The 144,179-nt window shown below is 40.9% G+C and overlaps 2 protein-coding genes and 1 long non-coding RNA gene across 14 annotated transcripts; 2 read left to right on the forward strand and 1 right to left on the reverse strand.

The window, feature by feature from the left end:
• Positions 1–4,926: 4,926 nt before the first annotated feature.
• ASB5 (ankyrin repeat and SOCS box containing 5) lies at positions 4,927–55,836 on the reverse strand. Of its 2 annotated transcripts, none has more exons than XM_060136216.1 (7): positions 55,526–55,836; positions 13,678–13,757; positions 10,877–10,984; positions 9,794–9,944; positions 9,491–9,625; positions 7,267–7,458; positions 4,927–6,253 (listed from the first exon to the last, which is right to left on the reverse strand). In XM_060136216.1, exons 1-7 carry the CDS (start codon positions 55,719–55,721, stop codon positions 6,126–6,128), a joined length of 990 nt encoding a protein of 329 aa, XP_059992199.1. In that variant the 5' UTR covers positions 55,722–55,836; the 3' UTR covers positions 4,927–6,125. The 2 variants fall into 2 exon arrangements, with proteins under 2 accessions (XP_059992199.1, XP_059992201.1); XM_060136218.1 differs by lacking the exon at positions 55,526–55,836 and adding an exon at positions 18,623–18,698.
• Positions 55,553–86,791, forward strand: LOC132512547 (uncharacterized). 11 transcript variants are annotated; one of them, XR_009538215.1, is made up of 6 exons: positions 55,553–56,014; positions 61,758–61,928; positions 64,236–64,732; positions 64,827–64,967; positions 84,684–84,809; positions 86,463–86,791. It is a non-coding gene; the product is annotated as an uncharacterized LOC132512547 (long non-coding RNA). The 11 variants fall into 11 exon arrangements; XR_009538217.1 differs by lacking the exon at positions 64,236–64,732 and adding an exon at positions 82,459–82,587 and having other exon boundaries at positions 55,558–56,014; XR_009538209.1 differs by having other exon boundaries at positions 64,236–64,967.
• Positions 86,792–93,467: 6,676 nt separating this feature from the next.
• SPCS3 (signal peptidase complex subunit 3) lies at positions 93,468–105,279 on the forward strand. Its single transcript, XM_060136631.1, has 5 exons — positions 93,468–93,753; positions 95,170–95,243; positions 97,211–97,287; positions 100,404–100,519; positions 101,469–105,279. The coding sequence occupies exons 1-5, from the start codon at positions 93,611–93,613 to the stop codon at positions 101,599–101,601; spliced, it is 543 nt and encodes a 180-aa protein (XP_059992614.1). The 5' UTR covers positions 93,468–93,610; the 3' UTR covers positions 101,602–105,279.
• Positions 105,280–144,179: the final 38,900 nt, after the last annotated feature.

Raw genomic sequence — 144,179 nt, forward strand, 5'->3', positions numbered from 1 at the left:
GTTTAGAGGGTCACAGCAGAATCGGAACAGGTACATAATTTTCAGGGCACAGTGCGAAATAAAAATGGGCCCATTGTTCAAAACGTAAGCGTTTCAAGACCACCATTAAGTCAAGCATGGGGCCCTCTGAGTGTAGGGCTCTGAGCAGAGCTCAGCTCAGTGTTACTAAAACTAGCATATGTGGCTGTGGTGACCACATAACTTTCCTCTGCATACACAAATCAAGAAGAAATTTTGTGAGGTTCCTTTTATTAAAAAATTTTTATTTATTTTTGCGGTATGCGGGCCTCTCACCGCTGTGGCCTCTCCCGTTGTGGAGCACAGGCTCCGGACGCGCAGGCCCAGCGGCCATGGCTCACGGGCCCAGCCGCTCCACGGTATGTGGGATCTTCCCAGACCGGGGGCACGAACCCGCACCCCCCGCATCGGCAGGCGGACTCTCAACCACTGCGCCACCAGGGAAGCCCTGAGGTTCCTTTTAATACCTTCCTTTTTTTTTTTCCTAAGGAGAACATAACAAAGTCCAAAATCACTGCCTTCCATTCCCCCAGACTGAGACCCTGTGGCTGAGAATTAAGTTGAGTCCTTCCTTTCAAAGAGTCATTTTGTACCTAAGGCCTTATGCCTTCATGTACATAATAGATACGGATCTTCCTAATAATTTGAAACATAACAATGTAAAATGCTGACTTTGCTTTGAGAGGGATGCCTCAAAAACGTGAGATAGTTAGGAAAATACTTCTTTTTCCCCCTTATGTGTTTGAATTATCCTGTCCCTGAGAATTAACATTTGTCCTTGGGAAGTGTAGAAGTGTGTGTGTGCATTTAACTTACCCTCTGGGCAATGGAGGGAACTTAGAAGGACGTCTGCCCCTCACATTGACGGGGTGCTCCCACACCAGGGCAGTTTTCAATGTTAAGTTGTCCCAGACTCCAGGGCAGGTCTGCTGGCTCCAGAGGCCTGCAGACTATGCAGCGACCTGAGGCCACCCACTTAGAGGGCTCTGTCCTTGGGTCCTTGGCCTATAGAGTTGTCCCTGTCCTGTTGATGCTGCAAATCCAAATACTCAGCACCCCACACCGTCCTCACTTGTGTCTTCAGGCATCTGTCCGTGAGAGGAATTACAGCTGCTCCGTGAGCTCGGTCCCTGAGGGATTACTCTATGTCAGTGGTTCTCAGAGGGACACTTGGTAATGTCTGGACACATTTGGGGCCCACGCGGGCAGGCGTTGAGTGGGTTGAGGCCAGAGATGCTGGGAAGCATCCTATGAGGCACGAAACGGCCGGTCAAGACAATGATGACCTGATGCCAAATGTCCCTCCTGTAGAGGCTGCCAGGCCCTGTTCTGGTTGATTTCAGACCTGCCAAACTGCGGTGCAGAGGCAGAGGCATAGATGCGCAGGCAAGTCCGCTGCTGTGGGTGTGGAGAGTGAGGGTTCTGGAAAGCCTCATTGTGAAGATAACACAATGAGTGAAAGGGAACAGCCTCCCAGGCCTGAGGACAGAGGCTGGGGGCGAGCGCCGTTGAACTTGGCTCTGTACACACGTGTGCCCAGAGAGATGGAAGAGGGGGCGGCATATGTGCTCGTGAAGGTGGGAACCCCGGGAAGCAACAGAAGTTAGGTCGTGCACGTGTTTTTCAGATTCGCCATGTGCTGTTCTAAACGCTGCTGCAGCGAGAGAAAGTCGACTGTAAGATGCGTCAGCCCCGCGGCTGTGGGCCTGGGGCACAGGAGTGAGCTACTGTGTTGATCTATGAAGGGGATCCAAAACACCCTTCCTCCTGAAGTCTCAAGCGATTCTGAAATCAGACAAAAGACTGAGGCAGTTGGGAAAGATCAAGCCCATTACTGACCAAGTTGTGGTTGGAGAACGTGGCTTCTGTCTGTGGTCAGGGTCCTCCTAATACTGAGCCCCGGGGGCTAGAATGTAGCAGGCGCTCAGTCCCGGGCAGTGCTGGGCCTGGGCAGGGCACATCCGGGGCCCAGCCCCGTGCGCATGCTCTGTGTGGGTCAGTCACTGCCCTCTGGGAAAGGGGACCAGTGGTGATGCAGCCCCTCCTCCTTGTAACGACAAGGGTGGGAGGAGGGAACAAGGCTGCCAGCTACAGAAAGACTGAGCCCTGGCCCCAGACGCAACTGCTGAGGGCCAGCCTTCACTCTCAATACCCCTGGGTCCCCCGAAGTTCAGGGCCCGCGAGATGACGTCAGGCCCAAAATGCTATCTTGTCCTTTTTTTTTTTTTTTTTAGCAGTACGCGGGCCTCTCACTGCTGTGGCCTCTTCCGTTGCGGAGCACAGGCTCCGGACATGCAGGCTCAGCGGCCATGGCTCACGGGCCCAGCCGCTCCGCGGCATGTGGGATCTTCCCGGACCGGGCACGAACCCGTGTCCCCTGCATTAGCAGGCGGACTCTCAACCATTGCGCCATCAGGGAAGCCCCTAGCTTGCCCATTTTGAGGAAAGGGCAGAAACTAAGGATCCTGCCTCGGGCACAAGAATAATACACGGAGAGATGAAGTCATGGCTCCTTCCATGTCCACAGCACGCTTCTACTCGGAAAACCACCCCCCACAAAACCCCAAACTTTTCTTTTTAAAAGTCTGGTGTAAGGTGCTAATTCTCTCTTGTCTATGGTAAGGGAAGATCGGAAACAGGGTTTTCTCCACATCTTTATCCCTTTGTTGATGTTGTTTTTTTTTCACATCTTTATGGGAGTATAATTGCTTTACAATGGTGTGTTAGTTTCTGCTTTATAACAAAATGAATCAGCTATACGTATACATATATCCCCATATCCCTTTGGTCTAATGCAGGAGGCAGGCACCAGGATAAAGGAAGTTCGAGGGCCTATCCTGCCCTCCAGCCCAGCTATTCCTGCAGGGAAGTAACCCTGTTCTTTCTTCCTCACGTTTCATAGATTCTCCGCCTACACTCCTCACGTGGGAGGAGTTTGCAGAGCCCTGCGGAAGGGAAACATTCTTCCCGTGGTGGGAGCTGTCCTGACCGTGAGCATGCGGACTCACTTCTCCTCCCCCGCATCCGGCGGATCCTCTCCCGGTTGATATCAAGTCCTGCGCCCCCCAGAACCCCAGCCTTTCCTTCCTTGAGCCTTTGGGAACCTTCATTGTCTGGCGGACGATTCGCCAGCCTGATCTGTTCGTGTTTGGGCTCAGAAACACTAAAATCTCCTATTTCTAGCAACCGGACCTAATCAGTTGTGCTTGTATGACACAGAGTGAATATTTCCATCTAGCGTAGCAATTCCAGGAGATGTTTTGTTTTATGTATTTAGGTCGTTTATATTCTCTGGAGTGCACCCCTTTTTGTTGAAATCCTAGAGCAGATGGAAAGGTAGCAAGGCCTGAATTTTCTGAATAAATTTTCCTCCTGAAAAAGACTGAGAATGATTATTAAGGTTTTTAAGAGAGAGGGCAAACCTTAAAATAAACCAATTATAAAGAATAGGAAAGTAGAGAAATTAGAGTGAAAAAGTGGGAATAACCCAAGGGAGAGGATACTGTTTTAAGTTGTTTGTAAATGGAGAACCAGTCATCTGGGTTCAGGGCCATCCAGGGAAACACGATGGATACATTTAGACCTTTTCAGAAGAGGCCATCCTTTTACACTGTGTTTCCGTTTACTGACTCAGAAACATCAAATATACTCTGTGGTTACAACAATCATAGAAATTAAATACGTTTTCCTACAAAATAAGTGTGTTCAACAGTGCTTTACTCCAGTATTTATTTCACTATATTTCTTTAATCTCATATCAAATACAGGCGGTCCTTGACCTAACAGTTTTTTGACTTTACCATCGTGGGCCAGGCTGAGCTCTGATGTTCTGTGGGGAAGGTGTATTAAATGCATTTTCAACATACGGTATTTTCAACTTAAGGTGGGTTGATCAGGAGGTAACCTCATACTAAGTATAGGAAGATCTGTAGTCTTTTTTTCTTTTGTCTTTGTCTTTGTGGAATGTTATCCTTGCACCTTTACAGACATATATAAGATTTGGATTAGAGGACCTTCAAGGTATAATTTTCAATCTGCACCATCCTACTCTCACTGCCTGTGATACAGTGATTTGAAAACCAGTGGTAAACAAAGCTAGGGCAATTGAGTCATATTCTCCCATTATCTTCCATTATAAAATCAAATACTAATTAGAAGAGGAAAAAAAAGTGCTTTATTCCAGGGATAAACATCCCACTTTAATATATTAACAAATATGATATATTTAAATTAGAATACATCTTTGATAAGACAATTGTACTCAAGCTAAGATACAAGGTACCAGCATACTAAAATTTTCAAGTGTCAATTTTTATTTTAATATTTGATATTTACTTCTCTTATTGGCACAAGATCAATTAAGAGGGATGCCTGCATTACTCTTATACTCCAAGATGACCTCTAGCTCAGGAAAATTCTAGTAGAAAACTGTTTTATAAAAGCAGTTTTAATACATAATTATACTTAATAGGGTTACTCTATAATAAAACAACAGTTAAATGCATATTCTTCTGAGGATACTACAAATTTATTAAACTGAGATATTTTGTAAAACAGACTAAGTTAAAAGTCTCTACCCACATAGAAGACATTTTTTAAACAAACATGCTACAGCCTTATTTCTACTTTCGAAAATCTAAAATGATTTTTAAAAAATGCAAATCTTAGTAACTTTGGGGTTACATACAATAATAGTTTATTTCCCATGGGTCTCTGAAAGTCAAACAAGAACTAAGTTACTAGGCCCCTGGGTCGTCAAAATATTTTATCAAAATTTGATAAATTTATAATATAAAACTCATCAAAATATTTTCTTCTAGTTTACACAGTGTTATAAGTATCTTGATTATCTTATTTCTAAATCCATAATAAACTCAAATATAGTCTAAATTACAAAGAAGGCACAAAGGCTTTTTAAAAATTTTTATTTAATTTTTTAAGTTATGTTTTACATCGCACTCAAGTACAGTGAAGCAGAAGAGAATAAACGCCTGCAGGGGACACCGCTACACTAATACCTTCTGGCGTACCGCATTCCCTTGCAGTACAGTCTATGCAGAACCCTTGCTTTGTGTAAGAAGGGTTAGGAACACCACAATGAAGGTCCACAGATAGCGTACATTTTCTGAGTTTTCTACATTTGCTAAGTGGTACCCCCTTGTCCCTTTCTTTGAAAACCCCACAAGTTAAGGCATTTTTCTTCTTCCATTTTCTATAGCCTTGGACTGCCCTGACCCCTGAAGTGTGACCCAGGGCCTCTTTATCAACTAGATATGAAGTTCATCTTCCTGGGTCCAGGTATCACCAGCTGTCAGCAGTCTCTGAACTGGGGGAAGGCTGGAGTGGTACGTGTAAAGGCACAGAAGGGAAACCTGGAGAGGCCACCCTTGAGAAGGAGAGGGTCTTCAGATGGTTTGAGCAGGTGTGTAATGTTCCAGAGTTCTCAGGGTGAGAGGGCAGTAGTGACCATTTTAGTCCTACCAGTTTCTGAAATAGGTCCATTTAAAGCGGTGAAGTGACCAGTGGGATCTTTGCAGGGAAGGGGCAATTTATCCTTTCTTTATGGAATTAATCATTACAAGGACAAGTGTACATCTAACAGGGTGGGTTTCCTGAATGAGAGTCAACTTTATTTCAAAAAGGTTATGACTTACTCTTTTCTAAACCATACTCATATTTCGTATTAATATAAAAAATACAGAGATAGTCAATTACAGAGGCCAAAAATTAAAAGCTAACACATTATTTGAAAAATATAGACCTTTAAAAATATAATATACAAATACTTTTAGTAAGGGTTCACATTTTTCTGTTTCATTCTAAAAATGAAATGGTGAATTTCTCATTTTTTTCTAAATCAACAAAGGGATATATGGGAATAGCTAGTAATATATAGATATTTTAAACATATTATAGTTCAGAAACTAAAAATGCATAAAACAATAGTATGTACTAGTACACTTTAACTAAAATTGCTATTTCACTTCTTCTCCAGGGTGTTCTCATATCTCTTTCCCCTATCTTTAGCATATTTTAATATGAAATATACACTATGCAGATGAAATAGAAATTTTTGATTTTCAAACATTTAGAATTATTTTACTGCCTTATCGATACTGTAAGAAATTCTGCAATAATGTTGGCAGCTGGAGCTGTGGGATAAGGTGTAATCTTGGTCTTCCAATGTAGTTTCTGATACAGAGTCTGCAAAGTTGGCACAGAGAGCTTGGGGTAGCTGCAAAAGACATGAAAGTATTTGTTCATTAAAATCAAAATGGAGTTTTCTATGCTGTAACATACATGAAATCAAACCACAAAAAACTACAGTGCTTTGCAGTAAACTAGGGGAGTATGACCATTATCCCAGGAGAATTTATATAAGCACTTGTAATGCTTTTATTTATAACACTTTATTATAATTGAGGTATAGTCTATGCCCATGCATGTTCTTTAAAACATTATAATCTTCAGGCTTATGAAATTATTGTTGCATGTAAACCTCCAAAAGACTTCTGCTTTTAGAAGGAGATATAAATCAAAAGCCCCAAGAAGTGTTATGCACTAAAAGGGGAATTTTTTAAATTATTTTTTTCTCAGATTAGGTTTACTATTTAAGACATAGCAAGTTTTACTACAGTGTCTGGACCAGGCTTTAGAATTTCTGTTTTAGAACAAAAAGACTTCATGATTATGTTTCTATAACACGTTATAGATAATGCATGCCCTTATAAAATGGGGCATGTTTCCAAATATTTATTAAAATATTAAACAGAATTACATATTGTTTATTGTCAAAAGAAACACTATGTTTAACTTAACCAAATGAACATAGAATCTAGGTAAGATGAGCACAAAGGAAATCAAGATGATCCCTCTTTACAGGTGGAGCCCAAGGTCAAAAATTACCTTCTTTCAAAAAATATTCCAAATGTTATGCCATTGTTATTTTATTTTTATTTTTTTGCGGTACGCGGGCCTCTCACTGCTGTGGCCCCTCCCGTTGTGGAGCACAGGCTCCGGACGCGCAGGCCCAGCGGCCATGGCTCACGGGCGCAGCCGCTCCGCGGCATGTGGGATCCTCCCGGACCGGGGCACGAACCGGTGTCCCCTGCATCGGCAGGCGGACTCTCAACCACTGCGCCACCAGGGAAGCCCCCATTGTTATTTTACATGCCAACAAAAAGTCTTTAAATTTCATCTACTTCAGGCAAACAAAACTTTTTTAATGCCCACATGGATTCTTCTTACCTTCATGCTGAAGCAGTAATCTTTCCACCAAACTGCTAGAGGTCGCTACGTCGACAGGTCTCAGAAGCTCTGTGTTTCTGGCATTGACGTCCGCTCCAAATTCTAGCAGTAAGTTTATAATTTCTATACAGGACTGTTGAGCAGCAGCGTGTAATGGGGTATCCCAATATTTGCCTTTTTGTACGTCAGCGCCTACATGGAAATGAGGAATGATGGTAGATACAAACAGAGTTAGTTAGATGAGTCACTTAACCTCACCAAGGCGAGGCAGGTGTGTCAGCCACAAAGAGGGCCTCAACCCTTTCTGCAAGGAGTTCTTTCTTTACGTATAATATACATGAACATGCATATTTCATCTTAAAATGTGATACAGCTGGTTGCAGAATGCACACTTCTGTTAGATTCTCTAACATTTTTCTCTGTGCTTGAAAGATCTCATAATAAAAAAAATTTTTTTTTAAATCTTAAACAGTTCCCAAAGGAGTCATATTAATTAGTATTACAAAGAGCGCACAGTTAGGCTGACTCATATCCCTTTTCATCATCATGGATAGTTTTTAGGATTATTCAAGAGCTTATTGCTCTTATTCTTTTCATTTATTTTAAGGCAATAGAGCACTTTGGTTTCTTGGAAAACTCATGAATCTAGATAGGTGAGCTCTTTGGGTAAAATGTATATAGATTTTCCCCTTACTTCTCACTCATGTAGTTTAATTCAATAAATATATAAGGGCACTGAGCCTCTTAAACGGAAAGGCACACTATATTTCTGCATGCAAAGCAAGTTTTTAAATGCTTATATTAAAATACTCTTACATGTTAAATTATCTATTACATAGTTGTTTTATCTTAGTGCAAGCCCCTGGTACACGGGGGTCATCATGTGCAATGAATACATACTGTTTAATACTGTAAACAATAATAATCCCATTTTCCAGGACATAAATAGTTACAACACCAAGACATGTCTATTAATAAAAATCCATCAAGTCCTTCTCATTTCTGTTGTCCGATACCATCGGTATCTTATACTTACATCTTATACTTATATCTTATACTTATACTTATATCTTATACTGCTTATGAGAAGCAGTATATTTTAATAGTCCCTTTACGGCCCTCTTGCTACTGTCAAGTTTCAATAAATGTAATTGTTTTCAATATTTTCAAATCAAATGTAAAACAGTTAGTGGAAAAATGATATTCCATAACAAAATCTCCATAGAGAAAGCATAAACTCTGTTGGTTATATCAGTTTTATGGGAGAACAGAGCCTGAGAATAACAATCGATCCACAGTTACTAACAATACTTTTCCAGTTTTTTTTAACCCAATATAAAATATTTGGAAAAGAATATTGCTAGCAAAGTAAAAGAAGGTGATAAAGAATAAACTCTTCTGTTATACAAATTTATGGGAGAATATAACCAGAAAATAACCATCTGTCAGCCGTTATTAGCAGAACTCACGTTTAAGACTCTTACTAGATGTACAGGGATGCAGACACTGCTTGAAGAAGTTTACAATTTTGCCAAGATGATGTGAGTAATGCAGAAAGGGATTACTAAAAATATATGTCCGTATATATCAGAGGCCAAATGAGTGTCATAGACAATAAAAACCATAGAAATCCGCTTACTAATTTTATATATATTTGAAGCACCTGCCACGTGAGAGGCATTGTGCTACGGAAAAGAGATGATGGGAAAAAAAAGACAATTTATATCCTAAAAGGGCTCCCAGTTCTATCGTGGGAGAGATCACTATGGTCTCAAAAGATTCGGTGTAGTTTCTCAGGGGCTAAAGCTGAACCTTGAGGAATTGGTTTGTTTCAAGTAAGTGAAGAGGGATTAAGTCTTTTCAGGTAGATTACAAAGTCTGGGAAAGTCTTGGAAGAAAAGGTATCTAATCAGTTATAATCCCTAACATTTCTTTTGATGGGTTTGTTCACAGAGATAAACATACTTGGCACTATTATATTCACCCTTGAGGATTTTAATTTTATGACCTTTTATATGGCTTTTGGAGTTTTGAGGTGAAGTGGAGTTACCATAAATGAGGTTCTTTTCATGGGTTTTATAGTTATATGTGAGAATGCTTAGAATAAGAACATTTTTAGCCATGCGATGTAATTTTTAAAGATGCTTATTTACAGAAATCAATAGGGAGCTGAATAATTGCTTGTGTGTACGAACAGAATGGAAGATGTTGTACAGAAAATTACCAGCGTAAAGAAGCTTCCGGATGCAGTGGAACTGCTGAGACATAGAAGCTACATACAGAGGGGTTCCCAGATGAGGAATGTCTTGATCAACATCTATGCCCCAGGATATGAGGATTTCCAGACATTCATGGTGACCTGCCAACACAAAGTACAGGTGAGTTTATGTTTCCTGAATACCTGTTCCCCCCGCAAAACGTACACCTCCACCTAGGTTTCTCCCTGCAGTTATTCACTATAAACAGGGCACCGCATGTTGCTGAAAGAGCTTTCTCCCCTTGTCACTTAAGCTGGGGTCACGGGTACCTTTGCTGGCGGCCTCGTGTGTAGGGGAAGGAAGACAGGACTCTTGCTGGGGTTTGGCACCATATTCCAGAAGCAGTTCTGTGCAGCTGGGGCTGCCTTGTGAGCACGCATTGAATAACGGGGTCACACCGTCTATGGTGATCGCATTTACCTAAACCAAACCAGAGCTCTGAGAATGAGAGTCACAGAATCATACAGCACTCGCTGTCAGGCATTTAAAAACAGGTACGTGACCTGGGAACAGATCATCGAGAACATGTGGCCAGTGAAGATGACAAAGGCTATTTAGCTCACACATATCCATAAGCAAAGCTTAAACACTACGAGGGTAAATGGAAATATGACGTGGTAGGTAATCCACAGGAGTGGGCGTGCAACTAGGGGACTCATGAAAAAGAAAACACCCGAGGATCAAATACACAAAAATGGATTCAGGGCTTCCCTGGTGGCGCAGTGGTTGAGAGTCCGCCTGCCGATGCAGGGAACACGGGTTCGTGCCCCGGTCCGGGAAGATCCCCCAGGCCGCGGAGCGGCTGGGCCCGTGAGCCATGGCCGCTGAGCCTGCGCGTCCGGAGCCTGTGCTCCGCAACGGGAGAGGCCACAACAGGGAGAGGCCCGCGTACCGCAAAAAAAAAAAAAAAAAAAAAAAAGGATTCAATGATTAGGTACTCTGTAATTAGGAAAAAAAGGTACAAATGTAATAGTGATGACAGTTGTGGTGAAGCCATTTTGCTCATGGCAGTTGACATTGGAAATTCCATTTCTGAGAATTTATCTTAAAACGATCATTGAAAAGATGAGCAAACATGACAGGCATAACGATGTTCAGCTACAGCTATTTAGAATCTCGAAAGCAGCCAATAGCCTGAAGAATACTCCGTATCACGCAGCACGCTACCCATTCCTCTGCAATGACTGGAAAGCCCGCTTAGAGTGCAAGGGGGCGATTTGAGAGCTTTATTTTTGTTCTCCTATGTTTTGAAAACTACGAAGAAGGAAAGAGAAGCAAATTGAGCACTTTGCTTGATTCTCTCAGCCAGCCGGGTGACGTGGAAACGGCTAGCGCTTCTCAGAGGCACTTACATTAGCTCCAGCTTGCAGAAGGGTCCTGGCACAGGCCACGTGATCTCCAAGGCAGGCCTCGTGTAGCGGGGTGACGTGGTCTATGGTTACTGCATTGACATTATAGCCCTAAATGTGACACCAATAATTTTGAATGTGAGCGAAACGTCAGAGAAAATCCTCTCTCTAATGGTCATTTAGGGCGATGTCAAAGATCAGAGAATTTCAGGCACGTCGGGTTTTAGCTAGGAGGAACGGCCAGTTCAAAGGCCCACAGCCAGTCGGCTGTCAGATCCCCTGAGTCAAACTGTTGTGACCATCCTATCTGCACCCCACGCTGCCTTACGTAGTGCGCCCAAAGGATTCTGAATGTTTTCTCTAAGTTCTGCTTCCTTAACGTTTTTTTTTTTTTTTGTCTTTATGAACTGTTTTGGCTGCTGTTGCTATTTTGTCTTTTGTTTTGTAGAACTGAAGACTGTTTCTAGGCTGGATCGCCTGTTTTTTTTTTTTTTTTTTGGATCGCCTGTTTTGATGGGGGATATAAAATTTCAGGTCAGCCTAGACTGGGGTAAAAAGAAATTGTCTTAAGTTGCTCCATGAATTTTTGTCACTAAATAGGTACGACTACGTAGGGGAGAAAAACCTTTTTTCTACTCTTCTAGGTTCTTTTGGCTGGTCTAATAATCAAACTGACATAAGACCAATGAACAGAAGAAAAACAAGTTTAATTTCATACGTATGGAGGCCCCATTAGGTATAGGACCTAGAAGTTGTCTGATGTAGGCTGTTTACGTAATTTTATAAACAAAGCATCAATTGTTTGTGAAGATTTGACGAGACAAAAGGATTTGGGCTTTTGGAGTAGCAACTTAAAAGTAAGTAAAGTTTGTTTATACAGCTTCCTCCACCCCAAGTTCGCCTTCTCTGGTGACAAGGATGCCCAGCATGGGGAAGGTACCTCCCCTGGGAGCTTTGTTTCCCGATTTCAGGGGGACAAAGGAGAGGCAGAGTGTCCTTCTTTATACTGGCTGTTTCTCATATAGCTTTAATTCAAAATAATCAATATGCTATCTGGGTGTATTTTGGGGCAGACTGCTCTGAACCCCATCAACGAAATTGTATGTCAGTGGTTAAGAGGTCTGAATACGGAGTCAGCTAGATGTGGGTTTGAAGCTCCATAATGCAGTAATTATTTTAATTTGGACAACTACTCTAACGGCTAAATTTTAGGGTTACCATGAGGATTAAATGAGATGATATAGGCAAAGCAATAATGATTACAATGCCCAGCATATAGGAAATGTTTGATTTTATTTTATTATTCAATGAAAACTAAGTATATAGGAAATGTTTGATTTTATTTTATTATTCAATGAAAACTAAGTACAACTTAAAATATTTTTATTCCAATTAAACTAACGATATCAGACTAAAATAATCAAATATTGCTAGGATATGAGATTCCTAGCCTTCTTGCTATTTTTGGTAATTCATTGTCTATTGACAATCGTTCTAAGCAATATAATAGGAAGATTTTCATGGCCAAACCCCCGTAACATCTTATAGATTACCATGCTCTGTGATAATACCAGAATGGACACGAAGAATCTTAAAATGAAGGCAAGAAAATAAATATCACCCCAAATCTCTGTCACTAGCAAGTGGCACTTTTTAAGATCCCTTAAATTATCCTTTGGGGGGTTTTGAATCGGCTAGCCCGCAGCCAGACTTGGAGAGCTAGTTCCCCGCTGCTGCCCACTAAGGTGACCCGTGACAGAAGCTTCTGTGAAGGTCAAGATTCCGCCTCACAAAGCCTGGCTGGGGGCATCCTCTGACTCCTCTCGGCTGGCCTATCCATGGACATGAGCTACGTGTTGAGAAATATCCTAAGATTCCTCTCCTCTCCAAGAACTGCACGACCCTTTCAGGGAGGTTACCCTTTAGAAGTGAGTGACGTTTTTGCAGTTTTTATTGTATTTTTCATCAAGTGATGAGCAAACAACATAGTCACAGGGTTATCCCAGAACTGGAAGGCCACAGGGGGTACCTGCATCCTCACTGTACAGGTGAGAAAAAGAAGGCTCAGACAGGTTGTGATTCACCTCAGGTGCCAGCCTGGAATCCAGGTGCTCCAAGCCCCCGGCAACGCTGCTTAAAGTGGGTGACAGCCCTTCCTTCCCTTGGAGTCATCCGAGAAAATTCCTGTCTGCCTGATACTGGGAAGCACCAGGGCAAGGACTTCCAGATCTGGGTGTGCATTTAAACCACGCTGGCCAAGGCACAGTCCCTTCTACTTCAATAAGGAATCTGTGGTTTTCAGTTTTTCCTCAGGTGAGTCTGATGCACAGACAGGTGTAAAAATGATGGTTTTGTAGCTTTCATAGGCAAATCCCTGTAACATACTACAGATCACCATAATGTAAAAAAGACTGCTTAGGCATCCGGTCTGATCACCTCCTCTTGCATGTTTTATGACTGAACTAAGGCTGCAATTAGCTGTACACGTTGTACTGAGTTAAGCATATTACAAATGTGTAATGAATGATACATACCTCCAATTACTTCCTGCTTAAATGTGACTATCAATGAACAAATATACGGTATGAGAAATCTGAAACAGTAAGACCTAAGACTACACCAAAATATTGAAAAAGAAGTTTTGGAGATAAGTGAGAAACTGTGAACTTGGCTAATAATATGAGCTAAAAAGACTAGTAAAATTTATTAAGCAATTTTATTATTTTGAGTTGAGTACTATTGGCAACGAATGTTCATGCGCTCATGGGACGAGGGCATATTTTAAACTACACGTTATATTTTACCTGCGATAATAATGTTCTCAGAGCAAGAAGACGACCTTGACTTGCCGCTTCATGAAGTGGTGACCGATCTGCCCAGGAACCTGCCGGAAAGAAAGAAAACAAAAATCTGTGAGTCAGAGTAAACCCTGAGAGATACAGTTAATTCACGCGGAAGAGACATTATTGAGGCTCCATGTTCAGCGAAGTGACCAGGATGATTCACCACGTCCCAGAAATTCCATGCTGATCTAAGGGACCCCGATGGGCAGTTTCCAAACCCAGAGGGCTGTGATGCATGTTCTGGAATAGGCCTATTCCAGACCTACTGTACCTTTTGCATTACTCTCCAAAGAAGAGAAGGATTGAAGTCACTAGATCTGCCCAGAAGCCCCCGTTTCATGGTTTTTCAGGCAGACCCCAGAAAAACAACTTTTTGCACCATCAGCAGGAACGGCAGCGGGCACACCGACCTCTCCCCACCCCTGCCCACCCTGCTGTCCCCCTGCTCTCTGCACCCCGACGGTGGCCTGCCCTCGGTGTGAGGGGCTGCAAGTGTCTCAAGGAGCTGAGCTCCAAGTGCTGAAACTGCAATACGCCAGGCGGGTCCCAGAAAGGGGGTGTCACAAGCTGGGAGGGGCAGACTGTCGCTGGGGTTTTGGTTTGACTTTTTATTTTATATTGGAGTGTAGTTTCAGGAGTGCAGCAAAGTGACTCAGTTATACGTATACGTGTATCTCTTCTCTTTCGAATTCTTTTCCCATTTAGGCTGTTACGTAATAGTGAGCCGAGTTCCCTGTGCTATACAATGGGTCCTTGTTGGTTACCCATGTTAAATACAGCGGTGTGTACATGTCAGTCCCAAACTCCCCAAAGATCCCTCTCCGCCACCCTTCTCCCTGGTAACCATAAGTTCGTTCTCTGAGTCTGTTTTGTAAATAAGTTCATTTGTATCAGTTTTTTGAGATTCCGCATATAACTGATATCATACGATATTTCTCATCGGTGTCTGAAATGGTGCTGAGAGCACCAAGGGCTTGCTCGGGGCCACTGATTCTCCTTGTACCACCAGTGGACGGACGGAGGTACCAAAGCCTCCAACCGTGTGCCCTGGTGGATAAAGCCCTGACCTGTCATGTGCCCCGTGAGTGACCCCTCTTCTGACAGGCCTTTGGCCCCTCCCCATTAGGAAAGTCAGTGCCCTCCCATGTAGAAGCCCCCTTTTCCTTCTCTCCCAGGCCCCTCTCAGCACCCAGCCAGCACCTGCCCATCCATCACCTGCCCCTCCCATCCCTCCCCCGCTGTGGTCCACCCAGGTGACTTTATAAGATACTGGGTTGGTGCACAGTGATATTCTTGTAGGCAAGACCAGCATTGTCAGTTTTATTTAACGGACATGAGAGATCACCTTAGAGTGATTAAACACACGGACTATGCCAATCAGAAAAATACTCACTTACAGGGTATCATCGGCTGATAAAGTAAAGCAATGCTGACAAGACAGAACGTCTTCCCGATGTAATGTGACGGTTTGCGAATACCTGTCTCCTTGTCTACTACCCTTTTTGTGGGTCCATAGGATGCAATAAATATAAATAATTAAAAAAATAAACTGCTGATCAGTCCTAGTGCAATTTAAATAAAGTCACTTAGCTGTTGGTCAGAAACATAAATTTCATGAAAAGCATGTGTAAAGCTTGCTTATATAGGTCAGGAAACCACTTCATTATTCTTACACTTCGTACCTTTGAAAATGCCCAGACATATACCTATGCTTCTGTATGGTCTTACAGTAGAACTTTGCCACAAGTGAGGTCCAAACAGTTCCACTGGCTAAAATGTGGGACAGATATCACAAGGTTAATGAAATGACCCGGTGAACCCAGTATAGAGGGCAGAAGTCAACTGACAACCATCAGTCTTTTTATATCCAATGATATTATGGGGGATTATTGAAAATACGAATCTTTCTTTTCCTTACGGCTGATTTTCCAGTGACGGAAATCACAGCTGACGTTGAATAGTGTTTACTACGTGCGTGATACTGGTCTAAGCAGTGTGTATGAATCTCATTTCGTTCTCACAGCTCTTTGAGGTACATTAATTAATAATAATGTATTAATAAATAATTAATATTTCTGTTTTAAAGTTGAGGAAATGAGAGCTGTAGAAGAAAACATTTAAAACGAGTCACATAGTCTAACTGCAGAGCTGATGCTCCTATAGTTCCAACTGCACTGCCGTTGTTTCGCCTTCCAATCAAGCAGTATTTCCTGCTTGTCCAGAAGATTAATAAAGCCAACGTCCAGATCTTAGAATTCTCAACTGAACAAAGAGTTACTGTTACTAGTTTTTGTGTATTATTTCTTTCCAGTGGGCAACACTCCTGTACTTTATTAAAAGCAGAATTGAATTAATGCACCCCAGTAAATATTTGTTGATAGGACAAAATTTGGCAGCCAAATAATAATTTATAAGAAATTGAAACATTATGTTCTCACTAAATAAAATGCAAAAGTCACCATCATAAATAATATTCTTTTGGTGAACAACTGTGTTTCAAGTTCCACCTACGAAGATAATATTCAATGCTTTAAAAATCATACACATCTGTTTGTTTTATCATTAAACAACCTGATGGCAGTGTGAAACTCTAGAGGAGTTCAGAACATATATCAGTTTTCATTGCGACTATTTAAATAAGAAAATTATAACATTAACTTTCCAAACAGACTGCATGTGTGAAACCTCTATATTCAGTTTAGTCAGCAGAGCAGTAGTAAATTGATAAGGTCTTAAGTAATCAACGCTTAAATATATGTTTGAAGTTAAATATTCATTTATAATATTTATAATGATCACGTGCTCCCTCCTGTATAATGGGTTAATAAATGTCATTATCCTTAATTTACCTCTGAAAGCTGTTTGCTGAATTGTACGATGCCGATTTGCTATCACCGCCTATTCTTCCGCTGTCACTGGCTAATGTAGCAATTAGCCAGATGTTGGGACTGGGAAAAGCCTATAGAAATGGCCCTTTGGATTCATTTTGGACTTATTTCTTTCTAGTACATCATGAAGACATTTAAGGGGCAGCAAAACTAACAATATTTGCAGCTGAGGGTACTAGGTATTCCTGTTTTGCATACAATTTATCCACCGAAACGACTACGTTAGTCTTCTGAACCATTTCAGCATTGCTTGCAGATGTTCAAAAGAGAGAGAAAAGCAGGAAAAGGGCCATTTAGAAACCAGGCCACTCCAGGGCCAAAATAAAGAAATGCAAGTATTCGTTGAATTTACCATCCCGTCACAGCCCGGGCTCTCCCCCAAGACTGTCACATAGCTTTCTGTCCCCGCTGTCATCTTCTTGATCACCAAGACTTAAGTCCCTTAGAGTGGAAGAAGAAAAACTGAAGCCAGACTTTTGTAGGTGCATTTGCTGTTATCTCTCTTCATATGACCTCACTGCATGAACAAGGAGTTAAGTGTCACACAGTCTCCAGGAGAGGGCGGGTGGTGGTCAGTGAGAGAAGCACCGAGAACACACAGTGTCGGATGAGGGCTCCCTTGGCCCATCGGGCAGGGACCAGGCTTCCTAGAGCCACCGCCCTGCTACTTCCTGGGATGAACTCAGCTCTGCTCACCTGCCTTAAACAGGACCCCTGTTGCCTGTGGTGCCTTAAAGAAGGAGGTGGGCAGGAGAGAGGAGAAGAAAATGGAAACCAGAAGGAAGTGAGAAACCGGGTGCGGGTCGGAGCCCAAAAGTTCACGGAGGAAAAAGACCGAGGGGCCGGGAAGGCCTCGCTTTGCAGCCCAGCTTGGGGCGGTGGTCTTCGGGAAGTACCTAACCCCTCTGCGAGTCAGACTGCCCATAAAATAGGAAAAACACTACCTATGAGACAGGATTGAGGGCAGATTAGCAATGAGCATGCCAAGTGCGTGCCTGCCATGTAAATGCACAAATAATACCTAGCGTTCTTCGTTAAATATGAACTGATCGACAGGGGACATTTTAATATGAATTTTAAGGAACAATCCTTTTTTCTCCAAAAGTAGGGAAACTCAAGCCATAGATAACAGCATCTATTGACCAAAATGATTTTCAGTGCTATCAACTTAATTAAATAAACCATATAAAGCGATTGAATGATTTATAAATGTTTTTAAGCCAACAGTCAACACTGCTGCTGTATGTTTCTTTCCTAAGTAAGGTATAAGAAATAAAGTCGTATCAGCCCAGTAAAGGAGTAATTTATAGTACATGCTTGAGGTCAATGAAAAAAAAAAAAGTTTTTGTTTTGAATTCTGCTTGCTTAACTCCCAAGCACCCCCCTCTCATTTTCTTCCTTATAATTCCTCAGATGAATTTCTATAATTAATCTGGTAACATGTGAGAATCAAAGGATACATCATGCTCCAGTTTCCGCTCTGAACTAAATCTTCACCCCTCCCTGTTTCTCCCTTTCAATATCTGAAAGTTAGCAACTGAAAATTTCCATTCAAATGTGTTCAATATTAAATATCTTACCTTTCAACGTGGATATGCTTTATAGTAGAAAGATTTATAAGCTTTCTCAAGACCAAACAGAAGATAAACATCTTCATTTGCAGCAACTTTTTAACTTTACAATCTTGTTAGACTTTAAATTGGGTATCTAAGATTTTAAAAAAGTGTTCAGTTTAACTCCTTAGGATAAAGTTTAACTCCTTAGGATAAATCATCCAGTGTGAAAATTGTTTTACAAAATACCTGTAACTTTCACCAGCTAATCTAATGTCTACGGTTACGGTCTCACTGCAGCAACAGTGGAGGTGACCGCCTATATTTAGAAACAACACGGGCTCCCAGGCATCTGGTATATCATTTACAGGGAGAGAGCCTGCCCTGTTCTGTAAATATCACCTTACCAGAGCAAAACATTTACGTTCTTAGGTATTTACAGATTGCTAGGGGTCTGTACCATACCTAAATCACCATCTCCCCACGGTACTTCAAGCCAGCCACTGTTGAGGTAAATCCAACTCATGTCGTTTTCCAATCAGCATTAACAACAGCCAAAAAATCACTTGTCATGTGCTGGCTCTGTTCGGCCATTTTATGGAGCTCTAAGCTCCTTGTAACATGACCTTTCACCTCCAAAAAGAAAAACAGCTTTTGAAAAATCTGATTTCTTTTCAAAATTGCCTTTTCTTATTGCTCACTGCTCTTTGAGAAGCTGGCTGTTCCTAACTCATTTTGTTTTCTCCTCACAGTATGTGCTGTGCAATGAAATAAAAACATTACACTTAGATCTCTGCTCGGGGCTATGATGAAACCATTTCAGTTTTCAGAAAGTCTTTGCCTTCTCTCCATCCTGGCCCCGTCCGCAGAAGTGGAAGCAAGACTCATAGGAAAGCAGACTTAGCAGTGGTGCAGATCGCACTCTGGGTTTGGGTCACACCCAGTTTTCCTCAGTGGTCCCAAACGGGAAAGTCAGGACAGTTATCTCAAATAGGGGATTACAAGGAGAGGTGAAAAGCAATGACATCTTCATATATGAATCAGAGTGCAAAACGCTAATACACTTGACAGACTGTTGATCTTAAATCAACAGTCCTCCTCATGGTGGACCTGGATTTACCGTGAAGTTCAGAACCCATCACTTTCGCGGCCACTTTCTAGGACTCTGTATGCAGTTTTGCGTTATTTGTCTTAAAGAAGATCCGAAGATGTGGCTAAGCTTCAGGTTCAACAACATCTGACCCATCCCTAGCAGATTAACAGAGCCACATAAATCCTGGAGGACGTGGTTGATTAGTGGGGAAGTAACATGTTGCCAAAACCCGTCTCTTCAGAGATTGAGACCGTCCTTGTCTTTCCATTTTCAGAACATGTGCTTGTCTTTCATTTCCTAAGAACAGTGCAAGTCCGGATCTGAAACCACCAGAGCGAGCTGTGCCTTGGGAACCCCAGGTATATGTACTGACTTGCACGGATACACCACTTGCTCTGACTGATTTCCTGTTCACCATCTAGGAGCCCCTCCTGATCTTATAAGAAGACAGGGTACGGGCCCGGACAGGAAAAAAACCACAGATAAGTGAAAACATCGCTGTGGTTTATCTCAAGAAAAAAGACTAGATTTTCAACAAAGTGAAGATAGTGGTTTCCCCCATGAATATCCAAAATCAAGAGAGAAGGTTCAGAGTCCAGCACAGACACTAGTTATGGGAGCTTTGGTAGTTGTTTAAGCTTCTGAACCTCAGTTTTCTCAACCATAAAGGGAAGGATAATTCTATCTCCATCATAGGGTTGTAATGAACGTGAAAGTACTTAGCACGTTTGTACTAAACACGTTTCAAATATGACAAACCTAATTCTATATTAAACAGGTACCTCCGTATATCTGTCCCATGAGCTTTTCACTACATCTTCTCAACAGGAGATACAGCAGTTTACCTTGTTTAAGATAACAAAGCTTTAGCTCACCTTATTCCTCTTACATATACCTGTAGGAGATATAAGTGGGTAGGAAATGGTCAAAATTCAGAGACAATCATCACATGCACAGGGATAGCGCTCCCAACTAGAGCTCTTCCCTGGACTCCCCTACACATTTTAGTGACACATTACAGAACTGACTTGACCTTCACGTAGATATTTTGATGGCATCGCAAGACATTTCTAAAAGCAAATTCATCACCTTTCTCTCAAAACCAGCTATTCCTTTTTGCTTCTCGATTGCTTTCAACTGTGTTAGCTTTCCTCCTGTCACCCGGCACTAATAATATGGACTTCAACTTAAGTACAGCAGTTTTCAGGGGAACTTCATACGTACTGACTATTTCCTGTGCTTTTTTTGCAGGGAGGCAGTTATTATTAAACAAGGTACTTCTTCGTAGTACTTTTATTTTTCACGGATCCTCATTGCAAGCTCTTGCATCAATCTGCACTCACTCTTGGGGGGATCTCTTCTAGTCCCACTGATAAAAATACTATCGACATGGTGATCATCCCAAATTTATATCTCCAGACCAGCTCTCTCCTCTAAATTCAAGACGTGTATTTCCAGCTGGCTCTTCAACGTCTCCGCGTAGATATCTAAACAGACAATGCAACTTAACATGCCCCAGACTGAACTCTGGCTGTGGTCCTCCCAAATCTCCTATCAGTAAATGGCAACTCCATCATCCAGGTACTTCAAGACCAAAAGCCTTTGTGTGACCCTGAATTTGTCTCTATTTCTCACACCCCACAGGCAAACACCAATAAGTCCGTTGGCCTTGGCCATTCAAATATAACCCAGCTTCGACTATTATCTCATAACCTCCACTGCTACTACCCTAGTCCGAGCCACCATAACCCTCGCCTGACTTACTGCAAAAGCCTCCTGACTGGTCTGTGTGTTTCCACCCATGCGCTTCCGACAGTCTGTCCGAAACACGAGGATCTTTGTAAAGTCAGAAAGACTCCGATGGCTTCCCTTCTCACCCACAGTAAACTCCAGGGACCTTATGACCTACGAGGGTGTGTCCACACGTCCTCTGTGTCCGTGGTCCTAGTTCAGCCACCCTGAACAAACAGACCATCTGTGCTTCTGTCGACTCTGCCTGCAGGGCTTCTTTCTGAGATACACACATGGCGTATCGCTGACTTCTGCCCTCCGCTGGAAGCGCCTCATGGGACAGCCCTTCCTTGACTGTGAGAATGTCCTCTCCGGCCCCTCTCCAGCACTCTTTCTGTCTCACTTCCCTGCTGTGTCTTTCTTCATAGCGCTTATTACCAGATCTTAGAAATGCAGTTTGCTCACTGCCGTATGCCCAGTACCTGCCACGTTAATGACATCTATTGATGGGTGAATGTGCACAGTCATGTGAGTTGTAGAGGCTCTTCAGAGCTGGGGTGCTCTGACTCCTAAATTCGTTGGTTCTTAAACTGTGCCAGGCCTCTTGCTGTCCCCGTCAATGGGCCCTGAGAGTACTTCCTTAAGCAATAATCTTGTGCCTCACATTCATCCGCCATTTATTCATTCATTAAATGGTGATTCACCTACCAGGCAATTCTGACCCTTCTGGGTGCTGGAGATACACAGAGATGAATGAAGTATGGTCTGCGTCCTCCTGAATTCAGTTTGGACTCTACCCTTCCAGATGGTTTTCCTGACACCAGTCTCTATCTCACCAATCTTGCCTGAATGCTGCCACAGAATTAAACTTCCAAAAGCACCTAGAGTTCTGGCTAGCTAGCCCATAGAGTGCCTTTTGGGAAATTGAAAACGGCGCCCCGCTCCTGGGGCAGCGAAGCCCCCCTGCTCTGGGCACACATGCTCCATCTTCACAGCAGCACGTGGCTGCCCTGAAAACCCCTCTGGAATCTTGTCGTTCTCAGGCTCAAGAACGTTACTGCCCCCTGTCCCCCACGGAATATAGTCTAACATTCTGATCCTGGAAGTAAAGGTTACTTACAATATGGATTAGATCTTCCCCTTTGTTTTATGTTCTACCACTGACCTTCACATACCCTCATTTAAGCTAAACTGGACGGTTGTGCATGTTCCCCCAAACAATTTCTTTTCCTTCCCTTTTCTATCATCTTCCCCCCAACTCAATTCTCTTTTTCATATCACAGAGTGACTTGTTGAGGTGTATCTGTGCTTTGCTTCTTCTTTTTCCTGCCCTGCTTCCAGGGGCTGGTTAAGGAGAAGTGGCTTGAAGATAGCTTCTCTTAAGTGAAGAGTTAGGCTCCTGGTTGGGTGGGTGGGAGGGGGGAGGTACCTTAGGGTGAGAAGGAGAGAGAAAAGAAGAGGAAGAAGAATAAAGAGGGGGGAGGGGCTTGTGAGGAACGAGGAGAGAGAGGAATAGACAGAGGGAGAGGCGGAGGGCAAGAGACAGAGTGTACTGTGCTGGCCCTGAGTGAGGGCAGGAACCCAGGTCCACGCCCTGGCTGCGCCCAAGCGCTGATAAGACACAGGAACCAGATGGGCCCTAAGCTCCTGTGTCCCCACCTTCAGGACAGAGTTACACGCTTTAGTCTGGCGTGGGGGCAGCTGATTTGCTGGACCTTTTTCAAGGGATACAAGGGGCTTGAACAATGGGTTCATCGGGGGAAGCGCGTGGGCTGAAGGCCAGCTGTGCCTCCCTCACGGGGCTGGATTCAGCTCCAGCCTCTGCGCCAGGTCTAAGGGAGAGGATGGCAGGAGATGTGGCTGCAAAGACGGCATCCCAAGGAAGCTTGGGGGATGGAGTTTGAGGCCAGATTTAATCCGGAAGCTACAGAAGGCTGCCATTTTCGACCATGTCAGCTCCTGGAGTCAGATTCTTTCTCCCCAGACTAGAACGGGCTTCTCCCTAAACTCTATCCCGCCCATCTTGCAAAACCCAGCTCAAAAGCTTCCTCCTCCCCAAATCCCGCGGATAGCCCCAACAAGAGTGCCCCATTCTCCTCCTGTAATCCTCTGCTCCTTCCAACACGGCTAGTACAGAGTCTGCAGACTCGGAGTTTCTTAAATCAGGGTCTCACTTACCGCTGTTCTACTTCGGGCTTTTTCTGCTTTCTCAGACATAATCACACTGATCCTCACAAGAACCCTGTCTGAGAGGCCATGGGGAGCTGTGTAGTGGGGTTAAAGAACGGGCTGTGCAGGAAGGAATGTCTAGACTGGACCTCTGACTACCACATATTTGCTAATGCAACTCGGTAAATTTCTTTAAATTTCAGTTTGCTCATCTATAAAATGGGGGCGATAATATCTACATTTTCTAGTTGTTGTAAGGGTTAATGGGCCCCATGTGAGAAGTGTTTGACACAAAGCATGCCCTTAATAAAACTTGCTAAAACTTAATAAAATTATTATTTTCATTGTATGGAGATTCAAAGTGCTATGGACTGAATGTGTCACCCCAAAGTTACCATGTTGAAACCCTAGTGCCCAATGTGATGGTGTTATGAGATGGAGACTTTGGGAGGTGCTTAAGCCATGAGGGTGGAGCCCGCACGTATGGGATCAGTGCCTTACAGAAGGGGCTCCAGAGAGATCCTCAGCCCCCTCACCATGTGGGGACACAGTGAGAAGGTGCTAGCAATGGGCCAGGAAGAGGGTCTTCATGAGAACATGACCATGCAGGCACTCGGTCTGGGACTTCCAGGCTCCAGGACTGACAGAAATAAATTTCTGTTGTTGATAAACTACCCTATCTGTGGTATTTTGTTATGACAGCCTGAATGGATTAAAACAGGACTGAATTGTGTGCCCCAAATTTCTAAGTTGAAGCCTTCACATTCAATGTGTGTTTGGAGACAGGGCTGTAGGAGGTAATTGGGTTAACTCAGGTCATGAGGATGGGGCCCTAATCCGATAGGGTTGGTGGCCTTATAAAAAAAGAAAGATCTCTCTGTCTCTGTCTCTCTTCCATGATCAGGCACAGTGAGGAGGTGGCTTTCTAAAGCCAGGAAAAGAGCGCTCACCGAAGTCTGACCATGCTGGCATCTTGAGCTTGGACTTTCCAGCCCCTAGACTGTGAGAAAATAAATTTCTGTTCTTTAAGCCACCCAGTCTATGGTATTTTGTTATGGCAGCCTGGGCAGACTAAGACAGAGATTAAATGATTTGCCTCAAGTTATAATCAGTAACTGACAAAGCAGGAAACACATTTGGTTCTTTGGAATGTTCAATGAAATTTTATGATACAACAGTTTCTCTTCAACCCCAGAACTCATAGTGTACTGTGTGGGCCGTTAATCCCTAATGAGCCCATAAGAAATATTATAACTAATGAACTAATTCAACAAGCGAAGAGTTACCTCCTGAGAGTGAAAAGAACTGTGGAATTCTGTTTTCTACATTTTCATATAATAATAATAATAATGTATATCTGAAGTAGTAGCAACAATATAGCAATACAGCAACAATGGCTGTATTCTTATCTAATTATAAAAGTGGTACGTTAAATAGGACAATAAATACATTGTAAAACACACAAAAAATCATAATGCCATTTTCCAAATATAACCATTACAAACATTTGTTGTACATCCTTCCCAACTTTTTTTCTAAATTTACAATTTTTAATCAAGATGCAACCATACTACTCATATTGCTTTTAACCTTTTGTTTTCATTTATAGATATCACATGGTCATTGTTCCACTGCACAAAATATAATTTTATCATATTTTAAATGATATAAATTAGTCATTTAAAATATTGTAGAATTGTATGCCATTGTATAGGTACACTATTATTTACTTAGTTAATCCCCTACTAAATGATGTTTAGGTGGCTTTTAGTTTGGAGGAATCAACATTATTTCTTATCTTTGTGAATGTGTCTAATTATCTTCTTAGGGTAAATTCTTAAAATTTCTATACATGTCATCAAATTACCCCCAGCAAGACTGGACGTATTTACATTCTCATTAACAGGCTGGAAAAATTTGAATTAAATCTAATGAATGTTTGCCAAGACATTTTCCTTTTTTTTAAATTGAAGCATGGACCATTTCTTGTTTTGTTCTATTTTCAATATATTTAAGCTGTGTCTAAGAGGACTGTCTAAAACTACATCTCCTTTACAGAAAATTAGATTTTTAACATAATTTTAAAGCTTATTTTCAACTTCTCCTGGAGTCTATCTTCAGTGAAGGCGTGTGAGGCTCATCCAGGTGAATGAGTTTACTTAGTTTTAAATTTTTTACCACCGTATCCAACTCTGTTGCTCATAACTCTGGTCAAGCACATATTTAGATAACTGACTCTTCACGTAGGAAGTGGCAGAATAGTCTTCCTACGATAATTGCCTGCACTCCTCCTGGATCTTTAAAGAGTCTGAGAATGATGAGACTATTATTACTGCTTCCCTGCAGCCGGCACAGTGCCCAGAACATAGTAAGTACTCAATAAACACTTGTTGAATCATTAACTTGTCTTTGTAGTCACCCGCTTTTTATCTATGCTAATTTGTTCTTAATCTTTACTGACAATCTTAATGTTAAAGAGAAATTAAAAGGAAATGTACTTTGGGGTCAGGGGTGAGGGGGAAGAATCAAGTTGCTTTCTCGGTCTTTTAAAGGAATGACAGTGTTTTATCCTACTTAAAAATTTGTTTTGCATGTTTTCTAAATTTATAACAATTTCTAAATAATATTCCTCAGGCCCCAACCATTATATAGTAAATACAGCTCTTACACTGTGGGGAATAGGGGGTCACTTTTATGTCTAAACCTGTATTTCCAACCTTTAAGTCTATCATCGACCATATTGGTGTTCTACAAAAGTTGACACTTATTCTTTCAAAAAAGAATCTCCTTACACAGCTGCTTTTTGGTACTGTGCTTATTCTCCTCGATAGCTTTCCTATGTTTCCAGTATTAAAATTAAAAGCTTCACGCCAGGGTGCTTTAGGGAAGTGGTTCTATTCATTCTTTTTGCCTACATCACCCTCCTACTTTATAGTTCAATTTAAATGATTCGAAATTTCCAGATTTAGTTGCTTGGCAACAGTCTTTTCCTGCTTAATAGCAGCTTTCCTTGCTCCCACATCAACTTAGAAACACCTGCTGAACCAGAAAGGCAAACAACCCAGAGTGTTTACTGCACAGTCATAAGGAAGAGTCCACGGGTGCATTTTCCACACGCTAAAAGGTGAAGATACAGTGCAGCCCTTTGCCATGCCATACGTTTACATGTCAGAGTCCGCATTCTGGAAAGCACCCACAGCTTCAAGTTAGTATTTGCAAAAACAGGTCAATATCGTTTATTTCAGGACACCAACAGACTTGCAATGGCTGCTCTACTAACCTTGACTGGTCAGAATACTCCAGCTAGCTTTTCGCTCAGAAGAGCATCCTTCTACACTCGCTAGCCTTCTTTTCGGGAGGGTCTGCTTAATGCAGTTCCCTTCAACAGCACTGTCTGTGGGCATAGTGGGGACGACGTTTCTGCCCAGACAACCAGATGTCACAGTGCAAGGGCTCCAGCCAGAACAAAAAGGTCAGCGGCTGGATTTCTAACTACTTTTTCCCTTCCCTTTGGGCTTTCACAGAGATTCCTGCGTGCTGACTGGCGGATGGCCTCCACATTGAACTCTATTCAGAAACACGGGGAGCAGGGCCGGTAGGGGTGGGACTGGGTCAGAAAGGCAGTAGCTCTTCTATTTTTAAAGTGGAAACTCGGCTGCTGCCAGCTGAGTATTTAACTACCTGAGTGACACAGAAAGTAAAAACGTGTTAAATTGCCTTTCCTAGTCCGAAACAGAATAGAAACAGCCCTGTCTTTCAAACATGAGAGCCTATTTGAAATATCTATTGATACGAATCAATCCAAAGTAGAATCGCCTGTCGATGATAGCAATAAACACCGTTGCAGCCAGAAAGCTCAATCGTGGCCGGTGACCAGAGAGCCTTGTCTCCTCCATTCTCAGAAATAAATAGTGTGTGTGCCTTAGGGTCAGCTGGTAGCTAGCTCATGTTTTCATCTTGTAAGGATCTAAGTTTAGAATTGGCTTCCGTACAGAATCACAGTCTTCCTATTAATATAGGCATAGCTCTCCATTGTGATTTTTTTCTGGAGGTCATTTCTAGACCAAAAGACGTCAGCAGTCAATTTAAGTATAGCTGAGAGTTTTCACCCTAAAAGGCAGAGGAAAGGGTAGCTGGAGAGAAGAGAGGAAAAACCAAACACGTGCCTGGTATTTTTTGCTGGCGCGTAAAACTGAACTGGGAACGTGGTCCATGACTGAGTCAAGAGCAGTGGCTGAACCATGACAGGGCACGAAGGATTAACTGAGCTGGTGATCCTGTTACATGGTATTAACCTACTGAGATTGGTCTAGAGGAAAAATGGTCACAGATTCTATTATCTATATTTTTCAATCACTATCACCAGGGTCTACCTTCTGTTGGTATACACAGAAAAAAAATTATTGGGGGTACTGCCTTCTTATAACAAGCTGAATAAGAGAAGAAAACATCTCATGAGTAAGATAATTTCCCGTGTTCATATCTGCTGCTGCATTTCATTGCCAATATTTACTTCAAAGTTATCACGAATGAATACCGGGAATATCTTTTCCTTATCTTGGATTGATTTCTAATCCTTGGAACTATGTGACCTGGTGCAAATAGCACAATGATAACTCAGTTTCCTTTTCTATAAAATGAGGAGCTTGGAGAAGATGGTTGTTTTCTGGCTCTAGCGTTCTTTGATTCAGAGTCTAGGACTAACATGAAAGGGCAGGGTGGTATGTGAGCTTTGGGCATATTACATCACCACAAAGGAGGCCAGACACTCCCAGTAAACCTGGAACTCGGGGTACACTTAGCCGAGGCTATTTGTACGGGGGAAACATTCCTAGGTGGTGAGAAAACCTTAAAGGTAGTCCAGGAAGGGGCTTATGGAGTCCAGCATATTTACAGGAGCCAATTTTCATGAACCACTGGCTCTCTGCCCTCACTGGTACCCATAAGGGGAGTGCAAGGACCTACACGAGCCACACAGTGAAAGTAAATACTAATTTTTGTTTCTAAAAGAAACTTCAATTTTAAACTTTTGAATTTTTGGCTTTGCACTTTTCTTTTGTTATTGTAAAATAAACATGGGATGCTTTCTTATAAGAATTGGGACATTTTTGGTCTTAACAATCTTGGACCTCTGGTCTTCTAATGGCCTCTTCCTATGTCTGTCTCCTACAGTATGTCGTGTACTCTGAGTACATACACCTGTTATTCAACAGGTCCACCACTGCACCTCTTACAATGGGTAGTGAAAAACTTATTAGTTTAAAATGTAGCTTGCAAATGGAATTCCCAAGAATACTTTAAGAAGGCTTTCTATAGTCCATGGGGGGTAATAAGCGAATTTCCAGTGCAGCGGGGGGAAAAGAAGCCATTGCATTTGACCATAACCACATACTTAGTTAACTGAGGTGTGTGTGGCCTGCAGAACACATAAATTTTAAATACATCAAAAGTATAAGTAGTTTTCTAAAGTGACTCTATGGAATTGAAAGAAAATGTTTCAGTTTATTTACTGGAGAAAATAAGGGACGAAAGATTGCATCGATTATGCACAGCTGTATGATTTCATTAAAATATGCACAGTGAAGTGAATATGTTTGGCACAGAATCATTTAAATGCTGGGTATCTATGATTGTATAAATAAGAACTCATGGTGAAATCTCCAGACATATAGAAGCATCTAGCATCTTGCCTAGTGTAAATAAAAAAGTGGATTAGATCAATTGCGGGATATCATCAGGCTCTGCGAGTAGGCAGAAGTTTTAAAGAAAGCGGTATTGATAAAACAATAAGGAAAAAAAGAAAAATTATTTCACAGAAGATAATGAACTCTAAACATGTCTCAGAAAAAGTATCTGAGATAGATTACAGATTGGAGATGGCATGCTATTACTACCCACAAAGGCTAAAATGAAGTTTGAACCCTTGTAAGAAGGACATGGGAAATGAAAGAGGGTAATTCTATTCCCAGGAGCCATTCTATTCCCGTTTTAACAACGTTAGCGTATCTGAAAACATGGGGATCTATGTTTAGTCTGGTTGCCAATCCTCAGTGATAAAGTGATACTAAGGTTGCAAAAGCTTCAAAGAAGGACACTGGAAATCATCGGAGAGACAGAGCACTTCTACAGGAGAGAAACCTTATTACTTTTAGATACTTCAAAATGGAAAGTTGACATCTAAGAGGGAATTTGATCGAAATCTACATAATCATACAAGTCACAGGTGTGAATAAACTTTTCAAGACATTCTGAAATACTAGGAAGTTAGATCATGTTCTGACAGTTTTAAAAGCTAAATTTGGGACACAATTGTAAACTCTTAAATAGACATTTCTCCAAAGAAGACATACAGATGGCCAAGAGGCACATGAAAAGATGCTCAACATCACTAATTATTACAGAAATGCAAATCAAAACTACAATGAGGTATCACCTCACACCAGTCAGAATGGCCATCATCAGAAAATCTACAAACAACAAATGCTGGAGAGGGTGTGGAGAAAAGGGAACCCTCTTGCACGTTGGTGGGAATGTAAATTGATACAGCCACTATGGAGAACAGTATGGAGGTTCCTTAAAAGACTGAAAATAGAACTACCATATGACCCAGCAATCTCACTACTGGGCACATACCCTGAGAAAACCATAATTCAAAAAGACACATGCACCCCAATGTTCACTGCAGCACTATTTACAATAGCCAGGACATGGAAGCAACCTAAATGCCCATCAACAGAGGAATGGATAAAGAAGATGTGGCACATATATACAATGGAATATTACTCAGCCATAAAAAGGAACGAAACTGGGTCATTTGTAGAGACGTGGATGGACCTAGAGACTGTCATACAGAATGAAGTAAGTCAGAAAAAGAAGAACAAATATCATATATTAACACATGTATGTGGAATCTAGAAAAATGGTAGAGAAGAACCAGTTTGCAAGGCAGAAATAGAGACACAGATGCAGAGAACAAACATATGCACACCAAGGGGGGAAAATTTGGTGGGGGAGAGGTGGGATGAATTGGGAGGTTGGGATTGACATGTATACACTAATATGTATAAAATAGATAACTCATATAAGAACCTGCTGTATAAAAAATTAAATTAAATTAGAATTTTAAAAAGTAAACTCTTTTTATTTATTTATTTTTAGTTTACACAGTAACAAAGTGCAGGAGCTCATTGCCCTGGAAAGGTGGTATTTAGGTGAACTAATGAGTGAATAACCCATAGGTGAAGGTTTTTGAGGGTGTGTGCCTGAGGTGGGGGACTTGATCATGGAGTCCCTCCACTGTCAGAAAAAGAAGATCAAGATGAACAGACTCTTGCTTGGATCTGGGTTGGCACCTTCCCCCATTATGACCATGGAATATTTCCGACACATGTGCCATCCACCACCCAGTTTAACAGTTACCAACTGAGGCTGAGTCTTGTTTCATATACAGCCTACCCACATCTCTCCCCACCCCTATTCCTATGATTATTTTGAAGCAAACCTCATCGTATTGTTCCACCCATAAATATTTCAGTACAGACCTCTAAAAGATGCAGACTCAAGGCAGAAATAGAGACGCAGGTGTAGAGAACAAACGTATGGACACCAAGGGGCGAGGTGGGGGGTGGGATGAATTGCGAGATTGGGACTAACATATATACACTAACATGTATAAAATAGGTAACTAATGAGAACCTGCTGTATAGCACAGGGAACTCCACTTCGCTGTACAGTAGAAACTAACACAACATTGCAGAACAGCTATATCCCAGTTTAAAAAAAAAAAGATGCAGACTCTTTGCAGTCATAACTACTATATCATAATCCCACAAAAACAGTACTTCCAATATATCAGCATCTACAGGTCAGTAGTTTTTATTTTCTAAAGAGACACTCAATTCATAAACTGCCTTCTATAATGATACCTAAATTGATATAACCGTTAACTCCTTTATCTTGGGGCAAAAATCAGTGATCTCTCCCTTTTCTAAATGTCTGTTTAAAAAACGTAAGAGTCCCCCCCAAAAAAGATTGCTTGTTTTCTCTGTTACCAAGGGTTCACTAAGTACAAGACACAATCATCGTCTTAAATCATCACGAAGATAAGGTAGAGCCCTTTTACCTGTAAGTCCCAAATTTCCACCCTTGCAAAGTCTCATCTGGAAAAGGCCATTATTCAGGTCTTGGTGGCTGCCTTGCTGTGCGCCTCATTACAAAGCCACGTGTACGTATAACTCTTAAGCATCATCTCTGAGCCCCGTCCTTGGTCCATTTTACTTTTTATTGTTTTCTCTAAACATGAGTACCTACATCTATTGGCCTAGTGATGGGAAATGAGGGCAGATGGGTTCTGGGGGCAAACCTGACCGAAGTCTCTTGGGAAAAATAGAGGGATTGTTACCAAACAGTTAACCCTTGTTTCAAAGGTTATCTACCTCTTGCATAAAGGTTGCTGGGAAACCTATAGCGACATCTTGTGGTCCATGACAGCTCCTGTCTTAGTTGGAACCGAGTGGTTAGGAGAGGCCAAAGAGGCCTGAAAAATCCCAATTAACGAAAATACGGTTGGTATCATTACAAAACCACACGTGTAACGGTGGTGCCTAAACCATGTGATGAAGGATATTTTATTAGCTTGCGTGCACAAGCCTTTGAGAATAAATGTCATATAAGAAGGTCTTTCCAATGTTACCAACTTTGGGGTGGTATGATAAAAAAACTATAAGCATAATAAAAAATTCCGGTTCAATATAGTTTGAAATAATAATATATATGTCCACACAAAACACATTTTCATGGTAGATCCTGAAACAAGATGGTAAGGGGCTTCTGTCGAGGAAAATATACCTGTCTGCATTGTCCAGGAAACTAAATTATGAGGAGTCATTCTCCTTTAACTGTTCTTACAGGTGATTTCCACCAAACTCAAATATTTGTTAATTTTGAGAGCTAAAATTTCAAAATGTTTCAAACATCTTGTATAATGTTATAAAACATGCCCTTGAATTTGGAATATTTCAAATTATACCAAATGACGCAAACGATTTTTTAAGAGACACAAATAATCCCTGTATGTAGAAAGTAATAAAATACAATTTTAATTCAAAATACCTGAATGCTTAAGCCATGAGAGACTAGCATAAACTCTAACTACTAAGTATATTAATTCCTAGTTGTGTAATGAATGAATAAAGGTAGTGAGATGTCATTCATTCACTCATTCATTCACCCATTCATTCAATATTTATTAGGTGCCTACCAGGTGCTACTTCCTGGGGACACAAAGTGAAAAGGTGGTCACTGCCCACTTGAACCTTAAACTCTACAGAGGCATCTTAGAATTGAGTGAACCTCGATCACTACCTAAGCAGCCTTTGTATGTCTGGGAATCAAAGGCTCTTCAAGTCATGCCAAACTCAGAAATTCCCACAGCAAGGTTGCAGCAGTGCCCCTTAACTGCTAGAGATTTCCATAAATTATCTGATTTACGTGTATAACTTTCACCGACGTTTAATAAATCGTAAGTGGTAAACAGTGATTCTCAATAAAGAGGACACGACGTTATCACAGATGGTATATTTCCATCACGAGGACTTCTGTGAAGCCCAGATCTTTGCGGAAGAATAAGGAAAAACCAATTTTTGCTGTTGCTGTTATTCTTAACGTGGTATCTTTGAAAGCACTTGGCTAGCCTGTAAGCTATGAAATCACTGGAAAAACAGCAAAAGGAAGGATACTATTGTAAAAGAAAAAATAATCAAGGAAGATCTAACCAAAGAGAGCGATTCTGTTTTTGAAAGCAGGACTCCACATTTTTCAGACCTCTGCTAAGCATATATTTAAAATAAAGTACATATTGCATTAAAAAATTCTTAATTTTTTTATCACAATACATAGGGAAAAAAGATTTTAAACTCTCATCGATGTGACTTTTTTTTTTTTAACCAATTTTACTTACATCAGCAATTTATCTACATTTGATTTGATAGATGTCAGGAGAGCCACTTTCTAATGGAGCTCCTGTAACCGAGCAGGACCCTACGAGGCCTTCCCAGAACAGACCCCCACCTGCGTCCTCCACCTGCCTTTTGTCTGTAGAAAAACTCCAGTCAAAGAATAAATCTAATCAGAGAAGTGAGAAAATGCAGAAAGAAAGGAAAATAGTCAAGCAAGACAAAATAATAATACTCTAGCCACTGAACAAAGTCAAGAACGTTTAGCTCTTCCTCAAGGGCTGAAGATAACACTCTGAGCCATGTCCTTTGAGCTGTTTGGCAGATACTGAAACTCCCACCAGATGGAAGAAGTTAACCGCATGCTGCCCACCAGCACGTAGACCGCAGACCGGGTGGCGCCAGAAGGCCGATGATGCTGATTCCCCATTACCTCACCACCAACCAATCAGAAGAATGTCCACGAGCTGACCACGCCCTGCTCCTTGGACACTGTAAGACTCCTCACTACCCCTCCGGGTGGGACACACAGTCTTGAGGGCAGTAGCCCGCTGTGGCCCCCTTCCCCTGGCAAAGCAATAGAGCTATTTCTTTCCACTTCACCCCAAACTCTGTCTCCGAGATTTAGCCCGGCACCGGTGCACAGAGGCCGGATTTCAGCAACACTCCTTGTTCCAGTATTAGTGTCTTAATTAGGAGCTTCAGCTCTGCAATCCAACTGCCAAAGCTGGTTCGTCTCCCAGTTCAGCCAACTACTAAAATTGTTACCTTGGGAAAGCTACTCACTTTCTTTGTGCCTCAATTTCCTTACATGGAAAATGGGATAGCAAGCCTACCTTGCAGGATTTCTCTGAGAATTAAATGAATTAATACATACATCAGAACAATGCCTGGCACCCAGTGAGCCCCCTATTAATGTTCGTTTTTATGGCATTATTCTTACTAGTTTATAATGTAGATATAAATGCATCGTTCATGCTTTCTTCATCAAATCTTGTCTTTCTATCTAGTGGCAAAGTTGAAAAGCAAATTCAAAACCCTCAAGTACTTCAGTTACTGGTAAACCCTACAGATATTCATGGTTCATTAGTTGTTTAGTGACTATGGTGTATATAAAACAGTTTCTGGTATACTAGATGCGACTTTGCTACCTCATAAGCAAAACAAAACAAAACAAACAACCAAACAAAGACAGCCCATGAAAATGAAGCAACAGAAAGCACGGCCGAAGAAAAGTTGCAGGCTCAAAAATACATCCATCCTGTGTCACAGGTGAGTCTACTGGTTGCAAAGAAAGAAACGCTCATTGATATATAACAGACCAGCCATTTTCATGTAAAAGTCAAAAATTTAGGAAACACTAAAAATATCAGAAATGAGGAAATTTTTTAAAAGAGGAAGAAGCCACATGTTTTGAGGTAATAATATTCTGGAAGACGGCAGTCTCTCAAATATCCTTATCAACAGCCCCTTGGTTCCGGAAGGTTTTGCCAGTGGTGATGAAGCCAAAATGATCTGGACAGTCCCCAGATTTGCCGAGTTGAACTGAATTCAGATCAAGTGGGATTTTACCTAAGTTTTTTCCTGAACAGACAAAGAACCGATGGCAGTTCTTAAATGTGCAATAATGCGCCATGACGTCCTACACTGGAAGTGCCTTAATAACTTTTAATAACTTAATAACTTTTTAATAACATTAAACATTACCCCAGGGCTTCTACCCCAGATGTTGATGTGAAACTGTGCATAAACCAACCTGTTAGTTCATCATGCCAATCCCCCCCGCAAAAATTCCCTTAGTTATGTCCGTATACATTCATTTCCAACACCGCCACCCTGTAGTTAAAGGCCTAGCCTGAGCTACTGTACGTTACGTACTGTAATAGTCATTCCCTGTTCTGCTTACATTCATTCTGGCTATCATTCAACACATTTTCTCTTTATTGATCAAGTGATATGTTTGGGATCTGCTTCAAAATAGTCCCAAGGTAACTTTAGCAGCTTTGATTGTGTGCTTCTGCAAAAGCAAGGTTGTATCTCCTAATAGGATGTTATCTTTCTGCTCAATTTACGGGCCAGGATGTTACTTAAAACAGGAAACCTTACCATAAGAGATTTCTTAGAAAGATGATTTCTCACGCTAGTTTTGGTTTGCTGATATTTCACTTAAGATTTTTGCAGCTACACTCCTGAGTGAGATTAGCCTTTGATTCTCCGTATACTGACCTTCTCAAGTTCTGGTAATGTATCAGTTAAATTTCGATCCCTCTGAATATAATATTTAGAACGAGGGAATTCTTATACCAATGGGCCCTTCCACAGTTGCGGGTTAAGAAGTCTCTGCAAGGCTGTTGTCTTCGCATGTATGTTGGGCTTGACTTTACTGTAGACTGTCTGGCTGCAGGTCTGCAGTGAGAACTGAATGTGAAGTAGGGGAGTGCAAGGATGTACTGGAACCCAGAAGGAAACCTGGATGGTGTTTGTCTCTCATCACCTCCAACTTCCAAGATGCAGGTGACCCGAGGAGAAGCTGGTACCCTTCACCACTTGAGAGGCAGTCGGGAGGGAGCTGAACCAGCCGTGGGTCTGGATGTTGCTGGATGAGCAGTGGCCTGTGCTAGCAGCCGTGGGGCCGTGTCCACAGCAGACTTCAGAGCGTAAAGATGGTGGCTCTTCACTCTGTACATACTTTTCTTCTGGTTGCTCCCAACCCAGAACAACAGAGGAGAGGGGATTCTGGGAAGCAGTTCAGGATAACGAAGGTGACACCGTACAAAGACGCCACAGGTAACAGGGCACTGACTCTGTGAGATGAGAGAGGCTAGTCTCTTGTTTTCTCTACTGTCATAGTTCACCTATTAGAAATATTTCTACCTATGGTGCTTGGTAGAAGCCACTGGTAAAATCACCTACTCTTGGAGATTTTTCGGAGGAAGTTTAAAAACTAATGATTATATTAGTGATTTTCAGACTACTTAGGTTCTTTCTTTCTTAAAAAACTCCGCTGTGATAAGTTATATGTTTTAGGAAATTGTTTATTTCATCCAAATAGTCAAAATTATTGGCATTAAGTTGTTATATAACAACCACTTACAAAAATTTCAGCAACGTCTGCTATTATGTTCTCTTTGATTCCATCTGTTGTTTATTTGTAGCTCTGTTCTGACAGAGGCATACTAATTACTAGTTTTTCAACAGGTTATCTTTTAGCTTGTTTATAATTTGTTGATAAAAAGTTACTTTATTAATTTCTACTTGCAGCTTTATTTTCTTCCTTCAGTCTGTGGAAGTTGATTTTGCTCTTTTCATAATTTTGATTGCTTGACCTATGAGTTACTTAAAGATATTTTCTCAGTTTCCAAACATAATGAGATTTTTTCTCATTGCATTTTGTTAATGATTTCTACATTAATTTAGCTGAGAGGAATGGATGTGTTCTATATCAGAGGTCAGCAGACTATGGCTCCTGGGCCACATCTGGCCTACCATCTGTTTTGGTAAATAAAGTGTTATCGAAACAGAGCAAAACCCATTCTGTTGTACATCATCTATGTTTGCTTTGAGACTATAACTGCAGAGCTGAGACTACGTGGCACACAGAAACGAAAATATCTACTCTCTGATCCTCTGCAGAAGAACTTTGCCAACCTCTGGTCTGTATAATACCAGACATCTGAAATTTCTTAAGACATGCTTTATGGCCCTGTGTACGCTCAATTTTTGTAAATGTTCAAAATCGACATGAAAAGAATGTGAATTTAGAGTTCCATTTACCAATAAGAGCTACCTCTTAAATTTCTTCTATATGTTTATATAGTGAGCAGTGTTTGTCTCCTTAATCTATCAATTACTAAGATAATTCTATTAAAATGTTTTCTCTGGGCTTCCCTGGTGGCGCAGTGGTTGAGAGTCCGCCTGCCGATGCAGGGGACACGGGTTCGTGTCCCGGTCCAGGAGGATCCCGCGTGCCGCGGAGCGGCTGGGCCCGTGAGCCACGGCCGCTGAGCCTGCGCGTCCGGAGCCTGTGCTCCGCAACGGGAGAGGCCACAACAGTGAGGGGCCCACGTACTGCAGAAAATATATATATATATATATTTTTTCTCTTTCTCCTTGTAGTTATGCCAGTATTTCAATTTTCTATTTTGAAGCCATTTTACTGGGTGAATACACAGACTTGTTACAGCTTCTTAGTAGATTCAACCTGTTATCATTATATGGTGGCATCCAGTAATTTTTTTTTTTTTGCCTAAAAATCTTACTTATCTCACATTAATATAGTGACAACACTTTTATTTCCTGAGGCACATCTCTCATGATCCTTTTATTTTCAACTTTTCTGAATCCTTATGTTTCAGAAGGGCCATTCAAAAAAGTCAATCTGAAAATTATCTTTAGAGAACTCAATTTATACTTATTTAAATTACTAATAGATTTAGATTTATTTTTCCTATATTAGTTTGTATTTTGTATTTTCTCCACCTTTTCTGTAGCTTTGTTCTCCTTCTTTAGTTCTTTTGATTTGATTAATTTTATAATTCTGTTTCCTGCTCTTCTCTGAAAGTTATATATTGTATTTATTTTTTACCATTATCTGTGCCTTAAATTTTATTCAGACTCAAGCTTTAAGGGGACCTAGAACAGAATCATAGTCAATTAATTTTTGTGCTGAAGGTTTTAATCCATAGACTGAAGGAAGAAGAAGAAATTAAAAAATGGTAGTATGGCAATTAGAAAGAAAGAAACCTGGCATTATTCACAAATATTATGATTTTCTACTGAAAGCACCCCACAGAACCTACAGATTTCTATTAGAATTAATAAGAGAGTTTAACAAAGTTTCTGGGTATAAAATTAATATACAAAAATTAATTGTAAATACAATTCATTTGTATTAATTGTACAAATTAACCTACAACGTATAGGTGGAAAATGAAAAAAACTAACAAGATACTATTTATAGTAGTAGCATAAAACAATTCAGTACCCAGGAATAAATTAAACAAAAAATATGTGAGACCTTCTCAGGGGATAATAATAAAACAATACTGAGAGACATTAAAGAAAACGTATATAAATGGGAAAACATATCATGTTTATTCATTGGAAGGTCAAGTGTTGCCAAGATGTGAATTCTCTCTCAAATCAATGACTGACAGGTTAAATGAATTCCAACAGTAAACTCAACAAGTGTTCTGGGAATCACAGAAGTTGCTTCTAAAATAGATATAGCTCTACCAGGTATCAAGACATAGTGTAAAGCTGTAGAAACCAATATAATGTGGTTTAGGCCTGGGGAAACGTAACCAGTTAGAAAGCCCATGATAGGCCCTACACTTATTCAGAGTGGGTCTGCAGCAACTGTAAATCATACCATTCCAAAACTCAATTCCAAGTGGAGAACTGGAAAGGAAAGCTTTAAGAAGAGAATTCAGGAAAATACTTCCATTATCTTGAAATACAGCAGGGTTGTAACAAATAAATTACACACAAAATATGAACCAAAATGGAAAAGATTTATAAATTTGACTATTTTTAAATTAAGAACTTCGGTTCACCAAAAGAAAAACCATAAAAAGCAAAAAGACAAGCCACAAAGGATATTTATAAGGCGCTCCTTCAAGTGTTTTTTTCATTTTCTATCTAATTGTTAGAATATAAAAATAACTCCTAAAAACCCACAAAAAAGGAGCAGATGATGCAGTTGAACAGATGGCAAAATATTTGGCAGGCACATGACAAAAGAGAAGTACAGATGGCTAATAAACATGAAAATGGCATTATTAGAGAAATGAAAATTAAACCACAGGATATCCCTACATGCTCGCTAGATCGGCAAAAATTAAGAATATTGGCAATACCAAATATTAGCAACAATGGGAAGCACCACAAATTCTTATATGCTGCTGGTTTCACTATAGATACAACCCTGTTGGAAAACAGTGTAACACTAGGTAAAAAAACAAAAGATATTCATGCTGTTTGACCTGGCAATTCCAGTCCTAGAGCTATACCAACTTATTTGTACTGGACGTTTAGAGCAATATCATTTGTAATTACTCTAACTTGGGAATGGAATTTATAGCATTGAACATGAGTGAACTTCATATATGCATAGATCAATCTTCCTATCATATCATTTAGTGAAAAAAAGCAAGTCATGAGAGAGTGTTTAGTGGATGACTCAACGCATATAAAATTTAAAAACAGACCAGGGGCTTCCCTGGTGGCGCAGTGGTTGAGAATCTGCCTGCCAATGCAGGGGACACGGGTTCGAGCCCTGGTCTGGGAAGATCCCACATGCCGCGGAGCAACTAGGCCCGTGAGCCACAACTACTGAGCCTGTGCGTCTGGAGCTTGTGCTCCGCAACAAGACTGGCCGCGACAGTGAGAGGCCCGCGCACCGCGATGAAGAGTGGCCCCCGCTCGCCGCAACTAGAGAAAGCCCGCGCGCAGAAACGAAGACCCAACGCAGACAAAAATAAATATTAAATAAATAAATATTAAAAAAACAAAAACAGACCAAATGAAACCTTATCAATTTGGGATGTATTCAGAGGAGTGAAAACCAGAAAGAAAGGCAAGAAAATGATTACAATAAAAGTTAGTCGCCCTCTCTTTGGGGACAGGGAGGGTGTTGTGGTTATAAAGGTTTACCTGGAGGGCTTCTGGGCTTCCCACGATGCTCCACTTCTTGACTTGGGTCGTGGTTAAACAGGTTTCTGCTTTACAGTCTTTTATTAAATTCTATAAATGAGTTCTGTTCATTTTTTTTCCTGATGTAGTTTATTTTTTGATTAAGAAGATGCGAATTAATAAAGAGAGGGCAGCCAAAAAGATTTTAAAATAGAGGATGAGGTTAGCAGAAAACATAACACCCCAGTAAGAGATAAGGAAGCACTTGGCTCTTCTTACCCTGATGTCCTTTACTCTTGGGGCCTCCCTGCTCACCCTGACAGCCTAAATCTGCCGAACACCTGCTCTACGACTGAGGGCAGTGAGAGACTTCAGACCTTTTCCCAGATGTGCAGAGGGGTTACTGTTCACCTCCACGGGACACACAGAGCACCCAAGATGACCCAGGGACTGTCTCTTAGCACCGAAAGTGTGCACAGTGGGGAGGATGGAACAGTGCCCAAGCGTGGCTCGAGGGCAAAACTGCCAACAGCATGCGTCAAATGACCCTGGGTGATCCTCAGAGTAAAAACGCGAAAACTCGTCTGCAAGAGTGCAGGGACTGTTCGCAAATCACTGCAGTTACACGTATTCGGTGACTCACGACAGTTGTTCTGAGCAGCTCAGGTGAGAACATTCTACGTGCTCTGGATTAAGGCAGGTGACGTCACGGGGGTGCTAAATTCACAACGAGTAGCTTGGGTTCTGAGTGCTAAAAGCTTCTCTGGTACAAAAAGGATTCACCAGTAGTTAACATAACGTGAAAGAAACGCTATGTGTTTCAGAGCAAAGAGTGGACTTCAGATACCATCAACTTCTGTGATTTACGGATGGCTTCAAAAAGCCCTGTGAGTTCAGCAGAGCTACTTTGAGTGCATCTGTAAAACACGGGTTCTCTCTTCCAACGATGCAGCTTCCTCTCCAGCAGCTTTACGATTTGAGCTTCCAGATTCAGACACACACACACGTGCGCGCGCACACACACACAGTCAATGGCTTAAAAATAAAAGGTCCCAAACCCACCGATCTTGCCCAACTCCTCCATTTTGCAGATAGAGAAGCTGAAGTTGAAGACACAAACAAACAAACAAACTGAAGTTGAGAGAGTGTAGGGGATGTCCTCAGAGCAACCCGGAGCGCTACCAGCAAAGCAAGACTGGAACAGAGACTGTCTGCTTCCTGCATGTGCTTTTCCAACGTGTGACATTTGCTCCTTAACCACAGGCAGACGTATCGAAACCAGTGAACATAAAATAAGGGAGGCGAAAACAGACCTAATAACCGATGGCACCTACGTCATCAGACTTTCGTCAGGATTAAATGAGGTTATAATTGTACACGTTTAGAACAGCCCCTGGAGCAGTAACAAAGAACTGGGGTAGTGTTTACTCTTCTCATAAATGACACTTTTCTTGTCCTTTCCTTCTCTTTACACACTTTGTTATCACACTGTTCTAGCTCTCCCAAATGGCAGAGTGAAGTTTTAAAAAGGCCACAAACCCATACAAGGAATGAAACTAGCAACCCGTCTTCTCCAGTCAGAGGACGACAGCTGCGGGGAGGAAAATCTGATATGCGCCACGGACAAGGGCTTAATGGCCGAACAGTTTACATGTAATGCATCTCCTCCCCGCAGTTCTAGCCACAAATAGTTTTATCACCACTAACCACATGCTCAGGGTAGGTTTAGGCGCTGGCAGCAGCTAGTTTGTTTTATCTTGACATTTGTCATGAAAAGTGAAGAGGGGGCACACTGATGTGTGTTTCTGACATGTGAACATGCTTGCAGAAGTAGGTCTTAGAGCAGAGAGCATAGGAAGTCAAGAGTCCCAGGGGTACTGGCCTCAGCCCCAAATTTGCCTGGCAAGGCGACGTCCCATACACTCAGGCAGAGCAGCCCAGTGTCCTGCGGGCAGTCTGTCCTCACCCAACTACGTCCCAATAGGAGGCCCACCCCACGCTGGGGGGCTACGGCTCTCTCTCTCCCTGTTGTTACCTTAACCCCAGAGAAGAGAGCTCCTGACACTGAAACAGACCATTCCTCCTACTGTAATCCTCTAGCTGCCCGTGTATGAGGAGCCAGTTGTGTGTATAGGCAAAAGCAAGATTTTTTAAAATTTTACTTATTTTTATTATTCCTACCACTCTGCTAACTTAAACAGGTACTAAAGAATTTGGGGTCCAGGGACTTCCCTGGTGGTCCAGTGGTTAAGACCCCGCGCTCCCAATGCAGGGGGCCTGGGTTGGATCCCTGGTCAGGGAACTAGATCCCGCATGCTGCAACTAAGAGCTCGCATGCCGCAACTAAGAGCTCGCATGCCGCAACTAAGAACCCGCATGCCACAACTAAGACCCGGTGCAGCCAAATAAAGAAAGAAAGAATCTGGGGTCCAGGAGTAACATACAGAGTGGCTTAAAGGATGAAGAACTGAAGTCCAGAGGAATTGTTCTCAGCAGGTATTGAGAACAAGTGTTACATCAGCCAAACCCCTTCTGTAACACCTTCTAAGACTTGACAATTTCCTGGTTTGCTGTAGAGACAGAAAAAGAGCGATCCCCTGTCAGTTATAGTTCTGATATCTCGCGTCTGGTGTGTTTTCAGTTCACGATACACACTCTGAAGTACCATGTTGAGCATTCAATTTTAAATGAACAGAGAGAAAACGTTTCATAATAGTTGAAGTTTGGCTCAGAGAGTTTAAAATATTAAGAATAAAAATGCACTCACTTAAAATGAGAAATCAAAAGGTAAACAACTAGCTTTCCTCACCACAAGGCAAGAGATCTTTGAGTTAATATGAAATGAAGAAGATGTTTGAAGATATTCACAGCCATTAACTATTTCTGTTAAAACATGTACATTGAGGGTCTGTTTTATTTGGGGAGGAGGCCTAATGCCAAGGCATAAAGTTGAAAGGAATCAGAGAAAAGGGACAGTGGGTCTGATTAAGAAGAAGGAGTGGGGGCATTTGTGATAGATTTAATTTCTGGGCAGTACTGACTTTCTGTCTTCATTTGTTCTTTGAGAATTAACTCTGAGAGTCCCTCCGTTAACATTTATTCAGCATGTAGAGGGGCCACACCACTGGCCGAGGCAAGGTTAGAATTGGCAATGCCCCGGGGTAAGTGGTAGTAAGATCCATATTCTTAAATTTGAATCCCCTCACCCTCTCCCTCCCTTTCCCCCTTCTTCCCTTCTCCCTTCCTTCCTTGGATATTTACTTAGGACCCGCCACGTGCTAGGCATCTTTCCAACCTCTGAGAGTGAAAGGAACCTCTGTCTTCACGAGACACACAAGCTGGTGACGATCTGACTTGGTGGGACAGTCAATGTTGAATCTGTTTGGGATACCACACAGATGGGGAAAAAACAGCACAGAAAGTATTAAGTAATTCTGGGTCTAGGAAGGATTATTACAAAGACTGCAACCCGCCACAGAGATAGCTCTGGTAAAAGAACACTGCTTGTTTCATAGTATAAATGAAACAAACAAAATGCTGCAAATGGTCAAGATGGGCGACGTCAGAGGCAACGTCAGAAGACCAGGGCTCGTGACTCACTTTCCTCTAACTTGATCCATAACCTTGAGCAAGTCTATGTATTTAAGCCTCTGTTACCATCTCTGTAAAAGAAGCATAATACCATCTAGTAGTTTGTAGAGGTCAGTGATGAGATGAAAAGGGATCGTGTATGTGGAAAGACTTCGTGGATTACAATAAAAATATGACATTATCACTAGAAAGTGTGGGGTAGGTCGAGTCAAAACTAGAAATAGAAAGACACTTGCTGACCACCCCCTATTAAGTTCAATTGCTGAGAATTTGAGAAACTAAGGGTTCACTTTATGGTAAAGAGGATGTTTACTTTTTTCCGTTTCTCATTTTCTCCTCCTTCTACAATTATTAACCACAGAATATTTACTAGAGAAGCAACACAGATGTACCTCAATTTAAGAAAATGTAGTACATAAAAATGTATATTTACAAAATGAATTGATTATTTCCAAAGGAACTCCTTTAAGTAACAAGTTTACATGATCATATAAAAATTCAGTAATTTACCAAAAGCTGCTTTATACACAATGTATGAAGCAAAACTGTGCACGTATTCTGGTGTATATACATTTGATTGGTGTTTTAGCAAGTTGTAAACATAGCTTTAAAAGCTCCTAAGATTTGGCTATTTTGAAAAATAGCATATCTTATAGAATATTTCAATTTCTGATATTACAACACGGAGCTGGATTTCTATCACCTCATAAAACGAATGGCCAGTATTCTATCTGCAGCATTATTCCTTAAGAGTCTACCGAAGACTACGCTAGTCTGGGCTACCTTCCGAAAATCTGGGGGAATCGTCACTTACTGCTGTGATCTCAGAAATGCTACTTTCCGGTTTGTGAAGTCACCGTAAGACATTCTGATTTGAGCAAGTTCCTTGTCCATCACCATGTTCCTGCCAAGCTTTCAGTAGTAAAGCTGGTTTCTGACTTGCGCTTGAGCTTGGTCATGGACACTGCAGGAGGGACGCTAGCCCGAGACCTGCCAACGAACAGCCTTAATATTCCTGTTCCCCCATGGTACTATGTACAGCTTAATGGTCTCTTGCTGAAGAAAGAAGACACGATCACTATTTGTGATTTACTATTCTCTTAGTAGAGGCTTAGTCAGCTTCAGATAATCCTTGCCGTGGCCCAATAAAGAAGCAAGGGTTCCTTAAAAGTTCTTGGAGGGCTATTTTGCAAACCTGTGCCTAGGTTCCCAGATAATTTAAAATACTGATAGACTTTGAGGTTATTCAATGATTCTATGATATAATTCTGCATCCTCTTTCCAGATACAGTCCGCTTATTTTTTTTTAAGAAAAAGGGTTTTTTCCCTCTTTCTTCATAAGGAAAAAAAAAACTTTTTTGTAAGGTATGTCCAGTGAAAAACTATGTTTTGCTTGCTTCCTGGAGAGACCAGCTGGCAGAAAAAAAACAGAGAAAATAAAGGAAAAAAGCCAAATCCCTGAACAGGCTGGCTCAGCTCTTCACTGTTAGTGCTGTCAATACTGGTTTTTATCTTCCCTTTCCAAAAAGCTGCCAGGGATTAAAGAAAAAAATAAAAGGGTGAGGAGGACAGTTTGGCGGAGGAAGTTAACATCCCGGGCTTTGCGATGTTGGAGGTTAAGAAGCTTCAGCCCTTTCTCTGGTGGCCACTATAACAGAGCAGCCGGAAGTGTGCTGTTCCATGTCACTGTCACACGCCGTGACACACTCATCATAAAGCCCTTCCAGAAAAGCCCAGGCTTTCTACAGTCTACTCATAACCAGGTACCTGACCAGTTTGCCCAGGAAAACATTTCTGTCCAAAGACTTTCTGGCAAGAGGAGTTTCTTAGACAGAGTAATATGATGGTAGAAAAAATGTGTGCAAGTCATTTAAAACCCCGTGCTGGGGCTTCCCTGGTGGCGCAGTGGTTGAGAGTCCGCCTGCCGATGTAGGGGACACGGGTTCGTGCCCCGGTCCGGGAGGATCCCACATGCCGCGGAGTGGCTAAGCCCGTGAGCCATGGCCGCTGAGCCTGCGTGTCCGGAGCCTGTGCTCTGGAGCGGGAGAGGCCACAGCAGTGAGAGGCCCGTGTACCGCAAAAAACAAAACAAAACAAAACAGAACAAACCCCGTGCTGTGAACTGGCCCACCCACGTAGCATCCCCTCCAGGTCCTCGGCATCCTAACCAAGCCTGCTATCTCCCTTTGCTCCGATCCCAGGTGATGGCTCAGAAAATCTTCTTTTTTGTGAAGCCTGTCAGAGAAAAATGTCTGAATCACAAGAATATCTTGAGTCTTCAAGACACAGAACCAACTTCTCATTTTTTGCTTGTATTTAGGGGAAATTTTGCATATTAAATAGTTAAAATTCTGTTTGGAAGGGGCCAGCAGACAAATCCCGCGGACGGCACAGAGACCTGGGGAGCCTGAGGCTTGCTTTTGTCAAGGCCGCTGTTCACACCATGTGAAAGACCAGCGGTGGGAGAGCCACGTGGTTGAGAGAAAAATCTCAGGAGCCGGTTGGATTTGGCTTGAAATTCTATGCTTTTCGTTACTAACTGGAAACAGTTGACAACTTAACTTAAACTTTCACTGGGCTCCGGCTTGTTACTCTTAAATTGACATTTAAATAAAACCAACCACGTAAGTTCTGAAATCATATACCTGAAGAGCCAGCATGACGCTGGGACAGAACACTTACTTGTCCTAGTGTGATTACCTGCTTACGGCGACTGTTTAGCAAATATAACATGATAATTCCACCATCTTTTCTTATTGATGCTTCTCTGTGTTACTAAATTGTGGGAACTTTTGAACTGTTTTGAAAAATTTTTTTAAGTACAATATAAAGAATTAACATTCATGGGGCCAGACACTGTGGCATGTGGTTTAGGTAATACACTATATCCCGTATAAAATTTACGGTAACCCTCTGAAATAAATATCATTATGTCCATTTTAGTGATGAAGAAACTGAGGCTAGACTTTAAACAACTTTCCTAAGACCACACATCTCGAAAGTGCCATGATAGAAAAATTTATGTGTGACTAAATCGCTATGTTACCAGCAGTGTGATTTACGCGGGGGTCTTTTATTCATTCCACAAATATTTGCTGAGTTTCTTCAATATTCAAGGCATTGTTTTTCCTATTTGCCATTTCAGTTATTTCAAGGACCAATTGACTTTTCGCTTAGTCAATTATAATTTCCTTCTCTAGAATAACAGCAGTTTCCCCCTGTAGTCCTGTTACAATTCAATATCCAAGTTTTTGGCAGGAATCAAGTTTGCCTCATGAACTTTAGATAATTACAAACTTTTTTTCTCCTTCTAGTTAAATACTTTGTCTTTTGAAAATCTTATTTTTTTAAAATAATCAAAGTATTCATTATAATGCTATAGAATCAGGTTTTTGCTCATGTGTGTGCTTTTAAAAATTAAACTTCAGATGATTACAAAAATCTCAATCATTGAATCTAATTAACTTTCATAAACAAAAATCATTTAAAAAATATGTTCGTTACTTCCAATGGACCCTAAATTTGAGCTTACTTAAACAGATTTCCCTTTCTTTCACATTCCTGGAATGTCACACCAATTAGATACGCAAGCATCGTTTTAGGACTTAATATTCACTATACAGGAGATAGTCTCTCCAACGCCAACCAGTCTCATTTTGTTGATTTCTTTGAAAAATGGTAAGTAGCCCTAAAACTTCACTCCCCTACTAGATTTTACTGGATGAGCAGTTTCATCATAACTACAGGGAAAAGACACAGAGATAAATGCTCAAATTTTCCTTTAGCTCCTTTTCTTTTAGTTCTTGGAGAGTCACTATGAAGAAGCATTCATTCCCTTCCCAGACTCAACAGATCTGTGATTTTATGTATTTGCACTCTAAAGGAACTGGCTCTTTTCTTTGTCCTAATTCCCCATCCTGGATCACGGCTCACGAGGGAAATAAGACACCAAGCTTTCTGAAATTCAGAAATTCCTTCGGTGCATCATTTCGTTCTATAAATCACTACTTTCTCTTGATGGATACGGGGAATCATCATTTCTCTAGTGAAGGAGGTCGAGTTTGGAAAACAGAAGTGGCTCATCAATCTTCCAGCGGTTAATCAAAGATGTGTGGGGTTGTTCCTGAGGAATTCACTCACAGCGTCATCAGGACTTACATGCTCGTTACTTAACTGCTATCACAGTGTGTTGAGAACTCTTTAGAGGAAGAATGGCATCCTTTAGCACTTTGGCAGCAGACGACCTGCCTCGATCAACTAACGAGGAACGTTCGAGGAGCAGAGTTTCAACGCACAGGCCTTAACTTTAATTGCATCATTGTCAGTTTTCATTTAAATCAAGCTGCACACTTGAGGACGGAGATGACCTGGTGTTTCTATTTAAGAACATCAATGGCATTTCCATATTGAATTTCAGTTTGTTTGTACTCTGCCCATAGTTTAAGACCATGAGCCTTCTGGAAAGAGTTTATGTATTTCTGAATGCTTCTATTTTGCTCAGTAAGTAATGGTGACATGGAAATTTTAGCTGCTCGCATGGAGAGAGATTTGCCTTTGTGCCATCTGACATAGTTATGTCCATTCCTGAGGGGCCCCAAATGTTTGCTGTTGTTCTAATCCCTAGGAAAGAATGTGGAACGGATATTCAGTTATGACTCATTTTACAGGGTGGTTAGGGTCTGTAAAGATGCATGTAACTCACATAATATTTTAAATAAACTGGGACAGTTTAGTTTTAAACATTATCTTCTTCTTTTCTTTAAGGAAAAATGTCTCTTGAAATCCAACGTCCGAAGATTCACGGAAGTAGAGTTGTTCTGTTCAGGAAGGGAAAGGGGGCCCATGGGAACTTGTCCCCAGGCACCGCCCTAGTCTCTCAGTCCCTGAGGCTCTTCTAGAAAACTCCTAAATCTACTTAGCAGACAGATTTTTAAAATCTTATCCCACAGTAGCCAATGAAGAATTACAGGATTGAGAGAAGAGACCCTTCTAATATATGTCCTCTTCAACCTAAATTTCACAGAATGGACTGGCTTAATTACAGGCCACCTGGAAGAGCTAACAATTTGACAATTTATGAGACTCTGTAAGCCTCTCCTTCCCTGAGCTGATGTTCTTGGGGCACTTCCAGTCTCAAAAGCCAGTGGTCTGCTTTGTAGCGTTGCTGTGAGAGGGCTGGAAAGAATGAATGATTTGTTCTTTATACAGCTGGTAAAGAAGAAATGCCAAAAGTTCTACATAGCCTGTAACCAAACACTTTCTTTTTTAAAAAAAATCTATTGGAGGGTGATTTTGGAGGAAGAGGCATTCCAAATAACCCCCCTGCTTTCATTGACATGGTCCATGTGTTACTGGGGATAAACTTTCCTCTCTCTTCCCCAGGTTAGAAAATGAGCTTAATGTGCTGAGACTGAAGCCAGAATCCAAGGAGCTGCCATGGAGCCACCCTGAGGATGTGCACAGCTGACTCAGCGCCCAGGAGGTATTCGACCTTCTCTGAGATGTAGTTCACGGAACACATGTAATGACATGTTGACTCATTACACACAGGATTTTGTAAAATACTCATGGTGGCACTGATTTTCATCATTACCTAGTGACTCTTTCTTGTAGGCTGAATCCAGTAAAGGCATTAGAAAACTCTTAATAGAACCCTTTACTTTGGATGTGTGATTTGAGAACATGTGTATTTATTTTTCACTTTGGCACCAACCATCTGTCTCTGTCTCCTCACCTAACATTTATCCTTTAACATTTGCCCCCATGAGCCACGCTTGTTCAGTTCCACAACTAAAAGTTCTCTTTTTCTTTAGAGTCAGCTTGGTTCCATCCACACTTGTACATAACCAGATATGTTCTGCCTTTGAAGTTTCACCTTGAGCTCCACCTTCTCTCAGGAAGGGCCTGATACTTCCAACGGACTTTCTTAGAGAACATTCATTGCAGAACCTCACTGTGTTCAATTTAGCACCTTATGAATTTCTACTTGCTTGCTGTTTGCTTGTTTTATATGTGCAAGGTTTGGCTCCGCTGACCCAAGTCTCCTGTTACTCAAAAAGCAACTCATACACTATATATGGTAACTATTTGCATGTACACCCACATATATACACATATACGTATCCGTCCACGTACATGTAGCACATAATATTGTGCCAGGAACAGAGTAGGTATCCAAGTATTTATTGAACTGAATTAAATTCAAAATTGTATCAGTTATGTCAATTAATAAGAAAAGCAGTTTATTTTAATAATTTGCCACCTTCTGAAAAAGATAGCAGATTGGAAAGCAGAGACCTAGTTTTCATCCTTTAACTGTCCTCATTATATAAAAATTTAAGAGTTGACTATAACAATGTCACCTATATATAAACTTCATTTTGAAATTGTTCCCCAGAATACTTGTCATTCTTCAAAAGGCTTAGTGGATAAGCAATGAGCACACTTGCTCTTTCCTAAAAAAACAAATTCTTAGAAATAATAATAATAGTAGATTGAGCGATGGAAAGAACAGAGAGTAACAATGGGGAACAGGGGAGCTTTCAAGCATTATGAATAAGGACACATGCACGATTGTGGGAGAGAATATGCATGGGCTTAGCACAGCTTTTATTTAACTGGTGAACCTCAGGCAGAGCTCTTCTTATCCGCATACTTGCTCTTCCGTGCTCCCCGAGCACCTCTTCCACTTTGTATAATAGCACTCACCATGCTTTAAATTACTTGATTTTCTCTCTCTGTCTCTCCCACTACACTATACACATCTTTAGGAGAGGGACTGTGGTTTGTTTGTATATTTTATCCTTCATGCCTAGCACAGGCCTTTGACATAGAAGACACACAAGTAAAAGGTATGGGAAGAATAGCCCTAGGAAAACTCATCCTTCCTAAGCTATCATGAGCTATGCCGAGTTCTTTAATTCCAAAACTCCATGCATTTCTCCAAATATACAGGAAGAGGAACAATATTAATACATTTAACTATGACAAAGTCTTTTGTAAACTTGGAAAGTTTGTTCCCAGATTCCTGTTCTAATTCACAGTATTATAATGGTTCCTTCCAAAAATGTGCTCTGGCATTTCCAAAAAATAGCAGAACATGAGCAGAATTAAAGTCTCTTAAAATGTTTTTTGGTAGCACTTTTGATTATAATGTCGTGTCTGTTGTGATAGAAGAGCAGTTCCATTGATTCCAGTTATTCTTAGGTGGTTTTTTCCACCTAAGTATAGAAAATGTGTCCCCAAACTCTCACATCTTCAAGGTATTTTTACACCTTTATACAATGAACAGCATGAAAGAAGTCATTCTACAGGCTGGCTTGAAGTGTGTCATTGCTGAGATTCTGAGAAATGTTCCCAACATAACTAACCTCATAGACAACCAACATGGTAGCACGAAAAATCATATGAAACAAGTTGTTCCTTGGGCACAGGTATAATGGATATGACTGCTGCACTTGCTGGCGTCTGCTGTAAAGTTAAATTCTTAAAGCGGTTTTTAAACCTGGGATGGATTTTACCGATGGAGAAAGAATATTACATCATACAAACTTCTAGCTGCTTTTCCTACCCAGGTTACACTATTCTCTGGAATGAAAAGTCCTTTTGCCGTTTGACTAGTGGTGCATGTTTACCCATATCCTATTTCCAAGTGTCAACAACAGACTCACCAAAAAACAAACAAAGCATGCTTAATGGCAACCCTGAAATCAAATTTATGAAATCACAAGCACAAATATTCTACCAGATGATTCTACATACATTCTGTAGTCTATATAAAGCCTGAACCCTGAAAGGAGCACCCAGAGAAGTTGGGTGTCCCTAGATTGTTTCTCAAGCAGCCTCACAGAGACCTTACCTCGATGAATTTTCCACCCTCTAACATTTGGCCCATGGCCTTGCAGGCTTGGAAACCTGATCTGTCAGCAAAGCTGGAGCAAAATCACATCTCAGAGGTGGACTTACAACTCAAAGAGCACGGAGCACTAAAGAGTGATGTCAAGATGCAAACATAGTAATTTACAGCGAGAACCATAAATGTCAGATGGACTGAAACACTCCAGGGGCAAAAGCCAGCACATTCTCTCTCTGTGGACAGATGCGGATGGAGAGCCAAGTCATAACCAGAATGTCGCTTGGTGATAAAAAGGTGGAACAAAGGGAATAAACAGTAAATAAATCAAGGGCAAGGCTGGAATTCAGATTCTAGTTCTATGACTTCCTGATTCACACCAACATTTCACACTAGAGACAGGTGACCCACCAGACTCACCAAGCCGCTGAAGACCCAGCTCTCTGGGGTGGCAGAGGCTGGGAACTGTAGGCTCGCCTGGGTGGGTAATTCATCTTTCTGAATGACAGGCTTTTCCTTTGTTATAACTAATTCTGGGAGACCCTAAGGTAACATTTACTCTCTCTGCCAATGCTATTCAAGGTATCATCAGATTCATTCTTTTTCTTTTTCTCCTTTTTATTTATTTTTTGTTGTCATCCTTTCTTTTCTATCCACACCACCACCGCCACCAAACAAGTCTAGGTCCTCATCTCTTTATGAGGGGCATGGGCCTAACTGGTCTACCTACTTCAAACCTGTCCCACTGCCCAACTCCAAAGATCACTACTATATAAATCAACCTTAAATTAGCGTTTTGTACGTGTCTCTTCCCATTTTCCTACCTTCACTCATACCAAACACTCTCAGTGACTCCTACTGCTTTCAAAGTTGAGTTTGAATTGCTTGGCCTGATGTTCAAATTCTTTCATATCTGTGCCCAATTTATTACCATTTTTCTACTGCATGAAACTTCGACTCCAGTCAAATCTACTGTCTCTTAATATCCTAGGTGCACTCCAACTCCTGCCTCTGCTCGTTCCTGGGTTCCTGGGGTCAACTCAAGATCTTTCTCCTCCATAAAAATGTCTCTGAAGGTCCAAATCTGAAACTGACCTTTCCAGTCTTTAGGCTTATTTGGTATTTAGTGTATCTGGAAAGTAAGTATTATATGTAGATATACCATCTCCTCAACTAGAATAACCTACTTACAGTTGGGAACAATACATTTTCCCTTTTTTATATCCTGTTTCTTCAATGCCTCCATACCAGGGGTGCTCAGTAAACAGGTGCTTAGAACTGACCTTGTCCACATGTAGGTAAAACTACTGAACTCTCCTCAGAGCCTAAGATAGAACTTGAAAGGTATGACCCTTAGCAGAGGAGGGGAGCTCTCCCTCCAAGTGTCCGTGGGTTACTAGTGGCACATGGCTTCTTCCAAGCCCTTGGAGTGATACCAGAAGATCAGTGTTCTCCCCTGCATCTTCCCCTGCTCTCCGTACTGTCTGATGTTACAGGTGGAGACACCGTTCCACTCGTTAGTCTCACTCAGTCTCAAAGTCAAGTGTTAGCTTTAAACACAGACTAGACCTCTGCTATGTGGACACTATCACCAGGACACTTAACAGCAAGAACCATACAGGGAGACAGATACACAGAAAATCCTATCAAGCCCCTTCAATACGATGGCAGAGTTAATAAAGGGATGAAAAGGCAGATTTCTAAGGTTTATAGGCATAGCAAAGGGATCAAGAAGGGAACAATCTTAAGCGATTTTAGTTACCATGTTGCTTTTCAGTATTCTTGTTGTGTAATCATACCTTGGTCTCAAGCCTGATTGGAAAGTGCATTAAGAAAGCTCATTCCATATTTGTCTAATACAATGAGCTGATTTGCAACCGTATCTGGGAAGACAGAGTTCCTTTTATTTCATACCAAAGCACTACAGCTCATGGGGAGGACATCCAGAAAGTTGTCAACAGGGTCTTCCATGATTATGAAAGACGTGAAAATATACACATCATCTCATATTTCATGGATTTTGGCAGCTCCACATCAGAAATGTTGGGGAATGATCTGGCTAAGTCTTGAAAGCAGGAATGAGAAACCTAATTCAGAATGGAATGAAGGTGATAATTCTTGAAAGCAGGAATGAGAAACCTAATTCAGAATGGAATGAAGGTGATAATCTCTGCTAGGAAGGAGGAAATTGCTAGATTAAACAAAGATAATTAAGCCTGATAAATCATAAAAACATAAACAAAATAAAAATAAGTTTAGTAGTAGTAAATAAAAGAAAAAGCTATGTTAAAATAGAGAAAGTAATAATTTCCTAGGCAAGGAAGAATTAATTCTTAGAGGTAGACCAAGAAAGAGCTTGTAAGGTTCCTGACTGTCCTCCTAATATTAAAATAAAATTGGAGACTAACTATGCTTACACTGAATAAAAATTATAATAATATATTGTATTGTTTAGTATATAGACTAATGCAAGCTATAGGGAGGGAGAATTTTGTTAAACAGATACAAAATTAAAAATAACAGAAAACAAACATTTGAAAACTCTATGTTCCCCATTTTTATTCCCAGGAAAAGTATTTTCTATTAGTGAATGTGGATTTCTTTCTCTCCTTTTTGGGATATAATCCTAGAGCTCTAATATATCTTAACACAGACTCATAAAAGTAGGCGGGAACATGGAAGCCATTTCACATATTCCCACCTCCCAGCATGAGCACACTGAGATCAGGCTAAAGAGGGGACAAGTATTTCTTTATATTTGTAAATAAGTACAAAAGGAGACTCCAAAGCTTCCTCTAAAACCCTTCTCAATCCACCAAAAATGGTGGATTTGTAGCCAATACTCCAGTTTTTATGCACGGCAATTCTCACAATACGTAGACGAGATTTGAGTACAAGGTAATGAGCTATGGGCTGCCCGTGACAGTAAACTTTCTCACCTTATGATCGCATAGCCTATTTAGTCTTATATCTAAAAATACGGGTTTAAAAAATTAAAATATGGATTTTGTTTTAAAATCTAGTCTCCTATGTTTGCTGGTTTTTAAACAACAAAATATTCCATTTACCAACATGGTGTATGCCACATTTAAATAGTTATACCTGGTCTGAAGCAGAGCTGGTGGGTGAAGGATTAAATATTGTCTACTTCTCTAGATTCCATCTTCCTTGTGAGAGTTTCATCCTGGCATTTAGATTAAGTTCCTCACTTTGCATAAGAACAAAATCTTCCTCAGGAAAAATGTACTCTCCTTATCTATCTCATACACCAAAAAAGATTTTCTACCTTTATTCAACTTTCCATGTACCTACAGAGTCGCCTAGATTTTAAAGTAAGTTATTCCACACATTGAAAAATGTAGAAAAACAGATTTTAAGAAGGCAAGCTTTCTACTCTAAGCGTTCTTTTTTTAAAAAAAATAAATTACACTCTCTAATTATGTGATAGTGTATTTTGATTCTGAAAATTAAAGTTACTTTAGAGGTAGGTAGGGCTGTAAAATGTGCACGCTTGCCTGATGATTTTCAAACCAGAAATTAACCAAAAGGCTCTAAGAAGTTAAAATGTCACCTTGAAGCCCATCCTAAGAATTGCTTTTATTATACAGAATATCAGTGCAGTAGAATGGAAATGGTTTTGCAGCCTTTCAGGTTGAGGGTCAAAATGATCATTTCTCATTTAGTCTCACACTTTAATTTCTTGTAGGAAGCATGATGGATGTACTTGGTCGCCTACATGTTAACATTTGTTAATTCATGTTCCTACCCTCATATAATCAATTTTTTACAAATTGAGCAAAGGCAACAACAATTCCATCAGGAAAACATATGCCATAAATCTTAACATTCACCACATTGTGCTTTACTTTATAATGAAGCGGTTAACCTTGGTCAAATAAAAATTGTGAGAAACCAATAAAACCTTCAAATCTTCTCTTATAACAATTATTTTTCCATATAACTAAAGACTTGATTTAAAAAAATTATAAAATCTCAGGTATATTAAAGGCCAGTTGAAGTGCAATCAGTAACTGAAGCCTGTGAATGCATGGCTTGGCCCATGAAATGTTAAAAGTTAGGAAATATTTATGAATAGGAAAATATTGATATATATTTAAAACTATGCTTCCGTGAGGCTCTTCTGCAATGATGCCTTGATTTCATTAACCCAGAAAAAGTAATTTTCTTTTTTATGAGGCCATGAAGGGAGTTAAATATTTCCCGCAATGAGAAGTTGGCAGAATATTCGCTCCGAAGCAGTCCCTAAGGGAAACATGGGATGTTTGCTTGGACTGTGCGTGCAAGATAAAGTCAACACGAAACACGAGCGCAGGCCGTGCACATACCTTGTCCTTGGGTTACTCCGTAAAATTCAGCCGCTATCCGGGCCGCCTCCTTGCGGTTGCCTTTCACTATGTAGAAGTGACTGAGGATGGCGAGGCTGATTTTCACAAAGAGCTTGAAACAGAACAGCGAGAGGATGGTGAAGTAGACGTTAGAGAGCTGCTGAGCAAAGGGCCGGCTTTCTTCGACCACCGACATCGCTGCACCAGCCCGGCTGCTGCCGCCCTTGGTCAGATCCAAGTCCCGAATGTGCCTGGCTCCGGTCCGGGATGCTCCTGGACAGCTGGTCCTGAGGAAGGAAAATAGCAGCTGGTAACGATGCCTCCAGCTCAAAATATTTATACCGTCCATAAAAGTGCTTCGCACATGGCTATTGGTCTGACACTCTTCCGCGGGGGCAATGGCAACACGTGCCGCTTCCCGACACTCCTGACTTTCCGTGCTGGCTACAAAATGACATCCCGCCCCCCTGCCCTGAAATTCAGAATCAGGTACTGAAATTTATATACAGATTGTTGTTTCCCTTTGCGGGGGGGGGGGGGGTCAGTGTGAGCGGCACTCTGAAGGCTTTGCGTAAAAGGGGTTCCTGGTGTTAATGTAAGTGCTCTTCATAATATCAAGGAAAAATTACGCCCATCAATTCAAACCTTGAAAATGGTCGTATTTGTAGGCCATGAGCTAAATTACCAAATAGTCCAAGACTTGATGGTTTAATGATCACTCATCAAATTCGCCAAATTGCGGCTTCCACCGTTGTCAGGAAAAATAAAATGTGTAAGTGGATAGACTGGAAAGTCACAGGCTCATAACCTTAGAGTGTTTATTCATCCACTGAACACTTTTTTAAGCACCTGCTATATGTCAGGTATTTTGCTGGATGCTGGCAGACCAATCCCTGCCACAAGGATCTCAGAGTCTAGAGGAGGAAACAACCATAAAATAAATACAAGTGAGGACAGGGTAGCACAAAGAGGAAGGGCCTAATCCTGGTAGCGAAGAGTCCAGAAAGGCTTCCTGGAGGACATATAATATCCAGAGAATTTCAAGTAAATGTAAGTATTTCATCTTGACTCTCCCAAACCAAGCAAAACAATATATTTTTTAGCCCCATAATCTTTGTTAAACCCGATCTGATGTAGTTTAGAAATGAGGTGCAACTGTTTATAAGGGCATCCTTAGGCAAGCTATCTGTTTAGAAGAGAAATCGAGTAAGTTATTTAAGAACAATAATGTAGAGTGACAGACAGTATTTTGGCATTTAAGCCAACAAGAATACGCCAAGATACAAAATGACATATTATACAGGGGGCTTGTTTATACATTTACATGACCAGGCTTGGGGCCTGTTAATTGTCGTACTGCTTCCCGATTCTTCCGAGAAGTTCCGGAATCACAAATAATAACAAAAACATAAGAAAACAGAAGTGGCTTTTCTGGGAATAAAGGAGCATATCAGTGATTGGTCATAGTGGTCAGTGCTGCATGCTTTTCATGCCGTGTTTCTTGCACTGATTTATATGAAACATCCCTAAGACAAAGGAGGTATTGCTGTAAAGTAAACGTGTCAGATAAAGCAGGCTTCTTCTTTCCCCAGTGACTGCGTGGTTCCCAGAAAAATAAATTAGATAAAATAAAATATTAGAAAGCAGTCACTGCCCTCTTTCTGGAAATGCCCCTTGGTCTTGTTCTCTCAGGCAGAGAACTAGACTAAGCAGCTATCCACTGGCTCCAGTGTGCCATTTCACATGTGCTTTGGGAAGCAATGAAAATGAACTGCAGGGCTTCCGTGGTGGCGCAGTGGTTGGGAGTCCGCCTGCCGATGCAGGGGACACGGATTCGTGCCCCGGTCCGGGAGGATCCTGCATGCCGTGGAGCGGCTGGGCCCGTGAGCCATGGCCGCTGAGCCTGTGCGTCTGGAGCCTGTGCTCCACGGCCAGAGGGGCCACAACAGTGGGAGGCCCGCGTACCACACACACACACACAAAATGCACTGCAGAGTATACAAGACGAAGTAACTAAATGTGAGATTGTGTTAGTTAAGTGACTGGAGGAGATGACCCTCCAGTTAGTCTTTCCCCAGGCGTGGCGATGCATGAGTACGCACCAGAGAGGCATGCCCCGTGGACAGCTGGACCATCACAATACTCTGAGTCACTGCACCCACATCCAGTTCAGTGCTTTAGAATCAGAAATAAAACCCACCTAAGTCATGCCTCAGTGTCTTCTAAGGTTTCACTCTTTCCTCTCTACCAGTAAGAGCTATTATAATTATCTCCACATCAGCTCATCAGGGGACTGGATTCTTTTGGGTTGAGGAACACTTTTATTTCAATAAGGCTGCTATCATTGGAGCAGTAAGTTTAACTCCTTATACTTTTACTAGTAGAAAAATACTGCTCTCCAGTATTTAGGATTTTAGGTCAAGATGTCACGCTTTATTTTAATGAGTTCCTTGATTTCCCACCTGTATTTCTTTCGTTAGCACAAACTCTCCCTTGGCAACTTTTACCATCTCTAGTTCTAGTATCACTAAATAAAAATTAAGGCTAAATAAAATAACTCATAGTAAGTGAACTCATCAAATATAAACTAGATGCTGCATTTTTCACATTATAGACCCTTCCACGCAACATCATAAGTTATTTTATTAATATTTAAAAGACACATGAAAAATATTGTGCCCCTATTTTCCTGGCATTTGTGTTTTCTTAAAAAATAAAATATTGATTAGTAATTTAAGGGATTTATTGAGATAAATACTTTTATCATTTACCATGTTGAGAGGATGTGGTAGAGTGATTTGGTGATTAGCCAGTATATCCCAACTGATCTTGTTAGTTTTGATCAATCAATCAAACCAAAGTTGAGCTCAACAGTTTTGTTACTAGAATGGGCGATGTGAGAGGAGATTAAAAACACAGGAAGAAATCATTTTTTTATATAAATTTATTTATTTTTGGCTGCATTGGGTCTTTGTTGCTGCACGTGGGCTTTCTCTTGTTGCGGTGAGCGGGGGCTACTCTTCGTTGCAGTGCGCAGGCTTCTCATTATGGTGGCTTCTCTTGTTGCAGAGCATGGGCTCTAGGCGTGCTGGCTTCAGTAGTTGCAGTGTGTGGGCTCAGCAGTTGTGGCTCGCGGGCTCTAGAGCTCAGGCCCAGTAGTTGCGGTGCACGGGCTCTGTTGCTCTGCGGCATGTGGGATCTTCCAGGACCAGGGCTTAACCGGTGTCCCCTATATTGGCAGGTGGATTCTCAACCACTGCGCCACCAGGGAAACTCAGAAATCATTTATTGAGAGTTCACTATAAGCCACATGTTTTACATAAATCTTCTCATTTACTCTCTTATTCTATCCTGGAGGGGTATTATTGTCATTTACATTTTAAAGATGAAGAAAGTGTAATTCAGGGAGTTAGTGACCTATAAGAGTATTTGAACACAGTTATGACTCTAAAATACGTGCTCAAGTTACTGCCCGTATTTTCTATTTTTAAGCACTTACTGTCTGAACGAGCAAGTACGATTTGTACATACAGAGTGAGACAGAGTCACAGAGACTTACACACACAGTGGAGAGGTCGGTCTAAGACTGCATTTAATCAGGTACCTAAATTAGCACCTAAATGAGTGGGGCAGCTATTCATGCTCTGATGATTACATGAGATGGAATCTTGTGTGTGCTTGACACCTGGGAACCAAGGAAAAGGGGAATGTTTGGTGACTGGGCTAATACTTCTCGATTATTCAAGGTTAAGAGTCGCTGAGCAGCTCCCATTAAAACAGCAGAGAGGAAGCCGATAGAAGGGCCAAAGAACAGGGCAGTCGAGAGTTAGTTCATTGAAAACAACGCTGAATGTTCAAAAGAGGGTCAAATAACTGAGTAAAAACAAAAAGAATGAGGATCATGGAAAGGACAGGAGGCGTTCGCTGGTGACCTTCAACTCAGTATCTCAACAGGATAATGGAATGGGAATTAGGACTCCGGTGATCAGGGGTGATCCTCAGAGCAACGTCCAGAGAAAAAGGGCCCCTGGGGTTCCTCCTTTTGTCACCTTTCTGGGTATTGTCTCTGCTCCTCCCTGCAGTACAGCTGTCAGAGGACAGTTCCTCTGTAAGGCGCCCCCTGCGTCCCCTAATCTTTCGTCTTTCTAGTTCTTGATCAGCTTCCTTTAGCATCCCAGGTACTATGTGAATTGGCATTGTGTCTGTGTGTGTGTGGGCGCGCGCACGCGCTTCAGAGACTTAATTTCATGTCATTCAGATGCTGAATATCATAATGACTTTCAAATGTGGCCAGATTGGTCTTCAAATTCTCATAGAAGAGAGAATTTCATTTCCAGAGATTATGGCGCTAAATTGTTTTGACCTAACTGCAGTTTTGACCCAAGCTGTTATACTAAAAATGTCAAGGGGACATCACAAAAATTGCCTGTTTCTAGTGCTTTCCAGTTGATAGATCTTAGCATAAAGATTTTTTTTTTAAGATGTTTATGTAGAGGAAATAGAGTGACCCCATTGAAATAACCATTTCCTTTAAAAAAAAATGTGATCCCATATTCTCTGGTAGAAATCTAAAGGCTCTAGGCGACTTTTTATTGCTAATTTCCAAAAAATAAAATGACAGGGATACATTTCAAATAGCAAAGTTGCTAATGTTCAGTACAATGGCAGTCATCTTCCCTGCTCCGGAACAGGGATTTGGAGGAGGGTTTGTGCACGGTGAATACAAACTGAGAAAAGTCATCTGCTCATAAATCTGAAATTCAATGGTGGCCGGGCTGATAAAATGAAAGAGAAAAAATTATGCAAGTTGCTATTGGTGGGATAATAGCTCACTGCTGTGCTTAAGACACCATTAAAAACATAGCTCTTGTTTTTTAATTTTATGAAATCCCACAAGGAAAAAAATAAAGGTCTGAGATGGTTAAAATACACGGGAGCTTTACATGTTTGTATACATAGGAATCTGAAGAAAAACAGAAATGTTTACACTTGAAGTTGAAATCCTTAAAGGGAATTAATAACTGAATTTAGCCTTATCTCCATTCTGTAGGTTCTGTTTAATTGGTTTATCTACACTTACCCAAAAGCTGTAATCATGGAAATAGATACTTCACAAAGCACGTTGTCAAAACTCCTGGCGTGGACTTAGGCACTGTGATGTAATGCCTCTGTCCTAAAAAAATAACGTACTCACAGCAGAACTATAGATACTGATGCCCTGGGTTCCTATTAGATATCTCTGATTATTGATGAAGGATAAACGCTCATAAAGATTATAATCATCATATTAATTATTTATGTTGTTAGTTGGGGGAAGTTGGGATGAGAGGTGTTCTATTCTGTTTGACTGTACTTTTGGGGGGTAAGTTCTTGCTTCTGGCCTCTAGCCATACTTCCAGTATAATGGAACAAAAGAGTAATTCCTGCTAGCATTAGAAGAATCCATTAAGAAGAATAAAATACTATCCACAAAGTTGTGATTGACTTGGATTTCACCCAGGCTCTCTGGGGAAAAATCGCAGGCTTTCTCCAAAACTCAGAACAGCCTCTATCCTAAAAACTGAGTCACGTTAAATCGACCTATGTGGTCAGCCCTGAGTAGAGGTTCCTTTAGGTTAAAAAGATTCTAGTCATATATGGGGTCCAGAAAAACCCGGCTGAGAGCTGGCAGCTCTACATAGTTGAGGGTTTAAAAAATATATTCTAATTTTAAATTAATATATACTTATTAACACCTACTACATGCCAAGCACTCATTGTTCTAGATATTTCATCTGTTGTAATGGAGGTTTTTGTTTGTTGGTTGGTTTTCTGCAAACCCATCTTTTGTTTAGAGGATCATATCTCACCCAACCTCAGTCCATGTTCCTGACCTCCTGGCTCCAGGAAAGGACAGTTGACCAAATTAGGCCAATGAAGATATTTCTGGAACTGCTGCTAGAGGAAATATGCTTTTATTCAGCAGGGAAAGTTAAGACAGCAAGATCCAACCCTAAAGATGCTAGGAGCTATGGGAAGGAAAGCATAGTCAGGATGCGGGGAGGTAGTGTCATGGCACGTTCATCTGAATACCTGGATCTAGCTGCACCTGAAGCAGCCGGATATGATGGTAATACAGATTTGACAGTAAAATGAGATAATACATTCCTTTTAGTTGTTAATTAAACCCATGTGGATTGGGATTGCTCTCATATTTATAGGAAAAGTCCTGATATATTTATATTTTCTTGAGTCCTTATAAAGAAAATACACCATAGGCATCATTCATCCCTTCTGTACAAGGTGAGGAAGCAGAGACTTAATGACCAAGCAATCTGCTGAGATTCTGCCTCTTCAAGTGGAAGTGCTGGGACTCATGCCTGAGCTTCCGTCACCGCAGCTCTTCTCATGTTATCACTCACAGGTTAGAGCTGCAACATTCGTATTGTCTGGGGTACTCGCTGTCTCCCCACCCTATCTCGGCCTGAGCTACAGTGCACGTTTTGCCATATTTGGGTTATAAATAGTATTTAACTGAATACTCAAGTATATCGTTGGGCTGAAGCTGACAGGCCCCACCCAAATCGTTGGTGATTAAGAATTTGTTGTAACCTTCTCATTTTAACAAACCACCTATTTTCAAGACGATTTAAAGGGAAGACTTTCACTTTATGGCATCGTTTTGAAGATCCAAAGCGTGAGGCCGTCTGAGCAGTGAAATGATGTTACAATGATCTTTCAAGTACAACGTGGCGATCTCATCTGCCATTTTATAGGTATACTTTTATAGGTATACTTTTACAATTAATAGTTATCATTTCTTCAAAGAGCTAAAACATGTCAACTGCCCTGGGATGTTGCCAACTGGCTAAGAAAACTGGGATCTACAAGTGCCCCTGTCTAGGATGCTAAGATTTCAGTGTCTTTGACAGCACGTGTACTGCCTGTGTGCTCTCCTTTTAAATCTGTTTTTTTAATCTCCAATTATAAGCCTTATTATGAAAGAATCTACCTCACATGTTGTCAGGTTTAAATGCAGTAATGCACAGCATTCACGGTGCATGATAGGAGCTCAGCAACTATTAGTTTTATTATAATGATTCCTATTATTTTGTTATTTAAATTAGAATCCATTGCATAATAAACACTACAATTTTGCTGTGTGTTTGTCTAATTAAATGTCCAAATTCCAACGGTACTTTACTCTCTGCCAACTACAGACATGTACTCACATAAAAGAAATCTATTGAACTCCCTCTGGTGTTAGAAAATAGGCCCAATAGAAAAGGGAACACTCTTGCACTGCTGGTGGGAATGTGAATTGGTACAGCCACCACTAGGGAGAGCAGTATGGAGGTTCCTTAAAAAACTACAAATAGAACTACCATACGACCCAGCAATCCCACTACTGGGCATATACCCTGAGAAAACCATAATTCAAAAAGAGTCATGTACCACAATGTTCATTGCAGATCTATTTACAATAGCCAGGACATGGAAGCAACCTAAATGTCCATCGACAGGTGAATGGATAAAGAAGATATGACACGTATATACAATGGAATATTACTCAGCCACAAAAAGAAATGAAATTGAGCTATTTGTAATGAGGTGGATGGACCTAGAGTCTGTCACACAGAGTGAAGGAAGTCAGAAAGAGAAAGACAAATACCGTATGCTAACACATATATATGGAATTTAAGAAAAAAATGTCATGAAGAACCTAGGGGTAAGACAGGAATAAAGACACAGACCTACTAGAGAATGGACTTGAGGATATGGGGAGGGGGAAGGGTAAGCTGTGACAAAGCGAGAGAGTGGCATGGACATATATACACTACCAAACGTAAAATAGCTAGTGGGAAGCAGCCGCATAGCACAGGGAGATCAGCTCGGTGCTTTGTGACCACCTAGAGGGGCGGGCTAGGGAGGGTGGGAGGGAGATACAAGAGGGAAGAGATATGGGAACATATGTATATGTATAAGTGATTCACTTTGTTATAAAGCAGAAACTAACACACCACTGTAAAGCAATTATACTCCAATAAAGATGAAAAAAAAATAGAAAAAGAAAATAGGCCCATTTCTGGAACTGGGATTCATAACCAATGTTCTATATAAAATAAATGATATATTTAATTTTTTTTTGAAGTATAGTCGATTTACAGTGTTGTGTTACTTTCTGGTGTACAGCAAAGCGATTCAGAGATATATATACTCTTTTTTCATATTATTTTCCATTATGGTTCATTACAGGATAATGAATATAGTTCCCTGTGCTGTACAATAGGACCTTGTTCCTTATCTATCCTTATAGATACTAGTTTGCATCTGCTAACCCCAAACTCCCCATCCATCCCTCCCTGACGCTCCCTCTCCCTTGGCAAACACAAGTCTGTTCTCTATATCTGTCAGTCTGTTTTTGTTGCACAAATAAGTTCATTTGTGTCATATTTTAGGTTCCATGTATAAGTGATATCATATGGTACTTGTCTTTCTCTTTCTGACTTACTTTGCTTAGTATGATAACCTCTAGGTCCATACGTGTAGCTGTAAATGGCATTATTTCCTTTTTTATGGCTAATATTCCTTTGTGTGTGTGTGTGTATATATATATATATACACATCTTCTTAAATGATATATTTTGCTTCAAGATATGAAGGATAGCTATAACTTCCTAAGAAATTTGTTCATCACAAATATTTTGGAATATTTTATTCATTTTCCCAGGCCCAGGACAAAGATGCTCAATAGTCTTGGATACAGGGAAGAGAGCAGACACTCCAGGTCTTAGAAATAAACCTGATCTCAGATTAGAATCCATGGTTCCTCGTTTAAGAAACTAAGGTTCTGGGGCCTCCCTGGTGGTACAGTGGTTAAGAATCTTCCTGCCAATGCAGGGGACACGGGTTCGAGCCCTGGTCCGGGAAGATCCCACAAGCTGCGGAGCAACTACGCCCGTGCGCCACAACTACTGAGCCTGCGCTCTAGAGCCTGTGTGCCACAACTACTGAAGCCTGTGCGCCACAACTACGGAAGCCCACGTGCCTAGAGCCCGTGCTCCGGAGCAGGAGAGGCCACCGCAGTGAGAAGCCTGTGCTCCACGACGAACAGTAGCCCCCACTCGCCACAGCTGGAGGGGGCCTGTGCTCAGCAACAAAGACACAATGCAGCCAAAGATAAATGAATAAATAAATAAATAAATAGAAAGAAAGAAAGAAACCAAGGTTCTGGAACTGCAAAACCTTATCTGAAGATGTGATCATTGCAACGGTAATAAGGCAATGGTAACAGCACAATATATTTTGTTATGTATTACAGAAACCCTAAACCACCCCGTGAATTAAAGTTGTACAAGTAGGGGAATGCAGACAGTGGAAGCTGTATGGCCATCTGAAAGCCTGGGCATTACCCTGAGGAGCATCTGTCAGCTGGCATCTCACATGTCCCAGGATCAACTGGGTAAGGCAGCACAAAGTGCTAGGGTGAGGTCTTTCAGAGACCCAGCTCTAGCTGTGAACTCTGTGAACCTGGGCAAGTTCCTTAAACCTCTGGCCTGTTTTCTTACCTATGAAATGGAATGATAGTGCTATCACAGACTTGTAAGAGTGTATGAGAATTTGGCCTGAATTTTGTTCAATTTCCTTTTAAATAAAGGCAACCCCTGAATTTGAGAGCCCCTGATTTTATCACTGTTTCTAAAATCATAACCAAGCTCACCCTCCAGTAATAAATTGCAGTTTCTGACTACTAAGTAACCACAACCTACGCCTCTGCTGAGCAGGTCGAGATAGGGCTCCCGGTTCACCACAATCTGCTGGGGCAGGTCCTGTGAGCTGGGAGACGACGCACAGCAGGCAGACAAGGTCCTTGCTCTCACACTGTTAAATCAACATCAGCTGACTCAGCCCGGACGCGGAACAAATAAAATATCCAGTTTTTTACAGTAGATTTTCTTGAGATTGTGGAACTTTTTGTGCTCTTTTATCTGATGGCCCAGAATGTAAAAGGGGCAAAAAGTCAAGAGAAGCCTCCGTTTGACCACCAACCTCAACGTTGGTTCAGTGTGTTATATTCTCGCCTGTCTTTCTCACTTGATGCAGGAAACACTCTCAACCCTCAGTTTTTCCTTACAGTCACATTGTGGCTTGATTTTTTTCAAGGTAACTGCCTCTGAGTTTGGCCTGGTCCAGCTTCCTTGGGGAGCTCCCCAAACTGGCCTTAGTCTGTAATATCACCAAAGGCAGGAGAGGGCTTTTGAAATATTTTGCAGAAACAAACAAAGATGAATATGTATGACGCTGAGGTCCACGAAACCAAGATAAGATTACTCTTGTGGATGGGTGGGGAAGGCAGACTCCACCAGACAACTGAGGGTCCTGGCAAGACCGGGACCTTCACCCCTTCACGTATTTGTCACGGGGATTTGGCAACTCATATGTGGAGAAAGCGAAAGCGAAAGATCAGTGTCTGAGTAAGTGAGGGAACATCAGTGAGGAGCTAATTGGGGTCAAATAGGTTTTTAAAGTGTATCTTTCCTCTCTCTCTGAGTTGGGATAAGTCCCTTCCGTTTCACAGTCTGGCTGTTCAAACAAGCACATTTAATATTGACCCACTTTCTTTTGGACAATGGTTTCTCACAAACAACATCTGCAGCATATTTAACGGGCCTAGTTATTCTTGGGTTATCTGAGGGTATGTTGTAGGTATTGCCTGCTCATATATGAACACTTCCGGAGAGGCAGCAATGCCTCTGGGGCCGTTGAATCCTGACCCTCTGAATTGCCATTTCTGGGACCGCCAGTAAGTCAGTTAAGCTTTCTGTGCCTCTGTGTTTTCATTCATAGAATGCGAATAGTAATAATAACGACATCAACTGGTTGTCAGGACTATTAAATAAGTTACTATTTAACAGTATTTGGAACAATGTCTAACACATACTAAGTGCTTTACAAGAATCTGTTGAATAAATAAATTTTAAAATAACAAAAACTATGGCAACTGAAACAAACGGATGAAGATGAGGTTTGAAGATGTAGCTTGGTGTGTAACTTGGTGTAAGAATCTCCAGTAACAGAGATGCCCTAAATATAAATATGAATGCCCTTTCATTTTCCATGAGAAAAGATGAATCCTAAAAAAATGTTCCTAATGGATATATTCATATGAATCAAAACTGGAAATAGTCCAAATGTCCATCAATAGGAAATGGATAACCAAATTGTGGTACATGTATAAAACATAATACAGTCGAACAAGAAACCGATTAAGCTACTGATGTGTGCAAAACATAGAAGAGTCTCAAAAACTTACGTTGAGCAAAAGAGTACAAATTATATGATTTCTTTTATATGAAGTTCAAGATCTACAATTTAAATATATGGTGATATGGATTAAAAGAATGATTTCTGGGGTTGGAGTTGAGGATTGACTGGAAAGGGAATGAGGTATCTTTCCAGGAAGATGGGAGTATTATCTATCTTTATTTGGGTGCTGGTAACATGGAATAGATATTTAAAAAAAATCTTCTCAAGTGTATATTTCAGATCTGTGCATTTTACTCTAAGTGAATTACATGCAATAAAATAAAAATTGACAAAATAAATAAATGCTGGCTTCTGGTAATGGCAGGCTAGTTAATTCAGAGCAGACCTCCCAGTGGAGACAACAAACATTTCTGGATGAAATATTAAGACCCTGTTCCTAGTAATATCAACAAACTCTGAAGAAAGTGAGAAGTAATTGGACCAAGAATTTAGGACAAGAGGAAAATCCAGAGAGGGGAGCAAGGAGTTTGGGGCCACATTTGCCCTAGGAACAGGAAGAGATGGCAGAGAGGTTAACCAATCCTCCTAACAGTCTCTGGAGGAAAGGACAAATAAAAGTTGAAGTACAAGGGCTGCCCAAATCAAGGACCATGGTACAGGGCTCACACTTAGAGCTGATATCCAAAAGCCGTAAAATATAGAAGAATGAACCAGAAGTAAGCCAGCTGCTTTCAAGGACTACAATCTACATGGTCTAGAAAATTTCTACCCTGCAGATTGGATTAAGGTGACTCAAGATTGCTAGTACTCATAGGCACCTGTCAGAAAGAAACAACAAAAAGCACGCTCTCTGGAAGAAGACAATATCACAGGCCTTAAATTATTTCTATACATCTTTTTAAAAACATATCTAGCACTCACTGAAAAATAAGGAAACACACAAAAAGGTGTATCGATATGAATCAGAACCAGCACAAAGAACAACAGAAAGAGACCCATAAATATTCGGGGTAGTGAAGTTTCCAGAAATCTAACATGTTTCAAGTATTTTACTAAGCTTATAGAGACAGATGCCAAACAACATCTCAGCAGGAATGGGGTCTTTAATTTTTTTTTTTTTTTTTTTGCGGTACGCGGGCCTCTCACTGTTGTGGCCTCTCCCGTTGCGGAGCACAGGCTGCGGACGCGCAGGCTCAGCGGCCATGGCTCACGGGCCCAGCCGCTCCGCGGCATGTGGGATCTTCCCGGACCGGGGCACGAACCCGTGTCCCCTGCATCGGCAGGCGGACTCTCAACCACTGCGCCACCAGGGGAGCCCAGGAATGGGGTCTTTAAAAAGGACATTGCAGATTTGAAAGCAAAAAATTAAAAAAACAGATATCTGCGAACTGTAAAACTCGCTATCAGCAATGGACGTGTACACCAGCAGGTCAGCTTTAACTAAAAGAAAGTTAATGCATCTGAAGATGAGTCAGAAGAAACCAGCCAAGATGAAAGAGACAGAAGAAAGAACAAGAGGGAGAGAAGATGCAAGCAGAAAATCTAACATATGTTTAATCAAGGTCTTGGAAAAAGAGAATGGTCCAAAGCAAAATTTGGAAAGATAATGGCTGAGAATTTTCCAACACAAATGGAAGGTATCAGTCCACAAATTCAAGAACCCAATGACTCCCAAGCAGGCTAATTAAAAAAAAAAAAATTCCCCGTCAAGAACGTGAAGGATCTGAGATTTTACCCTACTTAAAATGTAATAAGTTACCTGCCACAGATTCATGGCTGCTGACGGAACACACCAGCCTCCTGGGTCAAAGGCTATTTCAAGTCAAAGGACTCCATTATTCAAGGTACAGAAAGTAGCAAGAGGAGTTTGCATCAATTCCTCCAGCCTCTCACGTCCCTCAGGGTCCCAGGTATATCCTGCACGTGTGGTTTGTGTCCCAGCTGAGAACTCCAAGATTTAGGAACACAGATCTTTCTTAATGGGCGGGAAGCTTGCCTCAACTTTGCCCTGGAGGGAGACCATTATCTTTATTATACTGTGTAATACACAAACCTGCCCTCTGCTCCAGAGAAAGACACTGATCTCTAGCTCCCAAAGAATGTTATACAAACATCCTCGAAAAGATAGTCTAGGAAAACGGCAGCAAGTGCCTCTGCTTACAGAAGAGCACAGACACAGAGACCCATGGAGAATTGTGTACCAGTGAATCTTCCCATCATTTCCGGTTTCTGGCTAATTTTCCCGTGAGTCTGTCACCGTGTCAGCCACTGTGACTAATCTAATCAACAGAGGCTGGGACAAAACCCCTGCAATGTGTCTCATACAGCATGTAATTAAGGCTACCGTACACAAGACTCCAAGCAGCGGGATGAGGAAAACCTTGCAGTATTGATGTCAACCATCCCCCCGCAGAGTCCTGGACCCCACCAGCTGAACTAGTCCCCTAAACCATCCATGCCTGCTTTCCAGCACCGAGGTCCTTTAACTGATCAATTTAGCTAAAGTTAGGAACAAATTTCGAACCATCTTTTCTAAATGTAAGACTCCACTGTAAGGATACTAATCCTCAGAGTATGCATAAATAATGAGTCACTTGTCTCTCTGGGGAGCGACTCCGGGTAATCAAGGGCAGCCTCATTTTGGAGAGATCTATGCAGTCCTCTGAGAGCTACTGGTGGTGTTTTCTAAATCACTTCTTAGGTGCAAGGCACTTCGGTTTCAGGATGGAGGCAAGTTAATGCCTGGTTTCCACACAGATGGGCAATCCCAAGGGTGCTCATGGTGTCCCTGTACAGAAAGTATCATTTACAACTGTTGGGCCACCCCGAGTGATTCCTCCATTATTTAGGGGGAGAGGGACTTGGGTTGGTGGTATCTCTAACATAGCCTCCCAATGGCTGGTCAATCTTGGGGTTCCCAGTTTAGTTTGATAATTGAATCTAGCCTTATTTTTAAAGAGACTGAGAGCAGTCGGTAAAGCTGGTCCAGTCTGGTCCCCGCTACAGCTGCTAGCATTCACCCACCCTCAGGAGAATCTGAGTGATGGCTATGGGCGCAGAAGTGCAGAAAACACTCGGAGATATTGACAGGGAGATGCGGGAGCTGAGGTCACCCCTGCTCTTTCTAAAAGACTTCTCAACGTGGTTAAAGGGGGTGAGGTGGTGAGAACCATTTGTCTGGAGATGCCAGGTTGTTATTCATTGAGCTGAAGGAGCCCTAAATGTTTGGGAAAACTGCAACAGCCCATTTTTCTTTGGAGGAAGGCTCTGGGGGCAAATCTGAAGGGCAAAGGTCATTGATGTCCCTCCCTTCCTGCACCTCCCAGGTCTAAGGTGTCCCCTCTTCATGTGCCCAGGGTACAGGCCCCCTCCACTGACCCAAGATGGTCTTCCTCCATTCCAAGAGCTGTAACTTCACCTTTTTCCTGATTACCCTTTACTGACACTCAGAACTTTTGTCCAGAAGGGTCAGATGCAATAAGGACAAGAGGATTTTTGTAAGGCACGGAGACCCCTGCATCTGAGCGTAGCCTATGTAGCCCGTTGTAGTGGGAGATGGCAAGCAGTGTCCACAAACAGACACCCTTGTCCTGAGGATCTAGGACCAGGCAACTCCAAAGGAATATATCCAGGTGGCTCAACTAGAAATCACTTTGAATCCCCATGGGCCCCTTTTGGCGGGGTTGTCACCGGGAGTGTATACTATCCAGGCTGGGTCACTACGGGGGGAAAGAAAGATGCATTATGCCTAGGAATGGGCAGGGCAGAATCCTGAACTTTCAAAATGAATCTATGTAACTCCCCACTCCTTTCATTCTGATCATGACCAGGAAGCAGATGAGGGGGGATGCTCCTTTTCCGGAGAGAGCCACAGTCAGAGACTGGTCTGCCTTCTCAAAGTGTGTGGACCCAGGAGGAAACGAGGAAGGTAAAGTCAGAAATTCTTTTTTAGTTTATTTTTAAGGAAGCCGTTCCAATGATCAAGTGTCCAATGCCTTGGATGGCAGGGAGCATGGAAGTTTCATCCAACACCCTGACTGTCCATCTGATGCTGAGTAGTTTTTGTGACAAAGACACACCACGGAGGGACTGGAAATGGTCCAGAAAGCTGAGTACGTGACGCAGATTACTTTCAAGAGCCCCATGGTTAGCTGATAGGACTGGAAACACAGAAAATATCACAAACAGAAAAAAGTTAACAGTGGTGAGGCACCACCAATAGGTTCAGGAGAGGGTCAAGTTCCAATGTAGTCACTCTGCCAGGAGTGGGGGGCGGGGGGCGTGCCCCAGGCCACGCAGCCCCTTCACTTGGAGACAAATGACAGGGGTCGTGTCTCATGCAGTGTTGGCCTCTGCACCAAAACCAGACTCTTTCCCTTTGGCCCAGTCTCTTATGATGGATGTGTCACCATGTTCAGTGCCATGATGGATCCAGGCAGCAATGTGTGCAAACTGGGTGGTGCAGGCTCAGTCAGCAGCTTGACTGGGTCTCATCAGGATGAGCCCTTACCACGGGCGCCGACACGAGTGAGCCAAGTGGTTCATGCAGTAGCACCGTTTGCTACCATCACCTGTGGCCTCCAAGAGGAGTGTCTTCAATTTGCGAGCTTGCGGTTTTCCAAGTTGAGACCGAACAGCTAGGCCACTGGCAACAGCCCAAGAATCAACAAAAATCTAACGAATGGGGCTCATCAAGGGGAATGTTGGCTGGAACTGTGAGAATGGAATCGAATTCCACCCACCAAGTGGAGAGACCACATCCATTTGCAGGTCTGCATGGCAGGCACTGAGGCTGGACAGCTCCTGCAGCCCAAGGACACCATCTGGTTTCAGCTTGACCAAACCGGCAGTGAACCAGACCCAGGGTTTCAGTTCATTATGAAAACAAACAGCAGCTGTGCACATGCACGCCTCACACAGACACACTGCTGAGAAAATGATTCCCTATACCCCCCAAAAACTACTGTACACTTTCATTTAGATAAAGTTCACACAAAGGCAGATTTGAACCATTGTTTTTAGGGACACATACTTAGGTGGCAAAAATACAATGAAGAACAGTTAGGCAGTGTTTTACCAGGTTAGCAGTTATCTTTGAGGGGCAGGAGGTGTGACAAGGGAAGTGCACATGGCAGGGGGCAACATCCTATTTCTTGAACCTGACTTACCGCTTTATACTTGGTTACGATATACATTTGTTTTGTGCATTTTTCAATGTTATTGAATTTCACAAATTTTAAAAAGGGAGTATGTCCCTTAGATTGTTAATGGGTAAAGGAGTTGGAATCTAAAATCAAAGTCATTTGCTCTTCTGGGTTACCAGTTCAAAGTAAAAAAAAAAAAATCTCAAGCTAAAATAAGATCCAAACGTGATTCTACTAATTTCTTACTCTGCTCAGTCCAAGGAGTTCTCAGGAACTGGGTGGAGGTGGAGTGTTCCTGCAACCTCTGCAGCCTAGATTCTCACTTGAATGACTGTCAGGGCATCAGAAGTCCTACCAGCTCAATGCCAGGTCCTGGATGTATTTCACTTATCAGAAAGTTCAAAGAGATACCAGGCCATAAAGGATCATCAACAGCCCTAGCCCCATACCAAACGCAGAAAATAAACCAATTCCCAGGTCCTGGAAGTTATCCCAGGAAAAATTACATTCCTAGAACCCAGTATTAATATTGCCAAAACCATGGCAGAAACTCAATAGTATCTGAGCGTACGAAAGTAGAGAGAGAGAAAAAAAAAGAAAAATCTGGGTTTTATCTTCACCAGATTGCCTATCAAAGGATGCGAACTGTACAACATCTATGCCGTGAACTTAAAGAGAAGACATTTGTCAGCAAGAGCTGAATTCGTGTACTATGGAATTTTGATGTCTGGAAGGAAAAGCCCACCCATATACACTCTTCTTTCTTAGAGTGACATTTGTGACACTGAAATCTTTTTGCAGAGATTCAGAGTTTGCACCGGAGATGGTTCCAGTTGCAGGATCTTGTTTGGGGTACTTTTTTGTCCACCCAGGGAAACATTGTCCTTTCCGTTCCCCCTTGAGCCTCACACGTGGGCACTCTGGGCTCTGTGTGTGAGCCCCCCAGGGGGGGCTGGTCCCAACAGTTTCTTGTGAGCAGACACTTTTAGTCTTGTGCCACAGAGGCTGCTGCCACTGTCTTTTCTTGTGGAATTGCTTAGGTTTAAGAGACTTGTATCTCAGAGAAAGTGTCCAGCAAGTTCTCTACATTTGTTCCAACTGGAAAATCACCCTCAACAAACTGCTGAACTGAAAGCTACTTTGGGGATTTTTAATGCCCGTTTCCTGAGAGGCTTGGGGAGGCCTTTATGAATTTCTCCAGGTGCTTTCTTTGTTCCACTGTGAATTCTAGAATCCCAAGCATGTTTCTTCAGTCTGGGGGCACAGGTTTGATCAGCGGCTTGGTCCTAGTCTTCATGCTACTCTGTCCCTTTGAAGTTTATCTATTGAATCTCTGAGTATTTTTATATTTAATCCCATGGATAAGCCACATGAATTCAAGGTCATTGTCCCTTGGACCAGCTTACACCTAAATGTAGATCGGGGCATCTCAATTTTTTTTTTTTTTTTTTTTTTTTTGCGGTACGCGGGCCTCTCACTGTTGTGGCCTCTCCCGTTGCGGAACACAGGCTCCGGACGCGCAGGCTCAGTGGCCATGGTATCGCTCCGCGGTACGTGGGATCTTCCCAGACCGGGGCACGAACCTGTGTCCCCGGCATCGGCAGGCGGACTCTCAACCACTGTGCCACCAGGGAAGCCCGGGGGCATCTCAATTTTAATTCTAAAACGTTTCTAGTGTTTTGTGGGAGCACAGCAATCAGCTATCCTACCTTCTGCAAGCAGCAGATACCTTCTGTCTTCTAGTACCGAAAAGGTCTCTTTCCAGAAAGACCTGTTTCTCTATAATGAATGCTCCTTCCGGCTCATGTCGCACTATCATCGCTGAGGTCGCACACTCTGCAAATGTTTGCCGGGTGTACCTCGGGGGCAAGCTGTAGTGACCTGTACCCCGAGGCTGCACCTGTGCTGATGTCCTTGTGCCTTTGTTTCAGAAAGGCGCTGACCGGGCGCTGTTTGCTCAGAGCCTCCCCTACTTGCAGTTCTACCTTTATTAGGAGAAGCCCCTCACCCGTGGGCAGAATAGAGAGGTCACAGATGCACACCCCAGCGGGGGTCACATCCACACGGCCAGAGTAACTTAGGTCGGGGCAGTGAGAGCTGAGTGCACCACTGTGGGCGGATGACCAGTCTAAGAAAAGCTCCTGCAGGCCACCCAGCATGGCTGCTTTAAGTCTTTTGTGGACCCTAGGCACTATGCCTCCAGGGACCACTGCTCTGAAATTATGACAAATTTATCAAAAATTATGCTTTTTGACTGCATTGGTATAAAGACAAATCCAAACTGGATTATATCTCTTTCTTTTCTTCAGATTTTAAGAGAAATGAAAACACTTTCAGGGGCCCCTGAAAGTATCGTGGGTTTAGGCGCCATGCTTACTGTGTCTACAGGGTGAGCTGTCCCTGACATCAGGCCAACATGCCCTGCCCCACAGGAAGTCCAAGCCCCAAGCCCAGGCTCTGACAACTCCGTGTTGGGTTTTGTTCCTTATCACTTATTTCTCAGGGATCCCGGCCAATGTAACAAAATGACGAAGGCTTGAGGGCGTCCAGTAAATAACACTTTTTATCCCTCCCCAAGGAACAAGACAAATAGTTAGGAAGATGGGGGGCAATGTATCACCTTTATTACCAAGGGAGGCTAGGTTGAAAGATACCATCCATTTGCTCTAGGAATTAGGAACATTTATCCACCCAACTGCTGGCAATCCTGGATGGAATTAGACCACTCTGCAAGGCAGGGAAGAGTGTGCCCCTGACGCGGCAGCAGAGATGCCTCCTCCTGGTAAGAAGCTAGCTCCCAAGAGGTAGAACATGGAATGCTGGGGAGCATGCCCAGATTTTTCTCCCTACACTTAGCAATCGGAATAGTCCCTCACTGCAGGGGAGGGAAAGAGGGGAGAGAGATCACCTGAGTGTCTATACCTAGGAAAAGGCATAAGGAGTTCAGAAGAAGTATTCCCCTCCAAAGAGTCCCTGTTAAACTTTAGGCATGTTTAGAATCTCTCAAAGGATTGGAAGAATAGGAGAGGAATTACACTCAAAGTTATTTTGACTTTTTAAGCGTAATCCACAGGCAGAAGAACGAGGGAATGAAGGTAAAGGTCTATGTCACTCACTCAATAAATCAATAATATTTAGTAAAATGGTTACGCCTAAGTCCTTTGAAATAAAGGCCGTTCAAAATAACTGAAGCATTTTTTTTTCAATACACGTAATAGAGGAACAGGCGTTGAATCTTGGAGTTTAACAAACAATCGCAATATTCATAAAAACTAGGAAAGTGATGCCTTGCACTTGAGTCTCTGTTGCTAGGTTGAGTAGCACTAAAAGTAAACAAACAAACAAGGCAGAGAGAAGAAAAGTCTTTGATAAAATTACCCTTTTATGATTATAGAAAGATCCTGGTCTAACACCATCAAATCTCTGTGATATTCATTGTTCAATAAAAATATATTCACTGAGGGCCTCTACACGTTAACTGGGCAGATGGTGGTAAACAAGACAGTCTCTGTCCGTATGGAGCCTGCATTCTTCTCTTAAAACAAAACAGGTTCCTGGGCTTGAATATTAAAGCGAAATTACACCCTGATCCATAGGTTTCCCAAGGACAAAAAAAAAACCAATAAATATTACTTGAAGGAAGTTGGGAAGATAAAAAGTAGCCTTTGAATTCTTGGGACGACTGTGACTGGTAAAAATGATACTTGTTGGTCAGTTATGAGTCATAAATATAATTATCAATTGCTGATCCATTTTTCTCTTTCACTTCTGCATGTAGATATAAAAATACATCATCATAAATCACTAGCGCAGAATTACCATCATTAGGTCACAGTCAACAGGGGGCAGCTTTATTCAACAGCAGTTTAATTGGAATAAATAGCCTACAATATCCCCTTTTAGAAACTTTTTAATACATGGAGTCTTGAGGCTTTTTGCTTCCAGTTTTATCTCACGATAATCCACTTTATCAATTATGTCCGGCCAGGTCAAAATGCATTCAAGCCTTAGTGGAGTGTAGCTTTGTTTCATCAATAAACTCCTGGCAAAGTTTCCTAATCAGATTTATGTTTTACGCCTTGTATAATTGTGTGAGGTGACCTTGTAAGGCAATTATCATTGAAATTTTCTTCAGCCAGGTATGCTTTCCAGTAACCACACACCTATATCTCAAGCTCTGCTTTTAACCCATTTCTTTCTTCTTTCTCAATCTTGTACCTGAATAACTCATTAGTTGGGAAAGCTCAATCATTAATTTGCTTAGTGCTTATAATTAATGGCAACAATATTGTGCTTTTCTAGTAAGTTACTGTAATAATTATTATATGTTCAATAATCACTTTAAAGTTGCTTTGATACATTATTAGTGCTAATCACCGCTACAATGTCCCTGAAATACATGTAACTCTCAGTACACATGTGAACACACACGTGTTCACACACACACACACACACATACACAGTTGGTCGATAACTTGGAAAAGATACTTGCCACAAATTCCTTAAACTCAACGCATCTAAAGAAATAATGCCACAAATTATATTTTCTGGCAATCCAAACGATAAAAATATTTGTTACAGATTTGAGATAAAATTAGGAATTCCTGGAGTAACTTTGTAAATGGATTGCTAAAGCAGGTTTTATTTTTGCTCAGTCGGAGTGATTCTCAAATACTAATGGGTTTTCTTAAGTTCTTTATTTCCATGGGGGTTTTGGTGTCGGCGCTGGGTAATGCTTGTGTCTCACAATGGCTTCTCGTGAATACTGTCATGTGATGTGCCCAGACTTGCCATACATATTAAGACCTGACCAGAAATAAAAATACGGTTTCATCACTGAAGTCAAAACTGTGTTAACTGCTATGAACAGATGAGATTCCACAGACAGAGGCCTCTGGCCAATGTCTGCAAGACAAGGGCTGATTTGGAATCCACGCGGCCTCCGGACCGGGGCAGGACCACATGACTCGCTCTGACAGGCGACGTGGGAGTGGATACGTGTCACTTCCAGGACGAGGCGCACAGTCGGCCATTTGCCCTCCTTCTCGCCTCAGCAAATATGAAGCCAGGAGACCAGGCCTCACGTGGCCTGGGAACCTGAGTGAGTACAGCATGTGTCCCCAGCAGGACACAGAGAGGGCGCAGGAGGCCCTCTGGGCTTTGGGTCACCGAGATTAACATGTCACTGCAGCACGATGGAGCCCGTCTGACTGATCGTCTCAGCTAGGCAATCGCGAAGCTTCCACAGCAGAAAACATGGGCTGAGGATTTATATCCATTCATTCAGTAAAACGTATCGAGTGCCTACTATGTGCCAACACCGTGTTAGATTCGGGGAAACAAGTGTGAGCAAAACAGTTTTCCCTTTTGTCATGGAGCTTATATTCTTCTGGAGAACCTGAATACTAATGACTTAAAAGATACATAGGCCGATGGGTGCAATGTAGGAAACAAGGGGCAGTGCTGTGACGAAGAGTAACGGCGGTGACCTACAGCCAGGGAAGCCAGGGGACGCCTTTCAGAGAAGATTAAGCAGAGCCCAGAAAAATGAGAGTGCCAGCCACGTGAGATGGGGCCAGCACCGAAGAGGAGGCTCAGTGGCCTGTGGCAGTCCAGGATTCTGGTTTCCCAGGACCTGACGGAGGGCCGCTGTGCCTGAAGCCGGGCATGAGATGGTGCTGACACAGGGGGCGTGGCCGCTGTTATAGGGCCACGGAGAGCGGCCGATGTCATGTGTCACGCAGATTCCCCTTCAGGACGGAAGCATTTCTTCTCCCAGCTGCTGGCGGTGCCGCCCGCTGACCGCCTTGGCTGTCAGTCCTCTGGGGAATTGCCCATGATGCTCTCTACAAACCCGCCTGCGTGCTGGGCTCTGTCTTGGAGACTTCCTCTTGAAGGAGCAAACTGCAACGTGGCAACAAGTCCAGGGGATTTTATTCCAAATTAAATGGAAGGTGATTGAAAGGCTTTACTAAAAGCAAGGAAGGGTGGTTTTAGCTGGTGTGTGCTGAATTCGAGAGAGTAGCAATAGAACCAGAGGGTGGGTGAGGAAGCTGTTACAGCAGCCCAGGTGAGGCGGTGGCTGGAACTAGGGTAATGAAGTAAAAACTGAGAAAAGTGGATAAACGTAAGATACATTTTGACAGAACCTGGTGGTTAACTGGATAGTGCAAGAAAGGCGGGCATCAAAGAATAACATCAAAGTGACGGCACGACACAATTTTGAAGGTGCAGCGGCAGAAGATTCAGGGCACCAGAATTCGACAGTGCTTTGTGAAGCTTGGATACAACTGCGTAAAAGGAAGTCCTGAGAAAAGACTCCAGTGCTAAACATCTTGTGAGGTAATATTTGGGCTTCATTTTAGAAAACTGTCCCCAAAGAAATATGTAATCAGTATAAATTTGAAAACATGGCCACAGATGACTATGATTTCCATATTCTAGTACTATATATTACGTGGTGTTTGCCTAATAAATTATTGGCAATTGGTTGCTACCTGGCACTTTGTAACTAAGCTGAGCATAAATACTGTAAACTGAATGACAAAACAGTAAGAAAACGTGGTTCATTATGAGGTAACAGCATAGGCTCGGAAGTCCATAATGGCTTGAAATTCCAGAAGACAGGCTTGTAATGATAAGTCAAATGCCACTAAATGTCATTTTGAAATAGGTATTTGTTTAGTTTTGTGGCAAATTATTCTCATTCGGAGACGGAGGTTGTCTTTGCCAAGCATTTATTTAACACAGGTTCACTGCGGGGATTATAATAATTTCACAAGCCAATAGCATACAGGATAATGTCTCTTCATAAACCAGTAAAGAAATAACATACCCCCAACCAACGGCAGATAAATTATGCTATTGTTCCAGACAAGGGGACTTGTACCTGTCTATGAAGTGGCTCTCAGGGGAGACAGGTTGACCAACCAGAGCTGATGGCCAGCAGCCAGCACAGAAGTGAAAAGTCCCCTGTTGCTAGAGCTTGTAGCTCCGAATGACCGTAGTGGTGTTAGCGGGCAAGAAGACCTCCCCTCCCGGGGCCACTCCTGGTAGAAGAGTTGCCTTCACCTTGGCAGGAGCTAATGCCCCAAGGTCTTTGGAGAACTGTTTAGATGAGCGAACGGCAGCCTTGCCCAGACTGAACACTGTCGGGCAGCCCTCACTCACTCCTGAGTATTTATAACCTAGATGTCCCCTTGTCACAGCTGCTTCTTCACCCATCCTTAATTTTTAATTAAATGTTTTTGGAATATAGTTGATTTACAATGTTGTGTTACTTCCTGCTGTACAGCAAAGTGAATCAGTTATACATATATATATATCCACTCTTTCTTAGATTCTTTCTCCATATAGGTCATTACAGAGTATTGAGTACAGTTCCCTGTGCTATACAGTACGTTCTTATTAGTTATCTATTTTATAAATAGTAGCGTGTATATGTCAATCCCAAACTCCCAATTTACCCCTCCCCCCATAACCATACGTTTGTTTTCTACATCTGCGACTCTACTTCTGTTTTGTAAATAAGTTCCTTTGTACCATTTTTTTAGAGTCCACATATAAGCGATATCATATGCTATTTGTCTTCCTCTGACTTACTTCACTCAATATAACAATCTCGAGGCCCGTCCACAAGTCCACAGCACTGTCCCTCAGCTGCTGAGCTACTGAGTGGTCACTGGCAACCACAGATGTGGATGATGACGTCCTGACAGGCGATCTCACTTTTACATCAAAACACTAACTTCATCCTTGAAAACCACTTCACTCGTAAAAACAACTTCATTTTGTCATTAACAAGTAGATTTGAAATCATATCAAATCACTGCAAAACAGCATTGCACAAGGTCAGCCTTTATGTAATGGCTGGACTAAAAGAAAGTAGAAATTAAACAGCACAGAAGGGTCCTGGGAGCAGGTGCCTTATCTGACCTCAGACCTTCTACCATGAGCTAGAAGGAACTGCTGCCACCAATGACCACCCAAACTACACTGCCTCTGCTGTGATTCTACAGGCTGCTTCGCTCACCCCCACAGTCAGACACCGTGTCTGCAAACATGGATGTCAGTCCTCATTGCCTCCGATTCATCTAGGAGTCATCCAAAAAATTACCAAAGAATTGCGGATGCTTGACTTAGAATGTTCCTTATGAATAGGGATTATCTGAGAATCTGCACGAATATCTTCAGGAATGGATCAGCTGTTAGCCTGCTTTTTGGCAAAGTCAGAAAAAGCCTTTCTCTCGGTGGAACTATAATTGATTATTTGAGTTCACTGGAGAGGGCTGCCGCTTGAGAGATTTAGTTATAGTGTCTCAGATCTAAACATTGGACTGAGGGTCTAATGAAATGCTTCTTTTATAATTCCACAGGGTCTTCAAATAATTTACTCCTAGATGAATCGGGGGCAGTGAGGACGTGCGTGGGCACCACCCTCAGTAGGCAAGCTCAGGATGCTGGTGCTAGGGTTTTCTGTTCTCTTTGCTTCTAGAGTTCATCGCTCTGCAGAGGAATTTTCAGAAGTAGGCGGACTGGCATTGGTTGTTTGCTAGCACCTTCCAAAGCAGATTTTTGGAAACTATTTATTACAGTTTCTGGTAGGAGGCTCTGTTTGAATCCTTTTAATAGTAACAGCGAATCTGCCTGCTATTGTTCAACTTTTTTTATTTTTTAACAGATTCTCTTCTTTGTTACCAAACATTGTTGTTTTAGGCAGCAATAAAACAGATAATGAACACGTTTTCATTAAAGCAAGTCTTCTAAAGAGACAAAATCTCCCTGGCATAACAACAATCAGATATTAAAAAAAAACACAATGGGAACATTAAGCCAGTGTTTCATGACGCATAAAAGACTCCTCCTCTTTACCGTGGTTGGCTTAACCAAAGAATTATATTTTGTTTTAAACAGTCTAATATACTATTATATTTAAGAATAAAAACACTACTAACATATATATATATATAAATATTGGATTTAGAGATTTTATATATATATAATGCTATCATTTCAAATAACTTTGAAATAGATTACCTTATTAATTCTCATAATACATTGACTGAACAAAAGCATTGTGTGGGTCGAATATATACTTCATATAAAAATGTCAATTTAGCCTGAGAAAACCAGGGAAGCTTTATTCCCCCAGTGGGAATAAAGCTTCAGTGATCTCCCTGATTGGCTTCCTTGTTCTCCGTTGCTATACTATGACTTTCATAGACCCCTTCTGTTCCCTCCTTCTTACCATCTATAACCACAAATATGGGCAGCATTCAAATCATTCTCCACGAAACTCTTAGGTTTTAAGAATCTCAGGAGTAAATACGGTGGGGTGCCACCTGACCACACATGCTGGTGGCATTCATGAGCTTCAGTGCTTAGAAAGCTAGGGCCCTTGCAATGAGTCTGACTGGGAGAGAAGTCTGCAGGACACATCCTCAGAGCTTTGAATCAGTGGGTCCAGAAAGCTTTATCTAAACAAATATCTCGGATAATTCTTTTGCAGCCAATTGATGAGGCAACATTTGGGAACCACTGTTCCTGACTACCTTGGCTCTGATGCTTCACATTGTAAGGCATAAGAACATCTGGTCTAGCACTTGGAGTGGATCTGTAATATATCTGATGGAGAATTCATACAGCATTTAACTACATTATGAGTGCAGTTACCATTTAAAACCCAGAGGTGATGAATGAGATGAATACAGTTGATAATAAAATAGCAAGATTGCATGTATCATAATTGCATCAGCTGTACTTAAGTCACTAAAAATTAAACCCTTTTCCTTTTCTGAGTCAACAGATCATGACAAGACTCATGAGTGTTATCATTGTTTGTACTGAATTATTCTCTCAGATAATACTTAGTATGACTTGTGTCAAAGATACCGTTTTCTTCCCAATTAATTTTGTATATAATACTGCCCCAGTCCACCCTGGTCAATTGAAGCAACTACCTCATATTCCAAGTTTTTGTTTTCCTGTAGATAGTGTGAACAGCAGTTTCAAATTTTACATATGAGAATCACTGATTTTGGTGAAGAACGACTCATTAAAGTCTGTTTGGTACATGATCAACCCAATGGCTGAGAGCCTGGATCTATAGATTGACTTAGAGAGGAGGGCAGGAATGAAATAAAAAAGCTAAGTCTTAGGGACAGACAAGAACAAAAACAAATAATAAACATAAAAGTAGCAGATAACATTTATTGAGCACTATTATATCAATTTAGAATATATAGAAATATCTTATGTATTTCAGTATATCCTAAAATTATCAAAATATGAAACTCTACTCCAAGTATCTTTTCATGAAATATCTCATTTATTGCTCATGATACTCCTGTTATGAACTGAATTGGGTCTCCTCCCCAAATCATATGTTGAAGCTCTAACCCCGAATGCAACTAACTGTATTTGGAGATATGGCTTATAAGGAAGTAATAAAGGTTACGTGAGGTCATAAAGGTAGGGCCTTACTCCAGTAGGACTGGTGTCCTTCTAAGAAGAGCAAGGGACATGAGAGCTCTCTCTCTGCAGGCACATAGGGAAAAGGCCATGTGAGGACACAGCTAGAAGGTGGCTGTCTACAAGCCAGGAAGAGAGGCCTCCCCAGAAACAAACCCTGACTGACCATATGCTGATCTTGGACTTAAAGCCTCCAAAACCGTGAGAAAATAAATTTCTGTTGTTGAAGCCACCTAGTCTGTAGTATTTTGTTATGGCAGCCCTAGACTAATATAACCCCTATGAGGCAGTAGTGTTAATAGCTCCATTTTACAAAGGAAAGGTACAATAACCTGCCCACGGTCAGAAAGCGGACAGCAGAATAATTTTCAGCAGACTGGACGGCTATAAGATCAGTCAAAATAAGTTAGAAAATATGTGAAAAGAAGTACCATAAGCAAGAATATTTAAAACATAGAGATATGGTTTATAACAACATAGCAAGACTGCTTACACAGTAATTGAACTGCAGGATTAGAAATCCAGGCAGAGAGAAGTAATCTTATAGAAATGTCAAGTGGCCCAGGAAAGGCAGAAATGGGCTTTTATCTGTTCTTTGCAGCTAGATGACCTTGGGAGCGATTCAGGAAAATTTTTCTAGCTTGACACAGAAGAACAAACAAGGGAGTAGGTAGAAGATAAAGTGTGAGACAACTGCAAAATCCTTATAGCTGTACTAACACAAAATGAGCAAAAGGACTGCATCCCACTGTACTTAGAATAAAGTCCAAATTCTTTACCATCGGCTGTATTTGTAGCATAATCTTAGAACTTATTATGAACCAAGACATTTTTGAAAATGAAATACTATCACAAATTTTCAAGTACAACAAGGTTAAACCAGAACAGTTCTGGGCAAATGTGGGTACAGCTTTGCAAAGCTTCTCTTATAATCAGAAAATCAAGCCCAATGAGTACATGTAATACATCAAGGCTATGTGGCTAGAAAACCCAACTTTAGAAAAAAGATTTACCAGGAATTATTTCATTAAGAATTAATGTAAATGATCAAGATATATTCTCAGATATCCATCATCTACATGTTTTATTCCAGCAACTCTCTCCCTAAACCTTTAAGTAAATTTTCAAAGGTGTTACACACATAAGAAATAATTGTTACCTTAAAAACACTAATTCTAGGTTCGGTAGAAGAATTATAAGTTCACTGTAAGCCTTTGAACCAAAGAGAAGTACATGTGTCATGTGGGTCCCTCTCTGTACCCATATCTACATTCAAAGCCTCAATGAAGATAGAAAGTGAAGAAATGTAGTTTGCAGATTGACTGACGTTTTGCTTTTTCTTTATATTTGTTTGAGAAAAGAAGGAAGACACCTTTCACCACTTTTTTCCAGGGATCTTGGTGTCAAGAATCACTTGGTGTCAGGAATCACTTGGGATCTTTCCCAGGAAGGTTGTCACAAAAACTACCAGCTGCTAAATATGATAACTTATAGTGAAACGTGTCTTATACAAATCAGCAGCCTAAGGTCAGAAAGACACGCAAAGGGTTCACGTACAACTCAAATCCCGTATGCAGATCGTCACCCGAACCACAGCTGTCTCTGGGGCGCTGGGTCTTGCCTGCTGACATGGTTGCGTCAGTGCACGTGGCACGACCTTTTCTCAGCGTCTGTTAACAGCTCTTATTCCAGGTCACAAGTTCTTTGCTTCCCCACCTGCTCCTACAATACCATACACGTATGAACTGATTCACGCAATATGACTCACGATTAAACCACAGAAGTGGAATTTGTGCTTCACGAATTCCAGTTTTAGTAGTGTGTTCACATCCCTTGAATGGTACTTTTTACTTCCTTCCAACAGAAGGATTCATAGAAATGTAATAGTGCAAAAAATCTGAACATACTTCAGCACCCAGAAGCTGAAATCTAATAAGTTCTCTTGAAACAATTTTTTTTCTCAGAATGGACCTTGCAAAGTAAGGATGTAAAGAATTCAAATATTTCCTTATTCCTTTTCTGTAAGTTACTAAGACAGAATAATAGAGTTCTACATGGATTTTTAACTTTTTAAGGTATTCTCAGTAGCTAAAAAAAAAAAAAAATCTCAGAAAAAAATAGCAGTTTTAGGTATTACCCTGAGTTTTCTAACCCTCTCTGTTACATATATATATTGATTCTAACTTCTTTTCAGCTTTACACACATAAATAAGGAGCATGAAGGTGCTATGCGTTCACACAAAGAATGATGAACTTGGCTGGAATTATGGATTTTGCCTAATTCACTCCTCTTGCAGGGCGATCAGATGAGCTGATGAGGCCGCTGCATCGCTCAGTGATTAAGAAGCAGCAGCGAAAGCGTCTCCATCCAATGCCATGGACACGAGAGGAGGCAAAAGACTGTGAAAATCAGGACTGAGCAGGTAATTCAAGGTCAAGAACGCCGGCAGATGTGCTCGCGTGAGTTGGCAGGACAAGCAGGGCCCAAGCGGGCACTGGGAGCAGAGTGGCAAAGGCAGGGAAACTGAAGGCCCGGTGGGGTAAGTGCCCGGTGCGGTAGGTCAGAGCGTGTGGGCAGCACGGGCCGGAACACAAGACCGAGTGCACGTGCAGGACTTAGGGTAAAACACAGACAAGGACAGCAGCTCCCCTTACAAAACAGACTGGGGCTGTTTCCATATGTCTTGGTAGAAATCCTTTAGGACTTTCTAAATGTGAAGATTCATGACATGGGAGATAGTCCTTGTGTCGGGGTCCCCTCAGTTTTGGTGGTTCTCTAGAAGGACACACAGGACTCACTATACAGTCATGCTCACAGCCAAGGTTTATGACACTGAAAGGATTACAAAACACAATCAGCCGAGGGCAACTGCGCACGGGAAGCCGTCTGCGGGAACCAGGCCCAGACGTCCAGGACCCCCCCGCCCCGTGGAGTCACACAGGATGTGCTCAATTCCTCCAGCTGGGGACCATGACCACATGTGCAGTGCTGTCCACCAGGGGGGCGTTCGACTCAGTGCCCAGGGTTTCTACACAGGAATCGTCATGAAGTCACCCTCTGCCTACCTAGCACGTACCAATACTCCAGACTCTCAGAAGGAGAGCAGGTGTGGCACGAACCACATTGGTTCTACCCACAGTCTAGGGACACTAAGCCGCTTTTATCATTTAGGGGAAGTTTTATACCAGTTCAGGGAACCGTTTACCAGCCGAGTCCCCAGATGCCAGCCAAGGGCCAACCCTGCAAGCAGGCACTTCTAAGCACAGCAGTCTCAGGCCTATTGGGTTAACCCTTCGACACAGTTCCCATAACTATTTTCCCGTTTATATCCATCCCAGATGCAGCGGGCTTTGTTTGCCAGTGGGTATCTAGAAACTTTTCTATACTAAAGAGAACGCAAAGGAGCAAGAAGTAATAAACCTCACCAGGCATGGTCTGAATGTCTGGATCTTACTTTAGAGCTTTGGTGGTCGGCACTCATTATAGCAGGGTCCTGGGCCAAGTCCATACTAGGACCTGATGCCCCAAAGCTGGCCTGAGGCTGACAGCCCTTTCTCAGGCCCCTTTACCTCAGCTGGGACGAGCTTCCTTGGGATGTGTGCGCAGTGATTGCAGTGATACAGATTAGAAGCTGGATTTTCCAGTAGCCAGATGTCTAGCATGTTAGAGATACAGTTGGAACGGTGGGTTTCTGGGTGAGTCTGAGGGGCAGGAAGAGAGAAGAGCTGCCCAGGCTCTCCAACTAAGAGAACGCCTCAGCTTCACTAGCAGCTTCTCACTTTCCTGCAAGGACAGTTGTCTAGATGCTACGAGCAGAGAAGGTGGATAGTAATTGCCTATTCTATCCAAAGAATCCCAATAACTTCCGGATGTCTTTGATTGTCTAGAGAATACGGAAGGACTTCTTGCTTTTCATTTTCCTTGGGAGGGTGACATTTAGCTCCACGGAAACCAAGGGTCTCTGGGATAATTTCCAATTAGCCACCATGCCCCGACCGAGGAGGCGTCATAAACCATGCTGGCCTGTGCACAAGGGGCAGGCAGCTGTGAACCCACGCGCTAACCTCTCACGCAGGCTAACAGTCAGCGCACACAGGTGGGCCAAAGACAGTGGACCGAAAGGCTAGGTTCAAAAAGCCAGCCTGAGAAAGGAGGGCCCGAGACAGGAACGAAGACCCAGAGTGCAAAGCCAAGATGCAAAGAGTGACAACAATGGAAGGACAAAAGTATGGATGAGTGGCTGCTTGGAGGAATGTTCTAGAGGCTGATGATGAACCTTATAAAAGCCCCACAGCCTCCTGAGTGGAAACATTTGCTTCTTTGCTTCATTCCAAGGGCCCTGGGCTGAACGGGTTATTTTCATGTAAGTAACAAGGAAAATAAAGGTACATACTCTAACAAAAATTGAAACATATTCTTGAATTTCCTTAGTGCCATAGGAGTCATGCTTGGAAAAACTTTAACAGACACAAAATGACCTGAAAGCAACAAGTTTTGTTTTGTTTTGTTTAAATTACATAGTTCTTTGTCCCCTCAAATTCCCAGTAAGTGGTTTTCCTTCTGCTTAAGCTTTTTGTTTTTCTGGTTTTCTCTCTTTAAAGAAATGCATAGGAATAGAACTAGAATTATAAGACTGGCATGGTCTATTTAATAGTCATTAACTAAACAAATATCTTGAAAAAAATAGTTTTGAAGCTATCTGTTTGGTTAAACACACATATGATAATATGTACTCCAAGAGGCTCTAGATAGGATATAAAAGAAGTCATAGATCCATGCAATCAAACCTAGGAGGTAAGGGTGACATAGACGATATAACCATAAAAATTTATTATAACATAAAATTAAGTTATAAATTCTGGTTAATGTAAAGAAGTTTCTGAAAAAGTTCAAAGCAGTGAAATCCAGGTAAGTAGAACTTGTCAAGGAATATTTGAAAGAGGCAGGGAAGCCTGAGTTGGAACCTAAAAGATGGGAAGAAAGTGGAGGGGGAGAATAGAAGGGGCGAGCGTTCTAAGTGAAGGGAACGAGAGTTAAGGCACAAGGAGTCTGACAGATCAAGGCACTGGGGGCTAGGGGAGAACGTGAGTGTTGCAGAGACAAATTTGGCAACGTGGGCTGGACTTAGAGCTCTGAGGTCTTGAAAATCAGGCAAGAAAAATCAAGGAAGTGGCAGAGACAGCATTTCACAGCAGAAAGGGGGCTGACAATTTTGGAGAGGCAATTCACAGAGAATACTAATGAGCGATAAACATATTTCATCTGTAACCTTACATTCAGAAATGCAAACTGGCAATCAGCTCAGCATAAAAAACAAAAGCTCCATGGTTGTTAACCGTGCCTGGGAGGGTAAATGGGCACCACCTTTTGAAGGCTGTTTGTCATTTATCGCAATTTGAAACACATACAACTTGTGGATCCACGCACTGGGAGAGAAGTCTTTGAACCTCTGCGTTCACGCATGTTTTGCTGGGTACGCCAACCATGCAAAGCCCTGACTTCTCTTTACTCAGGCCATCTCTCGAGTTGTATTTGCAGCGGGCAACCTTGAGGGAGGAGGTGATGTCTCCCTGCTTACTGCTTGCAGTAAAAGGGTACGTTCCTCAAGCTTAACATTCCTCAGCAAAAATGCAGATGATGTGGGCACAGCTGACATCCGGGCCCTCTGGGTCACCCCCGAGGGACTCGGAGGCCAAGAAGAACCAATTCAAACGTGATGCTCGGGTTGCTTGCTGTGCCACCAGTAACAAAGTCCTTAGTCTCTGACCCACGAGTCTCACATCTCCTGACTTCACCCGTGAAACAGTCCTCCATGAAACTGCATCCATGAAATGCCAGTGAATTGGTGCCAGGACTGGAATTTGGGCTGAATGACTTGATATGGATACTTCCCAGAGTCCTTGGAAATACTCTCAATGTAGTAAAAACCTAGAGGCTATGGATGAAATTGGAGGGAAATTCACAGATGCATCTGCTCCTTCCCTCCATTTGCACTGCCATCGCCTTGATTCACACGCTCATCATCTCATGTCTGAACTACTGCGATAATCTCTCACCTGGTCTACACGCTGGCAGTCTCATTCTTCCCTAAGAAATTACTTATCTACCTAGAGACCCCATGGCCTTTATATTCAAATGAACTAAAATTCCCAAAGGTTCCAACTGTCTCCTGGGTGATGTTCAAACTTATCACCCTGGCATTCAAGCCTTCTACAATTTGTCCTCAGCCTTCATATCCAAGTTAGCTTTCACTTGATACCATTTTACCAATTTATACTTTAAATACTTGTTATTTGCGTATGACATGTATATATCTTTTCTGTGAAAATTCTTCAAAAATATAGTTTATGGATTCAGGGCACCTCAATTCAACTAGAATTTTCTGAGCATCTACTAGGTACAAGGTTCTGTCCTGGACATTGAAAGGGATAGAAAAATGTATGACTCTCCATGATGGACAGTATAATTTATAGTCCCTTTATGAAAAATAGTTCTAACGGGAGTCCTCAGTGGGTCAGACCTATAACACACTCCACTGCAGCAACTTCCTTGGGTAGCCTGGTGCTTCTGGGGCACTTTGCACATCCTGAACAATAGCATATGTGATTGCAATGCTGTCTCTTTAGGCTCATCTGCTTTTTCCACAGCCTAACTGTCCATGTGCACACAGCTTTATTTAAAGTATTCCCTAAGTCACTCCTCTTCCTTCTTCTTGGCTCCATGTTACAGAAGAATAATTATTTGCAAATAAGAAGATGGAGACTTTACCTTTATCCTGTGGTTCTTCCTACTCTTGGAAAATACAACTAAGCATGTCTTCCCCAGTCGACCACTCCCTATTTATTCAAGTGCTGACAAAGCACTCCAGCTGTTCCTCTCATAACTGCCATCAGGTTCTCAGTAGAAATTATCAAAGAGGAGAAGACATTTAGTCAAAAAGTGCTAAACCTTAACTGAGGTCTACAGTATTATTTTAGATAAATAACAGCGTCAATTTCCTCCCACGCAATCTTGGCATTTGACAAGCTAGAACTCCGATCGAAAAGCATTAAGAGGAAAAGAAGAATACTTTATGATGCTAAAGACACCATTCATAATGAAGACATACTGTTACTTAACAAATTGTATAAAGCAGAAAGTATAAAGATGAGAGGAGAAACAGACAAAAACACAATAATTTGGAGACTTTAACACATCTCTCTCAATCCAAGAAAACAAAGATAACAAAACGTTAATAAGGAAATAAAAGACACAGATAACATAATCAATAAGATAGATCTCATAGATATATATCAAGCTCTGTATACCATTAGCAGAAAATATATACCCTTTTCCAGTGCACACTGAATATTCACAAAAGTGACATTTTAGGCCACAAAGAAGACCTCAGTAATCCAAAGAGTAGAAACAACATTCTCTGTCTACATGAAATAAAATCAGACATCAATTTAAAACCATCAAAAGGAAAAAGGTCCCTCCTCCTGGAAATGTAGCTCGTGCGCGCATGCACACACACGCGCACACACACACACACAATTAAGCTACCCCTCAGAAGAGAAATACAAAATTTAAACACAACTGATCAAAAATTTTAGGATACAGCTAAAGTGGTTATCGTAACAATAAAAATGAAAATATGTCAATTAAATATCTAATCCTTAAAGCTAGAAAACCAAGGAAAAGTGGAATGGAAATAGTTGATAATGTTAAAAACAAAAGTTAATGAATAAGAAAACAAAGAACTGTAGATTTAATTAGGAATTGTAAAAGATAGTTCTTTGAAAAAATTCAACAAAGAAAAAATACTAATTAAAGTAATTAAAAAGGGAGAAAGCACACATATAGGTAATTACAATGAACAATCAATAACCATCAAAAAAGAAGAGTAGGTAATTTCTACCCAATTGGGTAATTTCTACCCAATTTTTAAAGAACAATAATCCAAGTCCCACTTAAATATCCTAGTGCATAGAAAAACAAGGAAAACTTACAAATTCATATTCTGAGTATAATATTATGACCAAAAAAAGAAAAACACGGATCAATTTCACTTACGGATATTTATGGCAAAAACTTAAAAGAACAATTAGAAAAGAAAGCCCAAGATCATATTAAAAATTAATTCATCATGGGCTTCCCTGGTGGCGCAGTGGTTGAGAGTCCGCCTGCCGATGCAGGGGACACGGGTTCGTGCCACGGGTCCGGGAAGATCCCACATGCCACAGAGTGGCTGGGCCTGTGAGCCATGGCCGCTGAGCCTGCGCATCCGGAGCCTGTGCTCCACAACAGGAGAGGCCACAACAGTGAGAGGTCCACGTACCGCAAAAAAAAAAAAAAAATTAATTCATCATGACCAAGTGGAGTTTATTCCAGGAATGTGCAATGGTTCAATATTAGGAAATCTGTTCATATAATCCATCATATTAATAGAGTGTCTTAGTTTGTTCTGGCTGCTATAACAAATTACCATAGACTGGGTGGCTTATAAATAACAGAAGTTCATTTCTCACAGTTCTGGAGGGTCAGAAGTCCAAGATCGTGGTGCCGGTGGATTCAGTGTCTGGTGAGAGCCGGCTTCCTGGTTCATAGACTGGCAGTCTTCTCATTGAGTCCCCACATGAAGGAAGGGGTAAGGGACCTCTCTGGGGTCTCTTTTAGAAGGGCACTCATCCTATTCATGAGGGCTCCACCCTTATAACCTGATCACCTACTGGAAGTCCCATCTCTTAATACCATCACACTAGGAGTTAGGATTTCAACATATGAATTTGGGGGGTGGGGTCACAAACATTCAGTCTATGGCATAGAGTTAGGGAGAAAAATTATGCGATCACATCCAAAGATACAAAAAACACATGTGAAAATAATTCAACACTCATTTATGTTAAAGAACACTTCTCAATAAAAAAGGAATTAATGGGTATTTCCTAGATATCAATATGATACACACACACACACACACCACTTACATCACAAAGCCACTATCTTACTTGCTGGAGAAATGAAAGGATGCCAATTATCTCCATTATTGAGGATTTTGTTAGAAATATTAGCTACTGTGATGGACAAGAGAATGCAATTAGAAATTTAAAAACTGGAAAGGAAAAGGTAAAGTGTTCTCTAATGTACATGGTATGATTAAGTATCTAGACAATCCAAAGAAACAATGGGAGAATTACAACAGAATAAGAGAATTCCCCACCCCATCCCTATTCTGCTCCTATCGTGGACTTGCATGTGTTTTTGGAACTCCCAGTCACTCAAGTTCAAGCCATGATGTCATAATAATATTAATTTCACTTGTGCTTTCACAATCTCCTTTCCACCATATTTTGCATACACCCCTATCTAAGCAACTGCTAAATCATAGATTTTTGACTCTGAAATGTCCCTATCGGTCTTTCTTTTTTTTGTCCCTTTGTGGTCAACATCAGGCGCTTACTCTCTATATGTAACTTATAAATGGCTGTCTGTTCAGTGACGCCACTCTTGTTTAACATGTAACTTCTTGTGATATAAGATCCCAACTCCTTGGCCAGGTTTTCTACAAAAGGCCCTTAATATACCTTTCCAGACTCTTTTCCACCTAATGCTTTATACATACATTGTTCAGCTGGACCAGACTGCTGGGTATCTCTTACATAAACCCATACTTGCAGTCCCGTATCTTTTAGAATACTCTCTTTGGACATCAACACCTGTAACAACAAGCATCCCTTCTCTAAGTCATCCTATAATAAGAATACCTAATTGTTTTGTTTATGCACTGTGCTAAGTATTCAATAAATCGTTGCTTTATTGAATAACCTCTGGCTGCCTGGAAGATAAAAATTTAGGGTTTTAACTCAACTAAGGATCTCTCCTTAGTTCATAGTTTATCTGTTATTCATTACTTGGCTTTGCTCCAGTTTAGCAGGGACTTTGCCTTATTAGTCCTGTACTCTCAAAGCCTAGAACTCTACCTGGAACAGTAGGCACTTAGTAATAATTCTAACTGCATGGCTGTATGAAAACTGAGTGATTAATGAATAATGCAAAGAAGCAAGGGCTCAACGATAGACAACGTAAGCCAGCATCAGGATCATATCATCACTTTCTGGTTTGCAGGTATCTCAGGTGTTCGTAAACTCTTCTGGCTTACGGACAGAGAATTTAAAAAAAAATAATTTCAGCGGATTACTGGGCCCTCTGAATCCCATTTTTATAAGTACGAAAAAGCCTCATTGCAAAAGGAACAAAGGTGTTGGCAGACAGTATATTTAAGCTCAGGGATTGGCACTGTATGAACCCTACGGCCCCAAAGGGCCATTATGTATTGAGGGCTTGCTAATGTTAAATTGTAAGTTTATGTATTTTATAGTACATATCTTCTTTATATATGATACATATTAAATATTTTATGTAAATAAAACTTAAATTATACTTCGTGAGACATAGCGATTCCACAGCCACCACCGCCTTTGATCCTAAGGACCTAGTGAGGTCATCCTTTCAGCTCCCCAATACACCTTGTTAAATGGACTATTTAAACTGGGTAGCAGCATCCTTATCGGGTAACACAGCGTTAGCGGCCGCTGGAAGGCAAAGCATTAATAGGAACTGGTCTAAGGTTGGGCGTGGAAAGTAAAGGCTCCCACGCCCTCCCAAAAAGCCGAAGTTCTAACTTTGACCAGGTTTGACAAAGGGGAAGACTCGGCGCTTTCTAAAGCTATGTTTCCAAACGCGACACGTCAGGACACAAACCAAACTACCTGGCCCCGCTGCCGGTTTAAAGTGCAAATCGACGGAACCTAAGCACCCAGAAAGCCGCAGCGCCAGAGCACCTGCCGTAAGGGCGGGGGAAAGGATGGTGGGCGAGCCGCGGGCCGAACGACGGGAAGCCAGCGCCCAGGAGGCGGGCCTTCCGCGGCGAAGCCCCGCCCCTCCGTTGCTGGTCGCTGATTGGTGGCGGCGCCGGGCCGCGAGAGGAGGGGCGGGCCCCCGCGCGGCTCCGGCTCTCCAGTTCGGCGCGTCCCGCCCGCTGGTGGGTGTGTCCAGGCGGCGGGAGCGCGCGCGCTCGCTCTCGTCCGGGGACCGGAAAGGAGGCGGGGCCGCGGCAGCGCGCCCTCACTCCCCCCACCCCGGAACGCTCGGCGCAGGCGGCGCGGCTCGCAGAGAGGTGGACCGCGGCCGGAACGGGGTGCCGGGTGTGCGTGGGGAGCGGGTTTCGGGGCGTCGGCCGCGATGAACACGGTGCTGTCGCGGGCGAACTCGCTGTTCGCCTTCTCGCTGAGCGTGATGGCGGCGCTCACCTTCGGCTGCTTCATCACCACCGCCTTCAAAGACCGGAGCGTCCCGGTGCGGCTGCACGTCTCGAGGATCATGCTGTGAGTACGGCCGGGGTCGGGCGGCGGGGCCGGGCCGGGGCGGGGGGCGCCGAGGCCGGGCTGCCGCGCGAACCCCCTCCCCTCCCCGCCTCCCCGAGCGGCCTTCGCCCCCGGGCGGATCCATGGGGGCTCTCCCTCGACTCCCACCCTCCGCCGCATCTTCCCGGGCTTGCTCTTAAATGTTCGTTTCGAGCGTTGCTCGGGTCGCTGCCTCCGCTTCCTTCCTGTGCCTCACTTCCCTCGCCCGCGCCCGGCCAATAAGGGAGCACCACACCAGCCCAGCGGCCCGCCCGGCCGCACCCCCGCCGGCGCGGGGCTCGGGGTCCCGGGCGCTCCCGGCCCGACTTGCCCACCGACAGCCCCTCCGCGGGGTCCGTCCCCCTCGTCCCGCCGCCGAAGGTACCCGCGGCGCCTGCGAAGTTGGCAGGAGAGGTTTGGATGCCCGGGGAGGAGTCGGCCTCCCAGCGCTCCCAGGCGGCGTGCTTTTAATTTTATTTGTGAAGGGCCAGCCGCTTGAATAAATCTGCGAAAATGCCCGAAGTAGAATTTTGAAATGTCCTTTCGTTAATGCCCATTTTTTATGCTAATTTTTATTCTCTGGCACTTTCTTCGATTCGTAGCTTTTTTTTCCCCCCTGGTTCTCGTGTCCTTCTTATCTGTGCCATCTTCCAACGAAAGCTCCCTCGTCTTCAACCTTAGTTTTATTTCTAAGTCACAAACGCCAACAAGCCAGTCATCTAATGGCTATTCCCCACTTATTTTTTTTTTCCTCCCTGCATTGATGTTTGTTAGGTACTCTTTTTTAGATTCCGGTAGACTCAGGCTGGACATCACGAGCGCTGTCTGCTCTGGGAGGGCTTAGAAGAGGGTGGCTCGTGGTACACACTGAACAGCTGTTAGCTACTGTGAACCTTGAGCAAGCTTCCTACCTTCCTGGGTCTTCATTTCCTTTTGTCTGAAGTGGAAGTAATACCCAACTCGTAGGCCTGTTGTGAGGATTGAGATAATTGTCAAAAACACATAGTGGCCCTGACCCGGACGCATACGTAGTACGTGCTCAGTGAATAGTAGTTGTTCATTTAATCTTGGTTTCCGTACCACCTTGCAGTCAAATGTAATTTTCTTCTACCCAGTCTACCAAATCACTTGACATCGAGTATTTCCACATTCTATGAGCACTTTTTTTCTCCCCCTGGGTTTTGTTAGGGGTTCTTTGAAGGTAAATGAAAATAGCTGAAGACCTACTTCTATAGTGGATTAGAATGTTTCTATTGTCACACTTACCAGTTTCTCTGATTTTTACTTTTTTCTTTGTGGGATACAGCTAGACCCTGTCTTTCACGTATGTAAGGAATTTTGTGAGTTTTGTATGCTGTTATGTTTGAAGGATGGTGAAACTATTATCTTTATTTCTAGAAAAAATGTAGAAGACTTCACTGGACCTAGAGAAAGAAGTGATCTGGGATTCATTACATTTGATATAACTGCTGATATCCTTTTTAGCAAATATTTCATCGCTCTTTCTCTAGTATTACAATGATATACATATTTAGTGATTTGGGGGACAGTAAGTATGTTTATACATTGAATCAGTCAGACCTTGGAAATTTCTATGCCTGTGTTTTCATCAGTATAGTCATGTTAATACCTCCTCGTTCAACCTTGAGAAAACTTGTATTTATAGATTGATGAGTTATTATTGTGTGAACACACTTTAAATTCTTCATAGAAACATTAAATAGATCTAAAGCTATAAGAGAGTTTGAATCTGTATTTAGGAAAGAAGATAAAATTAGATCATTTAAATTAAAGACGGAAGAATGTAACCACTACTCAGCCTACCTAGATGTAACGTTTCATGTACAATCCCCAAGAATATGTCCATGTTTTGTGATAGCAGAGAGAAACATATGTTGAAAAAGTGAATTGCATCTGCTGTGATTCAGAAGGTCATTGTCAAATGATTATTGGTAAACCATATTAGCATTTTGCCATTATCGTTCTTTTTATAAGTACTTTTATAATAAGAGTCAGAGAAATCGTAACAATTAAAAGAGTTATTTAAAATGGACGTGATTTAAATATTTTCTCTTTATTTTGAACTTCCACCTTTTGACACCTCTGGTCACTGGGCCAGTTTAATCTTCTCTTAGGGTCTTAGATTACTATCTTGGCAGCATTGTTACCTGCCACTTCTGGGATCTCATCTGCCTTTTTAAGACCCCAGGATTAAAGTTGGTTATGGAGATTGAACTGTTTGAACTTGTGTAAAGCAACTATCTGAACAGTGGAAGCAGATGATCTACCTGTGGAGTTTACCTGACAAGTCTCTTTACTAGCCTGGAATTATTTTTAACTTGAGTTTTTTAGAAATAAATTACTAGGTTTAGAAGTAGACTAGGAATTAGTTCTGTAGGCACTGTTTTAGGCAATAGAGTACACCATCAGAAAAGTCCCGTGTTAAACTTTTGCTTTTAAGTCTTCATCTCTTTAAAAAAAAAAAATCTAAGCTAGTGAGAGAGTTTGGAGCTAGCGTGAAAGTAGGAACTTTGTGTATGTGGGCAATTCTAGTGAAATTTAATTTCATCATTTGTAGTTTAGATTTTCTTAATATGGCTGCTAAAACTTGAAATTGTACCTGTTTTTATAGAGAGGTATTTAAGGCTTCTGAATTCCAAAATAGTGATTCTTAGTGGATACACATATCTAAGAGTGGAATGTCATGAACATGTAGCTGTTAGTATATAAACGGATATAATAAAATGACTTAACCATTTACATATGATGCTTAATGAAATCCAAACATTAACTCAGTTCATTTCTCAGTGACACACCAGTCTTGTAATTAATCCTGGTGAGTTTTTTTCACTTGGGTGCAAACTAATGAAGCCAGATTGGTTCAGCTGTGTACTCTTACTAAAGCACTTCATGGGTTGAGACATTTTGATCTCTACTGGCATATGTCCAAAAATAATATGTACAATTTACCGTACTTGGTTTAATTACTTGAGCCTGGTTCACTTTTGCTTAACATTAAGTTATATTGTGGTGATTGGTTATACTCAGAACTCCAGTGGAATCATATGTGCTTGAAATACTAAGTCCTCTTTCTTTTAGACTTAGTGGGTTGATTTTACAGAAAACGAAATTTTGTATTTCTCGGTTAAGTTTGTATTAATTGAAGTATCTCAGGTAGTAATGCTTAGAGGAGCAGGGCAGGATACTGATAATCTCACTGATATTTTTTGACTTTGGAATGAGCTGGATTTTACAGTATATCATCTTCTATATATTTTTATTAAATTAGAGGCCCAGTATGTTTCTGGGCCACCTCTCCTTTTTTTTTTTTTTTAATTTTAGTATCAGTATTGCTATGAATAATTAATTTAAGAATAACTAAAATCTGTTTTAAAGTTGTGTGCTGCTTTATGATTTATATATCCCTTAATTTATATACATCTAGAAAATATATTTGATTGGAATGTTAAGCAGTTGTTTCTTTATTTATCAGCCGAATATTCAACAAAAAATAATGTAAGTATATGTATAGAAGTATTTTCATAGATATTTAAAACCTCATTCTTTAGAAAAGAATATAAATTTTATATATTCGAAATATCTGACCTGAGTAATTTAGTAAATATCACAAGCCCATGGAAAGGTGACTCTACTAAGAAAACTTTATCTCCTTTGGTAGCTTCTGTCTTTCTTGTTTTTCTGTCTGCTTCTACAGCCCCCCTGCATTGTGGTTCCCGAGAGTGGGGTGCAAGCAAGGTAATGCCTAGATATATAAGGAAAACAATTAAGAGCTACTATTTCTTTTCTTATGGATCTAAGAAGAGTTGCCAGATTTTCAGTTTGTTCAGCGTTTTACTTGGCGTTAGGATGCAGTGGCAAGTTGCAAGCTCCTCGTGTGCCACGCCGGAAGCCAAAAGTCCATTTATGTATTTCTCAATTTAGAATAAGAGGGAAAAGATGTGAAATTTTACTGATACTCTATGGACTGACACTGATACTCTACTCGGTCCTTAAGTCACACGCCTCCTAAAACATGCACCTTCTCTGGAGGAAGAGGGGGAATTCTGTAGGGCAAGCGGTCAGCCTGCTGCATACATGTGTCCGTTCACTTTCAGCATTTTGCAAAGTTGTGCAATGTGTACCCAATTGAGTAGATTATATCATCTAGTTTTAAATAAACTAATCCTCACAAATGGAAAAATGGTTAAAAAATTCTTTCAAAGAAATTAGAGATTGAAGAGAATGCTAACGGTCCAGACACGTGTGAGCGACAGGAAAATGGCCGAGCTGACAGCCACGTTAAAGGATTAAAAAAAAAATCAAAGAGATCTAATAAATAGTTGGCTGAGAACAATTTAGCATTAGTCAAGAAGCCTATTTGAAATGCACATTTACATTCACTATCAATAATAATATATCTAACGATAATAGTAATGTGTATCATGTACGTAATCTGTAAATAAAGATGCGTAGTTTGGGTTCAAAATAATTCATTATCAAAAATCTTTGGAGACTGTTTCCAGTGATAAGCTCCAAAAGGATGTTGCTGAACTATGGGTTATGAGTAAATGAGGAGGTCGAATTACTCCTCAGCTAAGTCCTCTTTAAGCTAAGATACTCTCTCCATAGCTACCATTAGAGATAGACGGCAAGATACTTGAATCAGTGAAATTTGTAACTTGTGCTTACAACTCTGTTACCCAGATATGTAATCAAAAACTGTAAAGATAACTAATTTGTGAATCGTCTCTTAGATTATTTTAAAATCCATCTAAATATTTATATTTTTCCTCTTTTAATACATGATGTGAGCTGTTCTGATAGTCTTTTATTAAGCCATATATCTACAATTAATTTATATTGAGAAATACATTACTTTGTTTTGAGTTGTACAGGACTCATCAGTTTGAGCACTTAAAGTAGTCTTTTTAATCTTAAATTAGAGTTGATTAGAAGTTTTATAATTAAAAGCTATTAAACTGTTAGATCAAAACCTATTATAACATTATTAAAACTATTATTTTGTGACTGAAATTTATTAGTCCAGTCTGATTTAGAGCTTTTGTTGCAGATAAGAGTAAGGGTTAAAATATTTATATAGCATATTGATAAAACAGAAATCTTCTTAGGTCCTAAAAGTGTAAGGTGAATGATTCTGGTATGTGCATTAACTCCAAAAGGTGAAATCTGTGGAATCAAAATGTGCTTCTATGTTGTTTTTACCTGAGTTACCCTTATGTTTTGTTATCAGCATAGCCTGAGGTAATTCGTAGTGAAGAGATGAGTCTACTTCTGTATTGTATTTGAACTGTATATTCATTTTCAAGGGATGACAAATGAATCAACTTTATTTGTTGATTGGTTTGATTAGTTAACTGGAATCATTAGCACTTCAATTCTTTGTATATTTATTTTGAGCACATCTTTTATGGAGGATACTTTGTTGGGCAGTAAGAATATTGGGTTGAATAAGTTTTGATCCCTGCCCTTGAGAATCAACAAAGCGTTAAACAGAAAAAGCTGCTCTTTAGATAAGAGTGACAGCTGTAAGCACAAGTATTCTACAAGTTTCAGCAAGTGATCCAAATAAATACGTCACCTTCTTGGTGATGGATACACCTGGGCAGATTCATCACCCTGATTTACTCCAGCATGGCTGGTAAGTTAATACAGTTGGGAATTTGACAGATCACTGCTTTGGTGAATGAATAAATATACATAAAAAGTCATTTTACTTTGGCATATCTTTGATTCTGTGTTCTTCAGTCTTGATGTTTCTGTTTAATGTTGGAGGGATTAAGGTGAAGATTTGAACCCCTTTTTAGAAATTAACTGTTCCACGTTTCTTTTTAGTTAATGCTGAGCAGTTGGCCTCACAAGCTAATGGATGGCAGCTTCATAAGAGCACATTTCTTGGCATTTAGAAGTGGTTACAAATGTGCTTTTTCTCCATTTCGTAACTCTAATTTTCCAAACGAAACTTGCTTATGATATGTCAAAGCAGTGGCTTAAAAGAATTGTCTGACTTCTGGGATTTTGCCAGTAAAACAATAATGTGCCTATGTTTCCTTAAAGGAAAAAAAAAAACCTAAAAAGTCTTCATTTCTTTAGTGATGCCTTGATAATTTAAAAACCTTGGAGATATATAAATTTTCATGAGATAATCTAGCAGTAGTGACCTGTATTAGCAGTGTGATCTACAGGGATTAGTTCTCTCTGTTTCCCTGGCACCATGTAGTGTCTACAGGGTTGGAGGGTCTCAGAAATTTTACAGGGAAAAGTGATTTAAAAGAATGCTTCCCTTCTAGGGATTCTAGTGCCTTCTATTTCTCCTAGGGCCTTACTCTGGAGAGCACATAAGTCTAAAACCTTGCATTAAACTTTGAGGGCTCTAAATAATACAGTTGCCTTGGCAAAAGGGGTGATTTCCTTTAGGGAAGTATCTTTCTTTTGTCCAGAAGTTTCACTCCTGTGTCTATCCACTTGTTACCATTTTGTCTGCTTTAAGATTTTAGCAGTTCCCTCAAAGCTGGATTCATTCATATAAATTAAACTCTTTGCTTAACATACTTCTGAACTGACAGAGATGCTATATCTGTTGAATTATCTAATTAATTTTTATTTTAATGTAGGCTCTGAACCAGGTTGTTCTGTGGGACAAGATTGTTCTGAGAGGTGATAATCCAAAGCTGCTGCTGAAAGATATGAAAACAAAGTATTTTTTCTTTGACGATGGAAATGGTCTCAAGTGAGCAATTCTTTGTCATTTTTTACGTGTGATGTTACATGAAGGGGAGAGAAAGACGTGATGTGTTTTTATTTTAAAGAAAAACAGCTAAAAAGAAAAGTTAAGAAAGAAAAGTATTTATACAGATGTGAACTGGAAGATGGGGTAGAAATAGTACCGTGCAAACCCAGGTCTAAAAAAGTGCCCAGTTCTCTCGCATTATGGGAACTGTAATGGTGAGACGAGGAGGGCCTGGGGCTTCTGCCCTTAAGGGTACAAGGAGCCTGGGCTGCTGGCCCGGGAGTGGGACTGTCGTCAAAGGGCTCCTTCGGGGGTGTCAGAGGAGCCTGCCTGGGAACCTGAACGAGGAAGCCGCGTGTTGGTCTAGGAGTTGATACTGAAGTTTCTAGTTTCGGTTCACTTAATCTCTCTGAACCTCAGCTTCCTTTTATACAAAATGAAGGAATTAGAACGATTGATCTTTTGGGTCAGTTTTAGCTCTTAAGCTCTGCGGGTCAACTTTGGAAAGGATTTTAGGGGAGAGCTATTTTAACCAAACCTGGTTTTGTAGATGAAAAGTTTCCAGCCCTGAGAGAGTTTGATTGATTCAGGTTTGCCCATCTGGATAATGATAGAATTAGGTTTCAAATCATCGTCTTCTGATTTCTAGCTCAAATCTCTCTGTTTTCTGTGTTTTACTCATTTAAGCGTTTTGGTTGATGGCTCGAATAACTGTGACTTAAGTGACTTGAGGAGGGTCATTATGGGGGACCTGCAGTGAGAATGCTGCTGTTTCCCAGCATCATCTCGGATCTCAAACGACTTGAGAAGAACTTGTGTGTAGATTAGAATTCCAATTAGGAATAGCTGGTTAAAAATAAAGTATTTGATACCTCAGTGCTTGAATTAAAATGTTTTTATTGAACTACAAATGTTTCTGCTGACATCTGTTTATTATATCTTTTTATAGGGGAAACAGGAATGTCACTTTAACCCTATCTTGGAACGTTGTACCAAATGCTGGAATTCTACCTCTTGTGACAGGATCAGGACATGTATCTGTCCCATTTCCAGATACATATGAAATAACAAAGAGTTATTAAATTATTCTGAATTTGAAACAGCATATTTTTGTACCTAATGAATTGTATCTTGTTTATCTCTTCCCTTGCATCTTTATTTGTTTTGGGTTGTTAACTTTTTTTTTTTTTTGGGTGTAAGAATGAACATCAAAAGGCATATTTGAAGGGAAAGGTTAATGTACTACTTAATTTTCCAAACAAAAACAAACAAAGGCCATCAGAGTGGAGTATTATAAGAATAAGACAGCCACATGAGAAGGATTTGTGAAATATTTATATTTGAAGTATTCCCTGTATTTCCATTATTCTTTATGGAATATGAAGTGAGCATGAAGGGTAGTTAAAACTTTCAGGTGCCTGTGGAGTTATAAGAACTCTATTTATGCCTTGCATTTATGCAAGTTCACATTGGATGTGATTTAGAAGCAGACATTCTCTATTACCTCTTTTAGGGTATGTCTGAATACTGGAAAAATTAATACAATTGTTGGTGAGAAGCCTGGTTTACAAAATAGCGAAAAGTGATGAATTTTATTCCGTTTGTCTTAGGAATGCCCACAATGCTTGTTTTTCTGACAGGTGACTAGCAACTTCCTCCACTAAAGACTAAATACCTCTTTATATGCTGTAAATCATTCTAAAATCATTTTAAAGTCTCTTAACCAAATGTGTGTCTTTCAGTGCTTTCTCTAAAAAAGTTCCTTGGTATTATATCTTTGTGTGATTCTTTTTTTTTTTTTTTAACATTGCCATTGGACGTTGAAAATGTTTGCATGGTTTATCTAGTGAGCATGCCTAGTGCCACGGAGTGGTAATTATTTAATTATTTTTCTAGGTCCACATTTGAATAATTATTGGGGGTAATAATAATTGATATGTGTTGGTGTGCATTTCCATTCACAGGCGCTCATATATTTTACTGTATGTGATCCTCAGTAATCTAATGAGGTAAGTAGTGCAAATGTTAGCTCTTTGCAGATAAAGAAACAGACCCAGAAGTTTGTGGAATTGCTTCAAGGTTATTACATAGCTAGCAAGGAAGGGTGTTAACCCTTGAACTCAGATCTGATTCTTTAAGCATATCCTTTTTTTATACCTCCGATTACAGACTAGTCAAAATTCACTTATATAATTTTTATTATATTTTTTATTACCCTGGATGCCCTTTCTATTACCTAGAAGAGATTTCCTATCCTGTGTGGAAATGACTAATTTTCAAGTTGCCAACAATTTATATAGAGGTTAATATCTCACTCATTCTCTGCAGAAGTTAATTATACTCATGTTAAAAGTATAAGAATCCAAATGTATGTAAAAACTATTTAGAGCTTGATTATATGATCATATTTAACATGATTCTTTTCTACAGTGGGCAAATAAGCGTCCTCAAGGGAAGCAACTGCAAATCAGTCCCCCTAAGAGCAAGACCACACACGTACTGCGTCATCAGCAGTAACCAAAAAGGGCTAATATCTTCTAAGAGTAGCTTACATTAGTGGCTTAACATTTGTTATACTTATTTCATATGAAATACATCTCCGTTTAATTGCATTGGTTGGAACAGCTCTTACCTGTAAGGGTGTGTGTTCTGTGAAGGTTAGTTGAAGGTCAGAAGTACAGTATCATGAATGCTAGACTGGGTTTGGATCCCAGCTTTTTCATTAAACTTTTCAGGGTCTCCGTTTCTTTATCTGTAAAATGCCAGAGTTGGACTAGTTAGCTTAAATAGTAGTTCTTTTATACCACACACGTCTGTAAAATTTGTTGGATCCGTTTGGCAGAGAGATTGAACAGAAAAGCACCTCAGTAATGTGACGGCAGCCAGATGATTGAAAGACAAGTCAACACATAATTCATATTGATCTGACTTTACTTCTGTTAGATTTTACACCTAGAAGATTTAACTTCTTACATAGTTTGTACAAACTTAAAATCTGTCGGCATCAAAGCTTAAAAGTTGGGTGTGTTCTCCTTGAGGCGGGTACACGTAAGAAGCCTGCAGCCTTAGCCAGACCCGGGGCTGGTTTAGGTGTTCATGGGCCTCTGCATGCGTGGATCTGTGTTTGCTAGAGATGAATGTGGAAATTTACTCCAGTTCCTGTTCAGTCCAAGCCCACCCACTTTTTGGAGTTCAGTGAAAAAGGGGAGTAGAAAGGCCCCCTAGCACAATGGATGCGTTTGCTTTTACTCACTAGCTAAGGGAAGCTGCTCAGGACAAGAATGCGCCAACATGGGAATAAGAAACCTCCCTCTCAGGAACTCACTTTTGGGTATGCACAGATTTGTAAGTTCACTGTAATTCTGCACGAAGATGGACCTGTATTCAGTTGATAACCATATCATCAACCTCAGCGTCAGTGTTTTCAAGAAGTCTTAGAAAGTCTCCATAAAGACCCAAGGCTTCACACTTTTTTTTTTTTTTTTTTTTGCGGTACGCGGGCCTCTCATTGTTGTGGCCTCTCCCGTTGCGGAGCACAGGCTCCGGACGCGCAGGCTCAGCGGCCATGGCTCACGGGCCCAGCCGCTCCGCGGCATGTGGGATCTTCCCGGACCGGGGCATGAACCCGTGTCCCCTGCATCGGCAGGCGGACTCTCAACCACTGCGCCACCAGGGAAGCCCCCGGCTTTACACTTTTAATTAGAAACATCGGAGCCCAGGGATGATCCTAGGAAGAGAATAACTGCAAGACACTCATCTAAAGTAATTATGTTTAGAAATGAGTTAATTTTAAGATGTTGTGCTTACATGCTCCTTTTCTCTAGCAGTTTAACCTAGACAAGCAGCTGTATCAGTGATTCTATTCCCCCAGTTGATTACATTTGGTTCCTTTATGCTGAAAGGAAGATAACAGAAAACTTCAGAAATTCCTTATGGTGTAATAGGAAAAGGGGGTTATTTTGAGCTTCTGATTTTGGAAGTATTTTACAGCTCTTTGGTGGGTCTGGCAACTAAGAGATAGGCTTGAAGGCCGCAAGGAACGTTTGTTCACTGTTCTATCTAAAGCTTAATGAGCTAAAGCTTTGGGTCTTTGGGGGTATAGGTTAACGGAGGTGTTATTTTATAATGCTTTGACTTGACCTGAAATGAGTTTATGGGAGGGAAAAAACCATAAGCTGTGAATTTTGGTAGTAAACGTGTCCATTTCAGATGCTTCCCTTGCTTTTAGCAGGCAGTCTGTGTACCTTTTATGTGACTGCCAGTGGTTTAAAGAGATTTGTTTCAAAAAGTGGTTGCATGTTTTGATGCAATTTGGGAAACTACTTTACAAATACAGATTCATAAGAAAAAATCCATGAAAATACTGAAGATATGTTTGAGGATTTTCTTAATTGCAATAAATATTCAGCATTTTTCTAATGAAAGTGAATTTTGTTTATGAGTAAAAGTATGCATTTTACAAGGCTTTCCGATTGATGCTTTCTTTTATGTGAAGCTGCTGCACTAAGAGAAAATGGCTGAAACCAAGTCTAGTAACCTTGAGGTGGTTTTCTTCCCCCCCCACCCCCTTTTTTTTTTTTGGTGGGGTGGGTCAGGGGAGGTCAATCACACCTAAAAGATCTTCTCCAGAGACTGCACTCCTATACTAGACTGTAAGCTCTCCGAGGGCAGTCTTGTGGGTTTATCTTTGTATCTTGCCCAGCGCCTAGCAGAGTGCTTTGCACATAGCAGGCGCCCAATAAATGCTGATGGTGAACGAAGTCATTGTCTCTGTAATGTGGCCAGACGGTGGGGACTGCCCCGCAGTGAATGCTCTCTGTAAGGGCCGCCTTTGTCATTCTTGAGCTCCTGGTGACGTTAGATCTGATTCTTCTTCCTTCTTTTCACGCCTTGGGACAACCTGGGCTGGGCTAGTGCCGCTCTGGTTGCCAAGACCTGGGTTCTCCCAGTGCCAGGCTTCTGGTGAGAGCCAAGGGGTAGTGACTGGTTGAGAAGATGGATAAAGTAACACTAGAAAGTCACCACACAGACCTGAGTTTAAAAACTCTCAAGATGCCTGTGCAGCTCATGAAGAACCGGGTCAGAACAGACAGCTGGCTCCATTTGAAAGTGTGGCGGGCCCGGCCTCCCAGCCTCCCGGGCGTGTCGGCGGTTTTGGGTCGCTGCCCTCGCACTCCTGACCCCTGGGACGACCCTGTGAGCCCACTGAGTTGCGGGAACCCTGCTTTTTCTTTCTGTTTCTCAAAAGAATGTTTCCCAGTGAACTCAGACAACTGAAACGATAGAAATACTCCCTCAAAAGAACATGAATTTAGAGGGCAACTTAGTTATATTGAACCTCAGTGTATTTTATCTGGGACGACACAAGAGGTGAGCTGGGTTTTGGTTTTGTTCTCTCTGAACCTGGGCAATGCTGTGTCAGAACTTCAGTCCTTAGACATTTTCTCTCGGCTTGATGTGTTAAAGCGAGGATTCTGGCTCCTGTAGCCTGTTGCCTGATGAGTGCGTTATCCCTGTAGAAGGAAAGCGGCCCTGTCCGTAGGTGAGCCTCAGTCTAGCTGACCTCAAGTAGCTTTCAGCCAGGCCTTTCCTTCCCACTGGAGAGGGGCAGAGAGGTATTTCCTTGTTGGAATATGTGTGGTTGATGCATATCCCACTGGTACATCTGGTGAGTGTGCTTGGGATTACGGACCTGGGTGTTAAAAGGTAGTTAGTGGTAAAACCCATATTCAGACCCTGGCGTCTGCACCGGAGCTGAATGCCCCTCCGTACAGGCTGTGCTGTTTCGCCAGAAACACGGGGTGATCATAACTTTCTTCCAGAAGTGCTGGGAGAAGTAAATACGTGTGGGAACAGGACCTCCTGGGATTCCTGGCACATGGCAGGTTTTTATTACTTCTGCGAAATGTAGGGCATGTAGGGGAGTTGAGGGAACAGGGCCGAACAGTTCACAGACTTTAAAGTCTCTTAGCAAAGATGCAGGGTTTTTTTCTTTTACCTATAATGGTAGGACAACTTAGGTAGTTATTTCATTTGATGCAAAACACTGAGTCTTGCGCCAATGTTTTTCACCTAAGAATGGAAAAAGTCACTTAGCTTCATCATGAAGATTAGTTGATTAATGATTGTGAAAAGTATAGAAAACTTTACCCTCATTTTAACCATCTGGAATAAGAAAGGCCAGGGAAAAAACAAGGAATAAAGCTGACTGGAAGTTGGTGAGACAAAACGCACCGACGACGAAGGGGAGGTGGATTTATTCTGGCCCTTGCAATGGGGAGAACGTCCATTTCTGCAGAAGGGTTTCTCAGAAGAGGAAGGAGGCTTGGGTTTCTTAGAGACAGAGAGATAAGAGAGTCCTGCGGAGGTGGGGTGGATGCTGTTACTTCTCAGAACATGCGGGCTTGGTGGGCAAGGTTCTGCTCTCAGAAAGTCCAAGGTCGGGGGCTTCTTGACCACTGCTTCCTTCTGGGCGCACAGGGTGCAGGAAGGATTCAGCACTGTCATTGGTTTGGGGAGAGCTAAGAAAACTGCAGAGTCCTCTAGTGGAACAGCATCACCGTGCGTCGGTATCCAGGAGGTTACAGAGGTCAGGGTAACATGTCAGAGGCCTCATCAGGAGAGGAAGCACCCCCAAAGAGATGCGGAACCTGAATCAGGTCTATCTTCCATTATTTGTCACTTTCAACTTAAAGACTGACAGTTCACTGACCACCAGCTCTTTACACTTGATTATACTGTAGCAATCAAGAAATCAAACATGTATTTACTCAGCATCTTTTCTACCAAGTTCGAAGTATTTATTTTTATTTAAAATCAGTGCATTGTATATTCTTATTTCTCTCCATTAGTCATTTGTCTACTTAACAATCCCTGATCACCCTTCTGGTAATGAGCTACTGCTCTCATTATGTAGACTGCTCACAGGTTCTAAAAGTTGTCCTTTGCCTGCCCATCCCTGCTAATTAGAAATACATTTCTGGTAAGTAACCTAACAGTCATTCCAGTTTTGCAAAGGGTGTTGGTTAGGAAGGAGGCTAAATATATTGTCTAAAGGCCTTTATTAATCCTTCAAAACATTATTACGGTTCACTGGAAGTTTCAAAGCTAGCAGAGACAAGCCCTCTGTGCCCTTAGTCGCAGCGCCCCCTGTGGCGGCGTCTTACATGACTAGGTCCGTATCGGAGCCTGCGAACTGGCACAACCCACGGGCCTTGCGCAGACCTCACCAGTCGCACTTCACTGATCTGTGTGCAGCATCTGTAACGGCCAGACACCGCGCTTGCGTACACCCGGGGGTGGAGTGATGTGGTCATACAGACAGCATCTCAAACACTTTACGTGTTCTTGGGAAGTTTGTTTTTGTTTTGTTTTTAGAGTAAAGCCGGGAGTCCTCAGCCCTGCCTTTAAAATGTTTCCGGTTATAGAGTCAGGAGGTAAAATATTGTAATCGCAGTGATTACTCATGACAGAATAAACACACTAAAGTGGGTGGGAGGCGGGGGGCACACGGCACACGTCACGTTGAATCACGCAGCCAAGATTCTCCTCCTGACGGTGCAGTGGGCCGGGAACCGCACTGCATCTGCGGAACCGTGTCCAGGCTCAGCGCAGCTGGCTGCAGTGCAGCGGCCGACCCTGGTAGGACCCCTCAACCAGAGACATGCTCGGACTCCAAGGGAAAACGTAAAGTCATCCACATAATTTCTGGAAAAACAGATGGTTTTATCCAACAGGTGATCTTACCTGTCTGTTTCTGTGACATAGTCTTGGAGCTGCATCAAGTGCTAAATCTGGTGATGCTGAAGGGCTTCCAGGATAAAATGTGAGCTGTATTATCTGGCTGGGATGACTCCAGGAGGCCAGAAGGACCGATCTTCCAAATCCAAGGCCTCCTGTTGGTCAGTCCCCTTCCAGGAAGGCACATTCCGTGAGAAAAGGTCTCCAGGGCAACCTATGAAAGGCAGTGGGTCTATATCGGTACCTGTGCTTTTATGACACACTCCTGCCACACACATAAAATTGCAAGTGAAGTTTCACAAAATAATACTTTGGGCTATAGGCATATGCTCACTTACCCTTCCATGTCATTAAAAGAAAACAAAAAGATGGTCATGACCTAGTTAATCAATTTCAAGACTCCTTGTTTAAAAAAAGTTCAAATTGTAATAGGAATCAAGAAATTGAGTCTACAATATAACAATTTCATAATAACAGCTACAGTTTACCTGTTATATGCTAGGTGATTTATAAACATCAGCAGCAGCCGTAACATTCCTGGGAGTCATTCATCACTCAGCAGACGTTTACTGTGCTCCTGTTGGCCACAGGCACTGCTCTAGTCGCTAGAGACGGAGCAGCGATCAAAGCAGAAAGAACAATGTCCGCTCTCATGGAGCTCACCGTCTAGTGGGGAGAGTCTCTAGCAAACACATGAAGTAAGATGCATTTTGTGTCATAATAAGTACTATGGAGAAGAAGAATCGGGGAAGGGGGATAAGGCTGATACCTGAAGGAGATGAGAGAATGGACTTCAGGGTGTCAGATAGAGGAGAAATCCTGACCCCGGGAGTAGCAAGGGCCAGACTCCGAGACAAGGATTCTTGGCTCATCCAAGGAACAGGACTGATGTGGGATACAGATGTGGAGAAACAGGTTCAGGAAACTTAGCTCAAGGTCAGACTAGGAGGGGTTCTGAACACAGGTCTAGCTGGCTCCAAAGTCCATTACAATGTCCATCACCAGGACAGAGAACACTAGTTACTGCACATCTACTACGTGTCATCCATCCTCTTACTCAGCTTTATCTATGTGATGGTTGCCTCTCATTTTCTGGTGAACTACAGGAGTCAGGTACCCCTGGCTAGAAATCACACAATAAAGAGCTTGTTAATAGAAGACACTCAGGCCCAACAAGCTTTACGAAGATTAATAGGGGAAAGAAGCAAATATATATCCAGTGCATCACTGTTTTAATTATTTAGTGAGATGGCATAAGAGAATAATTTTCTATATATATTCATATATTTTCATATAAGAACTTAATATAACTCATTCATATAATTTCCTATATATTTATTCATCTTCTACGTGAAATATTTTAAGTTCAGTGTAACCTATGAAATCACTAGAGAGGGAAGTAATTTTCATCAGTACAATTTTCCCAATTTCTTGGTTTTAAAGTTAATGTTTTACAGTAAGAAGTGTTCATGTCCAGTAATTTCACAGACAGCTTTCAGCTGGGCACTGTGCTCTATGCAAGGTCTACACCTTGGTGCCTGGTTTTTCTCAAATGAGCCTCTTTTGCTGATTACTGGGGCTTTGGTGCCCCCTGGTGATAGAGCCGAGAAAAACAAGTACTAGGTCTCCCGCATTCCATGCTGCCTCGTGTTGCGGCCTGATGGGTACGATTTACAACACGGAAACGCATAAAGAAAAATGACCCACAGGAAAGTGCACTTGTGGGTTCCTTTAGTCTTGCGTCACACAGAACTTGCCAAAAGCTGTGAGAGGGTTAAGGTAAGAGAAAGCAATATCTAATCTCATGAACAGACGAGGCTCGAAACCAGTGGCGTGGAAAAAAATAACTCTTAAGAGTGGGACTAAGGGAAATAAATCAGTCTTATCGCAAATGTGTGCATACTGCCAATAAATCCACTCCTGCTGAAACAAGACAAGTAAATTTTTAAAAGTTATTGAAAACCAGATGAAAAACAAACCCACTAACAGGATGAAAAAATGGTATTTTCTGGGCAATCTGAACTACAAATTGTTTGGCAACAGTAGATGGTGTGGCTCCACAGTAGACAGTTTCCAGTCATTTTGCTTTCATCCTTATTATGTCCTTGTGTTTAAGGATGTCTCTTTTAAATAGCATAAAGCTGGATTTTAAAATCCAATCTGATGCTCCACATCACGAATCATTAGAGAAATGCAAATCAAAACTGCAATGAGGTATCACCACACCAGTCAGAATGGCCATCATCAGAAAATCTACAAACAGTAAATGCCGGAGAGGGTGTGGAGAAAAGGGAACCCTCTTGCACTGTTGGTGGGAATGTAAATTGGTGCAGCCACTAGGGAGAACAGTATGGAGGTTCCTTAGACATTTCTCCAAAGAAGATATACAGACTGCCAACAAACACATGAAAGAATGCTCAACATCATTAATCATTAGAGAAATGCAAATCAAAACTACAATGAGATATCATCTCACACCAGTCAGAATGGCCATCATCAAAAAATCTAGAAACAATAAATGCTGGAGAGGGTGTGGAGAAAAGGGAACACTCTTGCACTGCTGGTGGGAATGTGAATTGGTTCAGCCACTATGGAGAACAGTATGGAGGTTCCTTAAAAAACTACAAATAGAACTACCATATGACCCAGCAATCCCACTACTGGGCATATACCCTGAGAAAACCATAATTCAAAAAGAGTCATGTACCAAAATGTTCATCGCAGCTCTATTTACAATAGCCCGGAGATGGAAACAACCTAAGTGCCCATCATCGGATGAATGGATAAAGAAGATGTGGCACATATATACAATGGAATATTACTCAGCCATAAAAAGAAACGAAATTGAGCTATTTGTAATGAGGTGGATAGACCTAGAGTCTGTCATACAGAGTGAAGTAAGTCAAAAAGAAAATGACAAATACCGTATGCTAACACATATATATGGAATTTAAGAAAAAAAATGTCATGAAGAACCTAGGGGTAAGGCAGGAATAAAGACGCAGACCTCCTAGAGAACGGACTTGAGGTTATGGGGAGGGGGAAGGGTGAGCTGTGACAGGGCGAGAGAGAGTCATGGGCATATACACGCTAACAAACGTAGTAAGGTAGATAGCTAGTGGGAAGCAGCCACATGGCACAGGGATATTGGCTCGGTGCTTTGTGACAGCCTGGAGGGGTGGGATAGGGAGGGTGGGAGGGAGGGAGACGCAAGAGGGAAGACATATGGGAACATATGTTTATGTATGACTGATTCACTTTGTTATAAAGCAGAAACTAACACACCATTGTAAAGCAATTATACCCCAATAAAGATGTTAAAAAAAAAAAAAGAATGGAAGTCTTCAACAAATTAAACATTAAAAAAAAAAAAAAGCTAAAAATAGAACTACCATACGACCCAGCAATCCCACTACTGGGCATATACCCTGAGAAAACCATCATTCAGAAAGAGTCATGTACCACAATGTTCACTGCAGCTCTATTTACAATAGCCAGGACATGGAAGCAACCTAAGTGTCCATCGACAGATGAATGGATAAAGAAGATGTGGCACATATATACAATGGAATATTACTCAGCCATAAAAAGAAACGAAATTGAGTTATTTGTAATGAGGTGGATAGACCTAGAGTCTGTCATACAGAGTGAAGTCAGAAAGAGAAAGACAAATACCATATGCTAACACATATATGTGGAATTTAAGAAAAAAAAATGTCATGAAGAACCTAGGGGTAAAACAGGAATAAAGACACAGACCTACTAGAGAATGGACTTGAGGATATGGGGAGGGGGCAGGGTAAGCTGTGACAAAGCGAGAGAGTGGCATGGACATATATACACTACCAAACGTAAAGTAGATAGCTAGTGGGAAGCAGCCGCATAGCACAGGGAGATCAGCTCAGTGCTTTGTGACCACCTAGAGGGGTGGGATAGGGAGGGTGTGAGGGAGGGAGACGCAAGACGGAAGATATATGGAGACATATGTATATATATAACTGATTCACTTCGTTATAAAGCAGAAACTAACACACCACTGTAAAGCAATTATACTCCAATAAAGATGTAAAAAAAAATAAAAACAAACAAACAAAAAAGAAACGAAATTGAGTTATTTGTAGTGAGGTGGATGGACCTAGAGTCTGTCATATAGAGTGAAGTAAGTCAGAAAGAAAAACAAATACCGTATGCTAACACACATATATGGAATCTAAAAAAAAAATGTTTCTGAAGAACCTAGGGGCAGGACAGGAATAAAGATGCAGACATAGAGAATGGACTTGAGGATATGGGGAGGGGGAAGGGTAAGCTGGGACGAAGTGAGAGAGTGGCATGGACATATATACACTACCAAATGTAAAGTAGATGGCTAGTGGGAAGCAGCTGCACTGCACAGGGAGATCAGCTCGGTGCTTTGTGACCACCTAGAGGGGTGGGATAGGGAGGGTGGGAGGGAGACGCAAGAGGGAGGGGATATGGGGATATATGTATATGTATAGCTGATTCACTTTGTTATACAGCAGAAACTAACACACCATTGTAAAGCAACTATACTCCAATAAAGATGTTAAAAAAAAAAGCCAATCTGATAATCTCTGTTTTAATTGGTGGTTATCATGAATATCAATTTATTTGGAATTATTCTCTCCTTTTTGTACTTAATATACAATCTTCTGTTTCTATGCTCATTTCTTGTTTTATTTTGAATTGAGCCTTCTTGTTTGTTTTTATTTCATTTTTAATTCACTGATATTCTTAAAAATTTATGTAAACCTTGAAATATTGCCATACATGTGTAACACATTTTTAAGTTAATGATTCTTAAATTAATTCTTAAGAATGCAAGTTTCACGAGAGCTGGGATTTTTTGTCGTTGTCTACGGCTGGGCTGTATTTTGAGTTCCAGGCGGCACACTTGGGCCATATTCACCTGCTTGTGACCTACATGCTACTGTGGTCCATTATTTTAGCTTTTTTCAAATTAAATAGGACAAATCTGACATCACCCCTCATCATCATTATAAATGTCTATGTTTAGGCTTACTCATATATGTACCATTTTCCTGACTTGCCACTGCTTCCTGCTTTGCCCATCTTTCTGAAGTCCATCTCTTAGATGTTCCTTTGATGAAAAAATTATGGTGGTAATGCTCTTAGGTTTTGTTTATCAAAAAATATGTTGCTTTGTCCATGTTGTTGAAACGTTTTGCTGAGTGATTAATTCCGGATGGACCGTTATTTTCTCTCAGCTCTTTGAAGATATTTGCTATAGGCTGAATGTTTCAGCACTGCTGCACCCAGCCCCCAATTCATATGATGAAACCTGAGTGCCCAGTGTGATGGGGTTACCTTACGAGGTAGGGCCTTTGGTCCTGAGATCAGGTCCTGAGAGCAGAGTCCTGCGAACGAGATCCATGCCCGTATAAACGAGGCCCCAGTGAAAGCTCCCTGACACCTGTGCAGGGGTATGGACACAAGAAGAGGTCTGCTACCTGGAAGACGGCCCTACCTGACCACGCCGGCACCCGGATCTCAGATTTCCAGCCTCCAGAACTCAGAGAAGTAAAAATTTGTTCTTTATTAGCTACCCAGTCTGTGATAGTTTGTTGTAGCTGGCTGAATGGACGAAGGCATATTATTCCTCTATCTTCTGCCTCATCTTTTAGCTTCTGAGAATATGTATCAGTCTGATCATTTTATCTTATTCTGTATTTTCTCTGTTGGCTGCTGATAAATTCTTTTCTTTCCTGTTTGATATAAGTTGTATTTTCTGTGTCTGTGGATTGATTTCTTTTCACTCTGTCTTTCAAGGCTCTTTAACTTTTCTTTCAAATTTTGTTCTCTTTGTTCCCTCTGTATATTTTCTTCAGATCTATTTTCCAGGCCACTAATTCTTTTTTAAGATGTGTCTAATCTGATATTTAACCCATTTATAGAATTATTATTTTTTTATTTCTTAAAGTTCTACTTTGTTCTTTTATAATTTCCATGACCCCCCCCCTTTTTTAAATAGATCTTTATTGGAGTAGAATTGCTTCACAGTACTGTGTTGGTTTCTGTTGCACAACAAAGAGAATCAGCCATATGCACACACATGTCCCCATATCCCCTCCCTCTTGAGCCTCCCTCCCTCTCACCCTCCCTATCCCACCCCTCTAGGTCATCGCAGAGCACTGAGCTGATCTCCCTGAGCTATGCTGTTGCTTCCCACTAGCTATCTAGTTTACATTCGGTAGTGTATGTATGCCGATGCTACTCTCACTTCGCCCCAGCTTCACCCACCCACCCCATGTCCTCAAGTCCATTCTCTATGCCTAACTCTTTACTCCTGCCCTGCAACTAGGTTCATCAGTACCATTTTTTTTTTAGATTCCATATATATGTGTTAGCATATGGTATTTGTTTTCCTCTTTCTGACTTACTTCACTCTGTATGACAGTCTCTAGGTCCATCCACCTCACTACAAATAACTCAATTTTGTTTCTTTTTATGGCTGAGTAATATTCCATAGTATATATGTGCCACATCTTCTTTATCCATTCATCTGTTGATGGACATTTAGGTTGATTCCATGTCCTGGCTATTGTAAATAGAGCTGCAATGAACATTGTGGCACATGTTCCTTTTTGAATTAATTATGGTTTTCTCAGGATATATGCCCAGTAGTGGGATTGCTGGGTCATATTGTAGTTCTATTTGTACTTTTTTAAGGAAACTCCATAGTGTTTTCCATAGTGGTTGTATCAGTTTACATTCCCACCAACAGTGTAGGAAGGTTCCCTTTTCACCAAACCCTTTCCAGCATTTATTGTTTCTAGCTTTTCTGATAATGGCCATTCTGACCGGCATGAGGTGATACCTCATTGTAGTTTTGGTTTGCATTTCTCTATTAGTGATGTTGAGCATTGTTTCATGTACCTCTCGGCCATCTGTATGTCTTCCTTGGTAAAATGTCTATTTAGGTCTTTCGCACATTTTTTAACTGGATTGTTTGTTTTTTTGATATTGAGCTCCATGAGCTGTTTGTATATTTTGGAGATTAAACCTTTGTCTGTTGTTTCATTTGCACATATTTTCTCCCATTCTGAGGGTTGTCTTTTTGTCTTGTTTATGGTTTCCTTTGCTGTGCAAAAGCTTTTAAGTTTAACTAAGTCCCATTTGTTTATTTTTGTTTTTATTTCTGTTACTGTAGGAGGTGGGTCAAAAAAGATCTTGCTGTGGTTTATGTCAAAGAGTGTTTTTCCTATGTTTTCCTCTAAAAGTTTTATAGTGTCTGGTCTTACATTTAAGTACCATATTCTTGGACTGGAAGAATCAATATTGTGAAAATGACTATACCACCAAAAGCAATCTGCAGACTCAGTGCAATCCCTATCAAACTACCAATGACATTCTTCACAGAATTAGAACAAAAAATCTTACAATTCATATGGAAACACAAAAGACCCCGAATAGGCAAAGCAATCTTAAGAAAGGAAAACAGAGTTGGAGGAATCAGGCTCCCTGACTTCAGGCTATACTACAAAGCTACAGTAATCAAGACAGTATGGCACTGGCACAAAAACAGAAATATAGATCAATGGAACAGGATAGAAAGCCCAGAGATAAACCCAAGCACCTATGGTCAACTAATCTATGACAAAGGAGGCAAGGATATACAATGGAGAAAAGACATCCTCTTCAGTAAGTGGTGCTGGGAAAACTGGACAGCTACATGTAAAAGAATGAAATTAGAACACTTCCTAGCACCATACACAAACATAAACTCCACGACCCCTTTTTAAGTCTCTTGGTCCTTGTTCATTTATTAAGGTCCATCTTTTATTTTTAAACATTTCATATGTTGTCATCTTGGGCTTAGGAGGCAGCATGAACCCATTGTGGTGTCTGCTCCAACCCCAATGCTGAATAACCTGGTAACTCAAAGGCTGAGAGCCTGAATGGGGCCCAGAATAAAAGAAGATCCTTCTGTTCAACACGTTTGCTATGCAAGCAATTCTGACAATGTCCGGTGGATCCAGTGGTGCTTCCAGAGTCTGCACCTGACTGGGCTGCTGTGTGGAGTCTGTGATGAGCTCTGATGGGTGAATCAGAGCGAATACCCTTAGGGTTTTGGAACAAAGCCATGCTCTCTTCAGAAAGTAAATATTGCTTTGAGAATAATTCTTGGTTCACTCTCGGGCTCTGAGATGCCAGTAATCGTGCAACTTGAGAGGCACGTCAAAAATAAGTTCTGTCTGATCCTCTAAGCCTCAAGTCATTACAACTCTCCAACATTTAATTGAAGGGATTATATGGGATCAGACAAGCCCTGAATGCACTGGTAAACTCATTGGCACCTGTCCCTTTCTCAATCCACATCTACGACCTGACATGGAATTATCTGAAGAAGAGAAAAACTGAGTTTGGCTTATAGATGGCTCCCCCTGACATTCTGCATTAGGCAGGGGTGATGAACTGTAGAACTATAGTGACCTTCAGGATACTGGAGAAGGGAATCTCTGTGACCGGGTGTCTAAGTAGTATGTCTTAGGATTCACTTTTCCTGGAAAGAGAGATTGCAAGAAGTGTGGAGCGACACCAGTTCTTGGGAATTGCTTGTAGTTTGGGTGATTGGTCAGCACTTGGAAGAAGTAACCTTGGAGACAAGTAAGCTTGGGGAAGAGTACAGGACAGGATATCTAGGAACGGGCCCAGGATGTGAGAACATTAGTGACTCACGGAAATTCTCACCAGAGGGCTCTCCCTGAAGAGGCAGCTCTTAATAACCAAGTGGAGAAGGTGACTTGTCCTGTAGATGTTAGCTTCTGTCTTTACCTCCTCTGGTTCTTGTTCACTGACTTCAGGACAGAGTGGCCGTGTTAGCAGGGATGGCAGTTCTCCGTGGGCTCAACCGTGAAGATCGCCCCACTGGCCAAATCACAGGTGGCATTTTTTAACACCTTATGACCAACCGGCACTTTTTGTCCTTGTCACCTCTGTTCTCGTGACTTGGGCTATGCTACTCTAAAGACCTTGCTTTCCAGGAGAAACAGAAATGGCTCCACTGACCTGAAAGTTGAAACAGCAGCCTGGCTCTTTTGAGAGTCTCTGCCATTAGACACACAAGCTAAGAGGAAGTTTCTTCTTTTGACAGAGATTATTTGTCTTAATTATCAAGCAGAAATGTGATGAAGCAAGGGAGGAATCTGAGGTCAGAGAGGGAAATATGCATCGACTCGGGAGGCCTTTGTTCCGTGGATGTGCCAGCAAGTCTCATGTCACATATGACGTCTACAGTGTCCCAGGATACGACGTCTACAGTGTCCCAGGATACGACGTCTACAGTGTCCCAGGATACGACGTCTACAGTGTCCCAGGATACGACGTCTACAGTGTCCCAGGATACGACGTCTACAGTGTCCCAGGATACGACGTCTACAGTGTCCCAGGATATGACATCTACGGTGTCCCAGGGAAAGTGGGAATTACACAACACAGAGAGATGGGCAAGACCTTCTGTACTTGCTTTCAGCCTGTAAAGATGTCTCTGTTCATCCAGGTGAGTGGATTTATGAGCTGCCTTATCTGTTTCACATTGAGCTAATCATTTGTTTCCCTCAAGATTGGCTGGGTTACGCTGCAAGCACAGGCAATCCCAGAATTTCAGTGGCTTAATAACAATGCATATTTATTTTTTGCTCGTGATCCAACAGGGTCCAAGGAGGTGGCAGGGGCTCTAGGTTTTGTAATCAGATTCTGTGACCTAGGCTGCTAGAGTCTCAGTGGCAGCACAGGCTTCTAGGATATCTGAGCTGGAAAATAAGAGGGGGAAAAAGGAACATAGTGAATCATGCAATGGCAGTCTTTCAGACGATCTCTGAGTAGGAGAATTACTTGTAATCAATACACAGATAACAGTGCAAAGTGGCTGCATCGTCAACCAGGTAGCCTGGATAATTCAGGAAGCAACAGTAGTAACAAGAGCAAGAAAGAGGAAGTTGGTGTAACATGGGGTTCAGTTTAACGTCTGTCACAGAAGTGTAAACAGCACGGGAGTTATGCAAGATTGCAGAAGTAGAAAATAAAAGAAACTACAAATTAAGTATGTCTGTTAATAAATGAGTGAATGAGTAATTTAAACACACACACACACACACACACACGCACACACACATAGCACTCAACTCCTTTTAAGATCATTTATCCGCATCTTTTATGATGTGAGATAGGTTGTTAAGAATAAGCTCATAATTAGATACTTACATTTTTAAAATAGTAAGGTAAATTGTTTGGTATATTTCATAAATGGGACTTTAAGTTATTCTCAAGCAAATGACATTTTTGTTGCTAAGAAGTACCTATTGCAGGGAGTCTCCCACCACCCTGAAGGCGAGGCTGGATTAGCGGTTGCTGGGCACTGGGACCAACAGCCAAAGAAAACAAGCATTTCTGGTTTATCTTCACTAGATGGTGCTATTGAGTTCAAGATTCGACCTGCTGTATCTTAACGCAAGAATTTGACTAATTGTAGAAGACATTTATATTGTTACTTTCCCCTTCTACATTAGTATTTAAAACAATATTAAGATCACTTTTATTCATTTTGGAAGTAAAATAATAACAACTGTAACCTCAGGAAATTTGAAAACCCTGTCAACTACTTAAGGAGCTGGTATGCTATTATCTGATGTTTTTCCTGTAATTCATAGAAAGGATCTTTTTATTAAAAAATGTAGTTTTGGGGTCATTTGTACATGTGTCGTGAATTTTGATCACAGCTATTTTCCTTTTTGGACGAAATAAAGTTTTCATTTTCAGATGACTGAAAGAGTAGGGGCTATACTTTCTCAATTTTTTAGTCGGGCAAGAAAATATCTTGAGCGGCCTTGTTTGTGAGTAAAAATAGACTACCTTTGAGTACATAGTTTCACTTGAGTTGTCATGAGATACTGTAAACAAAAATAAAAATTCTAAAAGGTAAAAAGCACTTCTTTCAAAGACGGAATGAGGAGTATAATGTATATGTACTGACTCTGAGAGTGGGTGATTACAGAACAAGAAGGAAACCAGCAACTCGGTCTGGGTTTATTTTCTGTGTATACACAGCTGGAAGAGCTCTTAGGAATTACCTAATCCATGTCCATCACTGTAAAAATAAAGAAACTGAGGATCCAGACCATATTTAAAAATGCTCTTGAGAAAGAAAGATGCTGAGTGCGACCTAACTGGCCTGAGGGTCTTTGTAAAGCAATTGCTTACAGACAATGTCCAAAGCAGGACCAAGTTATGAGTAAAGAATCAAGGTCTTCGGTCAGTGTGTATGGACAATTATCTGTTGTCTTTAATAAAGGCTGTACAGTTAAAAAGTGGCATGAAATGGCATTGGCACTGGAAGATACGAAAATACCACGTCCCCAGAATCAGCTTGTAGAGTGAAAAGTGCAGACCTGGGGTCAGGTAGAACTGAAGAGTGAGTGGCAGATCCTTCCCTTCCAGCCTGTGTAACCTCTGACACTCAGCTTCTCTATAAAAGGAGTTAAGAATACCTACATCATGGAGGTGCAGGACAGCCTAAATGAAATAACAGGATAGGCTCTCAATAAAGAGTTATCCTGTTACCTCATTAAGAAATAGCTTTTAAAATTGAAAAAAGAAAGCGCAACTTAAGGGATGAATGAGCAATGTCTGATGCCATGTGTCTGCCCATTTGGGGGCTGAGTTTTGTTTTGATCCTTCTAATGATTGGTTTGGGTGAATTTCTTGGTCCTAGATTTGCAAAGCTCATGTGATTGCCTGCACAGACCCAGCCAGAGTCAAGCCTGTGGAAAGCCACAGATTACAGAAATCAACAATAAGATGTAGAAAATCACAGGCAACAGAAACACGGTATTTATAGAGGTCGCATGGCTGCTCGGGGGCTGAAGCTCCCTTGATTGGACCCACAATACTACAACCTACACGTTGTACTCCTCCCATCACACCCCGTTACCCTTTTGTTCCCGAGGATTTATACCAACTTTGTTCTGTTGTTACAGATTTCAGACATCAGTGGGTTCTAGGATGGTGAAATGTGAGCATTTACATACTTGAATTTTTTTCTTTTCATTTCTCTTATCATCCAGCAGATGTCACTCATTCTCTTCAGTTAGTCCATGTTTATTCTCACCTGCCTCGGACCAGCTGAAGAGAAATCACCTTTAGTTATTATGTCAAAGTGATATGTTTGTTGAACTGTAACGATAATCATTCTCCCCATTAGCCTATCGGGGACTCGAGGATTCACTGTACTCAGGCAATGATGAATTTTTATTTTCTCATTTAATTAAAAAAAGAATCTCCATCTCAGTTTCCAAAATGTGTAACTGGGAGATAAATGAGAAAACAGAGAAGACATGCAGGGAATTTAAATTTGCATTTGTGGTAAAATAATTTGTGGTTTCATGAGAAAGGACAAATCCGTCGTTGATGCCGATGTAAGGTTGTGATTTCACTCTATAGTTTTGAATAAAAAGATGTCATGCGGTTTATGGTGTATATTTGTGCAGATGTGTGAAATAATGTGCTTTTTAATCATTCCTGTTGCAATAACAAATAATCATTATATCCAGACATTGGTGCCATCTTCGGGCTTGTTAGCTGGGGCACATTTTATAAAAACAAGCTTAACTTATACAAGGTAAGTTTTCGTTAGTTTCTAAAAGTGAGGAAGTGACTCTTTAAAAAAATATATACTGCAAGCAAGAGTCTGTGTATCCTTAGATGTTTCTCAAACTGTCTTTGTGTTTTCAATCTATTGATACTTTCTCCTTTTAATAGGGATTAGCTGTTGACCCTCAGAGTATATTCATTAAAGGGAGCAACATTACCAGTCTTTCTTTGTCAGCAGATGCTGAATTTATTATGGGAGAATGGGTCATCTCTCTGCAAGGCTGTTTTTGACTCCTGTACTTTCAATTAGCTTGTTGAAACAGTTGGACTGGATGCTATACTTCAATATAGGCATTTATCTTCCTAGCTGGTGGCTCTTCCTGATGGACTCTTGAGGTCGAATGCTTCCCAGGGGATCTCAGCTTACCCTGCTTTTGCCCCTGACATAGATCCTGGTCTACAGGCCATTTGCAATCAGAAAAACAAAAAACACCCAATTTCTCTCCATTTTACTTATTTAGAAATTTTTGGCTTCTGTTATCATTTATGCAGCTTTTGAATACAAAAAGCCAGTTTTAAAGTATGTGTATCAAACAGCAGCTATTCATCAGGAACACAGAAACAATCAGTGAGAAAGAAATGCCAAACTAATAAAGTTCAGGAAAGAAGAACTGAGTTGGATACCGAACAACAATTGAATGGCTTTATGGAAAAAACATTATACGGCTTAGTAATCTGAGTAGGAAAATAGGCGATCATTAAACTTTGAAAACCTGATATGCAAAGTTTTACAACATAACAGTAGTATGCAGAATAGATTTCTAAAGACTTTTTTATATCAGGCGGTTTCCTCATGGACCCCAATGATACCCTAAATGTTTCGTTACTGATGCATGCATCAGTAGTTACGAGAACAACACTCTTGTCTCTCCTTGATTCACACTTCGTTCACTTTATTTATTTATTTAATTTTTGGCTGCGTTGGGTCTTCGCTGTTGCACGCGGGCTTCCTCTACTTGCAGCGAGCTACTCTTCGTTGTGGTGTGCAGGCTTCTCACTGTGGTGGCTTCTCTTGTTGCAGAGCACGGGCTCTAGGAGCAGGGGCTTCAGTAGTAGTGGCACGTGGGCTCAGTAGTTGTGGCTCGTGGGCTCTAGAGCGCAGGCTCAGTAGTTGTGGTGCATGGGCTTATTTGCTCCGCGGCATGTGGGATCTTCCAGGACCAGGGCTTGAACCCATGTCCCCTGGATTGGCAGGCGGATTCTTAACCGCTGCGCCACCAGGGAAGTCCCACACTTTGTCCACTTTAGAAGTGACCAAGTACTCAGTTCTCTAACCTGTAGGCCAGGTGGGAAAGTGAACAGATCATAACAAAGGAAGAAGCAAGAAAAGATTGTGGAAATGATAATGTCGGTCCAGGACAAGATGCAACTTGCAGGATGAAGCAGGGGAGGGGGAGATGCATGCTCCCTGGGAGGACACTGTACCAATGAGCTGCTAGCGTTTGAGAAACACTGATTGATGAGCTTTTCAGGCAGTTGCTCTGCAGCAATATTCCCATGAAAAGTCACAACTGCTATCACGGTATCAATGCCCAGTGAAGTAAGCACACTGCTTTCTGCATGAACTTGAATATTCAATGCCAGAGACGTACAATAGAGGTAAGTAAACCCCCTCCTTCCCAGGTTCCCACATCACTACTTTTAAAGAGATGTCAGGTATTCAATCAAGTTGTGGGAGACTTTAGGTCCCTATAGTTTATTATTTTTCAGGACTATTTTTAAAATACAATAATGTAGAGATCTCTTGACTTTTGAATTTACATTACAAATGCTAGTGATATGAAAGTTTTGTTCAAATGCGTCCATGCCATGAAATATGGGTTTTTGTGTATTGTATGTAAATACGAAAGTTATTTTTCATTTGAAATACTACAATGATCATTTTTTAAAGAATTGAAAACAAAATTTTATATATTCATATGCTTTTTACAAGTGTTTTGCAAATACAGTGTATATTTCTGGTGACTTAGAAGGTAGGACATTTGCTCAAAACAAGAATGGCAATCAGAACTGGGGTCTCTTCTAAATTCAACAGTTTTTTTACTTCCCTCCGCCACCTGTCAATCACTTATAATAGCGCTTGAAAGAGTATAGATAGATTTTTAGTCAGAAGTGGACTCTTTACTATCATCCCATTTCGGGCCACCCATCACGTCATTTTGGGATTACAGGATTCCTCTGCTCTCCGAAAGCAGAGTGTTCCTGTGAAACTTTTCCTAAGCCAACAAAGCATAAAGTTACGAAGCAATTACTTCAGGATCCACCTTGCTAACTATGCACAAAATAAAAGGAGATAAAGTGCAGATGCTCACAGACACAGGTCGAAGCTCTGGAGGCCTGCTGCTGAGAGGCCTAGGTGCTGAGCGTGGCCCCCGGGAAGAAGCTGGCAGGGGGTCCCGGGTCTACCTCCTCACCATGACCTTGTGTATCTACGTGCCCTCGTGGGCCTCATCCTTCTGTCAGAGAGGCTTTGATCTGACACCTAGCATGACACTTTGGTTCCCGCTTTTCCATCATATGACTTAAAGTGACACATTCTTTCCCCTCTTACGAGGTGCCAGTAAGGTATAGGTGTCTATATTTTAAAAGCTAACCCAAGCATCATTGTTTGTTTATTGATTTTTAAGTCAAAGCTGTCACAATGTGGGAGTCAAATAAACAAGTTATGGGGCTACCCGTCTCTTCAAGTTCTGGACATATTTTTTAATGTACCAATGCTATCACTGCTATTGTGATTTTAAAAATATTCAACAGTTTTCTTCATAGCAGATATACAAAAAGACTCAAGCATATACATTCAGTAAGAGTAGAAATAAGAGAAAAATCTATAGTCCCTTTCCCAAGCCCTAGGAGAGGGGGAAAAAAATGAAAGTGTATTAATCATTTTATTGTGTGAATAATGTAATTCTGTACTTGAACATCAGTTATGTATGTATTTCAAAATATGTGCTAATGGAAAAGTCAAAGCAAAATTAGAGAATTTACCTTAGTCTATTTCTCACTATGTGTTTAGTGTACGTTTTAAAGCAGTGATTTTTCTCATTACTGCTTTTTATTCTTGAGAAAAGGGAAACGATGCAGGACGAGATGGTGAGGAAAGTTAAAGGAAACAATAGTAATGAGTCACAGTGTGAATCTAGGTTTCATAGGTTCCCATGTTTAGCAAAAGTGCTTGTCGAGGGAGATGAGAGGGGAAAAAAAATCCCAGCTGTTTCCAAAAAATATTACAGTAGCCAAGAAGAAAGTTCAAATTTATAAAGCAAAATGAATGTCCACGTCATTACCTACCGCCCCATTTCCTTGAATTATGGCCGTGTGAAATTGATTTCTGTGTAGATTGGACTCACTGGCAGTTTCCTTTCCTACCAGGTCCCACAGTTCCTTTTCCTTTTTTTTTTAAAGAGCAAAAGTACCTCTCAGATTTATTATAAGTCAGAATGTCCATCCTTACAGCACGAACCGAACTGATACGGCATTTGCTTTGCTCAGCAGAGGTGGGCTTTTGAGATTTCCCATTTTCCTTTTTCCCTTGTCCGTTTCTGATAAGAGAGGCTGCCCCTGCTTTAAAACAATGTAGCCCCAGTTTACACTGGCAAGTGGCTTTTCCTTATTGGTGTGGAAACGCAGCCGCAGTCTCTGTTTACCAGGGTTTTCCACCAGGAATCTCTGCAAGTGCAACCTCGCTAACAAGCATTTCTACGGATGATAAAGAGAAAATTTCCTTGTGCTACAAAATGAAAGCAGGCTTTCCTTCTGAGAACCTGGACCTTGACAAGTAGATTTCTTCTTTCTGTGGCTAACCTTTCTGCATGTGGATCTTGTTAGGAAGAAGCATAGCATTGAAGACGTTTATTTTCTAATAAATATGATAGCTGTCATGCTAAAAAGTAGAGTTTTGAAAAATTATCTTCTCATGTTAGTCATTTCCTAGTGCTTACAAAGACATATGAGCAAGGCTGCCCTTCTACATTGGCTAAATCTACCGTCAAGTAGGATACAGATCTACCCGCCATTTTCCTATTAATGCATCACTACTCTCTCACAGTCTTACTAAGCAACTTGATTCTTTTAAGAAGAGAGAAACGACTCTGGTTTTAGCTGTAGGCATATTACTTACTGCTTGCAGGCCTGACTCTAACATTGGCAGGGTCTGAGGCAAAAGTACAGAGGTAGGCCCACATAATATTTGGCTAAATATCTAGAAATTGTAAATTAAGCTAATAGCATGTTACATCAAATATGTTCTATTCTCCTGTCTCAACAAATTTACCTTTATTATAACTGGGACATGCAAGTTTGAATTTAAATGTCTTGGACCATTGCAAGTTCTTGCATGGAGATCGTTGGCAGGAGTTCGAGCTGGCCTCTGGCTAGTGACTGGGCATTTCTTTTCTCATCTTCAGCTCTGTCCCCCACCTGAGAGGCCTCAGTATGGATACTTCAGCCCAGATGCATTTCCAAGCTCCAACCAAACGTTACACATCCAACAAACAGATGGCCCTTGACCACTCCCAGGACCTAGGAGTGTAGATACCAATGGCATATTGACCCTTGCGGGGTCCAAACGAGTCCTTGAAGCGGGTTTAGAGCCTTTAAGACAGGGGTTTTGGAGCTGGTATATCTGGAGTATTATTGTAAAGGGTTAGTGTGGGCTCAGTTGGAAGAGAGGGTAATGTCTTTCTTCAGTCTTTAGGAGGTCATAGACTGGGAGACACAGGGTCCAGGAAAGAGTACTGGTTACGCGAATCTTTTTTGCACAGATTTTATGAAATTCTGTATTGAGAAGAGTTGGTAACATACAATAACAACCATAAGGTAAGCATACTGCTTAAATTTACTTTGATAAGGGGAGTAGATATAATAAGTAGCTACACACATGATATTATATAGAAACAAGATATCCTGTCCTAAATATGAATCCCATCTCTATGACAGATTCAGCTTTCTAATCAGTTGCTATTTTTGAGACTGGCATACGAAGAACAGAACTTTTTTGGATATTGCCTCTACATCCTCAGTAACCAATTAGCCACCTGTAAAAGACAATGACTGAACATCTGTGCTGTGCCTGACACTGCTGGGTGTGAGTACCCTGAGTACTTTAAACATGGAAATGATATCAGGTGACTTCCCGGCTAATGTGATAATTTGTCATTGATAATGAAAGATAATTTGAATGACCTGCAACTCATGTATAGGGGACCCATTTAATTCTAAATGTTGAGGGTAGTGTTTGTACTCCAGAAATCAACCTTCCCCTAGCAGGAAAACAAAGGCGTCAGCTGATATGTAGGTTGCATCCCCTTTGATCCCGTGGCTATAATGAAAGCGTGCCATGTTTATTTTGCCGCCTGAGTATTATCTCCTAACGCATGGCTTCTTTCTATTGTCATCCCCAAATTCGGATGGTATCCTGAGGATGAACTTCCATGTTTATGGCTGTTTGGAGTTTTATCCTTTCCCATAGGGAAGTAGATTAAAATAAATTCCATGTGGTTCTTACAGTGGACTTGCTCTAAGTACACAAGAATGCACTTCTTGATATAACATCTTCCTCAGATATTTCTGAGGGTATTTTAAGTATTTTAAGTGCAAGTTAGTGAGCTAGGTAGTATGCAGGGGAAAAAGATATAAATATAAAAGGTTGTAAGTAAACTAACCATTTCATGCAGTTACACAATTTTTCTAATTCACATGGGTCCTGTGTACTCTATTTCATCCTTAGCTCAGACTCTTTCTTGTAATAATTCTGTAAAATAATTTCCCAGTCTTTCCAAGTATCTGTTACTTCCCCCACTTCCCATGTCTAATGTAAAGCTAAGTTGTTTATTTAACAATTATGAGTGGATTCGATGGATTAGTAAAACAGTGTAAGGCTGGCCCAACTATTTCCCTAAGGGTGTGTATCATAACATGAACATTTTGGCAGTCAGTGTAGTGCTACTGTTTTTAAAGACCATGTTTTGATTTTTAGAACACTGTATTTCAGAAATCTTGGTATATCATAGAATGGTTTAAAAAAATTTCTACATGTGAAATTTCTCACTGAAATCGATCTAATTAAAAGCCTAAATTTATGTGCTTCAAATAGTAAACATGTGTAACGTCAACACATGCGTACACTGCGCATTTACATGCATGATTGTGGCCGACAAGGTGGAAAAACTGGTTTAGCAATTTTGACTGAATTGTCCTAAGTAGTTGGTTTGGGTTTCTTTATGAAGTCCATTATTCTTTAACTGAATTAATTTTATAGACTAAATATTGTGGTGTTGTGAAGTCTATGGCCATACCACCCTGAACGCGCCCGATCTTGTCTGTAGTGCTGTGAATAAACTCTTGTAATATATTTTTATACTTCTTGTTCAGAGTAGAGACAATGAAAACTCTATTACAGCCATCCTAATAGGGCTCTGCTACACCTTTACAATTTTCCTTCTGCTAGACAGACTTCTGAGTATCTTTCTTCTCGTCAGTGCTATAGCTATGACCCAAATATAGTTATCATATGAGGTAATTTCTTAGTAATCCCCTTAGTAATCATATCCCCTTAATTTTCCAGCAAGACCAGTTTGCAGGTACAGTTTACAAAGCCTTATGGGTATGTGACTTGAATAAAACTTAAGGAAGACTTAACCAGTTTAGAATTTAGAAATAGCCAGTGGCTGTCATATTAAAAGCAGTTGATAAACCATAATGGGAAAGAATATAAAAAAGAGTGTGTATGTTTTACATATGAGACACAGACAGGTTAATTAACTTGGCTATGTCCACTTAGTCACCATGAAAGATGCCCACATGCAATATTACTTCTGCTGTTTATATGCCCCTGTGATGGTGAATTGATTAGTCATGATTCTAGAGATCTAATTTCACATGATTTTCTTAGAGCAAAAATAAGCTATATCGTCCCCTTTGGATGCTATAACATATAAAATCCAAAGAGCAAACGCAGATTACATTAAGCATACATAACAGCAGTGCACGGCTTACCGGGAATCACTCCTTAATTTTGATTATTTAACTGAATAAGAAAGAGTAATATTTTGGCCAAAACTGTGCTGAACACTGTTATTACTAAGACTTTAAAGGTTAGGTTATATTTTGTTTAAAGCTGTTTGTGAAATTCAGCAGTCTTGAGGTTTTGTAATCCTCAAATCAGCTTTAATTAATTTATCAAATCCTTTTAGCAGAATTTGTTTCAGTGTTTTTGTGCACCTACCAAAAATAGAGCCATATTAGTTTTCTGTAATCTTTAAATTAGGTTTGCTCATGTGACCTAATACTCCATGTGAATAATCTAATTTACAGTACCACCAACTGAAAGGGGAAACTTCAATCCTTTATTTTAGTTTCTAGTGTGACCCATCTCCTCTGAAATGTTATATTCATACACATTTTCTCTCACTAGTAAATGAAAACCATTGATGCCATAAATTTATATGAATAACGTAAGATATAACCTACAAATATGCCAAGATTAAGATCTGATTGCCACTTCACCCAAGGACATGCCCAATAAACATTGATAAAAGCTGATGCTTTTGCTTTAAGATGGAGTCCGCTTAGGGTTGTTTTAATATCCCAGATTAATTCACCCAACCCTGGGGGTAAGTTTCTTATCATGCCTTAAAAAAAATTTCTGATTTCAGTTCTGTGATTATGCTGATCAACTTTTTCTTCATATAAAAGAACAGAGAATGCTAGATTATATTTACAGTCAGATACATCACCCCTAAAAATTCACAAAAGTTAAATAGAAAGACAAATACAAGGCAACAAACAGTTTATTTTAGACTTTTCTTCTGACATCGTAGACTCACTAGTCAAAATTTAGTTAGAACTAAACTTTTAAAAGATCGTATACCTACAGTCAAATAATACTTTTCATGAGTTGATTAAACTTCAAAGGAAAGTGGTATTTGCCATATAAAGAAAAAAAGTTATTTCAGATAAACAATATGCTGAAATGTTGATTTGATCATATTGAAAGATTATGGCTCATTCAAGAATTATTTATGTGTGTATTTGAAATAATGGGTTATGGCTTCTAGGCTGAAAAAGAATGGAGTGATGACTAGAGGTCGATCTCTTGAGAGAACAGGAAAGCATTGAAGAACTTATGGTTGTGGGAGCTTTAAGAACATCTTTAGAGGGAGCAAGGGGGGTCTAAGAATTAGGAAAGGAAGTTATTTTAAAAGAGTTTAATTTCAGAATATGCCATTGTAGATGGAGACACTGAAGAAGATGACATGATATACCATGTGACATGTGAGGGTTATAGAAGTGATGGCAACTCATGTAGAGGAGGACAAGAAAGTATGACATCAAGGTTTGTGTGGTTCATTCACATGGATGTGAAAACCACCAAGAAGGATTGTAGGAAAGGAAAATGATAAACAGGGAGTCAGAGCCCAAAAGAAATCTAGGAGTGCTTCAACGAAGTGTTATTGATCCAGTGTGCTGAAAATGGCAGAGCATAAGGGAAAACACTGAGCTTTTGGAGGATGTGGGTAAGTTTGCAACTTCTGTCTGAGAGAGGAAAAGGAAAGTAGTCAACAGGTGAAAGTTATGTTTCAGAAAAATGAACTGGAGGGAAGGTATATCGATTAATAAATAAAAGTTTTAAAATTAAAGGGTTTTCGTGGGATATAGCTGTTATGAGACAAGATTCTTGACCATGTAAATCTTGCGTCCAGTGAATTTGTTGATTGTTTCCTTTTCTGTGTAGAAGCTTTTTAGTTTGATGTAATCCCACTTGTCTGTTTTTACTTTTGATGTCATGTCCAAAAAATAATCGTGCACAACAATGTCAAGATTTTCTCCTATGTTTTCTTCTAGTAGTTTTATTGTTGCAGGTCTTACATTTAAGTCTTCAATCCATTTTGAGTTCATTTTTGTATATGGTGTGAGATAAGGGTCTAATCTCATTTTTCTGCATGTGGACATCCAGTTTCTCAACACTGTTTATTAAAGAGACTATCTTTCCCCCACTGTGTGTTCTTAGCACCCTTGTCAAAGATCAGTTGACCATATATGTCTGGATTTATTTCTAGGCTCTCTGATCTATCCCATTGGTCTACATGTCTGTTTTAATGTCAGAACCATACTGTTTTTATCAGTATAGATTTGTAATATAATTTGAAATCATGAAGTGTTTTGCCTATAGCTTTGTTCTTATTCAAGATGGCTTTGAATATTTGGAATCTTTTTTGGTTCCATATGAATTTTAGAATTTTTTAATATTTCTGTGAAAATACCATTGGAATTTTGATGACGATTGCATTAATCTATAGACCACTTTGGGTATTATAGGCATTTTAACAATATTAATTCTTCCATTCCATGAGCATGGGATAACTTTCCATTTATTTGTGTTTTTAATTTCTATCTTCAGTGTTTCATAGTTTTGAGTGTACAGATCTTTTACCTTCTTGGTTAAATATATTCCTAAGTATTTTATTCTTTCTGATGCGATTTTAATAGAATTTTTTTTAGCTTTTCTTTCTGATAGTTTGATGTTAGTGTATAGAAATGCAACCGATTTTTGTATGTTGATTTTGTATCCTGCAACTTTACTGAATTCATTTCTTAGTTCTAACAGCTTTTTTGGTAGAGTATTTTTTGTTTTCTATGTACAAGATCATGTCATCTGCAAACAGAGACAATTTTACTTCTTCCTTTCCAATTTGACCTGATTTTTATTTCCTTCTCTTGCCTAATTGCTCTGGCTAACACTTCCAGTACTATGTTGAATAGACCTGAAAAGAGTGAGCATCTTTGTCTTGTTACTTACTGACCTTAGAGGAAACGCTTTCAGCTTTGCTGTTGAGTATGATGTCAGCTGTGGGTTTGTCATATATGGCCTTAATTATGTTGAGGTACATTCTCTCTATACCTAATTTGTTGAGAGCTTTGTTTCAAAAATCATGAAAGTATGTTGAATTTGTCAAATACTCTTTCTATATCTATTGGGATGATCATATGATTTTTATACTTAATTTTGTTAATGTGGTATTTCATATTTATTGATTTGCATATGTTAAACTATCCTTGCATCCCAGGGATAAATCCCAGTTGATCATCATGTATGATCCTTTTAATGTGCTGTTGAATTCAGTCTGCTAGTATTTTGTTGAAGATTTTTGCATTTATATTCACTAGGGGTATTGGCCTTTAGTTTTCAATTCTTGTAGTGTCTTCATCTGGCTTTGGTATCAGGGTAATGGTTGCCTTGTAAAATGAGTGTGGAATTTTTTGGAAGAGTTTAAGGATGGACATTCATCATTAAAATGCTTGGTAGAAGTCATCTATCAAACCGACTGGTCCTAGGCTTTTTGTTGGGAGGTGTTTTTTTTTTTCTTTGCTGTACGCAGGCCTCTCACCGCTGTGGCCTCTCCCATTGTGGAGCACAGGCTCCAGACGCGCAGGCTCAGTGGCCATGGCTCACGGGCCCAGCCGCTCCGTGGCATGTGGGATCTTCCCGGACCGGGGCACGAACCCGTGTCCCCTGCATCGGCAGGCGGACTCTCAACCACTGCGCCACCAGGGAAGCCCCTTGGGAGGTATTTTGATTACTGAGTCAATGTCCTTTCTCATTTTGGTCTGTTCAGACATTCTGTTTCTTCATGATTCAGTACGGTAGGTTGTATGTTTCTTGGAATTTATCCATTTATTCTAGGTTATACAATTTGTTGGCATATAATTGTTCATAGTATGGTCTTATGATCCTCTATATTTCTGTGATTGATATCAGTTGAAATGTCTTCTCTTTCATTTATAATTTTATTTATTTCTGTCTTCTCTTTTCTTTTCAAGCAATATTTACATTTTTATTTTCTCTTCCTTTGTCGATAAACATAATTCCACATAGCTTCAATATAATTTGCCATTCTTATCTTTTCATACTAAATTTAAATTTTATTATTCATAGTTATACTTTTTAACATTGTATTCACAAGGTTTCACTGAGTTGGTCCGTTTTTTTTTTTTTTTCCTAAACATCCCCATTGGACTACAACTGCCCCACAATGGTGTATCAGCTTCTGCTCCACAACAAAGTAAACCAGCTATACCTGTACATACATCCCCATATACCCTCCCTCTTGAGCCTCCCTCGCACCCTCCCCATCACACTGCTCCAGGCGGTCACAAATCACTGAGCTGATATCCCTGTGCTATGCTGCTACTTCCCACTAGCTATCTATTTTACATTTGGTAGTGTATATATGCCCATGCCACTCTCTCACTTCATCCCAGCTTACCCTTCCCCCTCCCCATGTCCTCAAGTCCATTCTCTAGTAGGTCTGAGTCTTTATTCCCATCTTGCCCCTAGGTTCTTTACGACCTTTTGTTTTTTGGTTTTTTTTAGATTCCATATATATGTGTTAGCATACGGTATTTGTTTTTCTCTTTCGGACTTACTTCACTCTGTATGACAGTCTCTAGGTCTATCCACCTCACTAAAAATAACTCAATTTCGTTCCTTTTTATGGCTGAGTAATATTCCATTGTATATATGTGCCACATCTTCTTTATCCACTCAGCTGTTGATGGACACTTAGGTTGCTTCCATGTCCTGGCTATTGTAAATAGAGCTGCAATGAACATTGTGGCACATGACTCTTTTTGAATGATGGTTTTCTCAGAGTATATGCCCAGTAGTGGGATTGCTGGGTTGTATGGTAGTTCTACTTTTAGTTTTTTAAGGAACCTCCACACTGCTCTCCATAGTGGCTGTATCAATTTACATTCCCACCAACAGTGCAAGAGGGTTCCCTTTTCCCCACACTCTCTCCAGCATTTATTGTTTGTAGAGTTTTTGATGATGGCCATTCTGACTGGTGTGAGATGATATCTCATTGTAGTTTTGATTTGCATTTCTCTAATGATTAATGATGTTGAGCATCCTTTCATGTGTCTGTTGGCAAGCTGTATATGTTCTTTGGAGAAATGTCTATTTAGGTCTTCTGCCCATTTCTGGACTGGGTTGTTTGTTTTTTGGATATTGAGTTGCTTGTAAATTTTGGAGATTAATCCTTTGTCAGTTGCTTCATTTGCAAATATCTTCTCCCATTCTGAGGGTTGTCTTTTTGTCTTGTTTATGGTTTCCTTTGCTGTGCAAAAGCTTTTAAGTTTCATTAGGTCCCATTTGTTTATTTTTGTTTTTATTTCCATTTCTCTAGGAGGTGGGTCAAAAAGGATCTTGCTGTGATTTATGTCATAGAGTGTTCTGCCTATGTTTTCCTCTAAGAGTTTGATGGTGTCTGGCCTTACATTTAGGTCTTTAATCCACTTTGAGTTTATTTTTGTGTATGGTGTTAGGGAGTGTTCTAATTTCATTCTTTTACATGTAGCTGTCCAGTTTTCCCAGCACCACTTATTGAAGAGGCTGTCCTTTCTCCACTGTATATTCTTGCCTCCTTTATCAAAGATAAGGTGACCATATGTGCGTGCGTTTATCTCTGGGCTTTCTATCTTGTTCCATTGATCTATATTTCTGTTTTTGTGCCAGTACCATACTGTCTTGATTACTGTAGCTTTGTAGTATAGTCTGAAGTCAGGGAGCCTGATTCCTCCAGCTCCATTTTTCTTTCTCAAGATTGCTTTGGCTATTCGGGGTCTTTTGTGTTTCCATACACATTGTGAAATTTTTTGTTCTAGTTCTGTGAAAAATGCCAGTGGTAGTTTGACAGTGATTGCATTCAATCTGTAGATTGCTTTGGGTAGTAGAGTCATTTTCACAATGTTGATTCTTCCAATCCAAGAACATGGTATATCTCTCCATGTATTTGTATCATCTTTAATTTCTTTCATCAGTGTCTTATAATTTTCTGCATACAGGTCTTTTGTCTCCTTAGGTAGGTTTATTCCTAGATATTTTATTCTTTTTGTTGCAATGGTAAATAGGAGTGTTTCCTTAATTTCACTTTCAGATTTTTCGTCATTAGTGTATAGGAATGCCAGAGATTTCTTTGCATTAATTTTGTATCCTGCTACTTTACCAAATTCATTGGTTAGCTCTAGTAGTTTTCTGGTAGCATCTTTAGGATTCTCTATGTATAGTATCATGTCATCTGCAAACAGTGGCAGCTTTACTTCTTCTTTTCTCATTTGGATTCCTTTTGTTTCTTTTCCTTCTCTGATTGCTGTGGCTAAAACTTCCAAGTCTTTCTCTCTTTTTTTCTTGGTGAGCCTAGCTAAAGATTTGTCAATTTTGTTTATCTTTTTATAAAAGCAACTTTCAGTTTCATTGATTTTTTTTCTATTGTTTTCTAGTTTTTATTTTGGGTCTAATCTTTATATTTTCTTCCTGTTGCGAATTTTGTGTTTAATTTCCTTTTCTTTTTCTAGTTCCTTATGATTGAATTGAACTATTATCCAAATAAAGTTTATGTATTACTTTTGTTTATATCTCTTTTGATCTAGAACATTTCCCCCACACTTTTAAATTTCTTTATAACATTAATGGGGAGGATATCAGGATTTTTTTTTTGGTAAAATATCATAAATTTGGAATATATATAATTGATTCTTTGAACTCTAGCATTTTCTGTTAATTGGAAATTAGTATGAAAAGCTTATTAATATTCAGGTTAAGTATTTTTGACATATATTGAATCATATAATTAGACACAACATCAGAATGTTTCACAATGCAAAGATTGGCCCCTTTATTAAGATGTCACTACTAGATCTCTCCGATATAAAGATTCTTTTTCCCTTTCCAGCTAGTAAATAATTTTGGGCTGATACTTAGCACTTTACAAATATCCTATTCCCCAATATCTCTCAACCTAATGGCTTTAATATGCATTGCTTGACTAAATTATCGATCAATAATAACTTGATTATTTTCACTAAATTTTTTGTTCTTTGTAGTCTGAATGTTATTATACAAGTGAGAGGACACCAAATAAAATAAAAATCTAGGAGGTGTTTTTCTTTCTTTCTATTATTTATTAACATTCAAACAATGATTTCAAGTAGCGTCTATCTTTTCTTCTATGTTTTTTCCTTAGCATTTAATAGTGTAAGTCCTTAGCTGTTTTGAGGATTTCACCTTAACTTGGCTGAGCCAGAATCTTACATTTGTCCTCGGCTATGTGCTTAATCATCCTGCTATTGTACACATCTCTTATGACCTGAATTTACTGAGAACAGCCTGTGAAACTCAAGTATTTTTTCATTTACCTGTCACTTTTCTACCTCATCAGAATAATTAGTTATTGCCTAGATAATTACATTTTTAGAGCTTTCAAACCCTCTTAATCCATCTTTCTTAAGAAAGATCCAGAACAAAGAATCAAATTCTCTCCTTTGTATCTGAGGTCTGTCTCAAAGAATTACACAAAGGAAGCTTTCTCCATTCCTCTAACACCACTCACCTATTTTTTTCCCATGATAATTTTCCCATTGCCAATATATTTCTCCCTGTTGGTGGGGATTAATTCTGGTGTGACAGTGTCCCTCCATGCTTCTTCTGACTTCAGATCAATGAAAATATAAGCAAGGTCAGACCTCGACAGGTGCTCTGCTTTGAACAATGAGTCATCGTCAGCTCTCTGAATGGATGCAGCTTCTCATCACTGCTATATATTAATTCCATGGCAGCTTTTGTTTGTGTCTCCCTTCTTTCAGCTTTACCCAAATGTACTTTAGTAATTTTCTTTCTCCCATAAGTTTATCACTTTCTAATTGGCATCCTCTGTCACTCAACACATCTTTTTAAAAAAATTCTTTACCCTTAAAACCATGAGAAATCTTTTAAATTTAATATTTAGTTCCAATAAAAGCATATCAAAATAGTGAGGAGCTATTCCTATATATTGCCGATGAGATTTTGTTAATGCTACAATCTTATTGGCAATCTCTCTCTATATCTGTATCAAGATCTATATCTTATCTATACTATATATCACATTTATTAAAATGGTTAATACACTTCACTTCCAGAATATATCCAAAGCATGTTTTGAGAGATGCAGACACAGACATATGTAAAATTATTTCTCTCTTTAGTATCATTTATAATTATGAAATTATAACTTAAACATTCAATGACAGGATAATTGGTTATGCCATTGCAATATGTCCAAATAATGGCATACTATAATTACAGTTATATTCTTACAAGTTATTTTGCCTTGACAAAATAACTCCTGGTATAATGTTAGTAAAAACAAGAGGATATTGAAGACATTCAAAATGATCTCAGTTTTAACTTTTAACCAGCTTACCTATCCTGTGATCTAGGTTGCACAGGAGAAACATTTTTTTACCCCTTTTCCTTAATGCCTAGAGTATAATATTTCTAAGCAGTCCATTTTCCATTTTTCTTCCACACTTCACCCTAGGTCTGTTTGGAGTTGTGGAAATGAGGGCCTACAGAACTGAAGCAATACTCCAAACCACTTTATTTTCTAAAGAGGACAAAGAAAGCAACCTATCAGGAAGTAAAAGAGGATGTTGACCTTCCGACATTGTTGTGTGTCCTTAATGATCATAGCTGCATGCCATGGTTCTTTCTCTGAGAAAGACCACTAAATGAGTCCAAGTGGATAATTTTTCTGGGCCATCTTCAGAGTACAGAATTGTCAATAACTGGGGTATAATATATCTTTCTTTTCTTTTCTTTTTTAAATAGAGACTTACTTCTACTGTCATAGCTGCCAGGAGGTATCCACAGGATTCCATGTGTGTGGATATGCCACTGACATGGCAGAAGAGGAAACCCATGGAGCTGTGCCAGCCCCATAACAACATTCTCTGTAGGTCCTCATACAAGGAGCAGGGCAGCCAAAGGAGTCCACAGATTCTTCTTGCGCTTACTCTCAGATTCCTCTCTGCCAGCCTCAGCCCTGCCCTACGTATCACAGAAGAGAAATGGACTCTCATGTCCTTGATCTCCAAAAATCTATTTATCCATCCTTGCTCAATACCCAATTTCATGGTCATACTCTAGAATTTGTTATTACCAACATCTCTGTCGTTCTTCATAATCTTAACTTCAAGGATCTCATTCTCTGAAAACTACCTCTTATGTTTCCCATTCATTTTCCCCAAATGTCTGAGACACCAAGAACTCATTGACCTCACAGGGAACTCTGATTGACCCTAGTGCTCTCCCAGAAAACTCTCAATCTTTCCTTAAATCTTACTCTGAATGTTCTTATCTAGGAAGCAGACCAAGGTTGGAGAAAAGCACACAATTGTGACAACTTAAAGAAAAACATAATAATGACCACTAATCTCAAGTGGACTCTTAGCGTTTCCAGGAAATACATTACATCTCTCTAATTCCTTTGTTCTCTTATTTTGTTAGGCCATTGTTCTACAACTTTCCCCTAGACTCCCAAACCTCCTTCTCAATTGTTCTCAATTAATGATCTTGCTAGGTATTTCCCTGAGGAAACCGAAGCAGTCAGAAGAGATGTTCCACGTGTTCTCAGCACCACATCTACCAAACTACCTCTATCTGTACCATGTAATCTTCCTTCTTATTACCATTACTGTACAATCTGTCCTCTCGGCTAAGGCAACCCTTCTTGTGCACTGTACGCAGCCACTATAATCTGCTTCAGGATCACTCTCTTCTAATCTCTCCACCTTGCTCCTGCTTCAGTATTTTTTCTGTACAACCATATTTAATATCTTCCATCTTAAAAGAACCTTCCCTTGATACCACAATTCCTTCCACCTGTGACCTTAATTCTCTGTGCAGCAACTCTCAAAAGTGACAACTATACTTATGGTTCCCACATCTTTTACTTTTCTTCTCTCTCGAACCAACTCCAATCAAGTTCTTGTCCTTTACTGGATTGAAAGAGCTCGTTTGAAGGTTGTCAGAAACTTTTGCCAACCCGGTGTCATGTTTATAGTTCTCTTCTTACTCAACCTGTAAGCTGTATTCAACACAGCTCTTAAAACATTTCCTTCACCCAGCTTCCAGAATGCTGCTTTCTCTCACTCCTCCTCCTGTATGCTTCATTGTTTCTTTTCAGCCTCCTTTTTGCGGACTCCACAGGAGTGAATTCAAATTTTTTCTCTAGCTAACTCTACTTCCCAGTTGGACTAATATCCCAAGGACTTCTGCCAAACTCGGACCTCATATATCCAAATGCCTAATTAGCATCTCCATCTGGATGCTAACCAGGCTTCCCAGATTCAACCTGTCCGAAATCTAACTCTTGATTTGCACACTCCCCGCCACTTGGATGTACTCACACCGTCCCATCTTTTTGAGCGGTACATTCATCTTCCAGCTTCTCAGGCCAACATTCTCAGTTATTGTTGACTCTCCTCACTCCTGCAGGCAAACTGTCAGTAACTTCTGACAGCTCTTCCTTTCACCTATGACTCAAACCATCTGACCAACACTGACAGCTTCCTCTACTACGATCTTTTCTCAACTCATCATAAATTCTCACTTGGACTTCTGCAATTGTTTCTTATTATCCTTGCATCTGACCTGGCCCCTTTATGGTATATACTTCACGCAGAGCCAGAAGGATCCTTTTAAAGCCTAAGTCAGATCATGACACTACTCTGCAAAAAAGACTTCCAGGGTCTCCATCTCAAGCAGAGGAAACCCTGTCTGACCTCATTTCCCATCACTTGCCTCTTTGCTCTCTTTACTCCTGCTAAGCTGAGGATACCTCAGGGCCTTTTTATGTGCTGTTCTCTCTGCCTGACCTCTATGAGCAACACTCATTCCATCAGTTCTCTCCCTCTTTTGTTCTTCTCCATAGCCCTTTTTAGCACCTGGAAATCATATATTCTTTTGTTTATCTGTCTCCCTGAACAAAATGTAAGCTTCCCAAGGAAAGAAGTTGTGTTTTGCTCATTATTATACCCTCAAGGCCTAGTACAATACTTGGCATACAATAGGTATTCAAAATGACTTCTGAATGAACGTACATAATTCACAAAAATTAAATTATCTGTACTTCAGATCAGAGAATTAAGATGTTATTGGCTTATTTTCCTTCAATTTATTCTACATTCTCACCTCAAATAATTATAAACACTTTATAAACTTCTTTTATTCATAGGAGATGGTAGTTAAACCAAGGCCCACAGAGTATTTGTAACTTTTTGAAGGTCAAGGAATTGGTCAAGGATGAAGAAAAGGCCTAAAATAAAGATTTTCTTTAGTCAACCCAGTATAACATTCTTAGAGATTTGATATTTCTGTTTAGTGATGATACCATCTTTACATAAAGAACATAGTCCATTATGTTGATAGGCAAATTGAAAATAGGCATTGAATTTACGAGGGTATAAAAATAAATGTAATGCTTATTACCTTGAAATGTAAGTGTCAGCTACCAGTGTCTCAGTTTTACAAGAAATGTAGAAGAGACACAGATGTGCTATTACATATTCCAGTTAATTTCTTCTCTCTCTCTTTCGATGTCATTGCCTTCCCAGAACTATAGAGTGTATCTTGGGGAAGATAAGACAAGAGTAGTAATTTCGATTGAATGCTCTGCAGTTAGTTTCTCAAGGTGATCAAAATATTGAAAACATGAGGATTCAGGGAGAATGGGGTGCCTGGAGAAGTGTGTCCTTTCCTTATACCTTGTGCTATGCAGCTCAACCACCTGGCTGCTCTGAATTTTACCCTTGTTAAACCAGTGATCTAGTGGGATATATATATTTGCTGTGCCAGAAATGTCCTGAGAACTTGACATGGTCTGATAATCTGGGTTCAAGATGAGAGTTTGGGGGCTTCCCTGGTGGCGCAGTGGTTGAGAATCTGCCTGCCAATGCAGGGGACACGGGTTTGAGCCCTGGTCTGGGAGGATCCCACATGCAGCGGAGCAACTGGGCCCGTGAGCCACAACTACTGAGCCTGCGCGTCTGGAGCCTGTGCTCCGCAACAAGAGAGGCTGTGATAGTGAGAGGCCCGCGCACCGCGATGAAGAGTGGTCCCCGCTCGCCGCAACTGGAGAGAGCCCTCACACAGAAACGAAGACCCAACACAGCCAAAAATAAATAAATAAAGAAGCTTTCATTTAAAAAAAAAAAAAGATGAGAGTTTGTTACTGCTCACTGTGTGTGGCCTTAGGATTATTTCTTAAACAATTTCCTTTTTGAAAAAGTTGGTAAAATTATACCATCTCACAGAAAATTTTGAGGAGGAAATAAGATAAGACACACAGGCAGTTTGCAAACTACAAAACACCATTCCATATCTTCTCAATAACAGTTATTAAATATCAACTAGGGGATGATGATCTCACTAAAATCCCTAGATATTAAACTGAAAGGGACTTCTCAACTCTCCCATTCTGTAGACGAGGGGGCTGAGGCCCACGGAGGTGACCTCACTGGGCGGCAGAGTGGAGAGCTCAGGAGAGCTCCAGCTTAGAGTCGCGGTTTGGTTTACTTAATGTTCTTTGCACTCCCTAGGCCTGCAGCTCGTTTTTGTTACCTAAGAATAGTTTTTATATTTTCTAATTGTAGGAAAAAAATCAAAAGAATGATATGTCATCATATGAGAAGAGTGTTTGAAATTCAAATCTCAGTGGCCATGAGCAACATGTGTGCTCACTGGTGATGTGCTGTCTCTGGCTGCTTTTGGGTGAAGATGGCAAAGTTGAGCAGTTGTGACAGAGACCATATGGTCTGCAAAATTAAAATATTTATGGTGTGTCCTTATACAGAAAAAGTTTGCTAACCTCTGCAGGACACCATTCAACCTTCACATTGACACCTGTTGACCACTTACCATCATTATCCTGTTAACTAACAACTTTAGAAAGTAAGAGGATGATACATGCTTTTTACATCTTGCACCAATCTTTTGAAATAAATGGTCATAATTAAATCTATGACCATAATTAAATGGTCATAATTTCAGACCAAAGCCTCAGTAGATTAAATTGTTTTGTCAGAGTGAAAACTAAAACCAAATATCATTAACCTAAAGGTTTATTTATATTATTTTATATTATTTCTTTTATTTATTTATTGCCCATTTGATTCCTTGCTTTTTGTCTGTGTATATTTACACACATAACACACACACACACACACACACACACGTAAAGCAACCAAAGTCTCATTTTCGGCTACAATATATCTAGCCCAATCTGTGCAAAAACCAAAACAAAGAAACAAATATACAAAAACACACAAAATGTTTTTTAACTTCAAAGGAAGAAAAAGGGAGACATCAGATTTTGAGCTGACATTGCCAGAAAATATTTTTTCTGCTATAATATTTAGAAATGAATCAGTCTAATGTTTCACAAATTGTGATACTCTAAAATCGCTTAAAAATATCTTTCCTCTATACAGTTTCTATGCAAATGGTATTTTTGCAGGAAGCTTTCAAGTAATAATGCAACTGATTTAGTTCATTGAAATTGCTAATATTATAGGAATTGTAACTATGTCATTTGGTTTTTGTGAAGACAGTGTTTGCCATAAATCGGTTACTTCCAACTTTACATTGGTGCCTGGGTTATAACATTAGGGTGATCCAGACAAAGTTTTGTCTATGAAAATATGCATTCTTAGCTTTCTAAACAACGGGATGAAATAAGGGAACACACAACACTAACAAACACTATGTTTGCTCTCTGAGGGCCTATTATTAGAATTGAATGAAATTGTGACTTTTAGAGAACTGGTATACAATTAATCCTTGAAGCCTTTGACAGTTTTAAGATTTAGAAATTAAAAATTGCCAGGCATTGCCCCCAAAGAGCCAGCTCTAATACTTGTGAGCCTACCATGTCATGTTAGTGCCTGAAAGGCCACAGAACACAACATTCATGGGGCTTCCCTGGGGCGCAGTGGTTAAGAATCCGCCTGCCAATACAGGGGATACGGGTTCGAGCCCTGGTCTGGGAAGATCCCACATGCTGCGGAGCACAGAGCCCGTGTGCCACAACTACTGAGCCTGCACTCTAGAGCCCGCGAGCCACAACTACTGAGCCCACGTGCCACAACTACTGAGCCCGTGAGCCGCAACTTCTGAAGCCCGTGCGCCTACAGCCCGTGCTCCTCAACAAGAGAAGCCACCACAATGAGAAGCCCGCGCACCACAATGAAGAGCAGCCCCCGTTCGCTGCAACTAGAGAAAGCCCAGGTGCGCAGCAACAAAGACCCAATGCAACCAAAAATCAATCAATAAATTTATATATTAAAAAAAGACAACATTCATAAAGCAACACAAAAGGGCTTCAGCTCTTGAAACTCCCTATCAGCTCTTGAAGTTCAAAAATGTTTGTTTGCTGTCTGTGAAAGTGTTAGGTGCTACCAAAGAATCTATTTATCTGGGTAAATTTCCCATTTATGGTATAATATATCAGCTCTTCTCAGTTCATGAGGGTCACCATTGTGACCATAATACTGTTGGCAAAAAAGAAAAAAATTAAATTTACCTAAGGCTTCTTTAGCTGCATTCCATATTACAGGTTGTTTGCTTGTTTGTCCTGAAATAGCCCTTATATTATTTTATATGCTATTTAGTGTTAGTTTTGAACCTAACTTTAGGCAACCAATTAGTTTTGATTAATTAATATTTTTCAGACCTGAAGTCCCTTTTTCCTAGTACTGTTTATCAGAGGAATACACCATAATATCTAAGAATAAACAAAGACATAACATGTTTAACTAAGCTTTGCCTCATTTTGACATTACCTCTATTGGCTTAGCAATTGAAAGAGTTTGGTAAAGACTGGCTTGTATACACATACAGTTTTACTTGTTTTTTATTTAAAAAAACATTAAATCAAATATGTGGAGGGTTTATGTACTAGACAGCAAATAATTTACTTGATTGGATATTTGGATAAAAATCTATTTGGATAGAAATTAAACTAGATCTTTTCTGGGATACGTAAATGTTTATAAGGATTTCCTTGCAATTTAAAAGTACTGTGATTATTGGCAACCCTGAAGAGGATGTAGTTAAAGATATTTTCGTAGGAGGCCTGTAAACATGCTATAAAGGACTGACCCTACAAGACCTTAAACTTTTTTTCTTCGAAATAATTCTTTAAAGTAGGCAAAGTGATTTTCCAAAAACTTTAAAGTGACTGGCTTAGAGTGAAATTTCAACTCAAAACTAAAGATGTAAAATTTAAAAGTTCACCCATTTTGGATTTCAAGAACTGATTCTGGGCTTCAGGAACTGATTCTTCAAGATTTGAAGCCCTACTGGTGTTTTCCACCTCCTGGTGAAGGTCACGCTGTTGAGTTATGACATTAGAAGTTGCCGTCTATTTCCTCCAGAAGAAATTTCCCCTGGGACCACATGAATAGTCATTAGCCATTTTTCTGCGAGCCTGAAAAACTAAGAAAGTGAAAATAAGCTCCGTGGATAAATGACAAGCAAACTGACAACCAAATTTAATGAACACCTGTGCTCACAGCCACTTGTGAGGGGATTTTAAAAGGTCTTTCCAAGGGATCCTGTGCTTTTTTTTTTTTGCTATAGAGTAAGATTTTGGGGAAAGACAGTGAGTAGCAGTGCTGCTCTGTTAACACCAGTGACAGAAGCAGGACCAGGTCACTACAGTTACCACAGCTGATAAGTATTTGTTGATTTAAGTATCCTTAGGGTTTATTGAAAATTCCTTCTCAGCAGATAAATAATATTCAAAGCAAATTCTGGGTTTCAAGTTATAATATCTTCCTGGAGCAATCCTTCCAGGCTTTTGGGTAGTATATTAAATACTTAAGTACTGATGAAAATGAGCTTGTCATTCTCCTGGAGTATGTCAACGTTTTCAAGGATGGCAGTTTAATAGGTTGTCATAGTACAGAAATTGGAACGATTTAATTGAAATTTAGAACCAGGAGGTAGAATTGTCTAAGTTAAGAAAGTCTTTTAGAATTCAGATTTGGGGACTTCCCTGGGGGCACAGTGGTTAAGAATCCGCCTGCCAATGCAGGGGACATGGGTTCGAGCCCTGGTCCGGGAAGATCCCACATGCCACGGAGCAATTAAGCCCGTGTGCCACAACTACTGAGCCCGTGTGCCACAACTACTGAAGCCCGCGCGCCTAGAGCCCATGCTCCACAACAAGAGAAGCCACCGCAATGAGAAGCCCGCACACCACAACAAAGAGCAGTCCCTGCTCGCCACAACTAGAGAAAGCCCGTGTGCCACAACTACTGAAGCCCGCGCGCCTAGAGCCCATGCTCCACAACAAGAGAAGCCACCGCAATGAGAAGCCCGCACACCACAACAAAGAGCAGTCCCTGCTCG

This window comes from Lagenorhynchus albirostris, chromosome 21, assembly GCF_949774975.1.
Source record: "Lagenorhynchus albirostris chromosome 21, mLagAlb1.1, whole genome shotgun sequence".
In the NCBI taxonomy this organism is placed as follows: Eukaryota; Metazoa; Chordata; class Mammalia; order Artiodactyla; family Delphinidae; genus Lagenorhynchus; species Lagenorhynchus albirostris.

Coding starts and splice junctions, on each gene's coding strand:
- ASB5 (XM_060136216.1), bottom strand. CDS start 55,721: ATGTCGGTGGTCGAAGAAAGCCGGCCCTTTGCTCAGCAGCTCTCTAAC. Junction 7,459..9,490: donor CCGGAAGCTTCTTTACGCTG/GTAATTTTCTGT, acceptor ATTTCCATGTAG/GCGCTGACGTACAAAAAGGC. Junction 6,254..7,266: donor ATTACTGCTTCAGCATGAAG/GTAAGAAGAATC, acceptor TGTCTTTTGCAG/CTACCCCAAGCTCTCTGTGC.
- SPCS3 (XM_060136631.1), top strand. CDS start 93,611: ATGAACACGGTGCTGTCGCGGGCGAACTCGCTGTTCGCCTTCTCGCTG. Junction 97,288..100,403: donor AATATTCAACAAAAAATAAT/GTAAGTATATGT, acceptor ATTTTAATGTAG/GCTCTGAACCAGGTTGTTCT. Junction 100,520..101,468: donor GACGATGGAAATGGTCTCAA/GTGAGCAATTCT, acceptor ATCTTTTTATAG/GGGAAACAGGAATGTCACTT.